General features: G+C 42.6%; 1 protein-coding gene across 1 annotated transcript; it reads right to left on the bottom strand.

Annotated features, from left to right (window-relative positions):
• Positions 1-40,333: 40,333 nt before the first annotated feature.
• Positions 40,334-125,846, bottom strand: WDR11 (WD repeat domain 11). Its single transcript, XM_063434716.1, has 29 exons — positions 125,685-125,846; positions 116,930-117,041; positions 105,846-105,999; positions 104,742-104,915; positions 103,808-103,994; positions 102,261-102,426; positions 101,092-101,206; positions 99,022-99,220; positions 98,357-98,451; positions 91,266-91,445; positions 89,372-89,456; positions 87,733-87,839; positions 86,940-87,015; positions 83,022-83,130; positions 73,798-73,922; positions 72,500-72,647; positions 63,987-64,093; positions 62,219-62,333; positions 61,115-61,286; positions 60,086-60,194; positions 59,840-59,902; positions 58,632-58,697; positions 57,430-57,580; positions 53,299-53,394; positions 51,408-51,573; positions 50,084-50,181; positions 47,347-47,492; positions 41,731-41,810; positions 40,334-41,410 (listed from the first exon to the last, which is right to left on the bottom strand). Exons 1-29 carry the CDS (start codon positions 125,768-125,770, stop codon positions 41,259-41,261), a joined length of 3,639 nt encoding a protein of 1,212 aa, XP_063290786.1. The 5' UTR covers positions 125,771-125,846; the 3' UTR covers positions 40,334-41,258.
• Between the last annotated feature and the right edge of the window lie 18,333 nt (positions 125,847-144,179).

The raw sequence follows: 144,179 nt of genomic DNA, 5'->3' as shown, positions 1-144,179 counted from the left end.
AGCTCATTGATACACAGCCTCATAGACAAACAATTTCACTAATATACATAAGCTCATTGACATAAAAAGACAAGCTCACTCACTAGCAGGCACACACACACACACACACACACACACACATGCAAGCAAGCAAGCTCACTAGCAGGCGCACACACACACACAGCTTAATGTAGTGGTTCTGGTGTCTACAGCCTGTCCCTGCAGGCTTTTGAATGTAAACACTGACTTTGCAGAGAAAAGGCAGTGTTTACATTGCTTCCTAGTGACACCTCTAGTGACAGACACTCAGACGGTCACTAGAGGCGCTTCCTGTGTCAGTGCCTCTCAGTCATAGAGGCAGAGACCAGCACGACGTTGGAAAAAAAAAAAGGTGAGTAAAACACTTTTTTTTAAAACACACACAGACACCACGACTGACACACACACACACACCATGACAGACACACACACACCATGACACAGACACACACCATGATACAGACACACACACCATGATACAGACACACCGTGACACAGATGACACAGACACACAGCATGACACATACAGACACACAAACACAGCGTAACACAGACAGACACACACACAGCGTAACAGAGACAGACACACACACAGCATGACACAGATAGACACACAGCATAACACAGACACACACACACACACTGCATGACACAGACAGACACACACACCATGACAAACACACACACCGTGACACAGACACACACGACACAGACAGACACACACACACAGCATGACACAAACAGACACACAGAGCATGACACAGACAGACACACACAGCATGACACAGACAGACAGACACACACACCGCATGACACAGACACACACACACAGCATGACACAGACAGACACACATACACAGCATGACACACACACACACACACACACACCATGATACAGACACACCGTGACACAGACACATGACACAGACACACACACACACACACAGCATGACACAGACACACACAGCATGACACAGACACACAGCATGACAGACACACAGCATGACAGACACACACAGCATGACACAGACAGACACACACACACAGCATGACACAGACAGACAGACAGACACACAAACACTGCATGACACAGACACACACACAGCATGACACAGACAGACACACATACACACACACACACACCATGATACAGACACACCGTGACACAGACACATGACACAGACAGACAGACACACACACACACAGCATGACACAAACAGACACACACAGCATGACACAGACAGACACACACACACACACACAGCATGACACAAACAGACACACACAGCATGACACAGACAGACACACACAGCATGACAGACACACAGCATGACAGACACACAGCATGACAGACACACAGCATGACAGACACACACACAGCATGACACAGACAGACACACACACACACCATGACAGACACACACACACAGCATGACACAGACACACACACAGCATGACACAGACACACACACACAGCATGATACAGACACACACAGCATGACACAGACAGACACACAGCATGACAGACACACACACAGCATGACACAGACAGACAGACAGACACACACACACAGCATGACACAGACAGACACACACACACAGCATGACACAGACAGACACACACACAGCATGACACAGACACAGCATGACAGACAGACAGACACACAAACACACACACACACACACACACTTTTTGGTACCTGTGGGGTACCTGCTGGCGGCCGCAGGGGAAGCTTTTCATGAGGCCGCTGGAGGAGCAGGCTCTTCTGAGGGAGCAGGCTGTTCTGTCTCTGCTCCCCCTCCCTCGCGCGCTAGAAAGAGACCGGGGCCGGAATATGACGTCATATTCCGGCTCCGGTCTCATTAAGCTGCGTGCGAGGGAGGGGGAGCAGAGACGCAGGTCACCCCAGCCCCAGGTGCCAACGGCCCACCGGGAAATTTCCCGGTATCCCGGTGGGCCAGTCCGGCCCTGCTTCTCATTGAGCTGCATTGGGAAGTCTGTGATTGGACAGCCACAGAAAGTCTAGGTGGGGCTTGAAGGGGAGAGCTTGCAAAGGCTGCAGACAAAAGAACTGCAGCTTTTGCAAAGTGTTTATAGATATACCTCCATTGAAAACATGTATAATTAAATGCATGCATGTTTTATTGGGGGCGTAAACAGTGAGTTTTGTTTATTTCTTTTTATATTTAGGCAGCAAAGTGTCATTTTAATGTAATGTGGACTAGAGTGCAAAGTATCTCCCTTCAAGGAAGCTTGAGTCAAATCCACATTGAAGTTGAAAAGGTCCTGACGTTATTTGTGCCAGACTCGCCCAAAGTCGTTTCTTATTTCAATGATTGAAGTTCATCATTCCCAAATTTAAATGTTCATCAGTAAGAACCAAAGCTTGCTTTTTAAATGTTACCTTAAGTCAACAATGTATTTTCCATGAGGCAAACAAGGCATTTGCCTTGGGCGGCACTTTCCAGCGGGCAGAAAAAAACGCCGCCCCCAAGTGCCCAGGCTAATGCTTTGTTAGCCTCGTTTTAAGGGGGCCCAAGAGCTGTCTGGCTAGCCACTTTTGGGTCCCCTTGAGACAGGCAGCCAGTTCTTTCCCAGGCAGGCAGCGAGGGAGTGCTGATTTATGAGCTCTACCTGCTCAACTTGTGCGCACCGCAGGGATGCCGGGAGCTGGAAAATTACGTCACCCCGGCTCCCGGCATCACTCTGCGGTGCGCGAGGGAGCTAACCAGGGAGAAATCACAGCCCTCATTGACAGCTAAGTGCGCCCATCCTCCTGCTCGCCTTCCTGCCCAGCAGCGCGGCCAGGAGCCCCACAGGTAAAAAATCCACTCAGCTATCCCAAAGGTAGGGAGGCTGGGTGGATTGAAATTAAAAATATAACAATCTGTGAGTGTTGGGGGTAAATACTGGCGATAATTACTGCTATACCTGTTATACTCCAGGACTTGGTTCAGGGTGGACGGAGATGGCAAGACCCCAGCCAAGCTGCGGTGGCTAGGGGCTGGAAGTGCTTATGGTACTCTGTGATTACTAGGAAGCGTGAATTGGCGGAAGTACCCAGTCGGGGTACCAGGCAGTCTGCCACAGTATGTATCTCTGAGTGTGTGCGTGTGTGTGTGTATGTCAGTGAGTCTGTATATGTATATCTGTCAGTGTGTGTGTGTGTGTGTCTGCCAGTGTGTGTCTGTGAGTGAATTTGGGTGGGTGTGTGTCTGTCAGGTAGTGAGTGTGTGTGTGTGTATGTCACTGAGTGTGTGCGTGTCTGTTAGTGAGTGTGTATGTCTGTTTGTGAGTGGGTGTGTGTCTGTCATTGAGTCTGTGTGTATATATGCCAGTGTGTCTGTCAGTGTGTGTCTGTGAGTGAGTGTGTTTATGTCTTTCAGTGTGTGTCTGTGAGGGAGCCTGTGTTTCTGAGTGATTGTGTGTGACTGTCAGTGAATGTGTGTGTGTGTGTGTGTGTCTGTGAGTTAGTGAGTGTGTGTCTGTCAGTGAATGTGGGTGTGTCTAAATCATTTGTTTGTTTGTCAGTGAGTATGTTTGTGTGTGTGTGCCAGTGTGTGTCTGTGAATGAGTAAGTGATTGTGTGTGTCTGTTAGATTGTGTCAAATCAGTGAGTGCGTGTGTATGTCAGTGTATCTGAGTGTGTGTCTGTCAGTCAAAGTGTGTGTTAGTCTTTAACAGGAAGAGGTGTAGCCTTGACAGGAAGGGGTGGGGCGGGGAAAATTTAAATTAGGGGGTTTCTGACTTCCGTCATGCCTAGGGCAGCACAGATCCAAAAAACACCACTGCCTTAAGTCCCCCGTTTCTTCTGTGATAGCACCTTCTATTGCTTTGCAATGTGAGATTTTTTTTGTAATTTTTTTTGTGGGTTAAATTTAGATTGACATTGGTTTTGCCGTCTTCACTAAACAGGGCTATATGAAGACGTGTACCAACACTTTGCTATCTTGTGTCTTAGAAAGTAGTCAAACTCACACTGTGTCATGGGATAGTCTTAAATTATTTAAATGCAGACATTTAGGCAGAAGATCCTCTGCTTAACCCTCAATTTATAAACATTTTATAAACATTTTGCAGAGATTTCTTCCAGAGAAGTAAGGGGACCATTCAATTACAGGGGACAGACACGTTTGTGAATTTTATGTCCGTAGTGAATGCCCCCCTTGTCTTGCAGTACACTGGCGCCTAACGCCCAGGAAAAGCCACGGTGAGATAAGTCCAGGACAGCAAACACTTAGTGGTGACAAAGTTACATTCGGCCTAGCTTCTGATGCTGAAGGGTTCTTGAAATCATCCAGACCTGAATCTCGGACATTCTGTATATCTCATTACATTGTGGTTTACAATGGAGCTGTGTGCTCTGCAGACAGCCATATCTAAGTATAACCTCACCCCTCTTCTGATATACAAGTGAATAACCTCTTCAGCTCTCAAGGGCCCCGTAAGGCGCCTGAATGCCTGCCCTAGCCTCCAGCAGAGTATTACTACATTAACTCCTTCATTGCTGCATAACATCCGCCTTCTCTTTAACCCCAGTATATGTAATACTAAAATATATTTTCAAAATATAAACCATCGCCCTGGCATGTAACACTTTATTTATCATCTCAGATACCAGGACCAAAAAAAAAAAACCTAATGGAATTTAAATAGCCTTTTATATTTTGACCTAAAAAAATATGCATGCAAGAGAGTTAGATAAAACCCAAAGAAAATATGAAATAAGAGGCTTTTGTTATGAGCGGGTTATGGGATCCTGTTATTACGAACGTATTTGACAGCGAGTAATGTGTTGAGTTTGCAAAATTTAAAATGAAGGATTTTTTTTTTTTCTCTAAAGAAAAAGAGATGTTTTGAAATGTATAAGCATGATTAAAGGCTTTACTCCGGGTCACATCAACGTTTGGGTCAGAAAAACAAATTGTTTTGTTCGCAATCTTGGGTTCAAATACACTTAAAGCCAGGCGTTGGACAAAATGCTGTGCACAAGGTGTCAGGCTCTCACTAAATGAACCTATTGAAGTGACACATTGTGTGCTGATTTTCTTGTCACTGCAGAGCATTCTGGAATTGTATGTAGAAATAACCTTAATATGTGTGTATTATTTAAAGTACTTTTATTTAGAATGCATATTGCAGATCTTCAATATATGGCAGGTATAAAACCAGGAAAATGTTTTGGTTGTAAAGAGTGACATGTTGGCCAAAGTGCATGCCTGCCGATTTAGCATGTTTGCTCTGCACACAGAAAGGGTTGGCCACCAGTCCTGCGTATGCATAGAGCGCTGCAGAACCTCGCCGACGAGGCCCCCCAAAAAGACTGAATTGATGATCTTCCAGGGTTGATGTATCTCTCGTACAGAAGGTGTTTGCCAGCATTTCAGATCTGCACTACCCTCATGGGCAGGATCAGTCTGATATGCAAATGGTATAGGTTCTCTCAGTAGTGGCGCAAGCCTGAGTGAGGATTCAATGAAGGACAAACAATTGAGGTTTCTCTGTGCCTTCTGCCCGTTTTCATATTGTCTGTTTTTGTAGTGCTGCAGAATTGTGTTGTATGTGATCATGAGCGTTTTATGGTAATTTCTAAGTAAAGTCCCCAAGAAGCAACTTGGGACTGCTAAAAAACTAATTCCAACAAATTACAAATTAGGACTGTTCTTCCACATCCAGGAGACATTGTGGTATGCACTGGGTAATTGTATGTCATTTTATATCTGACTTCATAACGTAACTTATAATAGATAGAATCTTTATGGAATACTCACATTGACTGTGTTGGAATTTCACTGAAATTTCAACCCAGTGAAAATATATAGTGAGACAAAGTAGTAACTACTTTGTCTCAGTATACATTTTCACTGGGTAGGAACTACTTTGTCTCAGTATACATTTTCACTGGTTAGGAACTACTTTGTCTCAGTATACATTTTCACTGGGTAGGAACTACTTTGTCTCTGTTTTTTCCTATGCCTGACACTGGGCACTTCCTGACACTGGGCAGAGCTACCACCGTCTAGAAGTGTCAATCCCCTAGCCGTCACAAGTGACGGCTGCAGAGAATTGGCTCTGTTTATGGAGGGTATCGCGGTATCCTCCATAGACCTCTCGGCTGTACTCAAGCATGCGCAAGAGAACAGCAGCGACAACGGCTCAGAAGATGATCAGAAGAGGATGGCAGAGCCTGCAAAAGACAGGTTCAGGTTAGTAAAACTCACCTTCGCATGCCCCCTATTCCGGCCACCGGACCCTCAGCAGCAATGTCACTGTCGGAGGTCTTTACAAATTATACAAAGTTCCCAGTCAAACAGTGCAACTTTTAATAAAAAAAAAACAAAATTCAATAATTTTTAAAAAAAAAAGCTTAATAAAGTCTATATTTACATTTGTTTCCCCATACATATGCAGGCAATAAAAAGATCTCTGGGAAATGTTTATCAAATACTTCTCTCCAGTAAAAGACAATCCATCTTTTTCCCAGTATGGATCAATGCTCCTTTGATCAATTAATCATAATCTGTCAAAAAGTTAAAACCGCGTATTTACATTAAAGTATGCAGTGATCTGAAATAGCAGCCAGTCTACTTTCACCAGCTTGCAGACTCTGCAGATTGTACCAGTTCGTCTGTTCTGTGTTTTAAGGTATGTGGCTTTCATGCCTCCCACCGCTTTATCACATGTGGATATAGGATCTGGATTTCATATGTTGCCCAGAAGGCAGACAAACATGGCTGCTCAGAGGGCCCCGGGGAACAGACGTAAAATGCCATATTGCTAGAGAATGGTGATTGTATAAATAAATGTGCAAATGCAAATTAAATCTATTCTCATCATTCTCATACACCACACATTTATCCTGACTACTAGTAATCGCAAAGTAATTTAACCCATTGGCAGTCGGAATGGTGAGCAATGCACCAAGGCACTCTTCAAAGCCATTTATATGCAATGGTTTTCTAGTGACTAGTAACTAGATATCTGGCCCTATGCTTTTATTTCTGATGTAGTGTTAAGTTTTTTCCCTGATCCTTTTTTAGACTTTTTTAAGACTACCGTAATCCTTTTAAATATTAGATTCAACACCACCACCCCCCCCCCCCCCCCTTCCCCACCTCTCCCCCCCCCACCCCCTTGGGAATTAGCAAAAAAAAATCAAATATAAAACTCACCTTAAATTCAGCACCAGCCAAGTCTCGCCATGGCAGGCGCTCCACTTGCTGTGTTATCATCAGTGACAACAATCATGGACCAGTCAATGCTTATGATAGTGAAGCGTCCTTACAGTCGCCGTACTGCACCAACAAGATGCTTCCCATAAGGAGGCATTAGCAGTATTTGGCGGGGACATGCTATATGTGACTAAAACAAAATGCCACCAGTGTCTGTCTGTCAGACATTCAGATTGCTTTCTGACAAATGTAAAAATGTCAGTTTCCCAAAACCACCAATGCTTATATCTGTTGGACCGCAGGGTCAGGGTCTATGCGTAGGCTTTCTTTTAAGCCAAAATAACAGAATTTAAAGCATCTAAAATTTGTTAAATATGCTCCTACCAGCCACGTGGATGATTTCTTTACTGTGCGTGTGGTCTTAGCCAATCTTCCTTCATCAGGGAGAATGCATGGCTCCTGTATGTATTTACTTAGATCACAAGAGTGGTATCAATAGTGATGATGTATGATTTATATGTGTCTCTGATCTCCCTAGTATCTGTCAGTGGGAGCAGCAGTGTATTGCTCTAAACTTTTAAGAATAATAAGTCAATATGTGCTCACACAACCTAGGTGGTAAACCAATAGCACTTAATTTGTTTCCCCAGTCAGAAAAAATTCATGTGCTCCAGATGTAGCATTTCTTATTTTAATATTAAAGGGACAAAAGCACAAAACGACTTTACGACTGGATAATGTCAATTCTGTTAAATATAGAAAATTCACAATTTTAGAAATTGCTGGTTGGCCAGAAGGGAGGGGACATTGAAGCTTCCCTTTGCAGGAGCGCTCCCAGAGTTGCCTGCAAGGACAGATGCTGATAACGACTGTCACCAGGGTCCAGAGCAGTCATGGCTCCCTAGAAAATGCAAAGTCCTGTCTGAGAAAAGTGTCCTTGATCACGTTGTCCTGTCGTTTGAGAAACAAGCTGTAGAGGTGTACACAGAGAATCAGGATGTGAAACTTTTTAGGTTCACCTGTTTGACTACAAAACTTATTGCAGAGAAAGAACTAACAGAGAATGAGATAGTCATGCTTCTACATACAGTATTCTGTGTTTAGTGTTGCTCAGACCTTGGCAATGAATATCGTAAAGGGCTAGAATGTGGATATGAAAACCATCTCCGTAAATAAACCTACATGGCCAAAACAAGTGAAGGCGTTTATACATACTATCGTCGGGTATATGCTGTGCTATGTATGCAGAATTTGGGACATCACTGTGTCCATCTAATATTCTCTACCCTGATGAAACTCACAGAATAGTTCCCTGGCTAAGCTGCATTTATCTAAATACAATTCCAAATCTTGCCGATTACTGTTACTTTCCCTTTACAGAACTACTCTGGCTTCAAGAAAACAAAAGTTTCCCTAACACCACTAAGACTTTGATGGAGTGATGGATTAAGGGCTGGAAGGGGCGTTGCTCTATCCTCAGGCCAAAAGCTGTATCAGCCTTTTAGATACACATTTAACTCACCACCACAATAGACAAGTTTGTGCCAGTAGGACAGAGTGGAATGGAGCCTAGGGAAAACTGTGTTGTGTGTTGGCACACTCTACCTTGTGAATGCAATCCGCCCTTAATTTGCATGTCGCTGAGAACGATGGGGGGGTTGTACAATAGCTTGCTCTTGCATTTCCAGGCCATAAGTTATTTGCTCTCTCTCCAATATCGAATTGGATGGGAGCAATGTTGGTAATTTATCCTTTCGCTGAGGTGATTTACTAGACCTCTATTGATGGACAATAGATCTTTCAATCTCTGCCTTCCAAGCCTGTCTTTCTTAGTAGCTTGTGAGGTATAATCCACAAGTACCGGTAATGGTCTTCCTGCCCTATTACGGTGTTTTTGTAAGAGTGTATGAAGTGACAAATTTAGTCGTGGGCGTATGTGTGTGAGCATATGTGATTAATTATGTATTTATAGGAGTGTGATTGATTAGTTGTGCGTCTGAGCGACTATGTCTGTGGGCGGGTGGGTATGTTTATGTGAATAATTAGTCTTGTGTGCTTATACTTGGTGTTCATGTGACAGAAAGAGACGGTATTGCTCGAGAGGCAATGACTAGTTAGGTGTGTGCGATTGCAGATGAGTAAGAATGTACTCTTGGCTGGAGTATGGCTAAAACCCATTGAAGTGGCTCCTTCTGGCCTTTTGTTCCCCCTTTTTATTCTCTCAGTCTGCAACATGCTCTAATGAAACCATTTGAGGAACGGTAATGGGCTAAGTGAAGCATGTTTTCTGCATTCCGGACAGTGTCGCTAGTTAAGTGTGTTTTAGCTCATTAGATCCGCATCTGAGAGTGAATGGCTAATCTGCTATATATGGATTTGACTATGGCTAAATATGTATAGGTGAGACAGGGTAATTATATATACTGTGTTTGAATAGGGAGTAATTAAGTGTGAAGACAAAATTTCTATGCTTGGAGTCAAGTCCTTGTTTGGCAAGGATTTGAATGCATATATTAACGTTCCATGCTTTTGTATTTTTTTTTAAACATCTTGAACATATCTATGTCCATGCTTAGCTCCCATGGTTTCTGCTTATCATAGCAACGTTGCTGTTCAACGTCATACATTGGAACAGGAAAACAAAGATTACAGCAATGAGAGGTATGCTCACTGACCATTAACATAGCTGCACAGGACAGACAGATATAAACAGACGTAGGGGTAGTGAGGAATAGATGTTTGGGAAGGGGTATAGAAATACTCCCTGGAACCTTTGTAAATCAGCAGATGATAAGGGCAGTATTATTCTGCTACATAAATCAACCTGGCCTGTCCCAGGACCCTGTAAATTCTGAATTATCTGTTCCATTTTGCTCGTGTTCCAAATCTTGAATGCCCTCTCTACACAGTACATCATGCTGCATAGCAATTTTCATATCACATTTTAAGAGGGATGGAGATAAAAGGTGCATTGGATGCCTCTGCCTATCACCTAGTGACCTCCTCCTGCTTAATTATTTTCAAGAATCTGTACCCATTTCCCCCTATAGCTATAAAGTGATCTTTTATTATTATTATTATTTTATTATTTATATAGCTCCAGCAAATTCCATAGGGCTGTACAATGGTATTGGGTACCACCGCCTAGATTACATTCCTTAGCTTTCTAAGGTTATTTGGAATCTGAGTCATAGAAATGGTTTTATTTTTTCATTTATTTTAAAGCATTTATAATTTATGGTGTCTAGTTTCTCTGTAAGGGTTTTGCGATGAAGGGTTTGTTAGATGATCTTAGAGCCAAATAATCTTCATGTGTGTTTTTCTATAAAATAACTCAGATGCCATTATTGGCCAACTGCACAGTGAGAAGGAAGGTTAGAATTCCAGAATCCCATGGTATCATTCGGGAATACAGTGTATTCATTTTCACATAAACCAACTCTTTATTTAAATAATAAAAAAAGAAAACTCTAGTTTGGCTTGCCTGTTAAATCCCTGCCTACAAGATTTTCACCCTAATCTAGACAATCACTACTAAATCAGAATATTTTAACGCAACACACATTTCTATTCCCAGAGCTCTCTTGCCACTTACTGTCCAAGGCCTGAACTGCAGCCTTGATTATACAATAAGCATATTTTTACCAAGGACCATAGAGTGTAGGCACTACAGAATTGAGTGTTTAAAGGGATACTCGTGGCTGATTAAATAGATATTCCGCTAACAGATATAAAAAGTATTGCATTACAAAAACTTAAACTCCCATTCATTTCAAAATGTAAAGCACACCTCGTTTTGAGTTTCACCTCCACTAATCCCTGACATTTATTTATAGATTTACCTCCTACCCCATTTTATAAATTACAAAAATTGGCCATAAAATGTACCTGAAATCCTGTACCGAGTCAGTCTCCTCTGAGAAGCCCCATCTCCTCCAGTCATTATCCTGGATGACTTTTTTTCCTGCAATAAAATGCTTTAGAGAAGCACTGGGGACCTATAGCGCATGCACAGAAATCACAGCACTCCATGAAATGGATGCTTAACATAGAGAAGCATTGAATCCAGTGCTTCCCTATGAGAAGTATTAAAAGCGCTTGGTGTCATCATGCTGTCCTTGATAGTGCCGAATATAAAGATCTTTTGGTTTTTGATGAGGGAATACTTCTAGTGGCTTCCTGATGAGAGAAAAGGGAAAACGTTTGTATAACAGAACCACTGTTATTTGATGCAGTGCTTTGGTACTTTAGCAAGCCCCAGCACCTGTCTAAACTAGGATTTAAATCTGTGGGGGAAATTATTGTTGCAGTTAAAGGACTAGCTCCCATTCATGACTTTTACTTTGCACTAAAATTCCAGTCGTGGGAGGTGCATCATTATGACACAACACACGATGCATGCTTCATAAACATGTATACCATGCAGATGTGGTATATGTGCACAATAGGATTGAGTGACCAGTGAGCCTATGGGACACTATATGGTGCTTGAGTGCCCAAACATTAGATCCCCACATGGTTTTGGACTACAACCTCTATGAGAATGTTCCATTCTAAAGGCTGGCAACACATCATGGAATTTTACAACAGAAAAAGGGGTATAAATGCGCTCACTGTAATATGGGAAGCAGTGAATCTGCCAAGGATCCCCCAAAACTTGTGAAATGAATACAACGGACAGAAAAAAGTAGGTAAACCTTGCCAGAACCATGCTAATAAAGTGTTAGTGCAAATATACATACATGTATCACTGTGAGATTTTGGATAAAAGTAAACCTCAAAAAGAAAGAACATTGGATTCATAGTGCTGTATATATTAACAATAAATAGATTAAAAGAAATATATACGCACACATAGAGATGGCCGACTCACCAAAAAAAAACTACAGCTTATTGTATTTGTTCTAGTGAGTATAATCATTCCCTTCAGGCTTTTTGCACTAAACACTGTCTTTTCAGACAAAAGGCAGTGTATACATTACAGTCTAGGGGTATCCTCATATGGCTACTAGCGGTGCTTCCTGGGGCAGTGCTGCAAACTGTGCAGCACTGTCATTCAGTGTCTCCACCCTCTGCATGTAAACACTGCACTTTCCTCATAGAGATGAGGAGATGTTGATTGGACAGAGCTGTGTTTGGCTTGTGCTAGCTCTGCCCCTGATCTGCCTCCTTGACAGTCTGCCAATCCTATGGGAAAGCATTATGATTGGCTGGGAGAATCATTTCCGATGTCAGCCAAGCAGGCAGACTGCAATACAAGTAAGATTTTGCTATATTTAGAGATGGCAAGGGGGGCTAGATTGTGGTTTTAACACTACAGGGTCAGAAATACATGTTTGTGTTCCTGACCCTATACTGTTTATTTAAGGCAGGTATTACAGGAGGTTGTAGACCTTGTGTGTAAATGATTTTCTGGAAGCGTGGCGGAGAGAGAAAAAACATGTTGTGCATAACTTTATGATACAAACATACACACTGACTTAACCCTTGAAATGGATGAGCAAATACTTAGATTATTGATAGATTGTTGATAAAACAGTTTCAGAAATCCAATGTAGAAGTGGTGGCCCAGCACACTTCCAGCAGCAAAACATATTAATAACATTTTTACTAATCCTTATCAAGCCTCTGTTTTGGTGCTTTGAGACTTTGTAAAATACGACTATATACTTCACATTACTGTGTTTTGTATTGCTACCTAGCTGCAAATTACTGTGTACTTATACATAGCTCAAGATTGCAAGTGTTGTTTTCTCTTTGGTGGGACTTGTGGGAGAAAGTCTTGGTGCTTGGTGGAAGAGCTAACAGGGACCACAATACAGTGCATTATGATCTAAGCAGAGTATATCATGTCTCACTGTCTGATTTTTCTAGCTCAAAAAGAATATCCTCCTGCAGAACTGCAAATACTGGTCTCGCAAGAGTCTATGTGGACGTAGTTGCATAGTTATGATCATGTTTGCAATTGCAATATGTAGTATAGAAGAGATGAACTTATCAAAGAAGAAGATCGAACATCAACGCCTTAAAAAAAACAAAACCAAAAAAAACTAAAATAAACATTGCTCCTTCATACAGGAGAGCCCTTACATGGTTAACAAGCTTGCATTATACTTTTGGAAATGCACGACAGACACAAGAAGCAATAACATATGTTTTCTTGTTCCTAGCTGGAATACGTAAGACAGATTATCAAATAAACAGAGTGGGCCTCCCCTCAGAACAGTGACGCAGGCAGGACTGGATTGTGAGTCCTAGAACGGGGCATGTGCAGATACATGACGGATAACATCACATCTGCCAGATGTTCAGGCAGTCATGACAAGGAAACGCAAAGTTCATACACTACAACTGTTTATATACATAGAGCGCACACAATGGTTTGTGAAGGGGGTTCTCCCTGAAGGAACTCTCAATGGATGCAGTTAAGATCTGGTGTTCCTGAAGAAAATTGGATTTTATCCAAGTTTTATTACATTTATGGGGTGTATGTAAACATTTTTTCACATATGTGAAGCTACTCTGTTATTCTTGTTCTAATGCAAAGCAAGCCTGATTTTGGCCCCTTATTTTATTGGATTATATAAATAGAAAATATTAGATACTCACCGTTGAAGTTCCTGCATTTGAGTTAGGGACCAACTTAAAGGGACACTATAGTCACCAGAACAACTACAGCTTATTGTATTTGTTCTGGTGAGTAGAATCATTACCTTCAGGCTTTTTGCTGTAAACACTGTCTTTTCAGAGAAAATGCAGTGTTTACATTACAGCCTAGTGATAACTTCACTGGCCACTCCTCAGATGGCTGTTAGAGATCCTTCCTGGGTCATGGCTGCCTAAAATGCATCCAAACATTCAGTATCTCCTCCCTCTGCATGCAGACACTGAACTTTCCTCATAGGGATTCATTGATTCAATTCATCTCTATGAGGAGATGCTGATTGGCCAGGGCTGTGTTTGAATCATGCTAGCTCTGCCCCTGATCTGACTCTTTGTCAGTCTCAGCCAATCCTATGGGGAAGCATTGTGATTGGACCAGGCTACCACTTCTGATGATGTCAGCAGACTGCTTGTTTTTCAAACAGTCAAACAGCATGTAGAGTTACAGCTTCAGGCTTGAATACAGTAAGATGTTGCTATATTTATGAAGGCACGAGGAGCCCAGGGGGGCTAGATGGTTGTTTTAACACTATAGGGTCAGAATTATATGTTTGTGTTCCTGACCCTATAGTGATCCTTTAAATCATTTTGGAGTATTTTTGGAGTTTAGTTAGTGATGGAAAATGAATTGTTTTACGTATGCAATGCTTAGTGAATATTCCCCTAGACATACAGAGATATATCTTTTATGTTAAAGGGTGTCAGTCACATGTCCAGCTTTCTGCTTCTCTATTTCTTATTACGTAGCTAAAGTAATACTGTATTCATGGCTTGTGACCAAATGGTCAGTAGGCCTGATTATAATACATGATAGTGGTAGATACAGCACATCACTGATATGATATTTTTACAGGGTGGTCTTCCTCCGCTAAAGGAGTCTTTAAAAAAGTACTGCACCCAGCCACCCACTAATTATTGTGATATGGCCTTTCTTTCTCCTTACCTGTTTTAACCTATGGATGTATTGCAAAATGAGACGTGGATTTAATAACATTTATTTATCATGTAACCCACAGATATCTGGACAAGTCTTCCTTGATGGCTCCTTTGGTGTGAGATGGCAAGGTAAAGATCTAATTAAAGTCCCACAGGTATAACTAGTATACCTGGATATACCTTGCCTAGAACTCTCACCTGTGGCTCCAGAAGAGGGGAATTGTCATAGATAAATGTAAATAAAGTTAGGCCCTTCCACGTCTGCAGGTGTTGATAGCTAAATTCTTTACTTATGTTTGTGCCAGCAGTTTCTGCAGCTGCTTCTTCTTCTTTGTCATGAAATGTTACTTTTGCTTTAAGCTTGTAGATAAGACTCTCAAGTAAGCAATTGTCCCTTGTTTTCATGTAGACATGTGAAGTAGACTAATGCCATTTTATTTAAACGATGTACGGCGCATTAAACCTTTGAATGCTTATTGATAATCCATCTGAACTGGTGTGACTGCTTTGAGTATTCCCGGCAGCTGATTTTACACAGAAACAAGGAAAGCAGAAAAGTGTTAGTGCATAAGTCCATGGCAGCATAAGGGTTTATGAGACCCTGTGATTTTGTTTCAAGCCTAACAGTTACTTTTATTTAGATAGGTAGTAACTGCAATCGATTTGGCCATTATTTAGCAAAGAATAAGTTGTTCAAGGCTTGTACCACTGGTCTCTGGTGTCTACTTTGAGATACTGCTGTATTCTCAAACAGATCTTTAGATTTTCTGCATGGTAGGGTCATGTATGATTTAGTTCTCCTATGCTGCAAATGTATTGTTTGCATTGAAAGCCTGTTTATAGATAATCTCTGCCCTGTTTTTTTTTTTTTTTTTTTTTAAATTCTTTATTTTTGCTGTGCAGGTGGGTACAAGGAATCAACAGACGCCACAACAGCGTATTGCAAGATATACATTGGCATAACAGTGGCATGAGAGTCTGCACAAATTTTATAATTTTAACAAGCTCGGTTAAACAGTTGTATCGTCAGCGTGGAATTAAATAAAATGCAACAAGATAACTGTCGTTCAACATGGCTAATTCGGCATTTGAGCTAGGTATACGTGTAAAACTAAACAGTGCGCTGATTTTGTCGTTCAGACATAAGTTAAGGTCATTATCAATATGCTATGTAGGTATGTGTAGGAGTCACGAATTTATCAACTTAGGTATATAACTAAGACATTGGGGGTAGGGTTAGATGTCAGGCTTATGATGCTCCATGTGGAGGCATGGTTCTCAAAGCATGACTAAAAGGCGTAGCTATATCTTATAATATTGCAGAAAAAACTTGGTTATGTGAAAAGCCTATATGTCTCAGCTTCTAGTAGTACAATTATTGGCTAACCCTGCAACCCTCGAAGTCAACATGCCTAGGGAACCTATCTAGATCTTGTTGCTTAAGTGTCTCAATGCTTTAACATCTATACATATAAGTGATTATGCTGTAGCAAGATTCAACAAAATACGAGACCACTGGTAACAAGCATTAAAAAAGAAAAAAGGAAAGGTAATATGATCAATTGAATGGGATTGCTGCAGTACTGGAAGCTAGTTTCTTAGATAAACTTAGAGTCTGCCTATATGTCCGAAGAATGCGCCAGCTTACGAGACGTAGTTAAAGTTGGCTGGGTAGTAAGCCATAACGGTGGCAGGGGTTGCCCCAGGCTAAATAAAAGAGAGTACATTAACTACTTGGGCTAGATACTAAATTAGATGTCAGGGTAAACTAGTGTGATATAGTGACATCGGGGGAGAATGCCCGCACAATTTAGGTTAAGATATGTCAGCTGAGGGTCAGGGAAACGGGCTCTTCAGCCTATGCCCAGTGGGGGAATGTCTCGATGGCTGACCCGGTTGGCCCCTTGATGTTATTAAGGATGTATGCACAACGTTGACAATAACACTGTCAATGATAACAGGCTGAACAGAGCTTACTGTTTGTGTTAGGGTACACTTGACATAAATTCTTAGAGTACATCATGCTAGGCAATACATGGATAAAACATTGCTGGTTGGGCTTAGGTTTAGATAGGGCTAGCTAGTAACATATTACGACTACAATACACATAACAGGTTGCCTAGGAGCACAGTCCGTGAAAGGAATGGAACATATCGCCATCTCACAGGCAAGAGGGGTAAGTGTTAGCCATGGGCCCTCTCACTTTATCACAACGGCGGCATTAAGTCAAAGTTTAACCCTAAACTCTATATTAGTAGCATATACACCAAGTTGCGCACATTATCTTATGAAGGAGTCATGAGTGGTATACATGTAAGACCTAAGTGCATTACAAATAAAGAACATAACAAAATAGTTGCCACTGTAAACGGGTGCGCATGTGGCAACCGCCATAAGGGCATGGCGTGTCACAGACGACCTCCAACATGTCCTCATAGCAAATAGTAATCATTTGTATACTAAAAGTTGGAATAAATCGCCTTTACGTTGGATATAATCTGTTGCGTTAAAATTAATAAAACACATTAAGTGCGAGCAGGGTGATGTCTATAGCTTGTGGTTAGCCGGCTTTAGATATGTAGCATCCAATGCTCCTGAATGGCATGACCTCAATATACATGTAATAAAAGGCGTTATCACCAAAAGTGGGTGTAAGCTGTAGATAGGCTTGGACAGGTATTTCTAGAACATCAGCTCTAACCTGGAGCTTGTAACGTAACCAGGCTTAGTTGATTATGTAGCTATATAGTATGTAACGGAACTTTAGCTAATACATGTATTAATATTTCAAAAGGCTATCTATTGCTTATGGTTAAGCTGGTCTACAACTTGGACTTTTAACAAAGACTTTTAACAAAACAAACTCGCTTACACGCTGTCATGTCTTTACGCTTTTATGTCGCTGGGTCAGCCGTCTTGAGTTTGAGGCTCAGTTCAGCGGCTCGTTTTGGCATGCAGCCATATCCCAGAGTGAGAGAGTTAGAAAGTTAAATGAAGTTAACCGGTGTCCCGGCTGGGCTTCTGTTCAACATACTTGTGTTGTCCTTTTCGGTGGTCCCTGTCGCTCGTCGAGGGCGAAGTTCTCCCCCCACCCCAGGCCTGTTCCAAAGCCTGTGTCTTGTTGTCGGTCTTGGTATTGCGGAGCTTGGAAGGTACGCCCTTCGGCTCCATCTATGTGGTAACTGAGGCGTAGGTAACCGGCGTGGTGCTCCGTGGTCTGAAGGGGGCGTTTTTTGCTGGATCCCAGCTGTGGCTCGGGGTGGCGGGTGTACCGGGTCCTGCTTGGGGGGGTAAGTCCTGTGGTAAACCCATGGTTCGGAGAAGGGCCGCTGCCTCGTGCATGCTGTGGAGTTGGTGCGTCGTTTCACCCTGTTGTATCAGGAGCGTGTGCGAGGACCGCCAGCGGTAAGGTACGTTGTTGCGCTGGAGTGTGGAGGTGAGAGGCCGAAGAGACCTGCGCCACGCCAGAGTTCCACTGGACAGGTCGGCATAAAAGGTTAGATTGGTATTTTCAAATCGTATGGGGGTTTTACCTCGGACTGCCGTGAGGACCTTCGATTTGTCAGTCCCATTTTTAAAGGCGAGTATGGTGTCCCTTGTGGCCGCTTCTGGGGCCCCAGCCGGTTTCGGAATTCGAAAGAGCTCTGTGGGTGTTATGGCGTTAGCTTGGTCTGTGGGCAGTATGGTGGTTAGCAGGCGCTTGACCATGTGTGGTAGGTCCGTCTCCGGCAACCCCTCTGGGAGTCCCCTGACCTTGATATTGAGTCTCCGTCTGGCGTCTTCCTGGGTTGCGAGGCGCCGTTCATATAGCATATTTTGTTCGCGTAGGTCATGTATGTCGCTTCGCAGTGAGGCGATGGTACTCTGCTGTTCTTGGGAAGAGGCCTCCAATACTGCAATGCGACCTGTCAGGCCCTGCAGCTCTCCCCTTAGCGCAGTGACATCTGCGAGGATGTTCTTTTGGAGGTCTGCTAGCAGGGTCTTTAACACCCCAGTGGTCACCAGGTCGGCGTCTCTGTCCTTCCTTGGTCCGCTGGGTTTTGCCTTCGGCTTTGGGTCCGGGGTTGGGAGGTATTCATCTTCAGCTCCCTCGGAGTAACCATCTGAAAAATCCGAGCAGCCTCCGTGGAGCGCCGCCATATTGGATCCGCTCAGGCCTGCCGCTTGCCGCCACATTTCCCCTATTGTGAGCCCTGGGGACGGTTTATCTGGCATCTGCTTCTTGTTTTTTCGTCCCATCAGGGCTGAGGGGTTTCCCACCTTCAGTTGATGGGTGTTGGGGGTAGTTTCTGTCGGTTTTATGTTAGTTTTCTTTCGTTTGGTTCGGAGCTCCTAAGATGTGCGTCCGCTTCTCTCCGCTTCCAGGCCACGCCCCCCCCCTCTGCCCTGTTTTGTACCGGGTTCCATCACCAAACTAATCATCTAAAAGGACGTAGCAACAGGAGCTTTGCTGTGAGAAACAGATGCAATATTTGTACATTTCCTCATTAACAGAGTAATCAGCACACAATATTTTTCATGGATGCGTGATTTTTTTATTGTATAATGGATTCACAAATATTGCTAGCTGGGTCCCTAGAATTACAGGTTTCTATGCCATCTGTCCTTGAAATGTGTCTGCCTGTATTCAATACACGGAGGCAGATACAATGACTTCATGACTAATCTGTTAATAAACTTTTCAACTATGGCTACTGTTTGCCCACAAATATTAAAGGAGGGTTACGGTCTGTTTTCATAATGCTATTTCAACAAACCACTTCACGCACCAAAACCACTTGTCAAGTAAGTCGTTATGGTGCCTGGAGTCCACTTGCGCCTTAATAGCTTTAAAAGTTAAACCATTTTTAAATGGTTTAACAGTAAAGTGAAATCCTCCAGGCGCACTCTGACTTTCTCTCTTTGAGTCAAGCATTTGCTTGCGCAACAGGCTGAGAGCGTCAATTGATTCACTCAGCCAATCACTGGCAACCCGTAGTACCTATTAATTACCCATTACTCAGTTATATGTTTGTGAAAATAGAAGTTTGTGTAAAACAGAAGTGGTCCCGTTCTGTGTGGTATAGCTCCCCCCTTCCTAGAAAATACTAGGTAGACTTTGCTCTATTATAGTAGATGTGGAATATTGCATTATGAAGTATTATACAGTTCTACAGTTATTATCAAGAAAGCATATAGAGGAGGGCGGAGCTTGACAGCCGACACAAACGGTCGCACTCTTCTAGAGCTCCGAGGCCCAAACGAGCAAAACCTGACAAAAAATCACCCAAACGGCTACAGAACCACGGCAACTGCCCCAAGCCCACATCGTAACAAGATGGGTCGCAAAACCACCAAAAAAAAACCGGGGGAAAACAACCCAGGACTCCCCATCGGAGACATGTGGCGGCAGGCCAGAGGCGCAAACGAAGCTAACATGGCGGCGCTCCACGGAGGTTGTTCGGACTTCTCCGACGACCTCTCAGGGGAGGAATATCTACCAACCCACACAGCTGGACGACCCTCACCGCCGTCTAACACCACCCAGGACTCCGCACCGGTAACAGTGGCAATCCTCAGGCAGATGCTGTCGGATCACCACGACGATATCCACAAGGAGATCACAGCGCTGAGGGGGGACCTAAAGGGAGTAACAAGCCGCCTAACTACAGTGGAGACCCTCACCGACACAAATATTGAGGACATTAAAGAACTCAAAAGCACTGTTCTGGAGCTCCAACTACAGCAACGTTCTCAAGAACACCGCATGGCCGAGAACGAAGACGCCAGACGGCGTAACAATCTGAAGCTAAGGGGGCTCCCAGAGAATACAACGGAGGCAGACCTCCCACAGGTCGTCAACCGCTTGCTCAAAACGATATTACCGCCGGCACAGGCAGAGAACATCCACCCAGAAAACATATTCAGGGTCCCCAAGTCACCTAAGGCACCTGCCGGGTCCACCAGAGACACCAAACTTGTGTTCCGGAACAGCACTGACAAAAAGGCGCTACTGGACGCCCTAAGGGGCAAAACGCCCCCGCAGTTCGACGGCAGGGCTCTGAGCTTCTACGCGGACCTCTCCAACGGCACCCTGGCCTGGAGAAGATCCCTTCAGCCACTGACCACTCTCATCCGTCAAAGAGGCCTTAGTTACCGCTGGCGGCCATCCCACACCCTAACGGTCCAACAAGGTACTGACTTACACCAGATACGGGAACCGAGTGACGCAGTCCCACTCTTACAATCTCTAGGCCTAACGCTGGACTCCCTCAAACCACAAAGCCAGACGAGCCAAGTTTCCCCGCGACACAGATGGGACCCAACTAGGACTGTCCCATTTGTCCCTCAAGGCCTCACACCGGATCCATACGCTACCATCACCACCTGAACTGACCCGCGACTGGCGGCCGCATGGCTCACCGGTCCCGAAGGCAGGCATGGTCACGCGGAACTCCCAGCATACCAAACCACAGCTGCAGTCGGGTCAGTCACTACACAGCCTATCACAACCTACCTGAACTGTGTTTTATGCTCCCAACGTCTGGGGCCACACCGCAAGTTACGCCTCCTGAGGCATACAGCGGACTTTGGGTGAGAACCCTTCCCACACCTGCCTACACATATATAGGCCTCCGAGCCACGTCTTGCCCTCACACCTGAAAAACAAGACATCCCCACTCTTGTTTATCTACAGTTGTACTTTCCATAATGGTTTATTGTTTTGTTACCCTGCTAGCAACCAGAGTAATTGTGCTTCTTAAGATGCCGACCTGTAAAAGAGATGTTTTGTTGTTAGTTTTGTTTTTTGTTTTTTGAGCTCCACAGAGATCTACAATATGCTTATGACAAGACTCTGTGTAGTCCAGCCACCCACAAAAGCGAAGACAGAGGAGGTTTAAATGTAGTCCATAACGATTATCTCTGTGATGCCACTACTCACATATTTAATAGCTTGTGTGGTTATTACACATAATCTGTACGCAATAGTCTCTCTGCACACTGGCACTCATGACGTAATTTACTTTTCATTTCGTTTGAATCTTTGCTAAGCGTTATTATGCTTATTACTATGTGAATGTTAACACAGAGGCAGACTCCGAGGCGTGTGCATTTTTACAGCTCTAAGACTAAATCAGCGACCTCACATAGTTTGACATATGTTTTGCTTTTGGGCTACATATTACTTCTCCTGCAAATAAAACGTGAAGATGATAGAGCAAATGTTATCAGCAAATGTTACGAGCAGATGTTATATGCAAAAGTAGGATTTCCAGCTACTTAACTGACTGCAACGATGACCCAGCTAGCATGTACCTAGACAGGTGGATCTCACTACCTACCATAACTAACCTAGCAACGTCAAGCATAAATTGTTATACACCTGTTTACCCTCACTCTGACGATACTCAGTTAGTTCAACTAGTTAATAATCATACGATACTGTAAAGCGTTACCAAGTCTGGTCAGCATACATACTACAGGGTCTAACATGTATTTCACTGCTGAATATTACTTTCATACCTCAACCATGTACCTACCAAACATAAGCTAAGTTATATGCCACCCCATCATTACGACCCTAGCGAGTTGACCTGTAATTAAGCAACCAAGCACTAAATTAAGCTACCGCTATATCGTCTCATAAAAGCCTGTTCAGCATTTGACTTGTTACTTGTTCTGTTTATTACCGTAATACAACAAAATGTGCAATGTCTTTCCATGCCACACTGCTGTTATAATATGTCTACTTCTCTGCTTACACCAGCTATTGTAGCAGTGTAAACATGTTTGTACTCACTATGCTGCACAAATAAATAAAGATTGACAAAAAGAAAGCATATAGAAAAGAGAAGAAATGAAACAATGTTTCTGTTTCTCCTGCTCATTTGCATTGTGTGACCAGTCTGTGCCAGGACTGAAGTATGATGTAATTTGGAGAATCTTTAATATGAATTTACAGGGAATTAGAGAAGAGAATCACATTAAAAAAAAAAAAAAAAGGTTTGTACACGTTGTATGTGGTTTTCAATGTTTTTTATTCAATAGTGTAATTTCCAGAGAAGTGACGGCTTTGCTTTAAGTAAACATAATGTCACAAAAAGCAGACAGGCTGTGTGAAAGATATTTATTCAGTCACATTCCAAACCCCTGGACAGTAAAGAGTTCAAGGAGCAAGCCCATTCAGTAGAACACATTGTTACAATCAAAGGAATGTACGTAATACGGCACAATTTATTATTTCTTATCCTTGGAAATCATTTCCATTCATTTAATGAAGAGAAAGCAGAATTCCTTGTAGATCTGTCAGCTGCTCTGTCAAATTTGCTGAATTTAAGGAAAGTGGTCGAAAATGTAATATCAAATATTTGTACACCGGATTCCTCTCAAAACCCCACATTCTGAAAGGATTTTTCATGTTTTTTATATGCTGTGTAGTTTAAAAAAAGATATATGTTAACCTCCATCTCCAAACAAGTGGGGTTTATTCACCAAATACTCGATTGAAATGAATGGGAAGCCGAATTGTACCATGTCGGTAAAAATATAGCTGATTTGGACGAAATTCTTCTTTCACCCCCTGTGGTTTTATAGGAATAATTATAGTGTCAACTAAGCAAAACACTACGTTTTTATATCTAGTAAACCAGGCTTAGTGTTTAACCCTAATGAAACGAAAACACATATGCTTAAGATATTATAAGTAAATTAATTTATTTTTAAAAAATTTAGACTTGTGGTTCTCTAAAGTCAGGTCGTATTTCTCCAAGTTGTTATCAGTTAGAGATTTTTCCATCACATTTTAGGTGATACATCATTTCCTGCACTATAACGTATTAGAAAATTAGCAGTTTGCTTGGGGAACAGTTCTGAAGATATTTTGAATGGAAGTTATCACTTGATGATCATTTTTGGGGCAGAGCCTTTAGGAAAAAAAAGCGTTGAATGCTTTGACAGAGCACCTAAGAATCTTGGCTAGAATGGGATTTTACTATTATAGAGTTTTACTGTTGTGGAATTGTGTGGACATCTTCAGAGTGATGAGATTTATCATCTGGTAAATACAGAGTTTGTTTAGGAGCAGCCTGACACAAATTATCTTATCACAGTGTGGCTCCCATTGGGTTTTTCTCAAAGTGCAAGTATCTATTTCTCTATTAAAAGGTTTAAATCCCTGTCAGATCACCTTACCAGTAAGTTTCCCTGTTAAAGACACCTAACGATAGACATCCACATACCTCAAATCCTCATAGATTGTAAACTTGAAGCAGGGCCTTCTTTAATTATAAATATTCCCTTTCTGTAATTGTAAAACACTGCAGAATATGTTGGCGCTATATATATATATGCCTGTCAACATCACATGCTGCTGAAAAAGTTAAAATGACTAATTAGGCCATGTGTTCACACAATTTTCACATGTACAAGGTCAATCAACAAAGTCAGAACTTCCATGAATTAAGTCTGAATTGGAAAGCTGAGGCAGGGTTAATGTACCTGTATCCTGCTAAATCTCCATGGATTGAATCCCAAACTTTATGGGATGGGAGTAAAATCGCATCTCTGGGGCCATAAAGTAGATTAAGCACGAGGAAAAAAACAAAAAACACTCACACACTCTAAACATCGTATTGCTTCTGCAGGGATAGGGTAGAAAAGATGTTTGTTATATGTACACCCTGTGCAAGTAGAGAAGTGTGAACAATATTGACCTCACTGCCACTCATTCTCGCTCTCAGGATCTGTTGAGATTTGGAATATATTAGTGGCGGAAGTACACTTTTTCCACAAAGTGTCTGTTGAGAATTAGGTGAAAGTTTATTCCACAAGTCTTGCACAGATTGTTTATGAGGGATAATGCGGTGGGTGACAGCAGGAAATGATGCAGAACAAATCTCTGTGTAATCCTGTATTTAGAAAAAACATAAGCCGAGATGTAGTTAGACACTTTCCCCTTTTTCCCCCCGTAAACATTTTATTGGTTTAAAAAAAAATGCCAAAAAGTAAGCAGTTACGTAAATAGATTACGGTGATGTAAAAAGTACTAAAATCCCACACTAAAGACTATAAATGAAAGAAAGCACAGCATGCAAATACTGTTCACATGAAAATATTTGACTTGAACTCGACTCTCAGTAGACGAGACCAGGGGTAATCACAAGTTTATCTGCACAATGTGGAACTAGGATGTTAGTTCCACTGCATGTGGTTTTAGAATTGAGATTTACTGCAAAAATGTCAGGTGAGCTTGCACTCTATGGCCATGTGGTGTTCTCTCATAACATGAATCAACAGTGGGAGCAGATGTGTGTTTAAAGTCTGAGATGACTGATCTTTTTTTTTTTTCTCAACCTATATACATTTCCATAACAATTATCTTTGTCATGTTATTACCAGTACAGTCATATTGGTGTTTTTTTTAACCCCTTAAGGACACATGACATGTGTGACATGTCATGATTCCCTTTTATTCCAGAAGATCGGTCCTTAAGGGGTTAAACTGACCATGTCATGACCCACCTCACCCTTCGATACAAACCTCCCTCAGCAGAATTTCGCACATGCACCACCCGATGACTTCTTTGATTGTCCCTGGGAACAGTTCCCAAAGCAAGGAAAACCTCTTCTGTCATGCCGACACACTGGCTTCTTTGCCATGGTAAGAAGAATGGAGCAGCTTCAGTCACTCTCATCCTATTGTCTCTAGTCAGTGCAGCATCGGCTAGGGAGTTGCCATAGCAACCACAGCACATGCACTTGGTTGCTATGCTTGGAAAGAACAAGGACTGCCTCTGAAAGTTTTTGTTTGCTCTTCATGTCACTGCATTTCTTTGGCATATATTCTATTCCAAAGAATTGATTGGCAAGTAGGAGAAACACCTATGTTTCAATAGAATATTCTGCCAATCAATACATATTCTAGCAAATCTATTAGCACAATGTACAGATAGAATTACACGCGGTTTAAAAAGAACATAAGTTATAAATAGCACAAAAAAGTACCCTTGAAAGAAAATGTGCCTCAAATATTTGCCTAAGATTCTGGAATTGCTGTGTAACTTTGTATACTTTTGACAAACAAATAATGCAACACTGCACCACATATTATAAATTGACATTAAAGGGACACTCCAAGCACCAAAAACTCCACATCTCAATGCAGTGGTTTTGGTGCACAGATGTTTCCTTTTTTTGTGACAATGTAAAACACTTCTATTTTTGAGCAATTAGGTAAACTATTTATACTTTTAGTGGCAATCAGACAGCCAGCAGATGATCATTTTAACTCTGATAATTTGATTTTCAGAGGACTTTGTGTTCTGTATAATCATAATACAAATGCATAGCGTGTGGATTGATTGCGTTTCAATGAGCATTGTATTGGCAAGTAGCAGCGAGAGTCGCACATCCACTGTAGATCCCCAATGCTTCTCTTTGAGAAACCTCTAATTAGACCAGTGATCATCAAGATTGGTGTTCTCACTGTGGGCAAACCTTTCAGAGAGGAGACTGCTTGGGAGTCGGTAAACAAGATTAACTGCTTACTGTAACTCAGCTCCCACACCCCTCCCCAATAATAAGTAGCCTTTAATTCTGGTCTATGGAGTTGGATCTTATCCCATAAACCTCTGTTCAGGAAGAGGTTGTAAGCTTGTAGCATATGTAAATATGCTGATAGCGGTCATGCGCGGGTCTTGCACATTTTTTTTTAAAATTCTTTATTTTTCTTGTGCATAGTTTAACAACAAGCGTATAGAGCCACGACAGCTTCTACAAGCATTTCCATAACATTAGAAAGCGTGGCAGCTTAGACGGCACATTTTTTATACTGCATGAAAATATCATACGATTAGACATCATGTTTGTAGTGTAACTTGCTAGGCTAAACATGCATAGAACAGAACTAGTTGCTCTTTAGGTTATGCGTGTGTATCTTGGTTGTAGTGTGACATATAGATAGGCATTAGGAGCACAGTGATTGATTTAACTAGATGTGCAGTTTGCAGAGGTAACAGTACTTTCTGTAATGCAGGCTAGTTGTTTGGGTGTATGCGTACATAGCGCATTAAAAAAATTAAAAAGAAAACTAATTATTAGTGATGTACTTTGCAGTAACAGTTTAGAGTCAACGAGTTAAGTAGTAAGAAGCAACGTCAGGGAGGTCGGAGACAAGTGCTTAGTAGTGGTAAGCGGTTTTGGTCCGCAGCGGGCAGACAGGCATAAGTAGGGGATACAGCCTAAATACATGTGATATATTATGGTATCCTAACCCTCAGTGCGTGTGTGTAGAGGCTGGGTAATGTTAGGTGAGGGGCGGTGAGTATGCGCTGGAACCCCTTTTGGTAACATGAGTAAATCAAACACATAGCTGCTTCCCTTGAGAATCACTTGGAAAAAATCATAGAGACAAAAAAAACAAAAAAAAAAACAACGATATATATCGGAATATAAGAGGCAGGATAGCGTCTCTTGTGTGTAGCTGGTATGCCATTTCCCATATCTCCCCAAAAAGGTTAGGGTATGGCCGTTAAGTTCCTCAGGCCCCGCTTAACCTATGCCGTCCCGGATGTAATAAGCATAGTCCCGTGCTCAGGGGGGGTGCTGCCGACTTTCCCAGCTTGTAAGGGCTTGGCAGGGTGGGCCTCTCTGTCCCCACGGGTTTCCCCCTGATACCTCAATGAGAGTCTGAGTCCCGGTGTGGTCCCGCCGGTGCTGTCTGGCAGGCATGGGCTGGATCATAGCGGTGCTTGGTTCGTGGCGCATGGGGCGCCCCCTCAGGTGCCGTCTGCTCGGTCGCAATTTCACTTTCCCGTGTGGTCAGCTACAGGGGGATCTCGCTGCAGCAACTCGCACCTTCAGCCGGTGTCTGGGAGCTCCAGGGTGATGGGTGAGTGGGCTAGTGCGCCTCGGCATTGGTACTTTCGGGTTCCCGGGGGCTGCCTTCTTGCTCCTGTTGCCGCCAGATGTATCTTTGGTCCCCTGCCTCATGGTGATTTCCCGCCAGCTCCATTTTTCCGTGCAGCCCAGTGGTAGGAGTTTCTGCGTGGTCTTCTGTTTGGGTAAGCTTGTGGGAGTGCGCGGCAAGGTGTCAGGCCATTTCTCTGGGGTTGGTGGGGACAGAAGAGCTTCCAGCTTTTCCCAGAAGGCTTGAAAGGCTTTGTCCAGCCGGTTCTCTGCCTCCGTCTGCTCGCTGCGATTGCTGGGTAAGCACGTTGTCTCTGCCATTTTGTGTGCGGTACTACTGCTTGGTTCAGGTCCCGTGAGTGCCGTAGCGCTTTCGCCAGGTAGTGCCCGGATCTCCCGAGGCCGGACCGGGATGACCCCCACCGGTCCAGAGGGGGGGGGGGGGGAATGTGGGCCTTGTTTTGGTCTGTCTGCCGTGGATGTCAGCAGGGGAGCGGCCGTCTTCCTCGCGCCGATCATGCGAGTAGGCCACGCAGGAGGAGAGGGTGAGTTGCGCTGCACAGGTCGCTTGTGTGGCACCATCCTGTGCCTCTCCGTGTCACCTTCTGCCTGGTGGCCTTTTTGAGCCGATTGGGTCGCTTTTTTGGGGGGAAAACCAATTAAATCGCGGTGTGAAGCAGGAGCTGCACAGGTTAGTGTCTTCTCGCTTCAGCGTTTAGGCCCCGCCCCCGGGTCTTGCACATTTATACGCAATCCAGTTCACAGTTTTGAAAACTGACCAGTGTGCAGTGCATTTCTGAGACACTGACTGTGCAGCCATGGCTCAGCTCCCCACAAGGAGAGAGGACCATTCTAGATGTGTACGTGTACACATGCCGCATGAACAAGTTGGACAAAACGGATACTGCAAAAGAGGAAGTAAACCTTCCCCATTATCGTGCTCCAGGAACATGCTTATACGTGCAGCATTTGGGTTTTTTTTCCCCCAAATCTCTGCAATTATAAGCTGCCTTTTGATTAGAAAGACATGGTGCAGGCACCAACATTGGGTATTCAGATCCACAAACAGTAGTTTTACTTCCGCCAGAAAATAAAATATATAGGGGTCAGGGGCGTACGGGTGTTATCTATGAATGGCAATTCTGGGGCTTAAGCTCTAAAGGTGGACCAAGATTCAATACATTTTCATGATAATTTTTACATTTTTTATCACTTTTACTTTACAACAAATGTTTTTGTTTTGTTTGTAATGCTTAATATTTTTTTATAATAACCACAGTTGTATCTTTGAGCTGTAGTTTCCCTTAGACTGCAAACACTTTCACTTGCAAGTTGTCTTGAATTTTCAACATGTTCCCACTTTCCAATATCCGACATCAGAGCAGAAAGGCACATGCTTTATAGGCTAGCCATACTTCTTACAATGGCATACATCATGTATGATTAATTACCGTGTCCTATATAGGTTCTTTACACATACAAGGGACCTTTTTCTTTACAAAGCAAATAAAATGAATGGCCTCAGCTTGTCAGAATATGAAACTTTATTTACATATCCCCCTGTTCTTGGGCTGAATTCATTCAGGAGACAAAACAAAGTACGCTGACAGAATAAAAACTCTGCAAAGACAAGTCCTGTTTATTCAGCCATTCATAAATCATTCTCCAAAATACACAAACCCACTTGACAGAGGATTACAGGGTTCCTCTGTAGCATTGATATTAATAAAAAGTTATCACCTTTTACATTAGTTACATGTTCCGGAAACCATTCCATCTGTTACCTGGAGAATTATTACTTTTTATCATTCTGTAACACTTAATTAAATACAATGTCATTAGAATATTAATAACACAACTTTGTTATATAACATATGCTATGACAATGATGGCAAGCCTTGGCACCCCTGATTTATTTGGAAACTATATTTCCCACGATTCAAAAAACAAGCCCTGCGCTCGTTCCCATCACTCCTGGGCGGCAGCAATGACCACAGTACACATCAGCCCCAATACATACAGTAAAAACCAAAGAAAAAGTTACCTACGCTCTCTTCTAAATCCCTATGCATATTTAAACAAATGGAGGTCATTTAGTTACTCCAATGGCCATTGGAGGGAATGCCTGCATGCCAATGTCAAGGCAGACCCCTTTAGGTGGGTCCTACCTTTTACCCTGCTTCCTTGAGCCTCTGCATACTGCGGATTTAGATGTAGTATCCCTTTAAGTCTCAGACAAGTGTTTAATAGATTTACTTTGCAGATGATTCTGTATTACTTAATGTGTACTTTTACAGGATGTTCTGACCAAGCACAATAAATGTTTCTGTTCGTTGCCGGTAAGTGCAGAAGACTAGTTTGGGTTTTAATTTTCCCTTCGAGCAGACATCATCTAGTTCACCATGATCAAATGCCCTGATTTACATCTCTAGTGCTGACAATCAGTAAAATCAAATACTGATTGTCCGAGCGTGTAAAGATACGGTGTACCTTGCACAGGGCATAAAGACATATGGAGTATGTATCAGAACGAACTATCCTTATTCAATAAATTATGTAACTTTAACATATAAGCCTGCAATGCCTGGATGGGAAAATCTGTTCCTCTTTCCTGTTTATATGATAGGGAAGCACACTCTATTCTGCCACAAGATCTCCACCTCCTCAAATGTGAAGATGTTTATTCAAACCCGTTTCTTCTGACAAAGTTCAATTCATCACATTTTTGTGCAGACTCGCTATTCAGGCTGCTGATGGAGGAGAGACAGGATGTCATGTCTAGATTTGTAAGGAAGGTCTCACTCTGTATTATGAACCACAGCAGTGCTTTGTATATGATTTATGTATATTATTATATTATTTATATAGCGCCATCAGATTCTGTAGTGCTGTACAACATATTCCGCAGCGCTTTACAGGTATAGAATGTGGATAACTGACAACGTCATTGACATAAAATATTATGAGATCTGCTAGGCAATAATTGTAAGCTCATTTATTTTCACAAAGGAAATACAAATATGTTGAATAAAATTACAGTGGAAGCACATTTAAGCTCCATACATCCTCATTCTGTTTCCACATAGATATTTAAATGTGAGTAGAGTATCATGAAGCATTATAGAACATCCATACTTAATGAAGTTCACAGCGAAGAATTCCAACATAAAAATAAGCAGATTATTAACACACAATAATCCAATACCAATTGCTTAATATAAAAAGTCCTCAATTCAGAGTTACTAAGGCACTACAGCTGTAACCCACTCCCCCCCGCTTTCCCAATATCTTAGTGAAAAGGTCATCTTTATTTCATGTGCCTCATATTCCTTCTTGATTTAGTGTTTTCTGTTGATGTTCTATGGGCTCCTGTAAAATCAGACTCTGGATCGCATTGCTTATACTGTTCTGTGGCAGCAATTTATGTAATCTTAATCCAAGGCACATTTTTTATCAAAGATCTTGTAGCAAGGAGTTTGATGCTTAGAGAGCTTTTGGCTGACGGAGGTGCATATATTTCACCTCTCTGGGTAGATATCTCATCTACAAACATTTCCAAATAGAACCTGCTGTCGAGGTTAACGATAAACATTGTGTTCTCAAGCAATGTAGGTCACTTTTGTTCTGTGGAGTTTAAAGATTTTGGCAAAGGCTGAGAGTTTGAAAAGCACGCCATCTCAGAGAAAAGGGATTGAGTCGATTCTAAAACTAGAAATGCCACTGAGGAGACAAGCAGCACATGCAGGGGTATATTTATATATATAATATAATATTATTGGCTTTGTGAGATTTGTTGGACATAATGTGGGCATGATTGTGAAGTAAACAGACTATGCCTAAGTGAACTGAAAACCTACTGAACTTACGCAGTCCCTAATACAAACACTGCTTCCAGTAAGTAAAAAAAACTACTTTATATACTAAAACTCAAACTTGTACTTCAAACTAGGCAAACCCCAAAGGGATGACGATATGTGGATACAGCTAGTGGACAGACCATTAGCAATGACAAAAGATGAAAGTCTGATATGCAGCAGATAGATCTTCATGCCTATCTTGTGCAAAGAGACAGAAGATGGGAGACAAAGTTGGGGTTGGACAGGGAGACATGGGAGACAAAGAGTGGGGCTGGACAGAGGGGGAAGCTATTGTGCCAGGAAAATGAGTTTGTTTTCCTGGCACCATAGTTTCCCTTTAATTACAAAAAGGAAAACATTTTTGGATTATGATCATGCTAAATACAAACATGCAATACTGATTGAAGTTCAGAAACTGTTCAATGAAAACAAGCACAGGAGTTTGATTGAGGCCTTAATGGTTAAAGTGTGACCAATATTATTTCTGGGGCATTAGAAGCAAAACAATGAGAGACAGATGAGTGCACTACCGACAGGAACTACTTGACCATCAGTGAAGTTTAACATGTCCTCTTGAGATTGCAGCACTGCAGTGCTCACTCATGAAGGGAATTGAAATTTACTGTGGACCCTTTAAAGTAGAGGGGCCCAACTCATGCTTGTCTAAATGCAAGCCTGCTTTGATGTTTGAGCAGGTATTACATCTAGCACTTCACATCTGGGCTATTTCACAAGTATACCACTAACTATTGCACTAAACATATCTCTTAAAACGTAAATTTTTCCTGCTCTCAACTTTCCAAGGTGCCTTTGATTTTGAGCTTATCTTGCTCAACTGAGTAATGTTTTAGAGCAAGGAACTAGCAGCACAATAGTGTGTGACTCATGATTGCATTTGGCTAGAATGTACAGATCCTTTTTGCTAACTTGCACAATGGAAGCTACATTCAATCATTGACACATTGTGGACTGCAGAGCCTTTGAAATGCATTTACATGCCATACCAAGGTATGTAATGCAATGGCGGGATGAAATACGTATTGTAGTTTCCCGTAGGCTATTGTAATATAGATTTCTATGTCATATGGCTGCCAGATTGTTATACAATTCTATGGTCAATATTTCATGTACTTGATAAGGCTGGAAACAGACAAGTAAGACCTCTCCCACAAGAAGAATAAGAGGAAAGCAACCCTTATTGAAGAATTGTATTCGCCATATGCATTTTTTTAACAATCCCAATACTTTACACCATGTGAATTGTAGAATGCTTAGCAGGTCATTGCATGTCCCTCTCTAAACTGAGGGAGTAAAATGCCGTACTGAGACTGCCGAACTGAGCCTGGGTCAATTACAAATGGGGAGATTGGCTGCTTCACCAGGTAGGCCGCAAGTTGGTATTCAAAAACATGCTTGGAGGAGCCTCCAGAACGTTTGCACATCAAGTCTGTTAGATTGCTGGGTGACCTCAAGCATTACAATTCCAGGCGAAGTCAGTAATATGTAAAAAAAAAATAAAAAAAAAAAATGTTACTTTGCACTCAGAGCTCAAACCAAGTGTGTCCACTCAGCATGGCAGTCAGGACCTGCTCCCCAATGTGATCTCTTAAAGGATCACCATTAGGATGAAAAGAAAGACATTGTTTTGGTTGAAGTAGACAGGGAAGGTTATCGTGTGAATTTCTGCTGTCTAGGCTTCTGAGCCTGCATTTGAATTGTGCTTCTTTGATCAGTAGCCCATTGTATTTGGTTATGTCCTGGCACCTAAATAATAATAAAAAATACCTTTTAAAAAAATGCGACTTTGTCAGACCCAGTTAACAGCATTCAGGCATCTCTTAAGTTCGGATTCTTGCTCTGTCCTCCTGTTCTTGAAATATTTGTTATGTAGTTTTCCCTAATCAACCCTTCTAAATTACCACTTTACTTCACAGTTACCAAGAAGTGTAAATTACAAGACTTCTATTAAATATTTTGGAGCTTGGTTCTAATTTAAAATATTACCCCCGATCTCATCACTCATGAGTTTTTTAATCCACTTTTTTCCATTGTACATTTCTCCTCTCCTCTTTATTATTTGTGTATCTGAGTGGATTTTATTTCCTACTCTTTCTATAGTACCCATTCATTGACCTCTTGTAGCTGTGTGATTACCGGCCACTTAGCAGTTCACCTTGCTCTCAAAATAAAAATAAAAATGTATCTTACTTTGCGTTATGTTAGTTCCTTTCTGACTAAATACAGGTTAGGGAACAGCGCACAAACACACAAAAACAACAACCAGTTTTTCATTTGTACAAGACTATTTAAAATCACCTATCTCGTCAAACAAATATGGGGACTCCGTTACACCGTATGACAAACCGTGTTAAGTCCACCACTTGTTTCTATTGGACTATCAGTTGTCGTGTCCCGTTGTCTGCTCTAGTTTTTCACAAGATCTTCCCCTGTATTCTTCTTTACCGCTGATGGTGCTAGGACAAGGATAAGAGAACCACACACTACTGTATATCCACTTCATCTTCTAGTCTTTCTTTATTATGCATTTCCTAAACTTGAGGCTTGGCACGGTGCCTTGGATCTGTAGACGTCTGTTTTTGCTTTTGTACATACCACCATCTTTGCTATTCTGGTATTAGGTAGAGTCATGACATAGTCCCACCAGCATTTCCACTGTGTAAAAAAACATTTTGGAGGCACAGGCTTATATTGATATTAAATGCTGCCTTTATGTACAACAGCAATGCCAAATGGAGGGGTAGACTGACAGTGTTTCCCTTGTATGTGTGTATTTGGCAGCTATATGTCAGATATTCCCTTGATGGTGGCCAAGAGACCTTACTAGTGCATCTGCATGATCATGCAAAAGATATACCTATTATACTTTTTAATTTCCAACCTATACATTCATTATTTTGCCCACAGTATGGATTCTTTTAAAAAAAGTGGATAAGTAGGGTTGATAGACCATTTGCAGTAAAGCAGCTAAAGATGCTAAAATAACTCTGCATTGATAAGGGGACACATGGGAATATCTTAGTTATTCAGAAGCTCACTTTAAGCATGTGTAATAACAGCCATCAGTAGCCGAATGTAAAAATTGTGATTTAATGTTCATGCTTTTTAAATGGTAACAGACTGCCATCCACTGGATGGTCTTAGCAATGCATTTTCATTGGAAATGCATCAAATTACCATGGTTTTTTTTTACAAAAATTCTGCACTGTACAATAACAAAAAATGAATGCACCAAAAGTATGTAATCACCACTGCGAATTATAGAGTTGAAGTGTTTCATCCTCACCTATTGCCAATAGATACAGCACAAATATATGAAATCTCCATAGACAAACACAACCTTTATCATTACCTGATAAAGGCAGGGCCGGTGCAAGGATATCTGCCGCCCTAGGCAAAGATCCATTTTGCCGCCCCTTCATGACACACTCACTCACTGAAACACACACAGAAACTCACTGACAGACATTCACTCACTGGCAGACATATACTCACTCAGACACTCACTGACAGACACACACACGCTCACTGACAGACATATACTCACTCACTGACAGACACTTACTAACAGACAGACACTCACTGACAGATATACACTCACTGACCCCCCCCCTCCCTTCCTCCCTCCGTGGTGCAGAAGGGGTTAGGTTAATAACCCCTTCTGTCACTTACCTGGGTTCAGTGCCGATGTCTCTTGGCGCTGGCTTGGCTCCGCCCACGCTCCTCACCCGCCAGCAGATGGAGGGAGACCTGATGTGTATGCGCGGCCATGGCCTTGCTCGCATTAGGATTTCCCCATAGGAAAGCATTATCCAATGCTTTCCTATGGGGATTCCGGTGACACTAGAAGTTCTCATGCATAGCATGAGGACGACCAGCGTCATTTAGACGACCAAAAGTCGCTTTCGTGCCCGGAAGTTTCTCTAGTGGCTGTTTGTTTGGTAGACAGCCACTAGAGGAGGAGTTAACCATAACAGGTAATTATTGCATTTTATAAAAACTGCAATAATGACATGCTTGGGGGTTAAGGGTGATGGCATATTGCACCCAGACCACTTCAATGAGCTGAAGTGGTCTGGGTGCCTACAGTGTCCGTTTAACCCCTTAAGGACCAAACTTCTGGAATAAAAGGGAATCATGACATGTCACACACGTCATGTGTCCTTAAGGGGTTAATAAAAAAGGACCACTTATTGTCGAGAATTTGGGCTGGATAAATGTATTTGCGTAAAATTTGTACAGGCTGTTTATGGAGCCTCATATTGTTTCCGGGGTCCTCTTATAATTTGCTATCCTATTTTAACATGGCAGTGTAATAGGGTGCAACTTTTACATGGCAGATTGTTACATTTCTGTCCTGGTCAACTGTAAGTGCCCTTATTTTGAAGCAGATGCAGGGGCATACCTGGGGCATACCTAGAGCATTTGGCACCCAGGGCGGGTCCTGTTTGGAACCCCCCCCCCACAACCCCTCCAAATCTTTTTTTTTTTTTTTTTTAAACACCTGAATTTTTTTTTCCTTTATGTATTGCACAAATCTGTAAACTTTGTAAAACCCCTACACACCCAGTTACAGGCAGTCACACACACAGTCAGTTACAAGAAGTCACACACAGTTGTAGCCAGACAGTCATGTACACAGTCACATATACTGTCGTACACAGTCACATGCAGACAGTTACTCAGACAGACACACACAGACTAGGGCCGGCCTAGAAAAGTCTGCACGCACGCACGCATGCACGCACGCACGCAGACAGTCACATAGTGCCTACGGTAGATTTGGCAGAGGAGGGATAATGGTCTAGAACGGTTTTTAAGGGTTTGGGCCTTTAGTCCTAGTGAAGAGCCGCCCTAATGGTACAGGATAAAAAGACATTTAGACAATTTGGTGCTTCCAACATTCTGGGAAAGACCCTTTCCCTGTACAAGTATGATTGTGTCCCTATGCACAAAGCTAAGTCTATGAAGAAACAAGTGTAACGGATCACCTGGCACCCCGACTTGGTACCTCCGTTAATGGATGCTCCTAGTGCTTCCTGAGGACTCCAAGCACTCTGGCAGACACCACAATCACCGAATCCGAGAAACCTTTTAAATTCTCCCAAGCATATGAATGCTGTAGACCATTGAATAGGAACCATACGAATAGGCTTGTACTCCTAGCAGTCAACTGGAACAGCATGCAATAAATCCTTCCCCCCAATAATGAGACGACACATCACTTTGAGGGTAAAACAGGAACTCTGGACTGGCTCATCCAGCCTGGCTTTTATTACACTAATCCACATACAGGCCACACCCAGGGGGAGGCATAAAATAACCAATCACATACATGGTTCAGCCCACACATCCCCTCCCCTCAGATAACATTAAACTCAATTATCCGGTACACTTTTTCAGCCAAGTTCTGGATGTACCCCAAAACCCGGGGGTACACCTTTAAATCCAGCATCGCTGGATAGCCCTTATTCAGGGGGACAACATATTCAAAATTCAAGTAATTCGGATGAATGGTTCGTGAGATATGGGGTTCCAAAGATTTGACCGACCGCATGGGTAAAGTATCCGAAAACAGTTCCATGCATTTTGGCCCTGCGGTCGGTCACAAACAAGGGAATGAAAACAGGCGAATTGCCTGTGTTATAGAGCCTGGAGAGGGTTTGAATGAATTCCCTTGTTTATGGGGCTCTTTCTACCGAACGGCGGGTCATTCGGTAGTTTCCATACGAATTTCTGGAAGTATGGAGGTCTCAGCGGTGTTTGCCTAGTCAAGTGTCCGATTTTAGTTCCAGACACTCGACGGCAAAACACCGCTGTTCGGTAGTTTAAGATGGCCGCCGCCACGTGTTTGTTTCCCGAATGGCGGCCACCCAGAGGACAAAGACCACACTGCACTGATTGCCAATTACCTGTTTGCAACATTGTTGCAAACGGTAATTGGAGGCACACTCATTCCTGGGTGGTCTGGTTGTTCGGTAGTTTCACTCAATATACTGAATGGAGTGATTCTACCGAACAATCAGAATGCTGCATACAAATCACCCAGGATAAACTTAACACATCTATAAATACATATATAATATTACAGGCAGTACACTCGAATATGCTTCACAGTCTTAAAGGGACAGTAGTCCCAAAATGTCCATAGATGCTGTTAAAAGGGCCAGTAGCAGCAATATACAGTACAATATGCCCAAAATAACCCAGGGGCCATAGTCAGTAGGTAGGAGGCTAGCAAACAGGCTTCTCCAGGGCCCAGTGGCGAGGTTGGTTTCGCCACAACAAGGAACTAGAATGGCCTGCACACAGCCATGACCTCAACCTTTCAGAGCACCTGTGGGCAGTGGCGGAACTACCGCGGTCACAGGTGCGATCAGGCTCGTCCCTCCAGGATGCCCTGTGACTGCGGATCCCGCCGCCTAGGTAATCCGGCCCCCGCCCGCGCTCTGTAACCGCTGGGGCCGCATTGAAGGGGCCCATCGGTGGCGCATGCTGTTAGGGCCAGCCGATGGCTATGTATTTCCAGGTGGCCCGGTCAGCCCTATAACAGCGGGCCCCTTCTGATGTCAGAGGCTGGGAAAAGTGACTGCCCTGGTCACTTTCTCCCAGCAACAACCGGGAGCCGCGCGGGAGGAAGGAGTCAGAGTGGGAACTCTGATTCCCATCAGGCTGGGCCACTGGACCCCAGGGAAAGGTCTGTCTGTCTGTATATGTGTATGTGTGTCTGCATGTGTGGGGGGAAGGGAGAACCTAGGAGAGGGGGACGGTAGATGCATGGGGGGAGGCCCAGGGCAATTTTCGCACCAGGCCCCGTGGTTTCTAGTTACGCCTCTGCTTGCGGGATAGAATGTAATGCAGATTGGAAGCTAGGTTCTCATCCAACTTCAGTGCCTGACCTCACAATCCAAAATCTTGTGGAAAGCCTTGTGTCCACATACTTTGGGCCGTATGTTGTATGTAACACCAAGTTTGTAGCGAAAAGGTTTTTTTTTTTTTGTGGTTGCAAATACACAGGTCCTTAAAAGGGCAGTATTTCATTGCATTAGGCCACTACTGTAGAGGCATTATGTAACTGGTGGTGTTGTAACAGTAAACTAATGTAAAAATATTTCAAGGAACACTCCAAGCACCATAACCACTGAAGCTTGCTGTACTTGCTGTTTGACCTCTAACTGAGCTGTATTGGAGGCAGGGAGAATCGCTAAGCAGACCTCAGGTAAGAGCTGGAAGCTACTACTTACGAGCTTCAGTTAGCTCTCCTGAGGTAAGCCATGCATCGAGGTGTAGTGGATCCCAGGTGTTAAGTTAAACTGTTATAAAACTGTTAGACTACTTACAAAAGGGGGAACAGCAGGTCACTCCTGGCACCATAACCACTAGAGTACACCCAAGTGATAATTATGGTGCTTGAGGTGTTCCTTTGGAGGAACACTATAGTGTTCAAATGTGGCTTAAAGAACATGCAAACTGTAGCACCAACAAATTGGTTTTCTAATAAACAAAGATGACCGCATCTACTACCACTTTCATATGTCTGGCAGCCAGCTGGGCAAATGGTTCCAGAGCAGGAAGGAATGCTACTATGTTATCAGTAGCTCGGAATCTGGCCGCAGATGCCTTCGCTAACGAGCACTCTGTAAAACAAATGAACCTTCACACACCAGCGAGAAGTGATTGCAGCCATTACACCCCCATTAGAAATGAAAGCAGATTTGTCACTCGTTTTTTTTTTTTAAGGACTGATTCTATATTTTAAAAACCCTGTATATTGTGTTCTGTTATTTTTGTAGTTTGTTTAACCCCTTAAGGACCAAACTTCTGGAATAAAAGGGAATCATGACATGTCACACATGTCATGTGTCCTTAAGGGGTTAAAAGCCATACTTAAGACAAAATAGTGACCACATTGTCTAGCATAGATCATAACTTTCTTTCCACAAGTGCTGGAAGACTTAAATCCGCCCTCCTTGCAAACTCTCCCATATATTAGTTGTTGATAATTACCGGCTGACGTTATAAGCATTGGTTTGCACGTTATTAATGCTGTGAGTATGCCAACATGATTGACATGGCCTTGGGCATTAATTGTATAAGCAATTGCTTTTTCCTGTGTTTACCCCTGTAAATACTGCAGCCATTATTAGAATGGAATTAAGTTACACATATTTTCATTTGCATTATACTGAGGTTATAATTGCTTGGGCAATTTGAGATCCTGTGACTCTTCATGTACAAAATGTGGATGATCTGCTGAGTTCAGTCATTACGTAGGATTTTATTTTTTTTACAGAGGCCTGTGTGTATTCTAAAGTTTCTTGAAAATACTATTTTGACAAGTGAGGTTGCAATAAGTTGTGGAGTGTAGATTGAGATGACAGGTATAGCAGGTGTAGTGCAAAGAATCAACGGACTGCGATTAATATGTAAAATACCAATTGGAAGAAAAAAAAACATTCCTACAAAAACATGAGTTGAGATTCTTAGATGAACAAACCCTTTCATGTCAAGTCTTTGCATAAGGTCACTGGAGTACATTTTATGGTTGTAAATAGTGTTCACCCATAGACAAGGATGGGGAGCCTGCCACGACAGACATAAACAACTGTGAAACTTCATTCGGAGTGCTGTTGGATGCATAACATGTAGATGGAATTTGGTATCAAAAGATCATTTTTCATACAATCCCCCTCCCTAGAAAGTCTGTGTACTTCAGTGTAACTTACAACAGTAGCATCTCAGGGCTGACAGATCATGAAAAGAAGAGTCAGAGAGGTTGACATCATGAGAACACAGTATCTATTTTAATACTGTGAGTTACAGTTCATTTTTCATGTACAATAGATGAAGTCTTGAAGTGCAGTACTTCAAGTTCTATATGTTTGGTCCATACAGTGGGTTGAGAGACACACAGGGTTTGACTAAACAATGAATTTGGGTAAAATAAAAACCAAGATAAAAGCCAAGCTGTACCTATAGATGATGTGGCGGCCTTTTCTATATGAGCTATTCTGCCTAAATTCACTGCAATTTACTGTTGGGTGGCTAAATTAAATTGTCAAATATTCAGCAGTATTCAAAACGTATTAAAAAAAAAAAATCAAAAAAAAAAAATCAGAAACTGCAAAAGAAGATGATTTCATATTTACTCTAAATTCTTAAATGTTAGAAATGTTTATGGAGAAAGCGCTATGGCTGTTTTACATGAGTGAAATCTACCGGCTGATTTGAATCACTAGAAATGAAGAAAAAAAAAAAAAAGACATTTACAGCTATAACATGGTCTCCTCACCTTTTCCTATACATTTAGCGAATAGCCATAAGGTGGGTGTGCAGTTATCTCTTCCTGCTCTTATACAAAGAACAATATCTGAAGTAATGATTTCAAGCAGACATGATGGCAGAAGGTGTTGTCACCGTTACATTAACCCTGGAAGTAACATTTTGAGAGCCAGGGGTGTAACATAGGACAATGCAAAGAAAATCAGTGTGCTCAGCTCTCCGGCACTTACAGAGTTAACTGTATTGATAAGCTCTGATGTCCAATACTGGCGGATCCTGGATAACGGGATATAGTGGGAGGACACACACAGGACACAATATCTCTAACGTCCTACTTCATGCTGACTGAGCCCACATTGCCGCAGAATCGTCCAATCGTCTTATACCTTCCACAAGGGAAAACTATGTCAGGTGTTCCCTGCTCACTAATCTTCTGCCTGCTTCAGATTTTGAAGCTCGGTCACCAGATCTGATCCAGCATCTCCTGCCTTCAGGGCAAATCGCAGAGCTGCTTGTGAGAATCCCAGTGTGCGCAGGCTGCGAGCATAGTCTGCAAACACGGCAGAGATCAGTTTATGTGAGTAATGGTTAAGGTAAAGTAAATGATGATCCTGATCTGATAAAGAGTGCACCCCACCACACATGACATTATTGGGGTTCTAGCCTTCTTTCTTAGGAGTCAGGTCTCGATAGTCTAGGCCAAAATAGCTGAACTGAAAAAGTTCTCCAACTTTATTTTTCTAACTCAGTTATTTTGGTGTAAAAAACTAAATTCTAGGTTGAAATAACAGCTTAGTGACTAACTCTGAAGGTGGAATTCTAAATTCACCGCAGGAAATGTAGAAAACTATGTGGACATTTACTGCAACCTGTCCTAGTTGTACATGTAAAGGATATTATTCTCATCGCTAACATCAATTGCCGAACACCGCAGGCAGGCTTCCAGGAACAAAGCTGCTCGGTCAAAACACCTCATGCTGAAATAAAGAAGAAAGAAGGATGCTGGTTATAAGACCTATACAAAAAGCCACCACGTTAACACTCCTCTCCTTCACACTTTGTAAAGGAGCCAATTTTAAGAAATATCAGCACTTTTATTTAGATGCATAGTTGCAGGTGTAAGACAACCAGGAGGGTCCTCTTTCTGATCATTAGGTAAAGCATTAGTTACAGCAATGGCCGTGCATGTGCTCTGCCTCCCAGTGCTTCCAATGAAATGCATTCTATTGGCTGGGATATCCTCATTAATGCATTGGGTAAATATAATTGTGAAATGTATAAGATTACAATATAAAATAATCAGTAAGATTTTTCACATATCACACCTGGCAAATGGTGCTCTCACATCAAAGAATCGGCACAAATAAATAATACTGTATTACTCATACAGAATAACCCATGAGTACAGGGGGTTATTGGTTTTTCTGGTTTACGGATGTTTACAATTATGTTTGATAAGTAACACATTTACCCTATATGGATGGTTCCTGTGACTTTATTTAGATCCCTTCACCTGCGGTCTGAAACAATGCTTTGTGTTTAGTTCTGTTGATTTTTCACATTGTTATTCTTGCACTTTTCACAAGCAAAACGGCTCACATCTAAATTAGTTTTCCTGTGATGCCCAAAACATTTATAAAAACTGCAATACCGTATATACTCGAGTATAAGCCGACCCGAATATAAGCCGAGGCCCCTAATTTTACCCCAAAAAACTGGGAAAACTTATTGACTCAAGTATAAGACTAGGGTGGGAAATGCAGCAGCTACTGGTAAATTTCTAAATAAAATTAGATCCTAAAAACATTATATTCATTGAATATTTATTTACAGTGTGTGTATATAATGAATGCAGTGTGCGTATGAGTGCAGTGTGTGTGTGTATGAGTGCAGTGTGAGTGCAGTGTGTGTGTGTATGAATGAGTGCATTGTGTGTGTGTGTATATATTAATTAAATATTTATTTACAGTATGTGTATATAATGAATGCAGTGTGTGCGTATGAGTGCAGTGCGTGTATGTATGAGTGCAGTGCGTGTATGTATGAGTGCAGTGTGTGTATATGAATGAAGTGTGTGTGTATTTGTGTATGTGTTGGTGGGGGTGGGCATTTTGATTGTTATATTATTAATTATTTTATTAATTATTATTTTATTTTTTAATATTATTATTTTTTTTCGTCCCCCCTCCCTGCTTGCTAGCTGGCCAGGGAGGGGGGCTCTTACTCCCTGGTGGTTCAGTGGGGAGAGAGGGGGGCTGTCAGAGCTGTAACTTACCTGTCCTGCAGCTCCTGTCAGCTCCCTCCTCCTCCGTTCAGCTCTTCTGTCAGCTCCCACTGTAAGTCTCGCGAGAGCCGCGGTTCTCGCGAGACTTACAGTGGGAGCTGACCGAGGTACTGAACGGACGGCGCGGAGGAGGAGGGAGCTGACAGGAGCTGCAGGACAGGTAAGTTACAGCTCCCTGCCAGCCCCCACAGCCCCCCAGTCTGTATTATGGCAATGCAAATTGCCATAATACAGACTATTGACTCGAGTATAAGCCGAGTTGGGGTTTTCAGCACAAAAAATGTGCTGAAAAACTCTGCTTATACTCGAGTATATACGGTAATTACAGTTGCAGGGTTAAGGGTAGTGGGAGTTGGCACCCAGACCACTCCAATGGGCAGATGTGGTCTGGGTGCCTGGAGTGTCCCTTTAACATATATGGGGCCACTCATCAAAATAACAAAACAACATCAAAAAGAAAGAAAAAGAACAAATGTAAGCTGATTGTTATAATTTGGAAAAATCTCAATAAAAAAAAAAAAAGAATGGAAAAGTGTAGCAGTTCATATAACATTGTAGGAAACGTGGATGTTTCTTAGTGTCTGCAAATTTAGGATGGCATTTAGCCAGGTCTGGTTTGGATGATGGTGGTAGCAGTCCCCCTTCTTAGGTGTGAAATTAAATGGCATTACAGTTGTTAAAGAGGAAATAACCCTGTAATAAAAGAAGACAGTGGATGGTGCTCATATACCACTCTCTACGGTTTTAAGTAGGAAATCTGTTGATAGCAGTACGGACATCTCAGAGGGTATTCCATAGGGTAAGGTAAGGGTTAATGCTGTTTTATGGTTAGGGTAGGTATGTGGTTAAGGATAGGGTTAACTATGGTGTGAGGGTGGTGACAGACTTTAAGATAGGGCTAGAGTTAGCTACCAAATATTAATCTAGATCAGGGATAGGCAACCTTCAGCACTCCGGATGTTGTGGACTACATCCCCCATAATGCTCTTACACCCATAATGCTGACAACGCATCATGGGCTGTGTAGTCCAAAACATCTGGAGTGCCGACGGTTGCCTATGCCTGATCTAGATCCAAGACATGAGGCATTTAACAATCAGGACTGATACGTGAATCTCTTGAGTTGTTTTTTTTTTTTTTTTTTGCACTGGATGGAAAATCCCCCCCCCCCCATTTTAAAGGGACACTATAGGCACCCAGACCACTTCATCTCATTGAGGGATGTAGGGACCTTTCCAGTATAAAAAAGCCCTATTGGACACTATGGTGAAGGTCCCCTCCAACCTGCAAAGATTTTTACTCGCCTGGAATGCAGGGCTGGGCAAAGCTCCCAGCACCGACTTCCACACCGCCAACAATGTTACTGCGGCCTCATGCTATTCAATCACAGACTTCTTATAGAGAAGCATGTGATTGGTCATTTTGCGAGCTCGAGGCTGTCAAGGGAGGGATTAAAAATAAAATATATATAACATATATACTGAAGGCAATGGAGGAAGGCCGAAGACAGGACACAGTGGGGGGTGGGAGGGGGAGGCTATCTGCAAGGGAAAAGATTTCTGTCTGTCAATGGGCAGTGGGCTCTTACTACAGATGCAAAATATGCACAGAATTGAGGTCACGTGGGCTGGGTTACAACTATTACCGAGCACACAGTTGAAAAAATCCACTGTATTTGCAAAGTTTCAAGAAGAAAAACTGCACACCCAGATTTCTACAACCATAACCAATTCAAATCACTGAAGTGGTCATGGTGGTTGGAGTAGCCTTTTAAGGATGCACACTATTAAACAAATACATTTTGGTAGAGGTTCCAAGTAAAAATCCACAAAGTAACAGATGATGCAACAGGCTTGTACAATACAATTCACTCTCTGGTAGGCTAGTATTGAATTGTACAGTTGTGTTGCCAATCCTACCCCCAACACTTTAGCATTATCCAAAGTTCCTTGAGGGTAGTATTGGTGACAATTGTTCACTCTGGTAGGCTTGGGTTGACTTATATGTGTTTAAATGGTCCTTAAAGGAACACAATAGGGTCAGGAACACAAACATGTATTCCTGACCCTATAGTGTTAAAAACACCATCTAGCCCCCCTGGTCCTCCCTTGAATCCCCAAATATAGTAACATCTTATCTTTAATCCAGTCTGCTGCTGCTGTCTCTGCCCATGATCTGCCTCCTTGCCTGACATAATCAGAAATATTTATCCGAGCCAATCACAATGCTTTACCATAGGATAGCATTGGATTGGTTGAGAATGTCAATTACATAGAAACATAGAATGTGATGGCAGATAAGAACCATTCTGCCCCTCTAATCTGCCCACTTTTTAAAATTATTTCATTAGTCCCTGGCCTTATCTTTAGTCTAGGATAGCCTTATGCCTATCCCATGCATGCTTAAACTCCTTCACTGTGTTAACCTCTAGCACTTCAGCTTGAAGCCTATTCCATGCATCCACTACCCTCTCAGTAAAGTAATACTTCCTGATATTATTTTTAAACCTTTGCCCCTCTAATTTAAGACTATGTCCCCTTTTGTGGTAGTTTTCCTTCTTTTAAATATAGTCTCTTTTACTGTGTTGATTCCCTTTATGTATTTAAATGTTCTCTCATATCCCCCCTGTCTCGTGTTTCCTCCAAGCTATACATGTTAAGTTCGTTTTATCCTGCAATCTATGAACCAGTTTGTAGCCCTTCTCTGAACTCTCTCTAAAGTATCAATATCCTTCTGCAGATACGGTCTCCAGTACTGCGTACAATACTCCAAGTGAGGTCTCACCAGTGTTCTGTACAATGGCATGAGCACTTCCCTCTTTCTACTGCTAATACCTCTCCCTATACAATCAAGCAGGTGGGCCAGGTGGGGGACCCAAATGCAGCCATGGCCAATCAGCATCTCCTCATAGAGATTAATTGAATCGATGCATCTCTGTGAGGAAAGTTCAGTGTATTCATGCAGAGGGTGGAGACATTGTGCAGTACTACCCCAGAAAGCACCTCTAGTGGCCAGCTGAGGAATCCCTGGGCTGCAAGTGTTTACTGCAAAAAGCATGCAGGGACTGACTATACAATAAGCTGTAGTTCTGGTGACTATAGTGTCCCTTTAAAATATTTGTTATATAGAGATTAGCACAGTATAGGATTTGCACCTTTCTGGTTTTTGTCTATTAGTGTCCCTTCCTAAATTGCATTATTTACTATTCTAAAATATACCATGATGCTTAAAAAGAAAGCCGAGCTCAATATACCGACAGCCTTACATAAACAAAACGACAGTTGATGCAATAAAAAACAAAACTATTTACGATGTAGCTTTATAAAATTCAAACTTGCAGTATAGTTAATACTGCTTTTTAGTGCATTAATGTGATTTTATAAAACTGCTTATTTCATTTGCATATATGGAATACAAGAAAATAGTTTTAAAGCCTACAGTGTCCCTTTTAACAATTTACTAAGCCAACCAATAGGAGCAATGTCTTTGATACACTCACATGTGAGGTTAATTACAATTGTCGCAAACCCCAGCAGTTTATTTTGTTGTTTTGTATAATTAACTACACTTTGTATAAAAGTACTACTACTATAAAATTAAAGACCCTTCAAAGGCAGTAATTCTTAGTAAATTTCATGAACAACAGTCCAGTTTTTGTTACTGTCCCCATTGGAACAGATCAAAGACCTCCCTCCCCAGCACACTACAGACTTCTGTTGCTGGAGTCCGAGAGACTCTGTCTCCACTGCTCTTGGTCCTCTCTTGCGAATATTGCCGCCGTTTACTATGGTAACGTTCTGATGTTGCATAATGCCAAGGCTCATAAGAAGAGTTTGCATACGGTAAAGGTAAGAGCAGGAATCTCTAGAGTGCCGCTGGACTCACCAGGACATATTGTATCCCCCTCCCTGGCAAGAAGTAAGGATAAACTCAAATAATCCTAACATGAAAAACAATAATTAAATAAATATATCAAACTCCACCCCAGAACACAGCCCCTACATACACGCTGCATCCACCATACACATTAGCTGAAGGTTACTGTAATTATGGTACAGGTTGTTATTTTTTTCTTCCCCCTCTAAATATCTAGCTGAAAATATATGTGCGTAGTTAGAAAACTGTACATTTTGAAAAATTTGGTAGTTCTAGGTGTGACTACAATATATGGTTTGGGCAAATGCAACACAAAATAATACCACAAGGGGGCAACAAACACACTTTCTTACCTATGCAACATTTCTATAACTCTGCGAAAGCATCCAAGAGAAAGGAGGACCAGAATCGCTTTGTACTTCTGATTTATGTGTGGGGAACAGAGATGGTCCACCCATCTTTTTAAGACTTCAGCGCATTCCTCTGGGTTTAATCGCACCTGAACCATGGGGGGAAAACAAACAGTTAATCAGCGGCACAGTGACTACTGATTGGATAATGCTTACAACCTAAACGCGGGATTCCAGGCGTTAGTGCAAAATCCTTTCACAAACAAAATGGTACATTGTAAGCTATGCACAATGGTACCTGTCGTAAACTGGAGGCACATTTAACTCGTTAGTCACCAGACTGTTTTTCAATTTTCTTACCGTTAAGGACCAGGGCTATTTTTACATTTCTGCGGTGTTTGGGTACAGTAAATGAGTGAGAGGAAAATTATATATAAAAAAAATACGTACGTGTGTGTGTGTGTATACAAACACACACTTATTTCCTATATATGTATAACATATTATACATATATAATACACTTATAATGAAATCATATATATGCATTTTGAGATATAGGTGTATATATCTCAAAGTACACTTATAAAATCATATATATGCATTATTTATTTTATAATATATTATACATATATAATACAAACACTCCTCACTTACCGAACGGGTTCCGTTCCTTCTACTTGGTCGTAGAACGAATCGGTTGGTAAGTGAGGAGTTAAGGGATTCCCTGTTCTGGTGCGTTTGTCTATGTTTGGGGAAGTTTCCCCGAACATAGACATGCACGCCAGAGCAGGGAATCCCCACGACGGCTCTCACTTACGCCTGGTAGTAAGTGCAAACCGTCGTAAAACAGGTAGGTTGCTAAATGAGGACCACCTGTATATGTATAACACATATATATATATAGTTTTTTTTTTTTTTTTTTTTTTTTAACTTTTTAGCAGCCTGGGGAACTGCCTGACAGCTCAAACAGTCCCTCTGCTGGCAGCTCCTAGAGTCCTATTGCGATGATGTGATCACATGGCCCTGGAGGGCTGGGGTGGCTGGAGCTGCTGCAGGGGGACTGCTGGGGTCTCCGGCAGTCCCCAGACCGTGATCGATGGTCCAGGTAAGTCCAGGGCTCCTATTTGCCGCGGACGTACTAGATACATCCGCTGACCTTACCTAGTACATCCATGGTCGTTAAGGGGATATATATATATTTATAATATTTCATTCTAAGTGTATTTTGATATAAATATATATTATCAAAATACAGTTAGAATAAAATGATATCATTTTTTTTAAATTAGTTCTACAGTTTATTTTTAATTATTATTTTTATAATATATATATATAGTTATATATATATACACACACACTTGTAATTTTACTCTAAGTGTATTTTTATATTAAATGTATATATTAATAAAAAAATACACTTAGTATGATGTTTATATATATATAAATATTTTTTTTTAATTTTTTTTTGTTAATTTATAAACTGTATTTTATTTTTACTTTTTCATCAGCATGGGGGACTGCTGGCAGCACTGTGGACATCTATTGCGGCAATGTGACCGCTCTTTCGAAATGGTCACATGGCCCCTGGGGGTCCTAAATTGGAGAGTGGGGACTGTCTGGGCGTCCCCTCCCTAAGAAGAAGACTGATCCCTGGCGGGGAAACGGCAGCGATCGGTAAATACATGGGGATGGGGAGGGAGAGGGAGGGAGGGTAGGGGTTAATTTTGTAAAATTTTAACTGAGTGCCTCATCCCCTCGACACAGGCAGAGCATTGGAAGCCTGCGTGATGGCTTCCGATGCTCTTGCCTACACTGTCTGGCGCCATGTGCGGCAACCCGGTAGTGATCATTTCGGGGGGTGCATTCCACGATGCCTCGACATCGAGGCATCGTGTAATACCCATAGAGCAGCTCAAATTTACCGCGGACATATGACCGCGGTTCTTAAGGACCGCTTTTTTTTGTCAGAAGTACTGTTTTGTAATTTAAACCTTCACTGCCAAACTGTTTATAACAGTCTTAATGGTTGTCTGATAATTGAACCCATTTGTTCATGGCAACAGAATAAAGTAGACTGAACCCTACTATACAGACTCCACAATCATACTACAATAGTTAACACATTAAAAAAAACAAGCAGTTAAAAATATATAAATTGCATATTTATTAAAAAAAACAGAAACTTTATATAGACATAAAAACACAGAATGTGATGGCAGAATCATCCCACGCATGCTTAAACTCCCTCACTGTGTTAACCTCTACCACTTCAGCTTGAAGCCTATTCCATGCATCCACTACCCTCTCAGTAAAGTAATACTTCCTGATATTATTTTTAAACCTTTGTCCCTCTAATTTAAGACCATGTCCTCTTGTTGTGGTAGTTTTTCTTCTTTTAAATATAGTCTCCTCCTTTACTGCATTGATTCCCTTTATGTATTTAAATGTTTCTATCATAGCCCCCCGTCTCGTCTTTCCTCCAAGCTATACATGTTAAGTTCCTTTAACATCCCTTTAGTTTTTATTTTATCTGGATTTGGAAGAGGAAGTGTGTCTATTATGTTTATCCGTTTATTTGTAATACAGATGATTCCATGCTATAGAATAACAAAGCAGGCAATGCACACATGTTAATGACGTGCAATGATAGTACTGTGACAACATTCATTCTCCTATTAATGCTGAGGGTAAGTCTTAGGCACACATTTTGACAGCATAAGTTTTATACCATTCACTAACCTTAGCCAGCCAAGCAGCGTGGTTCCATTCATTATAGGTCTGCAGGTAGCGACAGGCGTCCGCAGCCTTGTCTATCAGGCAGAGTAACTGCACTCCCTCTGTGAGAAGAGAACAGGATGAGGCGAGAGGAGATGAATAGCTGGAGAGAAGAGTCTCATTTACACTAATGAAACTGCTGACATACTCTTTTGAATCCCTGTGCCAAGACTGCCAGAACACTGAGCCTGATGCCTCATCACTGCATAATTCACACTGTCTGAGAAAACTACTGTACGTTGTTCCCTAACATACATTCCTACTTTATGTTCACAGCCCAAACCCTTTCTACCAGTCAGATTTATTATATATTGCCCATTGGATTCAGAGCCATAAACATTCTTTACCCACAGAATTTGTAATATATCCCTTCGCCTTCCAAAGCAAAACATTTTATAAGGTCATATTACCTCTCTGACATGAAGATTTGAATGTTTAAATTCAATATTTAAATTCGTATAATGTGAGATATTACTTAGAACACCGTAACTGTTCAGATATAGCCTTTGATTAGAAAATACCCCTTTCCCTTCTAGCCTGTACCAAAGAATGGTCTCTGCAGACATCTTCCCATTTTAAATAACACGCATCCCCCCCACACAAACTACTCTCCTTCTGAAGTTGGTGCTACTAACCTATTCCCATCATTATGTGTTTCATTGAAACAGTATAGAACTAAATGATATCTACCGTTCTAATCAAGGCGACGTCTCAGTGCACATCAACGTAAAAACGGAGTACAAATCACCTTGAAGGTGTCCACTAAGGAAGCCAAATATTTAAATACAAGGTTGTTATATGTAAATGATGGTGCATGATATATTTTGTTAGCTACAGAATGGAAAAGAACTTTGCTGCATTAAAGTGACACGTTTGCATTTAATTTTATGAAGGAGAGCATTGAGTTTCAGTTACATCTCAAGCAATCTCTAACATTAATCCTCATCTTTGACTCTTGTTTTTGCCTTTGCATCTGCAGAGTAAGTATAAAGATGTCTAACTTGAGCATATTGGTGAATTCTGTTACAGAGCAGATAACACCAAATACACATGGTGGCAGAGAACTGGAGTACAACAAAGTGATAACAATGGTGCACCTTGCGCCTGTCTGTGACAAAATAAATAGTAATCACTCTTGAGAGACACTTGTCTCTTTGGCCACATCTGTGCAGACACCGGTTGTGTTGGAATTACACCACTATATTCACAGAAGCACAATTTTACACAATCACCCACATATTAAAGCTTTATACACTGTGCCCGAATTGGCCTTAAAACAGGGTTTTACCTGCCAGCTTTCCATTGGCGATCATGTTTGTTGCCACTAACTTGATTGTGCTCTGGGAGGGACCAGATGAGGTGACAGTAGTGACCAGGCAGGCCTTTAGGGAGTCACAGTAATACTGTGGGTTATCAGCGCTGGTCTCCAGCAGTAGCTGAACTGCTCGGTCAGTCTGCAATCAGAAAACATGATCTCAGCAAGACTTTATCGTGTACAAAAAGAGAAAGGAGGAGTGTGGCACCCAGACCAGCACCCTGGGAACTTAGAAAATGAATTTTATAGTCTAATCAAATTAATGATGTGAACAGAAGAGAACATAGAACAGTTTGTACTGCAATTCCCCACATTCAGCAATTCCGCACACCTATTGTGCTCTCGTAATTGTAGATTGAGGGTTCACATTACAGGCAGTTTAAGAACTGTAAAATCATTATTTAGTTGTTTTCGCCTACATTAACAAAGTAGAGGCTAGCTATGGGTGATATGAGTTGCAAAGCATGCATATTTAACTTTAAAGTGTGCTTCAGGCACCAATATGATAGGTGCAATGTGCAGTTAATTACGCTGGATGGATTTTATTAATCTTTGATTTTTAAAGTTTTCCTTAGAATTTGGTTTGTACGTAAGCCCACCCCGTGTGCTAAATAATACAGCTGTATAGGATGTAATGACATTGGGTGTAGTTCAAGTATTAGTTTCTACAGTACAAACCTGACAACTAGACTACAACTCCCAGAAACCCCCTTCTTTGCCCATAGTATTTCTTATGTGATAAGATCATTAAGTCAACATCGTGATGGGATGAGTCACTGAAGTTTCTACAGTGAGCTCTCAATCCATAGGGAAGTCTGGGGATTTGCAGCAAATGCAAAATCTTCAAGCAGTAGTAGTTTTTTTTGGTATTTCATTTTTTCAATGTTATTTGCTTTATAATTTATTAAAATAAGTGCGTCAAATCCAGCGTACATTTAGACATTATACTGCCTGTACTATACAGGGAGAGATGATACCTACAGGTTAGCTGTATTTACCTGTATCACTTTGCAATAATAATGATAGAATAAAAGTAAACTGAAAATGACTTGTGAAACACTAACTTAAAACATTGACTAATTTCTTATTCGTTTGCACGGGAGGATATATTGATATTTCTTTCATTTTCACGTATGTCCTGTAACATACTGGTTTGATCCACTTAACATTCAGCTGAGGTTATAGGGAGAATGGACGTTTGCTTATTATGACAGTCAACCTTTAAACGTAAAGGGACACTATAGTCACCAAAATAACTTTGGCTTAATGAAGCAGTTTTGGTGTATAGATCATACCTCTGCAGTCTCAATTCGCTGCCATTTAGGAGTTAAATCACTTTGTTTATACAGCCCTAGCCTCACCTCCCTGCATGTGATTTACGCGGCATTCCTAAATACTTCCAGTAAAGAGTCCTCTAATATTTCTAATTCCTTTATTGCACAGTCTGTTTAATTTAGAATTTCTTATCTCCTGCTCTGTTAAAAGCTTGCTAGATCCTGCAGGAGCCTCCTGTATATAATTAAAGTTACATCTGACTGAAAAGTAAACCATTTTGTTTTCATGCAGGCTGTGTGAGTCACAGACAGGGGAGGTGTGGCTAGGACTACATAAACAGAAACACAATTTATTTAACTCCTAAATGGCAGTGAATTGGGCAGTTAAACATCAGAGACATGATCTATACACCAAAACTGCTTCATTAAGCTAAAGTTGTTTTGGTGACTTTAGTGTCCCTTTAAGACGCATGTACCCAGGGTTGGATGACTTTTGGTACCGTTGCTGTATAATAATTACTAGTTGTTCTTTATAGCTTTAATATGGAACCTATTAAATACTGGAACCCGTGCAGTAGTATTTACATTACCTGTCCTAAGAGGAGAAGCTGGTCTGCACATTTTCTGGTGTGTTCATAGCTAGAACGTTTTACTTCTTGCAGATAAACTCTGTCCAGCTGAAATTTCTGCAGAGAGAAAAAATAAAATAATTAACAGCCTGAGGTATCTGCTATGCATTCTCAATTTAAACGGCACTTGTTTTTATGGGGGCACCGGTGCAATTCATTTTGTGTTCATCTACATAGCAATCTCCCAAACAATAGTGCTGTGATGAGAACAGACTATTTTCTTAGCTTAACATCTGATGTTATGTATACATATTTTATATGCTGAATTTTTAATTTTAAAATTGAATTTTTTTCTTCTACATGTTGCATTTCTTTGAAGGACAACTGTCATCAAGTTTTCACTTCTCATCTTCAAAAAGTTAATTAATTATAGTTTGTTTTTTTTACATACTTTTATTGCATACGTATATTGCTTTATTTTTCTTTTATAAAACTCACTTTATCTGGGTGAGCAATGCTGGGTCAGATTTTACAGTTATCTGACCAACTGCTGCTCAATCAGATACAAAAGAAAAATGTTCGAAAAAAATAAATAAATCAATATATACAAATATATAATTTAAAAAAAAAAAAAATCACATTTGCAGGACAGTGTCTGACCGTCATGGCGGTGAGACGCAACCTGAGCGAGCTCCTCTCAGCCAGGCAGTAAAAGCCACAATTAGCCTCATACAGCTCGCTGTGGGACACGCTGAGCGATTTATCGGAGCATCGATTTAGCTGAAGATTAACGCAGCACCCAGCAACGGAGAAAGAGTTTGTCAGCCACGCACACACGACCACGTAGCCTATCGCACACCGGGCGGGAGAGGCAGCCACTCTCCCTGTTCGGAATTTCCCAACAGCTGTCAGCATCGAGCAAGTGCCCGTAACAGTGCCCCGCCCTTGGACCGATGGGGGTGATCCTGGTCCCCTCCTGAACTAACAAGAACACAGGAAGATGCCACCAAAGCATTCAGACAACACAGCGACTCACCAGTCATGGCGGACACCGCGTGCTCCCTCAGCGCCAATGACATAAAACTTGATGTTCTCCGCGTGTTCTCAGCATGTATCTATTTACCTAAATATGTGCAGATAATTTGGCACAATAATACTGCTGTATTCGTCATTAAGGGATGCCATGTTTAACTATGTATTGTTTTTCACTGCACAACAAAAATAAAGAATTAAAAATCCGCACATTTCGGTATTTTACTGTCTATGTAGTGTAAAAACTGTTGGAGGAGTTAGGGTGGTAAATTTGGCTAGAATAAAAAGAATACAATATATATGTGAGATCATAGTAAGTGGTCTTGCCATGCAAGAACACTTAATTATTGTAGCTTTTAATAAACGGCAATAATTACCTTTTGAGGGTTAACTCCACCTCTAGTGGTTATCTACCAGATGAGGGCGGAGGGCACTATAGGGAGCTAAGCTCAATTTCCAGGAAAACAACTTTGTTTTCCTGGCACTATAGTTTCCCTTTAATGCAGCCATGTCAAACTAATATTTATGCGGCCCATAGGCCACTGCAAGGGAATGCCGAGTGTAAGCTCTCCCTGCTCAGCATCCCGCAGTGATGCCGGGAGCCGAAATATGACGTCTCTCTGGCTCCCGGCATCACTGCTGAGCACGAGGGAGCTGAACAGGGAAAGCTTACACTCCGCACTCTCTCACTGCCTGTCTGCCCACCTGCCCAGCAGCCCCACTAGACCCCAGGTAAGAAACCAACCCAGTCTGTGTGTATGACAGTCTGTGTGTATAGGTGCCTGGCTGTCAGTAAGCATGTCTGTCAGTGAGTGTGTGTGAGGGTTTCAAGGAGTAACGGGAGGAATCCCCCTTTTTTTTTTTTAAGGTGCGGATGGGGCCATTGGGGGTCATGTCAGAGGCCGGACTCTGGACACTGCTTGTTGGCTGTTTTTTTAAATGTATTTATTTTTAAACAGGGGCAGGGGTTTAGTAGACAGGGGGACTGGGATATAGTAGACGAGGGGGATCAAGGATTTAGTAGATGACCGGGGGCTGGAGTTTAGCAGAGGGGGTGAAAATTTAAGTTTTGTTTTTTTTTTGCGGCCCACATAAACTTAAACCTTGTTTATTTGGCCCTGGCTAGCCTTTGAGTTTGAGTTTGATATGCTTGCTTTAAAGGTTCTGGGTCAGCTTTTAGTGGATATGTGATAATAACAAGATGTACACTTAAACGGATACTGTAGGCATCAAAGAAACTGCAAGGGTATGATCTATACACCAAAACCACTTCATTAAGCTAAAATTGTTTTGGTGCCTGTAAAGGAATAATTAACAGCTAACAAACAGTATCTTAAAGGCACTTATCACCCCCACTAAACACTGAAAACTAGATTATTAAAGGATCATTATAGGGTCAGGAACACAAACATGTATTCCTGACCCTATAGTGTTAAAACCACCATCTAGCCCCCCTGGGCCCCTCATGCCTCCATAAATATAGTAAAAATCTTACTGTATTCAAGCCAGAAGCTGTAACTCTGCATGCTGTTAGATTCCGAAAAAACAAACAGTCTGCTGACATCATTAGAAGTGGTAGCCTGATCCAATCACAATGCTTCCCCATAGGATTGGCTGAGACTGACAAGGAGGCAGATCAGGGGCAGAGCCAGCATGATTCAAACACAGCCCTGGCCAATCAGCATCTCCTCATAGAGATGCATTGAATCAATGAATCTCTATGAGGAAAGTTCAGTGTCTGCATGCAGAGGGAGGAGATACTGAATGTGTGGATGCTTTTTAAGCAGCCATGACCGAGGAAGGATCTCTAACAGCCATCTGAGGAGTGGCCAGTGAAGTTATCACTAGGCTGTAATGTAAACACTGCATTTTCTCTGAAAAGACAGTGTTTACAGCAAAAAGCCTGAAGGTAATGATTCTACTCACCAGAACAAATTCAGTAAGCTGTAGTTGTTCTGGTGACTATAGTGTCCCTTTAAAATCCTAATTTAGGCAAAACAACTCAGGAAAAAATTGCTGATCTAGAATTTTTTTTCCAATTTAGTTAGACACAGCTTGTTCAATATTATAAATCATGAATTTCACCTCGTAGCCAACAAAAAAGTGCATTTTAAAATAATGATGGCTATAGGAGCACTCGAACAATAAAAATAGATTTGTAACTTTTTTTTTTAGCAGTGTTTGGTGTCTGTGTGATGTGGGAATTATGTAAACTATGAAGACCTTTGAAAATATAAGCTCTTATATGGACACTCCAGACCCCTAAAGCAGTCTAGCTAGCTTTTACAAAAAGTGCAGATTTTTATAAAAATTGGAACCTTTAAAGATTAATCTTGCTAGAGTGCATGCACTGTATTTACACTGACAAGTGAGGGACCATATTGTATTTAGATACCTAGCAATTTAGCTGGAAGAATGTACAGATGTGTACCATGATAAGTACACTTTAAAATATCCAGATTCCTATATCTGCATTTTACCAAGCAACATATAAATGGGGTTTTAGCTTATCCTAGATTTAAAAAAAGCAAATAATAGTGAAGTATTGTAAGACCAAAAAGATTGCATGCGTATTGGTTGCACTCACAAAATATTTAAAGTGAATAATGCCTTAAAGCATCTCAGAAATATCCCGGTAGGGTAGGAGAATACCTCCTTATGCCACAATTTGCTGCAGGAACCCTCAGGTACACCAGGGTGAAGATAGTGAAAAAAAAAAAAACAATACTTTTATTCCAAACACTATATAAAAAGGCTGTGCTAGGGCCTACGCGTTTCATCCAACAATCCTGGACTTCCTCAGGGATTGCCAACAATAAAAACAGTAAAGGCTCATAAGTATAATACTTAGGCATTCTACAAGCCCATCGGGGATGGTAGATAGGATAAGCTGAAATTCCATTTATATGTTGTTTGGTATATTACAAGTGAAATAGGCTAATCTGGAGGAGCATTAAAGGGGTAGCTGTCACTGCTATACAACCATCAATAGTAAAAGCCAAGTATTTTATTATAGATAGCTTTTAGGATTGTTTTTGGCTAATTTCATTGTAGGTTTCCTATATCTGCATGCAGGAGAATGATTTAGGAAGGAATGCCTACATTCACACACAGTGTTACCTGAAAATATGCATTCTCACACAAAAGGTCATAACAAATGTCCAGTGGGCTTGCTGGAGTGGTGCTGCTGCTAAGCCTCGTACGTTGAAACACTTGCAAGTAGTGAGCAGCTATAGTCCAGAAATGCAGCTCTGACTCATCCCCATATAGTCTGAAAAAAATGAATTAAAGAGTATACGTTTTATTACAAAACTACTTGAAAACCTTTGTACCATTCAGATGAATAAATCAATTAGGGCAACATAAAGACAAGTTACATACCTTCCCCCTGACAAGAGAGAAACTAGACAGTGTGCTTACATCATGCGTGCATGAGTTAAGCCATATTTTAAGTACCTATACGTACGGCTATGGCAACTTTCAACGTGCATGCATGAAACGCTCTGCTTTAATTATCTTGCCAAGCACTATCACTCATGTCTTTTCATGAAAGAAAGTGCTTGACACAGCTTAAGTACATTTCTCCAATCCCTGTCATATTGAAAACAACAATAAAACCAGCATTGGCTACAAAAAAATAAATCAATGATCTGCCCCTTGCAGATCTGTGTAATCAAAGGAAAATCATCGTAGAGTTCTTAAAGGACCACTATAGGCACCCAGACCACTTCAGCTTAATGGAGTGGTCTGGGTGCCTGGTCCAGCTAGGGTTAACCCTTTTTTTTTTTTTTTATAAACATAGCAGTTTCAGAGAAACTGCTATGTTTATACTGAGGGTTAATCCAGCCTCTAGAGCCTCTAGTGGCTGTCTCACTGACAGCCGCTAGAGGCGCTTGCGTGCTTCTCACTGTGAAAATCACAGTGAGAAGACGCCAGCGTCCATAGGAAAGCATTGTAAATGCTTTCCTATGCGACTGGCTGAATGCGTGTGCGTCTCCTGCCGCGCATGCGCATTCAGCCGATGACGTCGCGAGGAAGTAGGAGAGGAGGAGGAAAGCTCCCTGCCCGGGGCTGGAGAAAGGTAAGATTTTAACCCCTTCCTCTCTCCAGAGCCCGGCGGGAGGGGGACCCTGATGGTGGGGGCACCCTCAGGGCACAATAGTGCCAGGAAAACGAGTAGGTTTTCCTGGCACTATAGTGGTCCTTTAACTTTACATTTTAGTTTTTCTCACTAATAAATTAACGGATTCCTGGATTGTTCCTTTAATAGCTGTAGTTTGGGAAAAGTGAAATATACTAATGATCAATGAATACAAACTAACCTTGCAACAAGCAGGCACCTTTGCAAGAGTGTAAACTCTAGGTCCAAAAGCAAATCCTTCACGTCGCTGAAAAGAGAAGATTTTAACAAAAGATTACGCAACTAATAATAAATCAAAGTATTGACTCTATAAACTGTCCCACACTTTTGTAAAAACCAACTTGTTTTCAATAATTACGAGGCAACATCGATGTAACCTAGCAGTCAAGGAGAGTGGACTGGAATACGCATGCATGAACAATGACGACTTGAGTGAGCATGTGTACTGTGTGGTCGTCACATTTAAAATGAGTGTGTACAGCATGCTTCCCCAAACGCCGGCCCTCCAGATGTTGCCGAATTACAACTCCCATGATTCCCAGCCTATCTATTTAATTCATAGAATCATGAGAGTTGTAGTTCAGCAACATGTGGGGGGCCAGAGTTTGGGGAAGTCAGGTGTAGAGCAACAAATTTGCGTTAAGCTTGAACATTCCTCCTCGGAAACTATTCAAATGATTCAGAAGGATTTCGGGAACGATGCAATAATCGTAGCACAAATAAAAGTGTAGCACAAATGCTTCAAAGATGGTCAAGAATCTGCTAAAAGATTTGGCACCCTGCAACTTCTGGCTTTTCCTAAAACTGAAATAACCTTTGAAAGGGAAGTGATTTCAGACAGTCAATGAGATTCAGGTAAATATGATGAGGCAGCTGATTGCGATTCCAACAAAGGATTTGCACTTAAATCTGCACTGTCACGTTATACTTACTTTTTCCCAATCGCTTCCTTTTCTCTTCCGCTTTCCTACTCTCTCTTTTCATTTTTTATCCATTTCTAACTAAAAACATAGTAGTGACTACTTTGTGTTAACCCACCAGTCATCACCAGTGACGGCTTCAGGGAATTGGCTTGGTCTATGTAAGATCCCATGGTCTAACTGAGTCCTCCATAGACCTTAAGGCTGTAGTCTCAAGCATAGGCAAGAGTATAGCAGTGACATCGACTCTTTAAGAAAAGGAGCTGAAGAGGACCCACCGGAAAAAGATGATGGTGCCTGTGTGGGACTAGTTCAGGTAAGTATAACTCACCTTTTCCTACCCCAGATCCCCAGTGGTGATGTCAATCTCGGGAGTCTTTGCAAATTCTGAAAACTCCCCAGACTGTGACAGTGCTGCTTTAAGATTTCTAGTTTTGGGCCAACAGTAGTAGAAGTGACTAGGACTCACTTGGATAAAGAGTTGATTTGTTCTTGGATTAAAACCTTCATGTCCTCATGCTCTGGGTAGTCACTAGAAGAAAAAAAAATACAAAATGCTTATGAATGAGGCATTAGTGGTTACGGGTCTAGAACAAGACTTGAGAACAGTTCTGATGAATGCCACACATTGAAACCTGCACAATCAAGCATACTGCATGCATATAAAAACATGTTAACCGGCTGCTTGATAGGAGCCGGATGTAAATCAACTCACACATCTGTGATATTTAAGGAACATTTGTCTCCCCAGGGTTGATGAAGCAGGAAGGCTTTAAGAATTAAAGATGCCTTCGGGAGCAGCAAGTATGGACACCAGACAGGATCTGACAACAAGAATAAATTACATTGTAAATTACAACGGACAACATGCAAAATATTATTTTATACATGTTTAGAAAGCCGTCACCAATTTTACATTTAGTAACAGCAGCAAACATAGGTTCAATATTTTATAATGGTTCCTTAAAAAAACCTTCAGACATATGGAATATTTATATCAATGAACAATATTACTAGTCACATGCCTTATGTACCATTTCATGTCTGTGCTGCCTTTTGCATTCAGTGCAAGCCATTCCAAAGCAGACAAGCACACAATACACCTGATCAAACAACGTGTGTTTCTACCAAAAACCATGGATAAGTTTAAGGTTTAAAGGATTACTTCAAGCATCTCCTGGATCATGTGTTGCTCAGTAAAGGGCACCCTGTTTTAAAAACAGATTGTCTCCTTACCTGGGTCCTGCCAGACATCAAGCCTCACAGAGCTGCCGTAGCCAATTCTGCCATTCATTCATTGGGTGAGAGTGGTCAGATCCAATGAATTGAACTCTGTGCACAGAACTTGCACATAATTAATGTTAGCTGGCTAAGAACTCATTCCAGGTAGGCTAGTGAAAGCTGCCAGCGATGGAGTTATACCTCCGGCAGCAATATTAAATCTCTGTATTTGCAGCTTTACTTACTGAAACACTGCACATACATAATACTGACGTGATCATGGTTTTTGGAGTAATCCTTTAAAGAGAGCAATTGATGCAGTGTAAACCACTGCAGCTGAATGTAAAGGGAAATTAATGTTGATGAAGCAGACCTGTCTCTGGGTGCCGGGGACAACGCCAGTTGAATACTGGAGAATCACAAGCTACAAACATTGCTTTAATGTGAAATGATGACTGCATATAGTGTTCTTGCTTTTTACAATCTGTTTTATCGCTTGTCCTGACTCGCCCCCAAGTGTTACCAATGAGTTCCTGTTCATCCATCCGGAAGGAAGCAGATTTCAAAGACATCTCCAACACTCTGATACAACCGTCATCGCAAGCTAAGATTACTTTGTCGGATGAGCACCAATCAACATCTAGGACACGGTAGTTTACATTTCTCCCAGTGCGCAGACTGCTCACCATCTGAATCTAGTATATAAGAGATGCTGATTAGTACCTGAAAAATCTAATACATGTACATCATTAAAACAATCAATTCTCTATACAGTATAAGGAAACCCCTTTCTCAGGCGTATGGACAATGCATAATCAAAACCATAATGTCCACGCCAATTCGTCCAACCTAAACAGTAGTTAAAGGGACACTATAGTCAACAGAACAACTCAAGCTTAATGTAGTTGTTATGGTGAGTATAGTCAGTTCCTGCAGGCATTTTCAGAGAAAAGGGGAAAAAATTACTCGCTATGGACACCTCCAGTGGCAGTCACTGAGACGGCCACTAGAGGTGCTTAGCACGGACGATTACGGCAGACCTGCGCGGTGCTGAAAAAAGGGTGAGTTTTCTACCTTTTTAAGGGGACAAGGGAGGCTGGGGTTTTATAACACTATAGGGTCAGGATACACGGTTCCTGACCCCATAGTGTTTCTTTAAAGTGTCTCTTTAACGATAGGCTCTCAACAATATTTCAGACACTCAAAAAGACATGCTGTCATGAAAGCTTAACAACCACATTAGACCGTAATCTGACCATGGCTGAAGTTCAATATTTTCCTGGTCATGTCAGGTACAGTGTCCACTTTTCAAACTACAATCAGTCAATTCCCCAAAGCGGATATGTCATTAAGCAGGTTGAAATGGATCAAAGTGAGCAATGAGTGCCTTGATTTCATGTGTCTGTTCTTCCCAACAACATATGCCCAGATTGAGAACATTACCTAAGCATTGTTGCCATATTATTTTCCCACAGTCTACAGCTCAGGTGGAGAGACATAGCAATAAGTGAAACTAATTCCTGCTCACTTCCTAAGTAGGTCTGGTCACTCTGATCACTGCAGGGGTCTGTCCATATACAGCAGCACATTTTAAGTGTAGATCAAAATGATACTCCTTTTCACTTACCTCTTTGGTGTCCCACACCTCGGCACCGTCATTGTACAGAACTGTTAGTTTCTGGTTGCCTTTACCTGGGGCAAAACGTATCTTCTTTACCCAATTTCTGTGAGTTGGAATCCCCCTATAAAACAGACCGAAGTACCCAGTTACAATAGACCAGCGTTGGGGTTCCACCAAAATTTCGGGAAACAAAATGGCCACCACAATAATTGAGGTAGGCAGCGAGGGAGCTGAGCAGGGGAGAGTGCTTCCTCGCCACCTGCCTCAATTATCGCAGCGGCCATTATTGCTGTGCACACAGCAGTGATGCCGGAGATGGAATATGACGTCACTCCGGCATCACTAAGAGGCGCGCAAGGGAGCTGAGCAGGAAGATCACTGCTTTCTTGCCACCCGCACGCCAGCCACTCAGCCCAGCAGCCCCACTGGACCCCATGGAAATAGAGACTACATGCCAGCACTCCCAAAGGTAGGGAGGCTGGGTGGAGTGAAACTTAAAAAAAAAAAAAAAAAAAAAATTGTGTGTGTGTCTGTTAATGAGTTTGTATGTGTGTTTGTCAGTGAGAGTGTATGTGTGTCTGAGTGTGTGTATCTGTGTGTCAAGGTTTGTGTATGTGCCACTGTGTGTATCTGAGTGTGTAAATCAGTATGTGTGTATTGGTGTGTATCTGGGTGTATGTGCCAGTGTGTGGGTTTTCCACGATGTTGATACACTATGTCAAAGGGTTCCACAGGAAAAATTAATTGGGTACCCCTGCAATAGACCAATTGCAATAAAGCAGAAGCATGATATTGCTACCAGCTTGTAATTAATAATGGTATGCACTGATAATCCTCTCCGGAATGGTTTGCCCAGCTTTAAAAAATTACTAGGATCATAACATGCATGGCATAATATTGAGTTAAATATTTCTCAAAGAATGGTCATCACCAAAGAAATTTCTATGTAAATTAGTCCTTCTAGATTTGTTAATAGTAAATCCCACCTAGTTCCTTAAGTGTCAAGGATAAAATATGTTTGGGGAGATGTCTTTTTATATACACACATTGTGGTAATTGCCTTCTCTCCCAGAACAGCTCATCTCGAATTCCATTGTGAAATAAAAAAAGATTGAGTATATTTTACAGCAGGTGCACACTAAAACTCATAAATAAACAAAAATATACATACAATGAAATGGTTTCAGTGATGTCCGACTGACTTACACTGTCCTCACCAAGGCTGTGCCTACATGGCTTTTAAAGGGTTGCTGCTGGATACGGGCATATAATGGAACAGGTTATCTGGAGTCCCCATTTGGAAATGACTACGTTTCCTCTATCCTTTCCCAGGTAGCTGTCTTCAGGGCACTGGGATATCATATCCCAGTGTCTTCAGTGACTGATACAGAGATTCAGAACTTGGATTTATTTAGGTAGTACTTTGGGTTTTTGGTTGATATCACCTCTTGCATTTATGGCGAAGTCCAAGTGAGCTCAAAATGTAAGTGCTGGCAGTGAGCTCTAAAATAAAATCAACCAACCTGCAGCATGCTGCCTACAATTAGAACATTTAAGTTCTTTATTTAGCACAATAAGGCGTTCAGCATTTCTGACACACCAAAGATTAGCCTGGGGATTTCAAGGCGTTGTATTGTAGCTCACAAAACAAAAAGTGACATGTATTCACTGCACAACAGCAAGTGGCAACTTTGTCTATGTCCATATCCTTTTCCCAAACATCAATTCATTTTTTTAATCTGCAGATTAGTAAGAACGATCTGCCATCAGTTACCTGGAGACCCGTCCTTTTAAATCCCAGAAGTTTAGATTGCCATCCACATCTCCGAGGACCAGGTGGTCTCCCTTCCAAGCAATGCAGGAAATGCTTCCCATGCTTCCCTGCAGAATTAAAGAGATTGTGTTAGGAGTGCAGACCATCAATCAATAGAAAGTTATATATAAAAGGTGCATTACACAACAAGAGCATTATATATTTAAATTAAACCTGCCATCACAAAATGCCTTAATGTCTTCATTTATAAAATTGGAGACAAGCTCATTGTGGCACTGATACAATTTGTCATAATCTGTTAGAGAACATTTAGAATGTGACATTGCTCTCAGCTGGCTAAATCCCACCAATACATCAAGTGATACAATGTTTAGTGAATAATATCTGTATTGCAGCAGCATTGCGACAAACTGCACGCGATCTCTATGGTGATCGATACGCTTGCTCAGAATCTGGTTAACACACTGTATCAATCTAGATTGAAGCGCAAGCAAGTTAGATTTTATTTTTGCTTTCTATTTTAACAGTTATTGAGCAGGAGTACACAATATTTGTTTGCCTATAAAAATGTAAAGTATATTTGGCCTTTGTAATGAATGGTACAAAAAATAGGGAGAAGGGCTGCGCCACAAAATGTCAATTAATAAAATAGTCCAAAAAAGAGTCTTAGCTTAAACAGGTCCAATAGGGGATGTAGGGTCTATGGAGCGGATGTCCTCTTTCTCCTCTTTCTCCTCCTTCTTGGGGATTCCCTCGGATATAGGGGAAAACGAAAAAAACCAATAGTGCAATATGTAGATAAAAAGATACAACAGTATAAAAGCTGGTATAAAACTCACATGTGGAGGAGCTATAACTTGCTCTAGTATGAAGGGCGTACAGCGGTATGATCCCCGCTTGTGGGATATATGGAAAGTTCCTCCGTCAGTGGTGCAATATATAAAAAAGAAAGGAGACAGCAAATAGTGCTCACTGGGTAAAATCCACGATAAAAATGAATAATAAAAATGATACTCACAAGGATAGAGCAGACTAACTGCTCTTTGATGATAGCGTTGGTGGTATTATCCCCACCTAAGGATTGCTTGTGGTCCAAATGATGATGATGCCAGGTAATAAACAGGTATAAAAGCAGTGCTTGGTGTATTAAAAAGATAGATGGTACTAATATAAAAGTGACCAAATAATCTTTAATATAATAAAATACACAGTAAAAAGTCCACATACGCGTTTCGCCAAAACGGCTTTATCAATATGGAAAAATTTCTATTTTCCATATTGATAAAGCCGTTTTGGCGAAACGCGTATGTGGACTTTTTACTGTGTATTTTATTATATTAAAGATTATTTGGTCACTTTTATATTAGTACCATCTATCTTTTTAATACACCAAGCACTGCTTTTATACCTGTTTATTACCTGGCATCATCATCATTTGGACCACAAGCAATCCTTAGGTGGGGATAATACCACCAACGCTATCATCAAAGAGCAGTTAGTCTGCTCTATCCTTGTGAGTATCATTTTTATTATTCATTTTTATCGTGGATTTTACCCAGTGAGCACTATTTGCTGTCTCCTTTCTTTTTTATATATTGCACCACTGACGGAGGAACTTTCCATATATCCCACAAGCGGGGATCATACCGCTGTACGCCCTTCATACTAGAGCAAGTTATAGCTCCTCCACATGTGAGTTTTATACCAGCTTTTATACTGTTGTATCTTTTTATCTACATATTGCACTATTGGTTTTTTTCGTTTTCCCCTATATCCGAGGGAATCCCCAAGAAGGAGGAGAAAGAGGAGAAAGAGGACATCCGCTCCATAGACCCTACATCCCCTATTGGACCTGTTTAAGCTAAGACTCTTTTTTGGACTATTTTATTAATTGACATTTTGTGGCGCAGCCCTTCTCCCTATTTTTTGTATCTGTCACTTGTTTAAGGGTTCTTTGAGAGATCCCCTTATAGGGTTGCCGCCCTCTGGGTTTTTAGCGCTTACTCTTTTATTTCTGTCCTTTGTAATGAATGCCTATTCAGGTTAACGGACTTATTTAAATAAAGACAAAATATATATATTTAATCAAAATCTCTATAGGGAAAAAGATAAGCCCAGGATAACTATTCTATGTTTTAGGCTCTATTATTATTAACTGTATGCAAATCTTGCCCACAAAAAAAAAAAAAAGATATAAAAAGGCATTCATACCGGCTAATGGCTTTTTCTAAAGTCGAGGGACAGACACAGTCTAGGTTTAGTGATCATGCTCTTAAGCAAATTACACCAAAACTGCCTGCGAGCACACGCTATTTACTATAAGTGCTAGATGAGCCGCTCTAGTTTTTAGATGATAACATCTTACAGGGTAATACACCCAACATAAAATGAGACCAATATGCTTAAGTAGCATGCTTCAGGAAAAAAAGATAAATTTTCCAAGTTCATTTTGTTGAAATGGATGACAGAAAATATTAGTTTCAGCTTTTAAAGCTATTTACAGACATACACGCTGTTCTGAAACTCACTAACTTTAATGGGAAAATCGCTAATCTCAACATATTTAGCCAGAGGTAAGATCAGATTGTATAATATCAGTCCTCATTTAGAGGATATCGCTAGAAAAACAAGAGGGAGAGGATTTCAATTCTTCAACTTATTTTAAATAATATAAGCAATACACATTTTCCCATGGCAGCACACAAAAAGTGTAATAAATAGTTTTTATTGAAAACTCCCATGTAAAAGCATTTAGACTGCTTCCAGCCCCAAGCTAGAAAGCTTGATGAGAACAGTAATGTATTTCTCAACTCAATTTGAAGAAGACACAGCCATCATATCTAGATAATGCGTGGCCGACCCAGCAGAAACATAAATCATTGATATGGTGTACTGCGGTGGTTATAGTAGAACACTGTCATAAAAATGACAATAATCACTGAGCAATATGTGATTTAGAAGGCTCTTAAAAATAAATTGCCAAGATGAGCGATCGTGCAGATAACTGCAAGAAGTAGATGTGAAGGCAAAACAACTTTGGTGTAAATAAAATGACATGACTACCTCACTTGTTGGAATCAATGCATTCAAACCAGAAAGAGATATATAATTAGAGCATTGACCGATGAATGGTAATAGCATATTTTATAGTATTTCATTCCCTAAGTGGAAATGCATTTTCTATCGTGGTAAAATACACTAAAACTAGCTCCACCCCCAGCTAACTATTCTGGGTCTACGCTATCTGGTCTTAGATCTTGCCACTAACTATAAACCAGGCGTGCCCAAAAGATAGATCCCCAGATGTTGTAGAACTACAACTCCCATGGTGCTTTGCATGCCTTTAGAATGCTTTAGCGTGACAAGGCATTATGGAAGCTGTAGTTCTACAACATCTGGGGATCTACCTTTTTTGCATCCCTGCTATAAGCTATGGTCCTTATACTTAAACCCGAACAACCGAACATGGGCCTTGCTTCAGCTAACAAGCGATTCAACCAACACTATCACTGGCCCCAACAATCCATTTTCATTCAGAGTGGCTGGCCAAAAGCATAGAAATAGGAAAAAAATATCACATTTGGCAACAGCTATAAATATAAAACTGTGATATATTATATACAAAGATGGTAAGAACCAGGAGGAGTTGGACTACATTTCCCAGAGTTAACTGCATGCATCAGAAATAGGTGATTATTATAAACCTTCTGCCGACAGGTGGCATGTAGACGCATACAGGATGATTTGTTTCTTGTCTACTTGTCATTTTGATGGGTAAACGCTGGACAGCTGTGTGAAAGAAGCAATGAAATCACAATAGCACTGACACCTAACCTAAATCTCAAAGGTTTCAGAACTACATTTACCATGATGCTCAGTGACCCTTAAAAACATGCATGGGTAGGGGGTGGGGCCTGATCACCATGCTCACAAGTTGCATGGAAGAACAGCTCCCAGAATTAGCAAACCTTGTGGCCCACAAAAGTGGTCTGATCCTTTATCTGGCACCAAGAAGCGACAACCACATGCACTAAAGAGTACTGGTCCTGAAGATCGGCTCAAACCTATAGTCTTGGCCCTCTGAGGCAAGAAATCTAATCTTGGTACCTAAGGCCTATTTCAGCAGTGAGTGGGGTGACCAGCTGCCGCCCTGCTATCCTGCATACCTGAAAACCAGACCCTTGACCCCCCCTCCTCCCCCCCCGTTTGGATATGTGGGGTCATACCTGTCCATCCTGAAGCCCTACTACCAGCTCACAAGCATTGTCCGCTACCTTATCATACAAGATAGCGGCGAGTCTATTCCTCCCTCCACGGAGAAGGTGGTCTCTCGGCGCCCCATGAGTCACACATGGCTCATGGGATGCCAACAATCGACACTGAGGCAGACTGCCTGAAGTACCGACTTCTCCCTCTCTACCCACCACGTCCTGGCTTTGCAGCATCAGCTCCCACAACGTGGCAGAATCACAACAAGTCACTCCACAACTTCAAGCGACACACCGCTCCTGGTCCGGAGGAGTGATGGGCTGGCAAGGCCTTGGTGGCTGTGTACCAACAGACCCACGTCTGAAAATAGGGACTCTACCCAACCGGCGGTGGCGGCTGGAGGATCTTTACCTTAGGGCTCGGGTGACTCTCCATGCAGCCAATCCAGTCGTTATTAATGCTGGTCTAGCTAGCTACGTGTTTCTGAGGGCTCAGGGGTCTTGATCAGATATGGCGTAATTAATCTAATATCAGCTTATTATAATGCTAATGCCATATTGTCTGATTTGCTCACATAGGATTTATTTACCTGGAGAAAAAAAATAGTGCAACTTCTATGACATATGTTACCAATTTTTATTGTTAAACATGCTCAAGCTAATGTGTCTCGACCATCCTGTATTATCCATGCACTACAAAAATAGAGAATTAAAAACAAAAACATGCGTGGGTAATGTAGTTCCCAAGCATCAGCCATTCCAAGATTGGCCACCCCTGTTCTGAGCACATAAACAGAACGAATAGTAAAAACCATGATGACAGTAAGTGTCCTCAAAACACATCAACTCATCTTTTAATTATTTTGGGTATTGCTTTATAAAGATTATTTTAAGAAAAATGCATTCTTAGAGGCCATACACTTTAGGAGATAAGTAATGCAAGGTATACCATACACCGGCTCTTACTACTATAGATATGCGCCATGCGTGTCAGTTTTGAAGGTGGGCTTCGAAGACCGCAAAACTACTCTGATACACTGAGGTGTATTCGCTAACCTGTGAATTGTGATGAAGTAAAAATCCGAATGGCAAAAACTAGGCTGAAATAGCCATGTGAGGCTATATAAAAGAGTTGGAATTTTTTCCTAAATCAGCTATGTTTGGTTAATTTTGTAACTTCAATTTATCCCCCTATTCCAAGTTTAGTAGATAATGATATTAATGTAGAGCAGAAATCAGTAACAGCCTCGATATGGCCTGGGAACATAAATCACAGCAATCTTCAGACTCCACAACATGAAGCAGGCTGGACCTTCATCCCTGGCAGCACCTGCTTGTAAGATGCAACCAGAAAGTCAAACCCCGACAGTCTGGCCGATTCCTACACCAATTCCCCTAACTGTTTGGGTGCATGTCACACTAACCTTGAGCATGCAGAACAATGAATCTTACAACCTTGCTACTCACTGAGGCATAAAACCATGAATCACAGCAATTCCCAAATCATGGCCTAAGATAAAATCATTAGATGAATGCCTCGCTGAACACCTGTTCTTAAAATATTGCAGTAAAGGTCTGACATCTATATAGTGGATTTCCACTGCGTTACACCAAGCTGGCAGAATGGGAACGCTTTTTTAGCAGCTCAGTTCTGGCTACAGAGTAAAATGCTGTGCTTTCATCAATGGTACTGACCCAGTGCAGAGACATGGGGAACTGGTTTCTGGATTGTCAGTGTGATTCGCCAACTTCATTAACAGTACTCCAGGGTTTCAGCTCCAGTGTTTTGTAGAACCACATGGACTCAAAGTATTCCTCATTGTAGGACAGGACATGATACAGTAGTATCACAGTACACTACGAGGGGGAACAGAATCTACCCACAGGGTGCACCGCTAACCAATCCTCGTCTAAACCAAAGAAATGTTCCAGCACGTCCATTGCAACAAAGTGTCAGTTTATGGGAGTGTTTTCAGAATAAAATGCAACCATGTTTTGACCAAAACTTTGCTGCTCTTTACATTGAAGAATCTTTAACAAAAGGACTTGCTGGAACATTTTTGTTTATATGAGGATACAGGAGTAGTCAGCAATCCGAGCATTCCACATGCACATCAATCTAGATGATACGGATAATTAGTTGAGCTAAATTCATACCCTTTTATGAATGAGTGTGCTGTAAGATTTACCGACATGGAATGTAATAACTGGTGATTTAAGAATTATTATTCACGGGATCTTCTTCTTTCCTGCAAATTATGATAAGTGAGGGCATTGTAGAGCAGGTATGGATCAACTTATTAGTTCCTAAAGCAATGCAACAAATTTAAAAAACTTCTTTGCTTAAAAAGAGCTACTGACAGTTAAAGAGCTATGGAAAGTCAAAGAGCTATGGAAAGTCAAAGAGCTATGGAAAGTCAAAGAGCTATGGAAAGTCAAAGAGCTATGGAAAGTCAAAGAGCTATGGAAAGTCAAAGAGCTATGGAAAGTCAAAGAGCTATGGAAAGTCAAAGAGCTATGGAAAGTCAAAGAGCTATGGAAAGTCAAAGAGCTATGGAAAGTTAAAGAGCTATGGAAAGTCAAAGAGCTATGGAAAGTTAAAGAGCTATGGAAAGTCAAAGAGCTATGGAAAGTCAAAGAGCTATGGAAAGTTAAAGAGCTATGGAAAGTCAAAGAGCTATGGAAAGTCAAAGAGCTATGGAAAGTCAAAGAGCTATGGAAAGTCAAAGAGCTATGGAAAGTCAAAGAGCTATGGAAAGTCAAAGAGCTATGGAAAGTCAAAGAGCTATGGAAAGTCAAAGAGCTATGGAAAGTCAAAGAGCTATGGAAAGTTAAAGAGCTATGGAAAGTCAAAGAGCTATGGAAAGTCAAAGAGCTATGGAAAGTCAAAGAGCTATGGAAAGTCAAAGAGCTATGGAAAGTCAAAGAGCTATGGAAAGTCAAAGAGCTATGGAAAGTCAAAGAGCTATGGAAAGTTAAAGAGCTATGGAAAGTCAAAGAGCTATGGAAAGTTAAAGAGCTATGGAAAGTCAAAGAGCTATGGAAAGTCAAAGAGCTATGGAAAGTCAAAGAGCTATGGAAAGTCAAAGAGCTATGGAAAGTTAAAGAGCTATGGAAAGTCAAAGAGCTATGGAAAGTCAAAGAGCTATGGAAAGTCAAAGAGCTATGGAAAGTCAAAGAGCTATGGAAAGTCAAAGAGCTATGGAAAGTCAAAGAGCTATGGAAAGTCAAAGAGCTATGGAAAGTTAAAGAGCTATGGAAAGTTAAAGAGCTATGGAAAGTCAAAGAGCTATGGAAAGTCAAAGAGCTATGGAAAGTCAAAGAGCTATGGAAAGTCAAAGAGCTATGGAAAGTTAAAGAGCTATGGAAAGTCAAAGAGCTATGGAAAGTCAAAGAGCTATGGAAAGTCAAAGAGCTATGGAAAGTCAAAGAGCTATGGAAAGTCAAAGAGCTATGGAAAGTCAAAGAGCTATGGAAAGTCAAAGAGCTATGGAAAGTCAAAGAGCTATGGAAAGTCAAAGAGCTATGGAAAGTTAAAGAGCTATGGAAAGTTAAAGAGCTATGGAAAGTTAAAGAGCTATGGAAAGTCAAAGAGCTATGGAAAGTCAAAGAGCTATGGAAAGTCAAAGAGCTATGGAAAGTCAAAGAGCTATGGAAAGTTAAAGAGCTATGGAAAGTTAAAGAGCTATGGAAAGTTAAAGAGCTATGGAAAGTTAAAGAGCTATGGAAAGTTAAAGAGCTATTGACAGTTAAAGAGAACCTGACTTAATATGTTTAGTAGAAGATAAACAAGTCTACATTTAGAAAATTTCCAGGATGCTTTTTAACTCACGGGAAATGACGGGTCCATGTGAGGAAAAGACACTGGTTAGTAAATAAACACAATAACCCAGGTGTATCCATTGAATTATCTACTCTGGGCCATTGTCCTATTTCAGGAGGAACATTTAAAAGGGTGACGGCACCCAAATATTCACAAGAATCCTACCAATTTTTCAGAAGTGGCTGATTCTTTGGGAGAGCTTTCCGTTGCTACACAGAGTTCCAGCCGTGTTTAAGAGTGCAAGCAGAGCTCGGTCACAGACAAGTTAATATTATACCCAGGGAGGTTGTCCGTTGGCTAAGCCTCATTTGTAGTCAACAGTACAATATTTACCAGGAATACTTTCAGTATTGCATCCTTTAAAAGTTCATAAAGAAACTAGCTGAAACAGTCTCTAGTCAGTGGCAGTCATATCTAATTCTGCTGCATGCATGCAACGTCAAGCCTGCCAACCAGACAAAATAGTAAACAGATTAACTTACATCTGGCGGGATCCTAGCGCTGTCTTTCACAGAGTTCCCTTCCACAGTGAGGTGGTAAACCTGTCCGTCTGTGTCCGTGAATACAAAGTGCTCTCGTGCGGAGATACTCTGGCTCATTTCAGACTTGCTTTCTGCTTCCTGTAACAGACTAACAGACCAGGGAGATAGTCACTCTGCCCGCACCACTGAGTGGCTGTTAATTTCAAATTTTTCCCAGTTTGCCAGCATTAATGCAGTTTTCATGCCAAAAGAGTCCGTTTTTAATTTCACAATTCGAAATGCTAGAAAGGTTAACAGCACATTTCACAGACAGCAATAAAGGATTACACATCCGCATTCCATTAATGATAATTAGCATTGATAACTTTCCCATGATGCTTAGTCAGCTGACAAGATGGGTGGCGTTCCATCATATTTAATTGCATGGACAGTCCAATTATGTTCAGCTGTCAAAGCATCATGGGAAGTGCAGCTCACTTTATCTATCATTGTGATTAAGCCAAAGCCAAGGAGAGGCCAATGGTTAGTTCGTCTGCTGCAACATAATTTCAATGCCCACGGTTATCCACCTAATGATTATTTTGACTAATACGCCTGAGGACCATGGTAGCTGTAGATCACAAATACATAGAAAGCTACATGTTGCCTACTAACATCCTAGATAAAAGGGCATGCTGTGCAAGAACTGCAATTGGTACACACACCTTAAATATATGAATGTTTGTTAAATATATAATGTTTGTTTATGGTTAGGGGATGCAATTCAATAGGTTAGGATCTTTTGAAGAAGGAAATGCATGCAGTCTTCCCATATAAATTGATGGCAACACAACTGCACAGGTTGCTCATGCTAATGTGTGTATCCACTAAACTCTGAATTATAGTAAAGTGAAAACAGAAATGCCAAGTTCAGTCCAAAATAGCTGGTTTGGACAAATTCCCCATCACAGCTTGGCTAATTGTGTTTACATTGTGATATTCAATTTGCTACAGTTCAGGGTTTAATGAATAGATATTTCCATATTTATTGCATTTAGAGGGTTAATATTCAGACATAAAAGACAAGAAGCAATATTTCAAATCAGAAAATGTAAATACTTGATGCTTATGCTCTAAAGCAGCATGATGACCTACCCCTCCAACAAATCAATGATAGGGGAATCACTATAAAGAAGAGGGAAACAGTTTCTGTGAAATTAAGAGACATCTGAGTGTTCTCAATTATGATCGAAATTCAAAAAGCTAAATCAGCGAGCCTTGAATAATCAGTATGCTATTATAAAGCTAGCAGATGTTACCTGATAACCGAAGACTCCAGGTTATTCAGCTCTGTGTCTGAGGAGACAGTCTGACGTGCCATCGCCTCGCGGGCTGCCATCTGTTTCTTTCGCAGACTCTTCAGGTTATGAGACGGGGACCATTCCTAAGAGACACAAGAAAGCCGCCGTGCTAGCCCATTGCCAAACAGGTGCAGAACTAAGTACACTGCCTACAGCCAGCAAGCTATAGGGCGACATAATATCTTGATGGGACTGATCTGTGCCCCTGTCATCAGTCACTTTTTAACCCTTTCTGTGCCAAAAGCTTTTCACAATAAAGAGACCACTAGTTCAATGGAAAAGTGAAAGAAAGTATGTCAGGAAAAGTCTCCCCCCCCCCTCCCCCCCCCAAAAAAAGCTTTCTATGGTCAATGTTATTAAAGTTAAATATGTATTCTTAAATATTTTACATGTCTATCTATATCTAGGATTAACACAAATAAATGTAAGCTTGTGAAGAAAATAAATACATAAAAACCCAAGTCTTATCTAAAGTGAATTTAAACTTTCAGACCTAAGTAGGTGAGCTGAAAACAGAGATAACTTGTATGTCTATACAATATGTCTATTGTGACCTAAAAATCTTTTTGAATTCACCTGGATTTCAAGACAACACCCTTGAAACCATTGTTACATAGTTACATAGCTGAAAAGAGAGACATGCGCCCATCAAATTCAGCCTTTCACACATTTGATTTTTGCTGTTGATCCAAAAATCAGGCAAAAAAAATCCAATCTCGGGGGGCGTGGTTTGGCCGCGAACGAAGATGGCCGCTTAGAGGAAGAGCTCCGACCCACACAGCAGCTAAAGCGGGCTTACACCTCAGCACGGCACGGACATGGGGTGCACTAAACGCCCAGACTGCTCCCAAACCCCCAGGAACCCGGCGACTGCCGCACAAACGGGTCCCATGGACGGGTACCTGGCTCCGGCGACAACCGAACACCACGTGGCCGCGGGCGCAAACATGGCCGACTCCCCGGCCCGCTCACCAACTTCAGAGACGGCTGCACCCACGCTGGCAGAAATCAGTGCGGACATAAAAGCGATAAAAGCCCTAGCAGCAGCAATGGTCACCAAAACTGACATGCAGACCCTCTCTGACAACCTGCACGCGGCGATCCGCACGGAGGTAAACTCACTCAAGGCCGAAATTTCCACACAGGCAACCAGGATACAGGCAGCTGAAACTTCGGTGCAGGCTATTGGGGAGAGAGTTGAGGCTTCAAATCTGGCCATACACAGGCAAGGCAATATCCTTTTACACCTAAGACACCAAACTGAAGATCTTGATAACAGGGGCCGCAGATCAAACATAAGGGTCCGCGGCCTACCAGAACCCGAAGGGGCGGAGGTCGTAGAAGCTACATTACAAACGCTGTTCCGCGACATACTGGGACCAGATGCACCAGACTCCATAACGTTTGACAGGGCGCATAGGGCTAATAGAGCACGCACGTCTGATAACATGCCAAGAGACATTATATGTTGCCTGCACTCCTACAAACTGAAGGAGAAAATAATGAATAAAGCCCGCGCAAGACCCACCTGGCGATTCAATGGCGCAGAAGTGGCTCTATACCAAGACCTGTCTCCCCTTACGCTTGAGGCCCGCAGGGCCCTGAGACCCATCACTGCGCTACTCAGAGATAGAGAGATTCCGTACAAATGGGGTTTCCCCTTTATGCTTTTGGCCAGACATCGCGACGACTGGTTCCCGCTACGTTGGCCAGAGGAGGTGCCCAGGTTCCTACAGCGCCTCAACCTTCCGCCTACGGAGGTCACCGACTGGATACTGGGGCCAATGGACCAGAGGCAGGGAATCCACACCCCGAGCCAGCAGCGAAGGAGACGAGACATCACACCTAGGCGCCCACAGGCCCGCAGGCAACTGATACCCACAGACCCAGAGGAATGAGGTTGTGTTCCCCTCCTATTCCCACCAGGCAAGAAGGACCGACCACGACGAGCACAACATACCACGGCCTGCAGATAACCACAGAAGCCAACGCTATCCCGTGTACTGCAGAAGACAGATAAGTACTGTATGCACATACACATATATGGGGACTTTTGCATGACCAAGTATCGCAACACATTCCTAGCATACCCCTGGGGACGGGAGGCTACCCCAAGTTGATTGGGGAGGGGGGCCTGATGGGGGTGGTACGCGCCACTTGGCTTGCTCGTGGGTTGGGGCCCTTGCAAGGACTATCCCACATGTGTACATAGAACACGAACTGTATCGCTATATAAGACTGCTGGTTAATTACGAGACTCTTGGACTCCTGAAATAATGTGGTTCCACTGATGCTACAAATGCGATTTGGTTATGCCATAACATTAATTTAACCGCTACCTGCAGCACTATTTGTGAGATGGATGGAGGGAGGTGGGAGGCGAATAAGGGGACACATACATATACATAGATCTTGTTTCGTTGTTAATGTAATACCGGGCTGTGGCGGGTGGGATGGTTCTATAGATGGGAGTTTGGCTGGGTTATTGATGTGCCCTAGGGCTATGGAGGAGGTGGGAGGAAAGTAGGGAGTTAAACTGGGACTAAAACTATGATTCTATCAGTAGCACAAGGTCTCGGGGGTGGGGGGGGATGCAGGTGGGTTTGGCTGGGCGGGGGGGTGGGGGGTCCATGGGAGGTACTGAGGAGTGACGTTATCTATTGGCTATAACGCATTAGGGAGGGAAATGCGAATCCCTTGCACTGCACAATAAACACAAATTGAGACGTTCGCGCCCACGGCTGACAGACATGCACATGCCCAAGACGCCTTATGCCCCCCCCCCGCCCCCGCCCATGGACGGTTGGCCCCGCTCCTGACTCTCGAACCAGGGGACCCGGGACGGGGACCGCTATGGGAGACGGGAGAACCCGGGACGCACTCCCCATGTAGCTGACCCAGCCCGCTGAGACCCACGACCCGAGCTAACCTAAAACAGCAATGGGCTACTCGCCCCGACATAGGGAAGGACTAGCTGCCACTCACACCGCACAAACCTATTGAATGTTAACCCATACCCCCATATGACGTGACCGTACAGATCGACATTTTCATTTTCATTGAACTAGCCATTGATTTAAGATTAGTAACAAGTGGGACACGGACATCCCTCTGAGAGATCCACACACTACTACACCACTAGACACTGAGCCTCTGCTGCCTACCGGGCAGTGACACTGGGCTTCATCGGTCTCACCACCACCCCGACTCACACCTGGGTAGACCATATTACTGGGGGACCCAACACCGCGGCTGCCCTAGCTTGCTAGGAGACGGGACGGTCTTGTTATCCACCCAGCTACACAGGACCCCCTCGTATTGTGGGGATAATTCTATTTCTTGCTGACATCACACCATTGAGCACTCGCACCGGGGACCTCCTGGGACGGACTGAATTGGGCGGGGGCCGAGCCGCCCCCATCTCGTGGGAATCTTAACTTACGAGGGCTATACCCTCCCTCTTACTTAACTGTACTTGTATTCTTTCTCCCCACCCTCCTCTCCCACCGGCAGTTGAAGTGCGCACGGGCTACTGGACTTGGAACACCTGAAAACGACCACAGAGCCACCAGCGACCTCGCCCACACTCGCCCCATGGCATACACAGCAGCACCTCTACATGTCCTGACGCAGAACTGCCGAGGCCTTAACACGCCTGAGAAGCGCACACACCTCCTAAGAGAACTTCACCGCAAACGGATCTCCATGGCAATGTTACAAGAAACACACCTCAAATCTTCCGATACCCACAGGCTGAAGGACAGAGATTACCCAGTCAACTACCACAGCACTCACCCTGAAGCTCGAAAAGTAGGAGTTTCGATACTGATGGCCGCAAATCTTACATTCACTCTGCTGGACCAAAAGGCAGACCCTAACGGTAGGTTCCTTTTTATCAAAGGCACGATTGCGGGGAGGAAATACACCTTCGCCTCTATCTATGCGCCAAACGCAAAACAGGCAATGTTCCTGTGCAAAACATTCCGCCAACTGTCAATATTCACGGAAGGTTCGCTCATCATAGGGGGGGACTTCAACGCACCGCTTGACCCGTTGATGGATTCCTCGACAGGACACAGCAGCATACCACAAACCGCGATTAGGGCTATAAAGAAGACCATGCGAGACTTGAGATTAGTGGATGCGTGGCGGACCATACACCCGACAACCCGGGACTATACACACTACTCAGCCATACACAGGAGATATTCGCGCATTGATTATGTCCTTATACAACAGGAAGGCCTACAATATCTACAGTCGGCTACAATCACACCGACACCATGGTCAGACCACGGCGCAGTGTCCATGAAGTTGGACTCCCCGCTGTTCAGGCCCACTAAGACAGCGTGGAGGCTAAATGAGTCGCTCCTGTCGGACCCGGAAGTGCAGGCACTCTTGACAGAACATCTCACCAACTACTTCAGTGAAAACGACACGGAGGATGTATCGAAGGTGACGCTATGGGAAGCACACAAGAGTGTACTTCGAGGTCATCTCATACGGATTGCTTCTCGTAAAAAGAGGGAATCGCAACAACATATGTTGGAACTCACCGACCGGATCTCCCGACTTGAAGCACAACACAAGCGATCGCAACTCGAAGAGCATTATCGCTCACTCTTGGATGCTCGCCGACAATTGGCGGAACTGGTAGCCAGCAAACATCATAGGGCGACGCAACGATCCAAGGCCTTCTTCTACATCCACGCCAACAAGGGTGGGAGACTCCTAGCCCGCATGATCCGACCCCAACAAGCCAGGGCGCAAGTACACGAACTACGGAAGACTGACGGCACACTCACACAATTCCCAGAGGCAATTGCCACTGAATTCTGTAAATATTACCAACAATTATATAACTCCACGCAGTCACCCCCGGATGCCCGCGGAGCAGAACTACAAGACGCAACAACGCGCTACCTACAAGGATTCCAACCTGATGCCTTAACATCAGAAGAAGCGGAACTACTGGAGGTCCCGATCACCACGGAAGAGGTTCAAGCGGCGATTAAGGCAGCGAAGAAAGGGAAGGCTCCGGGACCAGACGGGCTCTCAGCGGGATATTACAAGCTATTCAGAGACATTCTGACACCACACCTAATGGCAGCCCTCAACAAGGGGATAAATTCCACCAGGAAACGCTAGCAGCTACCATCACGGTAATCCCCAAACCCGGCAAAAACCCCGAAAACTGCAGTAGTTACCGGCCGATCTCGCTTCTTAACGCGGATGTGAAGCTCTTCACCAAGATCATTGCCACCAGACTACAACAGTATGTACCGCGCTTAATACATCCAGATCAAACTGGTTTTGTACCGGGAAGGGAAGCCAGAGATTGCACACTCCGAGCGTTTTCCATACAAGCACTAGCCCTTAGAGAGAAATCGGGCCTACTAATGCTCTCAACAGACGCCGAAAAGGCTTTTGATCAGGTGAATTGGAACTTCATGATGGCGACATTACGTAAAGTAGGACTAGGAAGAGGGATGGTGACTTGGATATAAGCGCTCTATACAGACCCCAGCGCCAGAGTGAGGGTGAATGGTGCGCTTACGGACGCCTTCGCCATTCACAATGGCACTCGGCACGGCTGCCCATTATCGCCACTCATGTTTGCCATCACGCTGGAACCGTTTTTGGATAGGGTGAGACATGCACCAGAGATCAGAGGATTTAGGCATGGGAACCAGGAACATAAGGTAGCTGCATATGCAGACGACATGCTCTTCTTTGTGAACGATCCAGCTAAATCCTTGCCGGCCCTGATGCAAGAATTTGACGCATATGGCCAGTTATCGGGGCTGAAGCTTAATTTAACTAAATGCGAACTATTAGATGTCTCGGCTCCGACGACTATAGGAGAGCAAATCAAACGCGAATATCCCTTCCATTGGTGCCAGGACCAGATGCGATACCTGGGAATCTGGATGCCCAGAAACCCGAAAGAACTACACCCCACTTTTGCGCACAATACTAAACAACCTTAAGAGTTGGAACTATGACCACATCTCCTGGCAGGGACGTATATCGGTGATTAAGATGAACATTCTCCCACGGCTGCTCTACTACTTTGACACCATTCCCTGGCACGTTCCACCAGAATTTTTTACATCTCTTAAGTCGGCGGTGATAAAATATGTCTGGAAGGGAGAAAGGGCACGGCTCAGTTTTGACAAGCTATGCCTACCTAAGAATTGGGGGGGCCTGGCTCTACCGGATATCCGCAAATACTTCCATGCTGCGGTACTGCAGCGGATCAGGGACTGGCATACAGCGTCTGATAACAAACTATGGGTAGCACTGGATAGAGAAGGCATGAACAAAGCCCTTTACAGGCTCACATGGCAAGGCTCAGCGGATGTAACATCAAAACTGGGCGCTGAATCACCCATCACACAAACGCTAAAGACGTGGTCTCTCATAAGACGAAACCAACGTATCTCCCCACAGCCGAGCCCCCTGATACCGATAACTCATAATTCGGAGATAGGTGGAGGGCTGCATCGTTCTTCCTGGCCAATAGAGGGAAACAACGATTATGTCCCGATATACGAGGTCTTAAGTAACTCTGGAATACGGAGCATTCGGGAATGGAGTGGAACACCACAACCGACGCTAATGCACAGATTTCACTACGCTCAATTACGGCATTTTTATTACAACCTCCCCAACAGGGTAGCGTTACATAGAGAACAGACGTGGTTTGAACGCCTCTGCATGACCGGCTCCGATGCGGACGGCAGAGTCTCAGTCATCTACCAACAGCTAATAATAGGAGATCGCACACAGAACACGGCGTTCAAGAGAAGATGGGAAGAGTTGACGGATAGGACGTTCACTGAAACACAATGGGAACAGATATTAATATTACAGCACAAGAGCTCCATAAGTACCAACTACCAGGAGGTCAACTTTAAGCTACTCTCCCACTGGTACAGGACTCCATCTCTACTACACAGAATATTCCCGGGTACTACAGACACCTGTTGGAGATGCGAAACCCACACGGGCACAATAAGACACATCTGGTGGGATTGCGCAAAGATTAAGCCATTTTGGGAGGACATACAAAGGGAAATGACAACCATCCTGGGAGACCTACCTGACTTCAACATAGAAATGGCCCTACTGCATCACACGGAAGGCTCAATAGCCCAATACAAGCGATCGATAATTCGCCACCTACTTAATGCAGCAAAGGCATCCATACCTGCTAAATGGAAACAGACCCAACCACCGACTGTGACAGAATGGCTTCAGAGGGTAGAGGACATACACACGGCCGAGGCGCGATACGCAGAACTGCTCGGACGGAGCACCAAACACGTCGCCACCTGGACCCCGTGGTATGTATACCTCTCACGACCGGGAGCAGGAGGAACATAACGCACACCATTGTACACAGGGTTCAGGGATGCCCGGGCGCACGCCGACGCATGGTGCCACTTCTAAACCCTACCCTCCTCCCCCCCCCTCCCACATATGTCCCCCCTTCCCCTCTCTCTTTCTCTCACTATACAATGTTTCTACTCAAGCCCACGCGACCTATTTCTAAGACACCGTGGCGGCGGCTCGGACTGGGCCCGAGGAGGTCGGGAACAGGGGTACCCGACTGTGAGGATGCGCGAGTTATAGGTATAGAATGTAGTAAATTCCAGGGAGGCGAGCCAATGTCATCACTAAATGCTAACTGAAGAAACAACTAGGGAACTGAACATACAGAGCAGTAACCCCAAAGTATGACACACTAGACTGACGGGGGGATGGGAATACAACATAAGCCCTGCGATACTCCAAGGCACCGCATCAGGCTTCAGACTGTTGGACTACTACGATAGACGGACATACCCAAACCACTTCTGTTGCACAGGCGACTCCTGGAATTCCCTTCTTTAGGAGATCCCTGGTTAAGGATCGGATTAAAGGGGTGGCGTCCTTAGCAGTGAAATGTATGTGCTTGGAACTGACAATCTTAACTGCATCACAACACACTTAGTTCAGCAAATACCTACATATCTCAGACACTGCGCCCAACTGGGGCCACGCAGGTTTTTACAGCTCCATGTGTCCAATATAAACATGTTTGAGATTGAAGCTATTACCTAGTTTCCTAGCTATAAGGTCTATATGCCAGGTTCCTTAGAAGGACCAAGGAATGGGGCTCTGAGATATCCCCTTGTTTAAACTCGCTTGATCGGTTATTGATGTTACTGAAACTGTTTTAGCTCGTAAAGATGCACCTACCTATAATTGTTTAAATTGTTTAATTTGCTTAAATTGCTTATAATTTACTGATTGACTAACAGCTTTATGATGCTTGCTGTATGTTAGATGATCAGAAGACAACAACACTTACTTTCAGTGTTATTCTCCGAACTGACTATACGTATTTACACTGTTGTGGTGTAAGTATATTTGTGATTCTGTACTCACCTGATTGTCATAATAAAGAATTTACAAAAAAAAAAAAAAAAATCCAATCTCAAGCGTTACCAACTGTGCCACAAACTAGGGGGAAAAAAAAATCCTTCTTGACACCAGAATGGCAGTCAGATATCAAGAAACGCTTACCCTACAAAATTAAAATGTATATCCCTGTATATTATGTTTTTGCAAGTATTTATACAATTGCTGTTATAACATCTACATAAACTCGAATAAAACCACCTCTTCACAGAGTCTCTCTGTAAACTTAGTAAAATCAATCCGTAACACGCATATTACAGTACAAACTATAAGAATGTGGAATACATGTGTCTTACAGATTGATTTTATTACGTTTACAGAGAGACTTAAAGGAAGTACAAAGGAGCAAGGAAAGAAACCCTGTGTGAATCAAAGGCTGGTATGCAATATGGATGAACTGGTTAGCCCAGAGGTCTGGTATAATCAGTAGGTAAGTCCTCCAGAGGACAGTTGCAGGATGCTCGGCAATCAGAAGGAAAGGAATCAGGTCTGTGGCTGGCTGTTCATCACACAAGTAGTCATAACTAAATGACAACTGAAGACCTACATGTTGGTTTCCCCTGATTTACAGAAATAAAACCATTACGAAGTTAATCTAAACCTGCCCCTCTCAGAGGAAAAGCAAAGCATAATTCTTTTATAGAGTGCCCATCTCTCTGGCAGAATTAAAGGATCTTGTGTGAGATTGACAGAGATTTGTTTTTCGGTCTTACCAGAGCTGTAACAGATGGGAAGCTTTTAGACATCTCCCGGAGAAGGGTACAGGTACGAATATCCCATAGTTCCAAGGGTTTGTCTTTAAACACTACTGCCAAGTACTGCCTGTAATAACCGAGGACAGGTGTTAGACAGAAAGTATATTGTGTGCTTTGCTCGAGATTGGTGAAATAAATATAGCATAAAGTAGTTATGGTCACATCCCCTATTTTAGCACAACCAAAAGCAACTAACTTAAATTAGCTACAGATTGTGCTATTTTTTTAACTGTTTATTTTACGTAACACTGTTAGCTCTGCAGTGCTGTGTAACTGGTGCAGGTACAAATATGGCACTGCCAGAGGAAAACTCCCCCAGCACCAATTTATTTATTTACTGCAGCTGCTTTATTTATCCCAGTAAATGTTGAAATAACGTCTACTGGAGAACTGTTACTGCTCAGGGAGGGACACTTCCACTTTAACGCATAGCACTTAACTTAAAAAAATAATTTTTTCTCCCAGCTTCAGTGCATTAACTTCTCTATAATTTCTTGGCTGTACTGCCAATGTTTAGCCATTCGGGACATAGCCCAATAATAATCATAATCATGCCCTGACATTGGAGATGCTAAATAAAATGAAAAAAACAAACATAACACAAGTTTTCGGACGCTATTAACCCCTTCAGGACGGAGTCAATAGTGCACGTTCTGATCAAAACAAAACGTAAACAAAAACTAGAATTTGCGCTATATGTCTGTTCAACCGTAATTCACCTCTTTCATATTATATGCACCCACACTTATTATATATCATTTTGTTCAGGAGAAACAGGGCTTTAATTTATCATTAACTATTCATATATGGAACATAATTCATTATGAATAAAATTTAAAAAAAATTGAGAATATAAGATTTTTTTTTAAATTTGTATTTCCGTCTGACATTTTAGCTGTGAATGTCATAATACTGTTAGGTTTTACTGCACAAAAATGCACATATTTGTAATCAGCGATGTCTCACGAGTACAACCGTACCCCCCATTAACAGGTTTTATGTTGTTTTGGAAAGTTACAGGGTCAAATATAGAACGTTCCATTTTCAAATAGAAATTTGCCAGATTGGTAATGTTACCTTTGAGACGGTGTGGTAGCCCAGCAATGAGAATTACCCCCATAATAACATACATAAAAGTAGACAACCAAAGGTATTGAAAGTGGGGTATGTTTAGTCTTTTTTAGTAGCCACTTAGTCACAAACGCTGGCCAAAGTTAGCGTTCATATTTGTTTTTGTGTTAAAAAAGCAAAAAACGAATATTTGGCCAGTGTTTGTGACTAAGTGGCTACTAAGAAAGACTGGACATACCCCACTTGCAATACCTTGAGTTGTCTACTTTTGCAAATGGTATGCCATCATAGGGGTAATTCACATTCCTGGGCTACCATATGCTCTCAAAGGCAACATAACCAATCTGGCAAATTTCAATGTCAAACAAATGAAATGCAAGCCTTATATGTGACTTATATGTGACTCTCTAACTTTCCAAAACACCATGAAACCTGTACATGGGGGGTACTGTTATTCTCGGGAGACTTCACTAAACACAAATATTAGTGTTTTAAAACAGTAAAACATATTACAACAATAATATAGTCCATAAAAGTGCCGTTCGTTTGTAAAAAATGCAAAAAACTTCACTTTTACTTAAAATATCATCGTTGTAATACAATTTACCAATTTGAAACACTAATATTTGAGTTCAGCGAAGTCTCCCGAGTAAAACAGTACCCCCCATGTACAGGTTTTATGTTGTCTTGGAGAGTTACAGGGTCAAATATAGTGCTTGCGAATTAAATTCTCAGCACTTTCTCCCTGTGTTGTCAGGTATGTCAATCAAATTTTAATTACCGTATTTATCGGCATATAACACGCACTTTTTTCCCCTGAAAATAGGGGAAAAATCGTGGGTGCGTGTTATACGCCGATATCCCATAATTACTTACCTGTCCTGAAGCGTGGGCCGGCTTCACAGCTTGCACCGCGGTACAGGAACTTTAATTTCATGTTCCGGTTTCCGGCGGGACTGAAAGGAAGTGTGCACAATAGTGTGCACACTTCCTTTCAGTCCCGCCGGAAACCGGAACATGAAATTAAAGTTCCTTTACCGCGGTGCAAGCTGTGAAGCCGGCCCACGCTTCAGGACAGGTAAGTAGTTATGGGAGGGGAAGTACACTATGGGAGGGGAGGAAGTACACTATGGGAGGGGAGGGGGGGAAGTACACTATGGGAGGGGAGGGGAGGGGGGGAAGTACACTGTGGGAGGGGAGGGGAGGGGGGAAGTACACTGTGGGAGGGGAGGGGAGGGGGGAAGTACACTGTGGGAGGGGAGGGGAGGGGGGAAGTACACTGTGGGAGGGGAGGGGGGGAGAATATTATGGGAGGGGAGGGGGGGAGAATACTATGGGAGGGGAGGGGGAGAATACTGTGGGAGGGGAGGGGGAGAATACTATGGGAGGGGAGGGGGGGAGAATACTATGGGAGGGGAGGGGGGAGAATACTATGGGAGGGGAGGGGGGGGAGAATACTATGGGAGGGGAGGGGGGAGAATAATATGGGAGGGGAGGGGGGAGAATACTATGGGAGGGGAGGGGGGGAGAATACTATGGGAGGGGGGGACATACTATGGAAAGGGGGGGACACTATGGGATGAGGGGGGAACACTATGGGATGAGGGGGGAATACTATGGGATGAGGGGGGGAATACTATGGGAGGGGGGAAATTTCCTGGAATTTCTTTCTAAAAATGAGGTGCGTGTTATACGCCGGTGCGTGTTATACGCCGATAAATACGGTAATCAAATCACCTAATTATGTTAAAAGATTACTTAAATATACACGTAGAATTTTAATATATATGCATTTATAGGTATTTAAATTCTACGTGTATACTAATGTAATCTTTTATGTAATTATATGTATTTATCTATATATAGATATATATATATATATATATTTGCGGTTATTTGCATTTTATATATAGATAGATATATATAGAATGTAATTCTAAGTGTATTTTGTTACCTATATATATATATATATATATATATATATATATATATATATATATAAATAACAAAATACAGTTAGAATGAAATTACATATGTATATATAATTTATATTAAATTTTGTTTCAATATTTTATTTATTAATTTTATTTTATTTATTATTGTAATTATACGTATTTATATATATAATATATGTGTATATATCTATTATATATATATAATATATGTATATTATATATATGTAACGTCATTCTAAGTGTATTTTAATACTAATATATATACTAATATTATTATAATACACTATGTATGACGTTAAATATATATAATATACATATATATTATATATATAATATTTATACATATATTATATATATAAAAATTAAATTTATTTTAGAACCTGTCTAATATTTTTTTTTTTACACCTCCTACCTTTTTTTACACACTCCCCCTGCTGGCAGATCCACAGCCAGCTATAGGGGGCCATGTGATTGCTCTTTGAGAGCGATCACATGGCCCCTGGGGGCCTAATTTGCCGTGGGAGGGCTGCCTGGGCTGTGAGGCAGTCCTCCCGAAGCGGAGCGCCGGGAAGGTGAGTATACCGGGCGCTCCAGGGGCTTCAGCCGTTACAACGTGCTATGCCGTCACAACGGCTTTAAAGCCCACTTAATCCGTGACGGCATAGCACGTTGTAACGGCGTTAAGGGGTTAAATACCTTAATACAGGGGTAGGCAACCTTTGGCACTCCAGATGTTGTGGACGACATGCAAAGCATCGGGGGAGATGTAGTTCACAACATCTGGAGTGCCAGAGGTTGCCTTCCCCTATATTAAAAGTTTCAGTTCCAGTCTGCAGCATACTATACTTACTTCAGATGAGACACTTTAATCATCTCCATGGGTTGCTCATCAATGCCTCTCTCTCCTCTAAATGCCACACTCCTTCCTGTAAGCACACAGATCAGAAAATGATTTTCACAGAACAATTTTTTTTGTTTTTAGAACCAGAGTTTGGAGTCCTGTCATGGTTTCTTATGGAAGGATCGACCGGATTGTCGTTTCTCCCTAGATTGAACGACTGTTCTATATATCCTACAACTGTTCTATATATCCCGGGCCCAGAAGAAGCCATACTGCACATTAGACAGTTTAATACTTATCTTGTAGGTTTTAGTTTTATACGTTACACTATGTTATATTGTTTTTCTCTGTTGCTTTTATAAACATTAAATCTATATGATCTTTAAAGATCTAAATGATTATGAATAACATTTTGCTGGACCATACGGGTATGTAATATTTACTATCACAAACTGGAGGTATTTAGTTTTACCCATTTTGTGATTCTGCTCCCTTTGTGGCAGCATTCTTACCTCTACTCATATGAGCGACGTGAACACAAACACTGAACATCTACGAATAAGCTCAGATACTAAGAGCCTGTTTCCCCGGACTTAGAGTCCAGACCTAAACCTGCTACTGCATCAGTCCTTAATGCTACGGACCCCCAACAGCTCTCACAATAACCTGTTACTGAGGTTCTTTAGTGGTATCCTGCAACCTAATACTCAAACACAAGAAATGGATTGTACTACTACTGAACACAGGAACTGAAATACAGGAAGAGGCACCAAATACACAAGAGGATAACAGAAGAAGCAACCTGTAAGAAGGTCCACCAGTTGAAGTTCGTTTCTCCCCAGACCAAGGTTGTTTGGGGTAGATGTAGCAAATGAGAGGAAGCTGGTGAGACTGGTCCATTCGATGCCCCTGTAAATGAGATGTGATTGTGAGTTTAGAGTTCGGGCCTGGGTGTATTTAAGTAACATTCAGCATAGTAAAAGCAACGCAGGCAGTGCTCACAGTGCATTTTAGGTGCTAATAAAGGCCTGGGTTACACAAGCATGTTAGCAGATGCTAGACTGAAAAGCTCAGTGTACCTGGTACGACTCCAATTGAGTCTTATACAATCATATTATGATGATCCATTTATACCAACAGTATATACTATTTGGTTTTATTATTCGCTGTAAAAAAATAACAAAAAAACAACTTCATGTACGAGTCAAGTATTTTGATATATACCTTTACAATTGGAAAGAAAAACTGCACATAAAAACAAAATGCACCTAACCTAGCACTGTTAAGCGTTGATTATTTCACCTTGTTCTAACGACTTCATTGCGTAGCCAAGCTTGTTATTGTTATAACTATATAAAAACGTGCAACTCATCATGCCACTGTATAACTTGAATACATCTATGAACACGCTGTTGTGGCGTATGTCGATGCTATGTAACAACATGCACAACAAAAATAAAGAATAAAAAAAAAAATGCAGACTTCCTATAGCACTAAAAGAAAAAGAAGGTGTGATCCATACACATCGAAATGTCCTCATATCAAAAGTAAACCTAAATGAAATTAAGATTTCTCTAACTGTGTATTCTCCATTTCCATCTAACAAGCACATGCTCACCTCCCTCCTCCTAAATCATAATAGGCAATGGGTAGCCATTCTGCATTCGTTCAGCTATGTGGTTAGACTGCAAGCAAACTTCCCTGTCAACGATTCCAAAGGCAGAAAACGTACAGTAAAGGAAAATCGTACTACCCATCTCTCTCTGCCTCTGGCAATTTACTGTTTGACTAAGCTTTTTAGAAATGTTGGAACATTACAGGCCTTTGATAAAGCAAACAGAGACCAGCAATGACACTGGTGCAGAGTGAGCACAGAGAACTTGAAGATTTAACAAATCAATCTATTCTTTTCGTATGCACTTTACAGATAATGTATTAAATATGTAGAAACAAGAAACCCAAAATGAAAACAAACAACAACAAAAAAAGTATACATACTTTTAAAGTTCATTCTTTTTGTTAGCCTACATTAGGAAGTAGCATGGCCAATCAGGAGTTTATCAATTTGAGCATTTGAATTTGAATCTAAGCTGTAGGACATGTTTAACCCAGCACTGCGATAAAGTGTGATGAGTTTACTTGCTCTTCCGTTCTGCTTATGAAACTGCTATCTGAACTAAAGCTCCCAGAAATCTTTGATTTGCGTCCTGACAACATGTACACCTGTGTTAGTGAACACTTCAGGTTGGAACATGTACCTTAAAACAGAAAGACTGAAGTACTTTACAATGGGAAATTGAAACAAAGTAGGCCGGGGGATAGGATATAGAATGCTCCAAAGCCATTACCTTTTTATATACAAAAAAATGATAATTTAGTCCATAAAGCTAGAATTAATGAGCTGGATTTTTAAAAAATTTTTATTTTTTTTAAACACTCACTTGACCTCACAGGAATGTATATTTAATTCTTTATGTAATAGACCGCTTGTCAGGTTGTAGACAAAGACAGAACCATTGCTTGTACCTGTAAAAATAGGCATTGAGAGTTAGAGGACAGTTTTCAGTTCACAACCAGTCCATATCATTCCAACTTTAAGATAAAAATTTCTTTAGAGCAACTCCTTCAAAATCTACATACATGGAAAAGACAATCCCACGTTAAATGGGTCACCATCTAGACCAGGGGTAGTCAACCTGGTCCCTACCACCCACTAGTGGGCGGTTTGGGATTTCAGGTGGGCGGTGGTGGTTTCTGCAGAAAGTGCCCAGTGGGCCTTGTTTGCTGTGAACCAAGACCGGCAGGAGAGATCATTTCATCTCCCCTGCTGACCCATGCAGAGCCAGCCTTGCGGTAAGCCCTCTCTGACTGGTGGGGAGATCAAAGTTCTCCCTCACTGGCCCTTAGTTCCAGCAGAGGGAAGGACCTGGGAGACACTGTGTTCCTTACCACGAGCAGGCTGGTTGGAGCGTTTCCGTGCGTTACCATGGCAACGCTCCAATACAGTGCTGTGGAGTGCTAGCAGGAGGACAGGAGAGTTGGCCTGCACCCGGAGTAGCTGCAGGCTAAAGTGAATATGCCACCACTGGACCAGCAGGGCTTGCAACATTATGTCCCCTCTCCCTGGTAAAAGGTAAGAAGAGAGGGGGAGACATTAAGTTAGATTTTCACAACTCACCCATCTACACACAAATAAACCCTATGCACCCTTCACACACAAACACACGCGCGCGCTGTCCCCCCTCACACACACTGGCCCCTTGCACACACCACACTGCCCCCTCACACGCACACACAGACAGAAAAAAAAAGTAGAATAGAAAATAGGAAAAAAAGGCAAAAAAATAGATACATTGGAGTGTTTAAAGGGACACTCCAGTGCCAGGAAAACACTGCAGGTCCACTCTCCCTCCCACCCCCCATCCCAGGTTGCTGGTTAAAACCCCTTCAGTGACTTACCTGTATCCAGCGCCGATGTCCCTCGGCGCTGGTTCAGGGTCCGCCCACGCTCCTCCCCTGCCATCATCCGGCAGGGGAGACGGAAAACCTATTGCGCATGCGCAGCATTGCCGCGCACGCACATTAGACCTCCCTAGGAAAGCACTGAAATATGCTTTCAATGCTTTCCTATGGGGATTTCAGCGACGCTGAAGGTCCACACATAGCGTGAGGACGTCCAGTGACGCTGTAGCACAGAAAATCCGTGCTATAAACCAGGAAGTGCCCTCTAGTGGCTGTCTAGTAGACAGCCACTAGAGGAGGAGTTAGCCCTGCAATGTAAATATTGCAGTTTATAAAAACTGCAATAATTACACTTGCAGGGTTAAGGGTAGTGGGAGTTGGCACCCAGACCACTCCAATGGCCTGGGTGCCTGGAGTGTCCATTTAAAAAAACTAAATTTGCACTTGCACTATAAAATTAGTTATTGTGGCACTGGTGGGCGGTAAGAACATTTTACCATCAACAAAGATACAAAAGTGGTCGGTAGGTATTAAAAGGTTGACTTCCCCTGATCTAGACAATGACACTCTATGGTCATCAAAATAGCCTAAAAATCTGAAATGTCCCTTCATATGATTATACAACAAGGAATATCAACAGACTTCTTAGAAATATGTAAAATGGGGGCAACTATGGCATTGTACGAACCAAAGAAAGCAGCACTTTGTATGGTAACACAGGAACTTTGTATACACAGGAACCGTACAGAAGCAGCCAACACATAGAACGTCAGCTTCCAAGACACCTTGCAATCTGATCACAAAGCATCTTGGGAGCTGTGGTTTTAAAAAATAACTGGAGAGCCATTTAACTACCCATGGTAAAAGACTTACCAACTGCCAGAAGGGGCTTGTACTGTGTGATATTCTTGGTAGTCAGAGGAGGGCACATTCTGACCACAAATGGTGGCTGAGGAAGCCCAGAAAGAAGGCCAGTGAGCAAAAATTTAAGGTGCACTTCCTGAAGAGGACTTCCAGATGACTGAGGATCACATCCCAGCATGCTTTGTCCAGCTGAAAGAGAGAAACCCATATTGAGTTGATGCTTTTCCAGGACCAAAAAGATACAATTGATACAACTTGTTACTATTTTCCATTCCCCACCCATTCCTTCTCTGTACAGTTCCTTAACCCCTTAAGGACCAAACTTCTGGAATAAAAGGGAATCATGACATGTCACACATGGCATGTGTCCTTAAGGGGTTAAAGGAACACTCTAGGGTCAGGAACACAAACATGTATTCCTACCCTATCGTGTTGAAACCACCATCTAGCCCCCCTGGCTCCCTCTTGCTTCCCTAAATATAGTAAACTCTTATATACTTATATTCAAGTCTGTGGCTGCTGCCTTTGCCCCTGTCTGCCTCTAACCTGGCCCTGTCTTCAGAAGCAATGCTTCCCCATTGGCTGATACTGACAAAGAGGTAGATCAGGGGCAGAGCCAGCACAAGTCAAACCCAGCCCTGGCCAATCAGCATCTACTCATAGAGATGATTTGAATCAATGCATCTCTATGAGGAAAGTTCAGTGTCTGCATGCAGACTGTGGAGACACTGAATGGCAGTGCTGCTTACTCTGCAGCACTGCACCAGGAAGCAGCTTTAGCAGCCATCTAAGGAGTGGCCAGTGGAGTTATCACTAGGCTGTATTGTAAACACTGCATTTTCTCTAACAGTGTTTACAGCAAAATGCCTGAATGGAATGATTCTACTCACCAGAACAAATACAATAAGCTGTAGTTGTTCTGGTGACAATAGTGTCCCTTTAACTCCATTTTTTTATAATTCCATTCCTACAAAATGACAAACTGTAAGGAATATTTAAAGATTTCTCAATACAAGCTGTGTAGATAATAAAAATGTTCTTCCAGGTGGAACACAGATTTCACTTTTTTTTTTTTTTAAATTGTCCTGGGGGAAAGTAGTTATTACAGGACTATATTTATGGTGGACTCCGCTTTATATGTTCCCCAGCTTATATTATTACTACTATTATTGAATCTGGAAAAAAATAATACAGAATATTGTTATTGAGCATGTAAAGGAAAAAGCATTGTGTAAAGGGTTACTCCAACCAAAAACAGTGTTCTAAGAAAACATTGTTTTTGGTCAATTAAACACCTGACCACACCTCTCATACTCCCCCACCCCTCCCCACCCCCCAAAAAAAAATTCAGTAAAAAAAAAAAAGCAGCAATATGTTACCTCCATATTAGCACCCAGGCCAGGTTCTCCCCACAGCCAATTCTCTGCCAGGAACTACTGGATGGGGAAGAATGTTGGGGAGAATCGGCTAAGGGGAGGGCTTGGGCAGCAAACGGGTGGAGGAAGCAGGTCAGTAACATTTTAAGTTTTTTTTTTCTTAATCATATTAAAATGTACGTTCAAAGCACTGCCCGGGTTAGTGTAGCTGAATTACTTGCAAGGGGTGTTTCTTTAGCACAGCACCTACAAGTAGACACATCTGATTTGCTTGGTTTGAACATGCAATGCTCACACTGTATAAATAGTGATGTAGCGAACATAACATTTTCGGTTCGCGAACGGCGAACGCAAACTTCCGCAAATGTTCGCAAACGGGCGAACCGCAATAGACTTCAATGGGCAGGCGAATTTTAAAACCCACAGGGACTTTTTCTGGCCACAATAGTGATGGAAAAGTTGTTTCAAGGGGACTAACACCTGGACTGTGGCATGTTGGAGGGGGATCCATGGCAAAACTCCCATGGAAAATTACATAGTTGATGCAGAGTCTGGTTTTAATCCATAAAGGGCATAAATCACCTAACATTCCTAAATTGTTTGGAATAACGTGCATTAAAACATCAGGTATGATGTTGTATTGATCGGGTAGTGTAAGGGTTACGCCCGCTTCACAGTGACAGACCAAACTCCCCATTTAACGCACCGCAAACAACCGCAAACTCCCCATTTGCACAAGGTTGGATACCAAGCTAGCCATGTCCCGTTCCTTGTCCTCACTGTCATTGAAGGTCTCTCTTCCTCCACCCAGGAAGCGGGAGATGGAAAAAGATGCTTGGTCGGTCCTCCTACTTCAAATTTGGGGCACTGCGCGTGCAATCTAATGTGCCACCAGATAGGAATAGTACTACTTAACACACCACTCCTATCTGGTGGCACATTAGATTGCACGCGCAGTGCCCCAAATTTGAAGTAGGAGGACCGACCAAGCATCTTTTTCCATCTCCTGCTCCTCCTTATATACACGTGTCCTGATAGGGGACGTAACAGGGATTAAACTGATAGGAATAGTACTACTTAACACACCACTCCTATCAGTTTAATCCCTGTTACGTCCCCTATCAGGACACGTGTATATAAGGCATTGATTTTAGGAAGCAGGAGATGGAAAAAGATGCTTGGTCGGTCCTCCTACTTCAAATTTGGGGGAACTGCTGCATTCGGTAACATATCAGGCACTTTCTGCTTATACCGGGGGTTTAGTAGCGTGGACACAGAGTGCAGGTTGTTCTCCTTCAGCCTTTTTATACGAGGGTCCCTCAACAGGCACGACAGCATGAAAGACCCCATTTGCACAAGGTTGGATGCAGAGCTACTCATGTCCTGTTCCTCGTCCTCAGTGATCTCTCTGAAGGTATGTTCTTCCCCCCAGCCACGTACATCACCATTGGTACCAGATAGGTGACAACGAGCACCCTGGGATGCCTGTTGTGGTTGGTCTTCCTCCTCCTCCTCAAAGCCACATTCCTCCTCTGACTCCTCTTCCTCCCAAACCTCTTCCAGCGTTGCCGCAGGTCCAGCAAGCGATGCTGATAAGGCTGTTTCTGGTGGTGATGGTGACCACAACTCTTCCTCTTCACGCTCATCTACAGCCTGATCCAGCACTCTTCGCAGGGCACGCTCCAGGAAGAAAACAAATGGTATGATGTCGCTGATGGTGCCTTCGTTGCGACTGACTAGGTTTGTCACCTCCTCAAAAGGACGCATGAGCCTACAGGCATTGCGCATGGGCGTCCAGTAACGTGGCAAAAAAATTCCCAGCTCCGCAGAGGCTGTCCTAGCACCCCGGTCATACAAATACTCGTTAACGGCTTTTTCTTGTTGGAGCAGGCGGTCGAACATTAGGAGTGTTGAATTCCAAAGTGTCGGGCTGTCGCAAATCAAGCGCCTCACTGGCATGTTGTTTCGCCGCTGGATATCGGAAAAGTGCGCCATGGCCGTGTAGGAACGCCTGAAATGGCCACACACCTTCCTGACCTGCTTAAGGACGTCCTGTAAGCCTGGGTACTTATGCACAAAGCGTTGTACGATCAGATTACACACATGTGCCATGCACGGCACATGTGTCAACTTGCCCGAATGCAATGCCGCCAACAAATTTGTTCCGTTGTCACAAACCACTTTGCCGATCTCCAGTTGGTGCGGAGTCAGCCACTGATCCACCTGTGCGTTCAGGGCGGACAGGAGTGCTGGTCCGGTGTGACTCTCTGCTTTCAGGCAAGTCAACCTCAAGATTGCGTGACACTGCCGTATCCGGGATGTGGAACAGTACCTGGGGAGCTGGGGGGGTGCTGTTGATGTGGAGCAAGACGCAGCAGCAGGAGAGGACTCAGCCGAGGAGGTTATGGAAGAGGGTGGAGTAGGAGGAGTAGAGGAGGTGGCAGCAGGCCTGCCTGCAAGTCGTGGCAGTGTCACCAACTCCTCTGCAGAGCCACGCATTCCATGCTTGGCAGCCGTCAGCAGGTTTACCCAATGCGCAGTGTAGGTGATATACCTGCCCTGACCATGCTTTGCAGACCAGGTATCAGTGGTCAGATGGACCCTTGCCCCAACACTGTGTGCCAGACATGCCATTACTTCCTTTTGCACAATCGAGTACAGGTTGGGGATTGCCTTTTGTGCAAAGAAATTTTGGCCGGGTACCTTCCACTGCGGTGTCCCAATAGCTACAAATTTTTTCAACGCCTCAGAACCCACCAGCTTGTATGGTAAAAGCTGGCGGGCTAAGAGTTCAGTCAAGCCAGCTGTCAGACACCGGGCAAGGGGGTGACTTTGTGACATTGGCTTCTTACGCTCAAACATGTCCTTGACAGACACCTGACTGTGGGCACATGAGCAGGAACTGCTCAAGGCGAGAGACGGAGGGGCGGATGGTTGAGAGGGGGCAAGGAGGACAGCAGTGGTTAACGTGGCTGAAGATGCTAGACCAGGAGGAGGATGGCGGCTTTGAGTTTGTGTGCTGCTTGTACTCCTGTGTTGATCCCATAGGCGTTTGTGATGTGCGATCATGTGCGTTCTCAAAGCAGTTGTACCTAGGTGGGTGTTGGACTTCCCACGACTCAGTTTCTTTTGGCACAGGTTGCAAATGGCATCGCTGTTGTCAGAGGCAGACACACAAAAAAAATTGCCACACTGCTGAGCTCTGCAATGACGGCATTCTGGTGGTGGACACAGCATGCGTTGATTGGCGTGCTGTCTGGCTGACCCCGGGTGCCGATGCATGCTGTCTGACTGTGCCACTAGCTCCTTGCGACGACCTCCCCCTGCTTCCAACTCGTCTCCTCCTCCTCTCTGTCTCCCCATCTGAACTTTCCCCCTGTTCTTCTTCTCTTCTAGCGGGCACCCACGTGACATCCACGGACACATCGTCATCATCAACCGCTTCACTTGTATCTGACAACTCAGCAAAGGAAGCAGCAGTGGGTACAACATCATCATCATCACACCGTACGTGTGTAATGCTGCCTGACTGAGACATATCCCTGTTATCACCATCCTCTGGCAATAATGGTTGTGCATCACTCATTTCTTCCAACTGATGTGTAAATAACTCCTCTGACATACCAAGTAAAGCAGCTGTGGTGCTAGTGTTGGTGGTGGCGGCAGGCGGGCGAGTGGTAACTTGAGAGGTGCCCGAAGCTAAGCTGGAGGAGGATGGTGCGTCGAGGTTCCGAGCGGAAGCTGTAGAAGATTGGGTGTCCTGTGTTAGCCAGTCAACTATGTCCTCAGAACTTTTCGAGTTCAGGGTACGTGGCCTCTGAACACTGGGCATTATTCTAGGGCCAAAGGGAATCACAGCACCACGACCACGACGGCCCCTGCAGGGTGGTCTGCCTCTGCCTGTCATTTTTTTTCGATTAGTGGTACTATGCGTGCAAGCTACTGTGACAACATATATGAGTGGCACTGGTGTGACACTGTGCCCTGGCAGGCCCTGAAACGCACACTCGTGAAGGAAACTGACTGCTATTATATTACAGTCCAAAAATGTTTTTTTTTTCCTTTTTTTTTTTTTTATGCAAGCTATTGTGACACCAGTGAGTGAGTGGTGGCACTGGGCAAGTGGGCACAGTATATGCTGTGAGCCTGACACACAGGCTGGCAGGCAGGCAACTGCAATTACATTACACAAAAAAAAAGCAGACTGATGTTCTAGCCCTAAAAAGGGCTTTTTGGGGTGCTGTCCTTACAGCAGAGATCAGATGAGTCCTTCAGGACTGTAGTGGACACTGAATACACTAGCCTAGCTATCAATTTCCCTATCAAATCAGCAGCAGCTACACTGTCCCTAATCTCACTAAGAATGCAGCTTCACAATGAATGTAAACTGGATGCTGTCCAGGAGGTGGGAGGGTCTGGGAGGGAGGGTCTGCTGCTGATTTGCTGGAATGTGTCTGCTGACAGTGAGGTACAGGCAGGGTCAAAGTTTACTCAATGATGACGAATAGGGGCGGACCGAACAGCTCATGTGTTCGCCGCCCGCGGCGAACGCGAACAAGCGATGTTCGCCGGGAACTATTCGCCAGCGAACAGTTCGGGACATCACTATGTATGAATATTTGTACAGTCAAACCATGAAGAAAGCATCTTAATCTACCCAGAGTAGCCGGAGAGGGAGTTTTGGCTCTAAACATTTATACCGATTTTAATACAATGGCAATATTTTAAGATATATGTCTCTTTAACTATATATATATTTTTCTAGAATTATGACAAGTGTTTTGTTTTAAAGTTAATGTTCTCTGGGCACCAATACAACGTTAACACGTTTGATAAATTTTGGAATACCTTACAAGACAGAGTTATGAAATCGGAACAAGTGGCTTAGTGTTCAAGAGGGTATTGCCAGTTATGCAAGTTGCATCAATAGCGACACCCACAATGGGTGTGCCCACCTGGGATGTTGGTGTGCCCACCCACTGAAGAACCATCAAGCACGTCAGGTTAGCAGACAGCAACCCGGACGCTCCCGAACTACATGTATTGTCTCCACATGTAGCTATCTAATGATGCACTGGCCGGGGAGCTTACCGGGGACAGTTCCCTGGTGTCACTGGATACAGGACAAAAGCAGGACAGTTGGGAGTCTTGTATTTTTATTGCATGCTATAGTTTTGATTTTCAAAATGTCAAACACAGCATGATCATGCCTAACGAGGCTAATGTGCTTGGTTTCAATGCTTCTATTACTGGATTTGTGGAGTGCACTGACTACTGCGCATGCACTGTAGGTCCTGAATGCTTCTATGAGAGAAGTGTCTGACATGATCACGATGGATGATTTCACAGTAAGCGGATCACATTGCAGAATGGAGGCTATCCCTGCATTGGATTACAGGTAAGTTTAATTGCCTTAATCTCTCCAGGTGCGCTATCTAAACAAAACAAAAAAAGAAACATTCCAACATTAAAAATATATTTTTAACATTAGAATGTTCCTTTAAAATTTAAAAGTTTGTTTTCTCAGTTGTAGGAAACATGCACAGCATTAAATCTATAACTGAGTGGAACAATAAGTAAAATAAATACTATACAATAAATAGATAAAAATAGGCCAGTCACCAGTTAACTAGAAGTCACTTTACACCAGAGAAAGAGTGTCAAACATGTTGCAGATTAGGAATACTGTGTATCTATCTAATTAGTAGTCATTCTGTGTCTTACCAATCATACTGTCCAGAGAGAGATCTGGAAGTTTTCTTTGGGCAGGATCCACCGGCTTACCGCAGAATGAAGATGGGGCATATAAAGCACAAGACCTGAAGCAATAGGGGAAAAGAGAAGACAACACATTAGTAGAATTAATGCCTACATCACCACATAAACTCAAACACTTCCATCTCAGTGATGGGCGAGATGTTTAATTAAATCATATATGATAAAGTATTAGTCCGTATATATTAATGGAGAATTGGCACTCTCCCTTCACACCTCTGACAAAAACCATGGTAGTTCCTGCATGCTTGGCTGTTTGGTCTTCACCTTAGATCACAAACACAATCACACTCAGCCTGTTGTAGTGAATGAATTTAGTAAGGCCAGTCTGTGGCTACTAGTTTAACAGTGCAGGCATCTCAAGCAAAGTGTCTGTGTTATCCGATACAAAGAACAGCAGAGACATTGGCTGCAGAAGGGAAAGCAACTCTGTAATAAACAACAGGCAATACAGGATTAGCCGTATCAGGCTAATCTACATGGTGACCAAGTGTAAATGCTACATAATATAGGTTTGTAAAGTTTAGATTTGGAGGTGATCTTCAGAAAACAAAAAAGTGATTGAGTCACAGATGATACACAGTCCATGAATATCAAAGAGCATAAATTATTACCCAGCATTAAGATTCTTTCTTCCCAATACACCTGATTTCAGCTCCCAGATCATAACTCGGCCATCACTGATTATTAGGGCGATGGCATTCTCATTGATGGTACTGCATGCTATGCTGTACGGACGGACGGTCTTAGTGACTCGGAAGGCGTCACACTGGCAGCGAAGATCATAAGTCATCTCTGGCACAGCATCAGAGTCTGAGGAGACAAATTATGTGATTTGTTTGTAAATAGCATTTGGTTTCCTCTGGGACAAATCATAGAATTTGCGGTATTCATATTCCAAATCCTTGTGGGGTATGATAAACAGTGTTATTTACAATATCCACTGGGATTCATTTAGTGTGAAGTGCTTGGAACACAATAGAGCTTGCCTTTTTTTACAGCCAACATATAAATAAATGTAAATCCGCTGTTTGAGCGTTTCCAAAGAATATCAAAAACGAATTGTGCCCTAAGCTTTCATTTACGATGGTTTAATAAAAAAATAAAAAAAAGTCACTATCGCTATTTTTCTACAGGCACAGCAGATTCTTCCCCTTGTATGAAATGCTAAAACAAAAAAATTCCCAAGATCAAAATGATTTGTGAACTCAGGATTTGGTGAAGAACAATTCGAATCTCCAGGGAGGATACTGGTATTTCAGAATCTGCAGATGTAGTGTTGCGAATGAGACCATGATCTGCAGGGTACCCAGTTCGTTCATTAATTCTGCATAGAAACCATTTGTGCTCAACTCATTCCATGCCGATGTCTGACACCCCAACAGCTGTTCCACTGTATAAAATTAATGCGGATGCCCTTTCTTTTTAGACAATTTTGCAGATTTTCAGATGGCTGTCTTAGTTACCATGGTTTTAAAGCATTGCAAGTAATGGTATTAGGGTAGACAATTAATCTTGATGCCAAACAGCTGATTGCCAGTCACATGGCAGTAATAGTAAACAGTGGGGGAGAACTTTCTACTTTGCAGAGTTGGTCAGGGCATAGACTTGGTAACACTTTGTCGAACGTCAGCAGAGTTACTTTGTAACAGTTGGTATAAATCCAAGAATCAGAAAAGTAGCCAGATCCCTCTGCTAGTAAAGAATCATACCTTTATTCACAAACTCAAGTCATGGCAAGAGGGTCACTCAAATTAAAAAGACTCATTGGACAATTTGTGAATCGAGGATTGCCTACAAAACAAAATGTGTAAAGTGCCTGTGTTTTGGCGTTCCCAGTTAGTTTAGTTGACCAATTTATTCTAGCTAGACTGATTTGGCTAATCTCCAGCCCTTGTCTTACAAATCATTGTTTATGAAGCCCTTTATTAGGGCACTAGTAGTTCTACATGATTTAACAATAACTGATCTACTTGTATATATCTAGAATAACTGTAATAGGTATGCTTTATCATATCGCTACAAATGTAGATCCAGTCTCAGAAAAGTAGGTCTACACCAGGTATACTGGTAATGGATCTGCCTAGTAACATCTGACATAGTGAAAGTAGATGGATCTACATTGTCACTCATGCAGGGTTTTTAACTAAAGTGAGAATTGATCGTATTTCAAAGTGAATTTAAAGTGTAAAGCAGCTCTTTCTATTCTTCTTCTGGTGTCTTCACATAATTTGCAAAGATCCCCGATGGTGACTTCATCACTCGGTGTCCATTGGCCATGGGGTACAGAGAAGGGTACCTGAAGCTGACCCTCGCAACCGCTGCCATCTGCACCCACTGGACTATCTTCAGTTCCTGGTGCCTGATCTGCCAGGGCCACACGACATGACCCAGATTACAACATTGATGTCTATGTGGAATCCCGTGAGACTACGGTTCCATTTAATCCATTTGACCTTAAATTTGAATTCTCCCCTTAGTGTATACCCTTGTTGGTAAATTGACAGTAGACTCTCTCTGTGTATTTTGTATTGCTTCTTATTTGAAATAACAATAGTACATATACTTTACGACATATTTAGTAACAGTTGCAGATCAACTCTGCAACACTTTATAAACAATTGAGCCATTTTGTGACCCTTGGTATAATGGTTTACCAGCAGCAGATATATTAACAACCTTACCTGTCTCCTCGTTTGGTGCCCCTGAACTCCCACAAGTTTGCCGACCAACACGCATAGAAATGCAGCCATTCTCATGGAGACAGAAAAGCACATCCCTCTGAAAGCATGGGGTCACCTGGGTAGTAATAGAGCAGAGACATTCAAATAACAGCCATCAAAACACTAATGGAGGCTAATCAAGTAAACCCCAGATCATGCCTTTAGAATGATAGCTGCAGGAAATTGTGACAATACTCAACTAGGTAATCACTAAAGTGAATTGAGTTGAAAGTTCGTTGGACTTTACTTCATGGGGCATGTATATATATTGAATAGAAGTTGAACATTAAAGTTCACCTGAACCCTCTAGGATCAAGCAGCAGCAGAGTTTGCGGTCAAGTTGGCTGTAAATTCAACTCTCTACTAGGACAGGCAGTAGCATTTAGTGTTAAAAGGTGGCAGGGTGCTAGAATCTACACCCAGAAAATAACTTCATCTCTGGACACTGATACCCTATGAAAGCTCTAGACTAGAAGATAGGACAACACCTAGGCAAGTCTTTTAGGATGTCCAGGATCTCACAATCCAATGCAAAGTTTAACATGAGAAATCCTGTTTGAGTAGACTAAGCATTTCTGAAAAATCTTTATACAGAGATACCGACATATATCAATAGGATTAATTGCAGAACATCTTAACTGTATTCCCAGACATCAATACGGGTCTGTATGTGTGTGTGTGGAGGTAGACTGCATAACTTAACATGATAGGTACAGCAGGTTTTTGTTTTGAAACATATACAAAATGGTCTGAAAAGATCTAAAGACTGTGATGGAATTGGGTAACCATACATCATATATACATTTATGCTCTTCTAGAGAAATATCAATGAGAGTTATTTAGAAGCGGACCATGACTTTGGACCCCTGTGAATCTCACATAGCTTTCTATTTTTGCACAATGAGTAGTGTGTAAAGGAGCTGTATTAGCCATATGTACACTGGTGGTAAGGAACACAGACATTCGTATTCTCACCACCCCCAGCAATGAAAAATTACAGTAACATCCTGTGAATCATGTACTCCCGGTCAATCCTGCAAATCCTCTAATGCAGTGCCTTTGTTTAAAAATGGCTCCCTTAATTTATATAATGTCGTGGTAAAGAAAAATGTACATGAAAGTGTTTCTACCTGCAGGAAAGGGACACCTGTCCTTTCGATGGCTACAACTCCAACAGTCTGATTGACCTCCAGGTCCAAGATCAGGATCTCTCGTGGGTAAAGAAGTAGCATGTGGTTTCGCTTCGAAGGCATGTAAGAGAGCTGCAAGCATTCATTAAGGGTCACAGCCTCCGCACTGCAAGAAAGTAAACACACACAGTATTAGAATCTGATCACAAAAAGGCGTACACCTTAACAGGCCCTTATAGCTCTCATTATATAATGCATTATCATGCAATACAGCGGAAAAAAAGCCAAGAATGAGATCCTAAAAAAAAAAAATAATAAGACTCTGCAACTTAATCTGGGTTTATCAAAAAGTACAAATGTGTCTCATGTACAAGTTGAGGTTTCTAGATGGGGCAGATACCGTAGTTCCATGAACAGTTGAGTTGCACTCTCCGGCATCATTAGTAATGTTATTTATGGCTCAGTATCATAAAAATGTTTTGGTATCATAATTATAGAGCAGTAGAAGCTTGTAGATGGCAAAGACAGCATAGATATTCACCGCTGGTTTAATTCAGTTTAAAATAATTAAGAGTCAGTCCAGCTGGCTCAAGTGCTTTAAGAGTTAACTTGCTATCCATCATCTTATTTCATTTTATAAAAGCTTTTCTATCCTCACACTCGCTGCATGCAAACCGTAGTGAGCACGTCTCATAGAGAAGCATTGTATTGGCATAAAGTGGCAACTGCCATAAATGTGCCCAAGGTCCTCAATGCTTCACCAGTATGTTCTCAGGGACAGAGCAAAGAAGAATGGACTTGTTGAAAAAAGGTAAAGTATTTTCGAATTAAAGTGTGTGTGAAGAGGGAATGGGTCGGGATGTGGGCATGGCTGAATTTAAACAAGAAAAATGAACGAACCAACCTCTAAAAAATAAATGTATTTTTTTTTTATTTATTTTTTTAAGTATTCCTTTTTAAAAAAATACATTAATCACTCAGCAGTGCAAGAACATAGAACATATCGGATGGGGAAACAAACCAAGCAAATGCAGTTGCTGTGACAAGGAGCAAGAAAATCATCAGTTTTCCTGTCTTTCACTCAATACTTGACATAAAGGTCTATAATTTATTTATATAGTTTATAGATTATACAATTCTGCAATTCCGCTCGCACAATTTAAAGATGAAATGTAATGTACTTTTATTTTAGGCAACGTTTTGTCTACCATGACAGGTGTAGAGAACAATCTACTTTTTGGACAAAAAAAAAACATTTTAAATATCTCTAACACCTTGACTTTCAATCTACTCATTAATGTTTCAGGCCTGATAAACATATTTTTATAGGAATATTGTTGCCAAGCCATGTTATTGCTAAAATAAAGAACTTTTGGACTGCCAGACGTGTGTTCTTCAGTACTGTCAAATGGTTTCTGACATAGAACATTACCATAAAACATAACTGATCTGTGAGGTTGTTGCATTATGCCACATTCCTGCTACGGAATCTTATAATAAATTATTATATGCGCGTATACGCACGGTTACCTGTTCTAAACACTCACCTGGGCTTCTCGTTGGTGATAAGAATCTTAACTTTGTTGAGAGCCTTCTTGGCACCGGTTGCAGTAGCAGGTTTGGTATGAATAGGGCTGGCATGAGGGCTGGAGATATACACCTTCCGTCCTGTGCTAGTGGGTGGTTTGGACGGGGAAAAGTCAGAGACAAACACAATGCCCTCACTGGTGAGCACTGTGAAAAGAGATTGCAAATAGAAGACGTTGTGAAACAACTTTTCTGTTAAATCTCTAAACCAGAGGTTTTCCAACAGAATAAAGGGCACCAATAGTCAGATTGAATTGAGAGATTTCCTAATTCTGTTCCTAACCAGGACTGTAAGCTCCCTAGAGAACTGGGTTAGGTATCACTGATTTAATTAATCATATAACCACTTCACATGTGTACAGTGACAAGAGATCCATGTCAAAAAGTAAAGTAGATTTAAAAAAAAAAAAAAAAGAGACTCAAATCCATAAATTTTAACCTTCTACACATCTGTTTCTGTGGCTGAATGAAAAGAAGGTGAAAGACCCAGTTCTACCATATCTAAAAGGGCAACCAGACATCTCCCAGGATCAATAAGCTGTTACCCAAAACATCAACTAGTATATTGTTGATTATTATTTTAAAAAACAACCTAATAAAAACCCATATATTGCCCCCCCAATCTGTATAGCATCCCACAAAGAAAACACTTTAGGTAAAGACTGACCCTGTATTTACGATATATGTACAAGTCTATGATATACCCTTTTAACTAGCCTTATTAGCAGAAACCTTTCATCCTCTTGTTCATTTGAAGCCTGCACTTTTAATATCTTTATTTCAAACTAGCCCCTAACTTGCACCACATATTCAAGATGAGGATTTACTATGGTTTTATAAAGGGCTAATATTAGTGTGATCATTAATACCCCTTTATGGGTTTCTGACACTCACATGCAAGTTGCGAGGGCTGGAAAGGGTTGAAGGAAAAACTCAGAATGTTTTCCGCGTAGCTTTTTTTCCACAATTTGGTGCCAGTGTCTGCATTCCAAAGCACAATGAGGTTGGGAGGGTGCACGGCCAGCAACAGGTCACGAGATGCGTCTTGACTCCAGAGCCACTGCATATCTACAGAAAAAGTGTAAAGTGACGTTTAATATGTAGCTTACAATTGTAAGGTGTCAATTCCACCTTAAAAATATTACCCGCATCCGCCCCTTTCTCACGCAAGATGCTGCCAAGGAGCTTGTTCATGCTCTGGTAATCTCTCGCATTTATTAATGTAATTTTCTCCTAGTTGGTCTCCCCAAAAGCCGAACTGCCCCGCGAAAATTGGTAATGAATGCTGCCGTCAGGCTGATCTTTCCAACCCTTCGTTCCTCCCATATCTCACCACTCTGCCGATCCTTACACTGGCTCCCTGTATCATATAGGTGTCAATTCAAATACTAACCCTTACCTATAAAGCTCTAACCAACTCTAGCCCCTACATTTCTTCACTGATTCGTAGATATGTCCCTTCTCGGTCTCTCCGCTCTGCCGGTGATCTTCTCCTGTCCGCTGCTCGCACCCTTACTGCTAACCCGCTCTTGCAGACTGCTCTTGCAGCCTGCCTACCCCCATCAGACTCTCCCCTAGTCTTCAATTGTTTAAGAAGGGCCTGAAAACACATCTGTTCAGAAATGCTTATGGACTCCCAGAGTAACTTATCTATACTTACCCAAGTCTATCTCTTGCTCTCCTAAAGAGCCATACTCCACTCTCAACTCTAGTTATGCTACTTTTCCATCTTGTTTGGTGGCTGTCACCCTTGCTGCCTTGTTGTGTATTTGTACCCCACCTCATCTAGACTGTAAGCTCGTTTGAGCAAGGTCCTCATATACCTATTGTTCCTATGTAACTGTGTAATTGTATCATGTATTGTAAATTTCCCGTCCCTTTTATAATATGGTAAAGCGCTGTGGAATTAGTTTGGCGCTATATAAATACCAATAATAATAATAATATATATAACACCCCCACAAACACAAACATCTCAGGTGCCTGGTTGCTCCTTACCATGGATGGGCTTTGAGTGTTCTTGTATTTCACATCTTGTTGTGCCTGACATCACATCCCACACAACAATCTTCCCACTGGAATCAGCTGATGCCAAACGCAGGGCATACGGGGAGCCCAGGTTGTGGTGATAATTCTCTCTGGCCCATTTTACCTGCGGAAAGAAATCAGAGTGTTTAACTATATTGCTGTCCATCTCATGGCTAGCAACTCAGACTCTAGAACCAGGTTATAAAGACAATTCTAGATATTATCTTCCTATTAATAGTTGAAGTTCTAGGTATGTGCTCCCTGTGCTAGAGCTTTGGAAACTGCAGTGTGATTCATAGCAGTCTGGTACAATCAGTTAAAACTATGCAAGTCAACATGTCCAAATGACAACAGTAAAAAAATGAAGACAGAAGAAGTTGCACAAGTCAGTTTATCTTTTTTTTTTTTTTTTTTTTAACAGAATAACAGATTTAGAAATATTAGTTATATTAAAGATATACCATAGGCACCAATATAACTGCTCAATTCTGTGCCACTTAGGAGTTAAATCACTATTTATGCTGCCCTACCCACACAGCCTCCCTGAAAAAGGGGTTATTCTTTACAGTACAGTGTGTTTCCTTAGAGGTTCTTCAGTTAATCATTAAAGTGTCCCTTTAACCCCTTAAGGCCCAAACTTCTGGAATAAAAGGGAATCATGACATGTCACACATGTCATGTGTCCTTAAGGGGTTAAAGGGACACTATAGTCACCAAAACAACTTTAGCTTAATGAAACAGTGCTGGTGTATAGATCATGCCACTGCAGTCTCAGTGCTCAATTATCTGCCATTTAGGAGTTAAATCACTTTGTTTATGAACCCTAGTCACACCTCCCTGCATGTGACTTGCACAGCCTTCCTAAACACTTCCTGTAAAAAGTCATCTAATTTTTATCTTTCCTTTATTGCAAGTTCTGTTTAATTTAGATTTTCGTATCTCCTGCTATGTTAATAGCTTGCTAGACCCTGCAAGAGCCTCCTGTATGTGATTAAAGTTACATTTACAGAGCAAGAGATAAAATTGTGTAAGGTAAATTACATCTGATTGAAAGTGAAACCAGTTTTTTTTTTCCATGCAGGTCATGTCAATCAGAGCCAGGGAAGGTGTAGCAAGTGCTTTATAAACAGAAAATGGTAGTAGATTGAGCACGGAAACCTGAGAGGCATGATCTACACACCAAAACTGCTTCACTAAGCTAAAGTTGTTTAGGTGACTATAGTGTCCCTTTAATCAAACACAGAGGCTTTCTAAATTAAAGACACTGTGCAATATACATAGAATGTGATGGCAGATAAGAACCATTCGGCCCATCTAGTCTGCCCAATTTTTTAAAATACTATCGTTAGCCCCTAGCCTTATCTTATAGCTAGGATAGCCTTATGCCTATCCCACGCATGCTTAAACTCTTTTACTGTGTTAACCTCTACCACTTCCGCTGGAAGGCTATTCCATGCATCCACTACCCTCTCAGTAAAGTAATACTTCCTGATTTTTTTTTTTTTTTTAATTCTTTATTTTATTCGTACACAGCTTAGACATGCAGGGATGCACTGCCACAACAGCAGGTTCCTTTGCAGCATTAAACATTGTATAGTAGTTGTGTGGCATGAAAAACAGTGTACAGTTTTTAGTTATGTAGAAAGACATGGCGTAGCATTAATCATTGTATAGCAGTTGTGCAGCATGAAAAACAGTACATTTTTAGTTATTTAGAGAGACCTGGTTGCATACACAGCCTATGTGTCATAGTTTAAAATGGTTGTCGATCTCTGCAGCCTCTGCTGTTTACTCGCTATTTGGTCACGTCTAGACCTTGTCTAACTGGACATTAAAATGGTTATGCTATTTCTAGCTTTAACTGGGCGTGAAACCACAGGGAACACGTGGTAGCAACAATGAGTTTAAACATGTGAAAATAAAGAGTATATTGTGTCGAGAAACTGAGAAAATAATAGGACATATCTGAACCGCTGCTGAGCCTAACAAGTATCTGTCTATTGGCTTTTGTTTTGCTTGAGTCAGCCTATGTTGGGTGAGCTGGTGTCCTGCACTAAAGCCTAGTGTGTGTGTGTGAGGTGTAGAAAAATTTTTCGGCAACTTATTTGTCAGCTGTAGCTGTGTCAAATGTTAGTCAAGATTAAGCATTATATACAACAACATCTCCTTATGGTATTCATGAGCAGGGTGCCCTGGTTAACCAGGCTTGCATATCAGCAGCCAGAGTCCCGATCCTACAGTTCAGAGCAGGGCCTGTCGGCTGTGAAGCAATGCGGTGGGCGCCTTAGCCTATGCCTCTTGCTGTAATGATTTGAGTCCCGTTGGCATAGATCTTGTCGGTGGGGCCTCTTGGCTGGAATCCAGCTGCTGTATTTGTGCGGCAAGCTTCCTTTTGGTCCGCATTGCGGCGATCCGCCATACCCTCATGGCATAGATTTGTGCCCTTCTGGTCTGGACCTCTGCGTTTAGGCAAGTGGTGTGGTTGTAGGGGATATTCGTTGGCCCGGCTCCAGCTTATGTAGGGGTTAGTATATGCGCTTGGGTGGTATAATGTCGCTTTTTCTGCGCGGCGGGTTTTGGCGCCGGCCCGGCCGCGTGGTTACTGTGAATGACTGGAGTGGATACCTGAAATGGCGCCGGCGAGTTGTCGGGCGGATCCACAAGGCGACCAGTCTGGCTGCTCGGCGGTGCGGCATGCCATGGTGGCGGAGTATGGACCAGAAGTTCAAGCAGAGTGAATCAAAGGTATCCATGGGGTGAGTGTATGGTTGAGGACATGTGCCCTTTGCCCCTGGCCCTTGCCGAGCGGCCATCTTTGGTGTGCCTCGGACTGTCAGCGACCCTGCAGGCGGTGCGTCTGGGGAACTCATCTGCAGTTTCAGTCTGTGAGTCCGATGTGGGTGATGCACCCTGGCAGGTCCTTGGGCTGTTTAGCCATCGATTGTGCGCTGATGTTAGCCCGTTTAGCAGGAGCTCAAGTTCCACACGTCTGCTTCGTTAAGCGGTCAGACTCCGCCCCCCCTTCCTGATATTTTTAAACCTTTGACCCTCTAATTTAAGACTATGTCCTCTTGTTGTGGTAGTTTTTCTTCTTTTAAATATAGTCTCCTCCTTTACTGTGTTGATTTCCTTTATGTATTTAAATGTTTCTATCAGATCTCCCCTGTCTCGTCTTTCCTCCAAGCTATACATGTTAAGTTCCTTTAACCTTTCCTGGTAAGTTTTATCCTGCAATCCATGAACCAGTTTCTCTGAACTCTCTCTGAAGTATCAATATCCTTCTGGAGATACGTTCTCCAGTATTGCGTACAGTACTCCAAGTGAGGTCTCACCAGTGTTCTGTACAATGGCATGAGCACTTCCCTCTTTCTACTGCTAATACCTCTCCCTATACAACCAAGCATTCTGCTAGCATTTCCTGCTGCTCTATTACATTGTCTGCCTACCTTTAAGTCATCAGAAATAATCACCCCTAAATCCCTTTCCTCAGATGTTGAGGTTAGGACTCTATAATAAGGGTGATAAAATATTTCAACTCTTTATCAGGAAGTGTGTGGAAAGGCCACATGAGCCTCAGACTTGGGAGGTGTAGCTAGGATTGCAAAAACAAAGTGGGTTAACTCTTTAATGGCAGAGAATTAAGCAGTAAGACTGAAGGGGCATGATCTATACACCAAAACCAGTTAATTAAGAAAATGAGCTGTATCACAAGGGGGCTTACTGGTACGGGAGTCAGGTAAGAGTAGTAGAGTAGAAGGTGCGGGGAGGACGGTTGAGGTGTAGCAGGAAAATAGTGAGGAGAAAAAGAACACAGGGATTTCAACACGAGAGTAAGGCATTTGAAGAGAGATGCTGGCGTACCGGAAGCCAGTTAAGTTCTAAAGAAGGGCTTAGGCATGAGAAGAATGGGACAGGTTAAGAAGTCTGCTCGTAGTAGCATGTTAGATTTGTTGAAGCGGCGTAATGGAGCGTAGTGGAAGACCAAGTAAAAGGAAGTAGAAGAGGTGAACGGTGAGCAGTGTCAATTGCAGTGGATAAATCAAGGATGAAGATGGACAAGAGATTAGAGCAGGAGTAGGCAACCGTTGGCAATCCAGATGCTGTGAACTACATCTCCCATAATGCTAGTACAGTCATAATGCTGGCAAAACAACAGGGGAGATATAATCAATCACATCTGGAGTGTACAAGGTTGCCTACCCCTGGTTTAGAGTGTTGTGCTTCTGTGAGGAAGTTATGGACAGAGAGGAGAGCTGTTTCAGTCGAGTGAGCAGACCAGAACCTAGATTAGGTGGCTAGAGGAGCAAGAGAGAAGGGACAACGGTCAAAACCTGGCAGGGTTTTAAAATAGTACATAATATCTATACTATATGAATAAAACATGCAACAAAACATCAATGTGTAACTTTTGTCCTCAGAATATTTTTGGATTACATTTCCCATAATTATCTACTACCTTTTGGCTGGCAGAAAATAAAATTATTTTTATTTACCTTCAAATGGTGAACCAAGGGAAATCTGGGGTCAAACAGACTTCCAGTTCCAGAAACTGATTCCTACATGGGCAGACAACCAAGCTACCTTTTCATAGTTACATCACTTACCAATGAAGCTTCAAACGCTGAAGCGTAGAGAGAGGTCTATCAGTGTTGTGGTCAGAAATGTGGTGCAAAGTTTGAATAGTTGAGCAATTGCCATGGAAACCATTGGAATAAGCAGGAACATTCCTTTTACAACTTGAATGGTCTTTCTGATCACAACGGTTTGATACACTTCCTTCATAGTTACTGCGTTGAGAGCCTGGCTGCTAAATGTTAAAACCAGTTTAAATAGCAGAAGAGACAGTTAGTCAATCTGTATTGCGGCAGATAGGTAAATGAATTAACATTCATGATCAGGAGCAGGGGAGCCAAGACAGGGTGTGGTATAGGCTCAGTTGAGGAGGTGGCAAGTTTGGATTATTTGAAGATTCTGAGGAGGTCATTACCAGATATCGTGGCAAAGGAAGACAGGGTGCTGGAGTTGATGGAGGTGGACCCTGGGTAGGGAAGGATGCTCTAATGATAGTTATTTTAATTTCGAAATGCAACGCAAGTTCTGATGCAGTAAGAGGAGAAGGCGGGAGGATCTGAGATGCTTAAAGCATAGTTATAATAGCTAACCTTTAATGTTACTTTTTTTTACCTCTGAAGTGGCAATTCTGATTTAAAGACAACCTGTCGCATAAAGAAAACAAGTCTATAGATAAAGAAATGTCACTGGGACACTTGACATCACACAGTGACAGACTTAAGCCTAACTTTATGCTTCCCTTTAAAATATTATTTTACAAAAGGTTAGAAGTGTCAGATTTAGAAAGAATAAGAAAGGTAATGGGAAAAACATAAATTTTACTTACCGTAAATTTCTTTTTCCTGAAGATTAGAGGCAGTGCTTATACCACAGGGATATCCAATCTGGAGGGAAAAAACAGGCAGGCAAATCTCCAAACATTTAAACCCTCCCCTAATTACCTCCTTTCCCATAAGTAGCAGCTCCTCCTGATCATACCCAGAAAATACATAAGCCAAATAGCTGCAAAATTACTGAGTTTATTAGAAAAAAGGGGCGGGAATGTAGCACTGCCTCTAATCTTCAGGAAAAAGAAATTTACGGTAAGTAAAATTTATGTTTTTCCCTTCAGATTAGAGGCAGTGCTTATACCACAGGGATATAATAAAGCAGATCCTGAGGGCGGGTTCATTTCACTACAGCTTGAAGCACCTTGCGCCCAAAAGCAGCATCCTCCGAGGCCAGTATGTCCAACTTGTAGTGTCTTGAGAAAGTATGGAGAGAGGACCAAGTAGCAGCCGAACAAATCTGAGAGGGAGATGCAGCTGCTCGGAGAGCCCAAGACGTCGAAACCGCTCTAGTAGAGTGGGCCTTTATAGGGCCTGGATGTTCCATGCCATTCTTGGAATAAGCCAACAGAATACAATCCTTCAGCCATCTAGCCAGAGAACTCTTCGAAACCTTCATGCCTTTCCTAGTGCCTCTGAATAGGACAAAAAGACTATTATCCTTCCTGAAGGATTCCGTAGATTTTAGGTATTGTAAAAGACATCTCTTTACGTCTAGGCAGTGAAATTTGCTTTCCAAGGCATTAGATGGATTCTGACAAAAAGTCGGTAAGACCACTTCCTGGTTGACGTTCGAAACCGAAAAAACTTTAGGTATAAAAGAAGGATCGAGCTTTAGAACCACCTTGTCCTGATGGAAAACTAAAAAAGGAAAATTCGCCCGAAGAGCTTGAATCTCACAAATTCTTTTAGCTGATGTAATAGCCACCAAAAAGACAGTTTTTAACGAAATAATCTTCAGGGAAGCTTCCTCCAATGGTTCAAAGGGCGGCTCACAAAGCGCTGAAAGAACCAAGTTAAGATCCCAGGGAGGATAGGTTTCCCTAACATAGGGCACCAAACGAGTTAGAGCTCTGAAGAACCTCGAAATCAGAATATTAGAGGCCAAGCATCTGAGGGAGAAGAAACGGATAGCAGAAACCTGCAATTTCAATGAAGCAGGTTTAAGACCTTTAGCAAATCCCATCTGAAGGAAACTTAGAATCTTCTGGATGGATGCGGAAACAGGGTTGACTTTAAATCTACAACACCACTGACAGAATATCTTCCAAATTCTAGCGTAGATCTTTGAAGTAGATTCCTTGTTAGTTGCCAACAGGATCTTTATCACTTCAGTATCCAGACCGTTGCTCTCTAGAATCTGGCGTTCAGAAACCAGGCCGTCAAATGTAATCTTCGAAGGGTCGGCAGAGGCACCATGGCGTCCTCTAGTATTTCTCTTGAAAGTGGGAGCTTCCAAAATGTGGCCCCTGGAAAATTCAGGAGAACCGAGAACCAACTTCTTCTTGGCCACCATGGAAGGATAAGGATAATACGTACACTTTCCAGTCTTACTTTTTGAAGTATTCTGGGAATAAGCACTACTGGCGGAAAGGCATAAGCCAGGTTGAACTTCCATGGAACTGACAGGGCATCTATGATATCCGGCCTGTCTGTTGGATTTAGGGATTCAAAACGTCCTGTCTTCCTGTTCATTCTGGAAGCCATCAGATCTATCTCCGGAACACCGAAGCGGTCTGTGATGAACTTGAAAGTTCTGCATGACAGGGACCAATCTGCTTGTTTCAAATGATGCCTGCTCAGGGCATCTGCCACCACATTGAATTTCCCTGAAATGTGAACTGCTGAAATTGACATCAGGTGCACTTCTGACCACAGCATGATCATTGAACAAAGGCTTTCTAACTTTGTTGATCTCGTACCTCCCTGTCTGTTCAAATATGCCACTGTCGTTCGATTGTCTGAGCGGATTTGAATATGTCGATCTTTGATAAGCATCTGAAATGCCAAGAGTGCCATCCACACGGCCTTTAATTCCCTGAAGTTCGAGGAATTTTTCATATCCTTCTCTTGCCAGGACCCCTGCTTCTTGATGTCTCCCAGATGGGCCCCCCAGCCCAGGGCAGAGGCGTCTGTCGTAATTATAGTGAAGGACTTCATCCGGAATGACAGACCCTCGTGCAGGAATCGAGAAGATGTCCACCACTGCAGACTTCTCTAAGTTAGCTTGTTGAACCTCATAAGCCCATCCAGGCCGAGTTCCTGTCGATTCCAGACTTGCAGAATGTTTCTTTGTAGAGGTCTCATTCTGGATTTTGCCCAACCGACTGCCGGGATTGAGGCTGTAAACAGACCCAGTAAGCCCATGGCTTCTCTGATTGAAAACACAATTTTTCTTCTGAGATTCCGAATTAATCGCTTGATTTTTAGTTTCTTCTCTTCTGGCAGGAATATCTTCATTGCGATAGAATCCAAAATCAGACCCAGGAACTGGATCCTTTGAACTGGCACTAGTTCCGATTTGTTGAAATTTATTAGCCAGCCATGCTTTTCTAGCGATTCTATCGCTGTCCCCAGGTCTAGCTGTAGTTGACCTTGGGACTCTGCAATCAACAGCCAGTCGTCCAAATACGGAATGACAGAGATGCCCATACCTCTTAGAAACGCTGAAACGACTACTAGCAGCTTTGTGAAGACCCTGGGTGCTGATGACAGGCCGAAAGGTAATGCTCTGAACTGGTAATGTTTGATTACTGATCGGCAGCACACAGCGAACCTTAGAAGACTTTTGCTGGATTCTGCTATGGGCACATGAAGATGGGCATCTTTTAAATCCAGGGACGCAAACCAACTTTTTGGATGAATAAGCAGAGTAGCGGACTTTATTGTTTCCATGAGGAACTTCTTTTTGATAATCCACCTGTTTACGGCTTTTAGATCTAAAATGGGTCTGAACGAACCATCTGGCTTTGGAACCAAGAAAAGTCTTGAATAGGTGCCCCGAAAACTTTCCTTGAGAGGAACTTCTTCCACCACTCTTTTCAGTAATAGAGTCGATACTTCTCGCATCAGAGAGAGTTCCATCTCTAGAGAATGAACCTCGGAACATAGAAACATTTCCATTGGGGCTTGTGATAATTCTAGAGCGTATCCGTGTTTTATCACTGTGAGAACCCAGCGATCTGATGTTGTTCCTTTCCAGTGCTCTAGGAAGTGACTCAGCCTTCCACCCACAGGCCTGGCGTCATAACTTTTTATTTCTTCTGTCAGAAAATCTTTCCTTCTTCCTATAATCAAAGGCTTTTTTATGCTGACCCCTGAAATAGTTTCTACGAAAGGAACTTCTAAATGAGGGAAGCGACTCCGCTTTACGTCTTCTAAACTGCTTCTTAAATGATTCTGGTAAAGCTTTCCTTCCTTCCTTCCTTCATCTGTTTTAACAATTCATCCAGTTTTGAACCAAAAAGTCTTCCTGGTTCAAAGGATAGGTCACACAGTGAATTCTTAGATGCTGTATCTGCTGACCAATTTTTGAGCCAAAGCGCTCTTCTGGCGACTGTTGAAGTACCTATACTCTTGGCCGAAATTTTTAGGCTTTCTGCAGACGCATCTACCAAAAAATCAGATGCCATCCTGATATTCTTTAATAGCTTTACCGGGTCTTCCTTAGTTTCTCCCGTATAAACTTTTTCTAGTTCTTCCAACCAAAGTCTTTGGGCCTTGGCAACAGATGACCCCGTAATCAAAGCTTTAGCTTGGGCTGCAGAAGATATGAACAACTTTTTTAAGGAGGAGTCAATGCGTTTGTCCATGACATCCTTGAGCCCGCTTGTGTCTCCAATCGGTAAAGTAGTTTTCTTAGAGATTTGAGCAATAGGAACGTCCACTACAGGGACCGTATCCAGCTTACAGTCTTGTTCCGATGCTAAGGAAAAAAGAGTTTTAAAATGTCTAGACAGAAACGGCTTGTGACTAGGGAATTTCCACTCTTTTAAAATCAATTCCTTAATCTGTGGGAGAAAAGGAAACACTTTGGACTTTTTCCCTGTTTCCTCAATTCCAAAAATGCACTGCACTTCTTTAATCAATTTCCCAATTGCTTCATCTGGGAAGGCAAACTCCTCATCTGAAGAATCACCACCTGAAATTTCCTCATACTCAGAACCACTAGTTACTGAACTAGTATCAGAAGCTTCCCAAGATCTCAGTCTTTTCTTAGCATGTTTTACAACTTGCGAATCTTGGGCAACCGAGGCCTGGACTGACTGTAATGCAGCCGACTGCATATCCACAAATGTTTGCTGCATACTATGTTGCAACCAGCTGAGGAAAGTAGACATTTCTGTTCTTTTTGCTTCCTCTGAAGCTTCTTTAGAACACACTGAGCAAAGTTTCTTTTTATAACCATCTGGCATAGGTTGGCTACACACAGAGCAGATTAAATGCTTGGCTTTAGATGAACATTTCCCCTTTTCAGCAACTTTATCCAAATTTTCCGGATTAGACATACTGAAAAGAGAAAACAAAAAAGGGAAAACAATCAAATTTTTCTCCTTATCGATTCAGGCTAGGACCCATTTAATTAAAAACTTAATCAGTCTTACCTTAAATGGCCTGAGAGTGTGTTGGAGGGCAGGTGAGATAACACTCTTTACAACCGATCTGAGAGCTCCTGGCAAACAGAGGTTGCTGCTGGTAAATGCTCATATAAGTCCTGAAACCAAAGAGAACGCCCAGTTCAAATTTGGCGCCTGAATCAAGGTTCGCATTGCGCATGCGCATAGCGCTCCGCGACTCCCTAGTGGAACGCAACGCAACCTGTGTGTGCGTTCCACCGCAGGACTTCCCAGCCGACGCACGCCTGCGTCCTTCGTCAGACCGGCACCTGGCACGGCATTAGACGGCAACATAAAACTTGAGGGACCACGCCGTCCGGCGTGTTAAAGGCTACTTACCCGGACATCAAGGAAGCAGTGCCCCCAGAGCCTCAGCCCTTCTCACCTGCTTACTGGAGAACCTCCTGTCTAACCTCCCCTGCCGGAGGCAGGCAAAGAACTGGGTATGATCAGGAGGAGCTGCTACTTATGGGAAAGGAGGTAATTAGGGGAGGGTTTAAATGTTTGGAGATTTGCCTGCCTGTTTTTTCCCTCCAGATTGGATATCCCTGTGGTATAAGCACTGCCTCTAATCTGAAGGGAAAAAAAATGTTGCTCCTTTTGGTTTACTTTGAGTTTGTGGAGATCTCTTTTGGAGGAAAAATGTGCCTGTCAGCAGCATACTAATTAGATTTAAACAAAGCAAGTTCAGAATGTGGAGAAAAGCCTCGGCTCACTGAATCTACATCTAAACCCCCAGGGTCACAGAGTGAAAGGAAGAAGTTGTACCTTTTGTACACTACCCTCAAAGAGCAAAACTGAAAACAGAAGATGAAACGTTTAACCATCCTCACAACATTCTCGTGCGTTCAGCAAAGGCAAAATAAAACACTCCGTCAGCCTCACACACAACAAGAAGATGGACTACAGGCACAGCGTGCAGCCATCACAGGCAGATGGTTTTATGTTCTGCTGCAGAAGTGAGGCTGTTAAAATAAAAATTCCTCATACAGACTTCACAGAACAAGGTAATCACATTCAATAGAACATGGGTACTTACCTTGACAACATTGGCTTTGTGCTTCTCTAAGACCTGAAGGGTTTGGGCAGAACTAGGGTCTACAACAAGGACCAGAGAGTGACATCCATATGCAATAAGCCCTTGGCAGCCCCTAGGAAGGAAAATAAAAAGAAAAGTTAAAATATGTAATAAAAGTTAAATGTAAAATACTATTATCAGCATTTTATATAGCGCCAAAATATTTTGCAGAGCTTTACAATTTTAGAATTAAATCTTTCAGAATTATGTACTCTCAGGCTCCCTCTTTTGTGTTTGGTATAATAAATCTAATATCTATATCTAATAAACAGGGCGTTTGGGATAATGGCTAATTCTATCAAAGTAGATGATTGGAAAAATATTCCAATGCAAGTATTTTGCAGTGTGTCTGCCAAGGCCCAAGATTCTCAATTCTCCACAATTGCCGGTTTAATAAAAAGCCTTGTATTTTTTATATTTTTTTTAAATGAATTGTCTTGTTTCTACCTGTTTACGTGTTAGAATAACTGCTGTCTGTGACAACAGCCCAAGTAAAGCTCTTCTCGTTTGCGGCATCAATTGCAGGTTTACTCGCTGCAACCTGTCTAACATTTGTTATCCACATGAATATTTTATTGCAATGTTTCACAAACAAGACAAACATGATATAAGCATAGGCACTGACAATATAATCAGACGATATAGCATACGGCAAGTCAACCAATGTAGAAGTGATGGAAAGTGAAAAAAATAAAAACAACAATAATTTGTGAGTGTATGAGAAAATATGTGAGTGTGTGTCAGTCTGCAAGTATGTCTGTCTGTCTGTCAGTCAGTGAGGATTGTCTGTTTAGATTACTGGCGCCCCTCCATTCGCTTTTGCCTTGGCTTCGTCTCACCTCCATGGCTGAGACAATCCTTGATGATCTCAGAAAAGTCAATGTGGCGGCTAATGTGCATCCAAGGCAAAATGCAGCGCTGAGTCAATCACCATGTCTATGGGGAAGATTCCGTGCCTCCATGCAGAGCAATGAAACACTGTGCATACGGTGGACTAGAAATCACATCTAGTGGCCGTCTTAGTGACTGCCATAAGAGGTGTTACTAGGCAGCAATGTAAACACTGCTTTTTCTCTGAAAAGGCAACGTTTACATTAAAGTGGCACTGTCATGCCGAACGTACCTTTCCTCAATCTCTTCCTCTTCTCCCCCTCTCTCAGGATCTGTTCTTCTTTTCTTCCTGTCTTCTTTAGTTTTTTTAAAATCATAAGACAAAGTAGGGACTCTTTGCCTTATGGAGGTTTCCTCCGCTTGACCAGCTCTGACCAGCGGAGGAGCAAAGTGTGCTTCATTTCCGCTGGTCAGAGCCATTTTCCCATAATTCTTACCTTTCCTCCCTGTTCCCACGACGCTTCCTGTCATTTTAGCTGAAACTGCTGAATTGCGTTCTAACTGAATGAGAACAGTATGTTAGTTTGTTTTAGAACGCAATTCGGCACTTTGTTCGGATCGCAATTTCATTCGATTGAATGAAACTCCGATCCTATTCGTGCCGTGGCGTCATCTTGCAGCCACTTAGTAGATAGCTCCCTAATTCCCACGGTATTAGGGAGCTATCTACCAAAAGGCTGAAAGACCTAAATTGGTCCTTCAGCCAAATTTACTAATACCGGTACTAAGTAAAGATTACTTAGTATTAGTAAATTATGCCCCTACTCGCTATACCGCGAGTAGGGGCATGTCTAGTAAACAGTGAGCAGCCTGTGGTTGCTCACTGTAAAAAAAAAAAAAATCACCTATTGGCCCCCACCCCTAAACAACGGCTGGGGGCCCTAAAGCTCCTATTGTCCCCCCCGGCCCCCACCCCTGAGCGGTGGGTGGGGGTCATAAAGATAATGAGGGGGGGACATCCCACTGTCCTCCCCCCGGCCCCTACCCCTGCGCGGTGGGTGGGGGCCATAAATTACAATGGGGGGGGACCTACTGTCCTCCCCCTCTCCGGCCCCCACCCCTGGGCGGCAGGTGGGGGCCATAATGATAATGAGAGGGGGGGACCTACTCTCCTCCCCCCCCCGGCCCCCACCCCTGGGCGGCGGGTGGAGGCCATAATGATAATGAAGGGGGTGACGACCTACTGTCCTCCCCCCCCCAGCCCCCACCCATGGGCGGCGGGTGGGGGCCATAAAGATAATGAGGGGGGGACCTACTGTCCTCCCACCCCTGTGTGGCGGGCGGGGGCCATAATGATAATGAGGGGGGGGACCTACTGTCCACCACCCCAGCCCCGACCCCTGGGCGGCGGGTGGGGGCCATAATGATAATGAAGGGAGGGGGACCTACTGTCCTCCCCCTCTCCGGCCCCCACCCCTGCGCAGCGCGTGGGGGCCATAATGATAATGAGGGGATGGGGGGGGGACACCTACTGTCCTCCCCCCCCGGCCCCCACCCCTGGTCGAACTTAAAATAAAAAAAAAACCAGAGCGCCCAAAAAAAAACCAGACGAAAATGAAAAAACCAGAGCGCAAAAAAAAAAAAAAGAATCCATCTTCACCCATGGAGGGCTCCGCACATACTGAGCTCCGCAGGGCGGGGGAAGGCTTATAAAGCCGTGCCCCGTCCTGCAATTAGGCTAAGAACACTCTGATTAGTGGGTTTAAGCCAATCAGAGTGCTCTTTGTCATTTTACACGGCGTGGGAAAATTCCAAAAAACTTTCCCACGCTGTGTTAAATGACACAGAGCACTGTGATTGGATGGCTTGAAATCCATCCAATCACAGTGCTTTGTGTCATTTTACATAGCGTGGGAAAATCAGTAGATCCCCCCCCCCCTCATTATCATTATGGCCCTCACCCGCCGCCCAGGGGTGGGGGCCGGGGGGGGGAAGGAGAGTAGGTCCCCCCCACATTATCATTATGGCCCCCACCCGCCGCCCAGGGGTGGGGGCGGGGGGGAGGACAGTAGGTCCCCCCCCATCATTACTGCCCCCACCCGCCGCTCAAGGGTGGGGGGGAAAAGGACAGTAGATCCCCGTTCCCCCATTGTAATTTATGGCCCCCACCCGCCACTCAGGGGTGGGGGCCGGGGGGAGGACAATAGTTCCGCCCACCTTGTTATTTAGGGCCCCCACCCGCCGCGCACGGGTGGGGGCCGGATAGTAGGGTTTTTTTCTACAGTGAGCAGCCACTGTTTAGTAGACATGCCCCTACTCGCGGTATAGCGAGTAGGGGCATTCGGGAGATTTTAATCTCCCTTATGCTATTATGGGGGTCATATTGACCCCCATAGAGTGAGGGGGGGACCTGGGGGGCTTAGGAAGTAGCGGGGAGCACTGCTCCCTGCCGCTTCTATAGTTACATATTACAAGGAGGGAGCTGCGTGCCGGTAGCTCACTCCTTGTAATAAACTGAACGAACAAACTAACACTGATACTCAGTGTTAGTTTGTTCGTCTGATTTTTCTATTCATTCATTCGTCTGTCTGATGAATGAATAGATGAAATTCCCGTTCGCATGTCCAGGTGTTTCACTGGGCATGTGCGGGAATCTCACAGGCTATCTAGTGTGGGCAGATGACGTGTCCCTCAGGGACTTTCTCTACCCACACAAAGATGGCGGCGCCCTGAATATAGATCGGGGCAGAAAATAAAGATTAATAAATAGGTAATATGAGGGCTTAGGGGCATTTGGGGGTGACTAAGGGGTCAATTGGATGTAGTGGAGGCAGGAGGGGGGGTTAAAAAAAAAAAAAAAAAAAACGGGATTCGGCATGACAGTGCAGCTTTAAAAAGCCTGCAGGGACAGGATATAGACACCAGAACCACTACATTAAGCTGTAGTGGTTCTGGTAACTATAGGGTCCCTTTAAGAATTGTAGTTTTTCAGTTAAAAATAAAAACTGGTAGTTTATAAAAAAAAAGCTGGCTCCTACATTCCAAGGCAATCTGTCAAGCCCTGGGGTACATCAACCAACATGGAGACCCTGGGCCAAATCGTTTTTCTTTTCTTTTGTTATACGTTTTTGCACAATTTTTTTCTATACAATGTATTTTAGTAAGAAAGAAAGAAAGAGAAAATAATAAAACACAGAGACACACCAACAATACAGAGCTCTGAGAAAAGAGGGACATTACGATAATCAAGAGGGACAGAGAAATGTGGGCCCAAATAGGGACTGTCCTTCCAAAATAGAGATGTATGCAAATGCATATCTGAGCAAATGGTGTGGATGACTTTGTTTTAGCTCTTTTCCATCCTAATCTTTCTTTATCTTATCCCAATATTCATCAGTAACAACAAAATAAACTGTTTATTGCAACATTTTAGGAAAAAGTTACTTCAAAAAGATTCCACTTGAAATAGTACATACTATCTATACTATATAAATAAAACATGCAACAAAACATCAATGTGTAACTTTTGTCCTCAAGCTATTTTTGGATTACATTTCCCATACGAATCTACTACCTTTTGGCTGGCAGCAATTTAAATGATTCTTATTTAACTTCAAATGGTGGACCAAGGGAAATCTGGGGTCAAACAGGCTTCCAGTTCCATAAACTTATTGCCCTATGGGCGGACAACCAAGCTACCTTGTTCATAGTTACATCACTTACCAATGAAGCTTCAAACGCTGAAGCGCAGAGTGAGGTCTATCAGTGTTGTGGTCAGAAATGTGGTGCAAAGTTTGAATAGTTGAGCAATTGCCATGGAAACCATTGGAATAAGCAGGAACATTCCTTTTACAACTTGAACGGTCTTTCTGATCACAACGGTTTGATACACTTCCTCCATAGTTACTGCTTTGAGAGCTTGGCTGCTAAATGTTAAAACCATTTTAAATAGCAGAAGAGACAGAAAGTCAATCCGTATTGCGGCAGATAGGTAAATGAATGAACATTTTTACAATTGGAAAATTTGTACTATCACATTTTACAATTCTAGACAGGAAAAGTCAGTAATGTTTAGTTTTTTTCTGAAAATTCATGCTTAAGAATGTAAGGTAATGTATTCTTAGGTTTAACTAAAAGGGCAGCTTAATCAAACAGGCAATTTCAGCCACACTATAGCCACTTCTTTCTCACAAGCTCCTCATTTCCAGCTACAAAGCAGGTCTCACAACCCCAATAACTGACAAAACGATTTCAATGTCCTTGCAGTAAGCACTAAATGGTTAATCACACCTCTAGCCTTCACAAAGGGCTTGCAGGCCAATGCTTCCATTTTTGTCTTGATGTAAAATGGTTAATGGCCAATTTAAAACATAAATGCAGCTATTCTGCCTGCACAAGGGCATTCTCGCTGTTCCCTGGCTGGTGCATCACGTCATGTCGTGCACTGTCTCCTGGCAGAACACAAACAGGGTTATTTACTAAAAAGAGAATTTTAAAGTTAAGGCCAGAGTAGCTGAGCTGAAAGCATTACTGACTTAGAAAATGTTCCCATTTCAGCTATTACATTGGGAATTCACTTTGAATTCCACATTTAGTGAGTCACCCTGAAAACAAAACAGAGTTTAACAGGTAATGCAAAATAAATATTATTAGTCCATATTAGAAAATATTTTATATATATATATATATTTATTTATTTTAGGTATTTACGGTATTAAGGTATATTACGGTATTTACCCAATACCTTAAATACCATTTTTCTGAAAGCGTACGTGAATTTCCCATCTTATTGATGCTTTTCTCCTTTATGACCCCAATTTACCTCCTGTTTATCTGGCACTCTTGAAGCTGGGAATTAGTACTGAGCAGAATATATGGTGTGATTGCTATAGTGGTGTTATACCGGCAGAATAGTGTAGATCAGGGGTCCCCAAGAAATAGATCCCCAGATGTTGTAGAACCACAACTCCCATGATGCTTTGCATGCCTTTAGATTGATAAAGCATCTTGAAAGCTGTAGATTTAAAACCTCTGGGGATCTACCTTTTGGGCACCCCTGGTGTAGATCGTAATGTGAGACAAGACAACAGTGATGAGAAGGTCACTGGAAGAAAACACTTGTAGCAATGAGAGACACTGGCAGAATACACGAATAACACTGACCGTATCACTGGACGAAATGGCTTATAGTTGCGATTGGAACACTGGAGAAACAGATCTATTGTGTTGAGAAGGAAACTGGCAGAATATAACTGTATTGTGAGTGAACCTGACATCAGAGACCTATTGTCACAAAGGTGCATTGACCAAATATACCAATAATGGTGAAGGGCACATTGGAAGAATATGAGGGCACAAACAGCATAACATAGATAGATGTGCTTGTGCTGTACTAAGGGCACAAGCACGCTAACAACAGTCTTGTCTAGTCTGTCCTTAGAGGACCGACCTACATAATTGACCTGCCTATTCTTTGGGCAACAAATGTTGGAAACACAGGTTTAGATACTGCAGCATTTAAAAAGTATTTAAAATAAAAAAACCAACAAATTCACTTCTGTGGTTCTAAAAGCACAGAGGTTCTGTTAAAGTGGTTACCATATAAGCACACAAACTACTCAAAACACAGAACAAGTGGAAATCAGAATATTAAAGGACCACTCTAGTGCCAGGAAAGCATACTCGTTTTCCTGGCACTAGAGTGCCCTGAGGGTGCCCCCACCCTCAGGGACCCCCTCCCGCCCGGCTCTGGAAAGGGGAAAGGGGTTAAATCTTACCTTTTTCCAGCGCTGGGCGGAGAGATCTCCTCCTGCTCTCCTCCTCCGATCCTCCTCTTCTCCTCCCCGTCGGCTGAATGCGCACGCGCGGCAAGAGCTGCGCGCGCATTCAGCCGGTCACATAGGAAAGCATTCATAATGCTTTCCTATGGACGCTGGCGTGCTCTCACTGTGAAAATCACAGTGAGAAGCACGCAAGCGCCTCTAGCGGCTGTCAATGAGACAGCCACTAGAGGACATAGGGGGAAGGCTTAACTAATTGATAAACATAGCAGTTTCTCTGAAACTGCTATGTTTATAAAAAAATTAGTTAACCCTAGCTGGACCTGACACCCATACCACTTCATTAAGCTGAAGTGGTCTGGGTGCCTAGAGTGGTCCTTTAAGAGCACCTCAGTACTACCATTTTTAATAAAAGGACAAACAAAACAAATGTTTCAGGTATAAATCACCCTTTTTATAATGTACTATGCCTTTCTAGTGCTAGAGGGGGTAGCACTGAGGTGCACTTAATATTCTGATTTGAGCCTGTTCATTTTCTTGAGTAGTTTGGGTGCTATTCTTTAGGCAGATCCACACCAGTTTCAAGATCCATATCACTAACCTGCATTATTTTACCCACGAACCAGCGCTCATATTTGCAGCAACCAATGTTGGGGGATTGGGCAATAGTGTGGACAGCAGCAACCAATGAGAAGCATTAGAAGCATTCTGTGTCATCATACTTTCTTTTGATGGCAGTGAATGTGAAAGCCTTTGAAAATCAAAGGTCTTCAATGAGGAAGTGCATATAATTGCTGTCTGTCTGGGAGTCACTACAGGCATTTCTCAGAAACAGCAAATTATTACATTGCCAAAAAAAAAAAAAGACCGGGTTGTCATACCAACACCACTAATATCATGAAGTGGTTTTGGTGCTTAGAGCATACCTCCCAACTATGGTAGGTATAAGATCAGGACAGGGTGGGAAAACGTGAGGGGGTGTCACCAGTGACACAGTGGAAAAGAGGCAGGCCTACCCACAGAAGAGGCTTGTCAGCCTGACATCAAGGAAACAAGCAAGCCTGCCTGACAACCTGTTTGGCTGGCCCCCAACATGCAGATAGTGCTACTGAAGCATTTACTGCATCATCCTCGTGTTCGTTCTCAGCGCAAGCACATCTGTGCTGCTGAAGAGTTCCCTAGTGTCCATGGATACAGGACACAGAAAAATCAGGACAGGACCCCAAAACTGTGACCATTGGGAGGCCTTGTGAATGTCCCTTTAAAACTAACCAACGTCATAGAACACTTGTAGTTCCCACCAGCACGTAAAGTACATTACGTGCTAAGCCTGCCAGATACTCCATGTTTTCCTGGGCACACAACACTTACATGTGCTGTCCTGCAGTGTGTCGCAGTCATGTACTTTAACATTCCTTAATAAGCAATGATTTTATTTCCCTCTTGCAGCACTTTTATATTGCCAATTCTATGAAGTTCCTTAGCTTTAAGCAGTAAAGGTGAACGTCTTTAATAGAACACTATAGTGTATAGTGTACAAACATGTATTCCTGACACTATAATGTTTAACTATTTAGGTTACCAGACCCTCTCAGATTACATGGGAAAGGTGATTTTACTCCCCTTTTTTTCCCCACACCGCCACCCTGCCTGGACCCCCCCTTCATTGTTTAGATCATTAATCTTGGGAGGATATTGCGCATGCATGACAAAACTGCACCTTTCAGTATCTCCTCATAGAGACGCATTGAATCAGTGCATCTCTCTTGGAAACGTTCAGCGCCGTGGAGACGCTGAACGTCATTACTGGACAAGTGCAGTACGGACACAGAAAGCGCATCTAGTGGCAGTCTGAGTGACAGCCGCTAGAGATGTTCCCAGGCAGCAATGTAAGCACTGCCCTGTTTCTCAAACGGCAGTGTTTACATTGCCAACACTGCTGGGACTGACTATAGACACCAGCACCACTGCATTAAGCCATAGTGGCTAACACAGGGATACATATTTTGCAGGCAATGTTCTATGTGTATTCATAGATGTGTTTCTGCTCATATTAAATGACCTGGCTGACCTTTAACCTCTGACCTCTGCCAGCAGCCACTCACCAGTCCAGCGCCCCCCTGTTATTCTGGGTCAGGGCTCCGGTCAGCGTGCGGGTAGACAGCTTGATATTGACGGTAAACGGGATCATGTTGGAGCTGGGGGTGTGAAAAAGAAAAACACAGCCTAGCAGTAGCAGCTGTCACAGCCTACCCGGCATTTCCGGGTTTGCAGAAGAGCTGATGTAAAACACACACTTCCGGGTTGAGCGTACTGGACGTGACGCTGCGGCGGCCATATTAGGTGAGGGCATAGTGCCCAGACGTCTAATAAGATTGCATTAGGTTTTGAGGGTAAAAAAAAACAACATCTCAGTAGCTGCTGGAGCTTAGCAACTGACTTGCTTGAATGATAATTTTTGTCATTCTTATGTTACCTGATTGAAAGTGCAAGATAGTCTTTTTTTTTTTTTTTTTTTTTTTTACAATTTTAATAAAAGGTGCACTTAAGCCTGAAAGTCACAACAATTTTGAAAAATATGCAAAAATAGTTAAAAAATAAAGTTAAAAAAAATGAAAAGATATTGGTCATTAAAGTTACTGCAGCTGTTACACCCAGTCCACTCACAGACCTGCAAAAGGCTACAACCATCAAGAACTCATTCAAATATATGGGGTCTGAATCTATCCATAAATCCCTTGTCCAGGAGGGGGATACAAACAACATGATCAATTCACACGATTTCTCCTCAATCACCAGCTCTATCACCCATATTGCCAGTGGAACTGAGGAAATGCATAGAACAAGCACGTAAAATTGCTTGCTATGGCGTTTAAACACATATATTATAATTTCAGCACCACTCAGTGTATGGGCAGCCCAACTGGGCAACTTGTCATGGTGACGCGGTGCACAGTGGCATCACATGCCGACTCCAACCCTTCTGCTATCAGAGCTGCTAAAGTTGAGAGGTTTAAATTATATTTAGTATACCTGTGCATTCGTTTTCGGACAAATACATTTTTTTTTTTGTCAATCTTTATTTTATTGAAGCTTTATGGGTACGTTACAGAAAGGAAGAATAAGGAAAAATATATCATGGTAAATGCACATATAGACAGTGGTCAATAACATTGATACATTCTTACATGAGTGTCCGCTTCATTTTATATTATAAACGACTTTGTGTTGTCAGGTTAAAAAAGCCTATATAAAGGTGGTGTAGAGTGTCATTCGGTCTTAGTGACTGGCTATGTAGGTAAAATTAGGGAGCGTGGTTCGTTTGCCTTTGCCATGCTGTTGAGCCGTAACATGGGTCAATATAGTCGTGACAGTACAGTAAAGCTAGCACTGCGTTCTTCAATATGTTCAGTGCAGCCGGGGGTACCTTTTCATGTGTATTAAGGCTATCTAGTGCTATTCATTGGTAGTAGTCAGTGGGTAAACTGATCTAGTCATGTAGTTAACCTTCCCCGGTACCCTCTACATTCTTTGTAAGTTCTGCTTTTGTCTTTTGTTTCTTCCCATGTGCTATTGTGACAAGTGATAAAACGTTCATATACAAAGTTAGCATTAAAGTCGTTTGATATTTGCATGTATATAATGTAATTTTGTGAAGTTCTCGGATGTTTTTACGCCTGTCGTGTGACTGTTTGTGTGTTGCGGTGTTGTGAGGCGGTATCAGTGTGCCTTCCCGGTGTCATATACTCTACCCGGTCGGTTGTATTCTGCGCCTTAACATTATAGAAAGTGTGGGCGACTGTTGTTCCTAGAGTAATCGTTGGTCTGTGGTGCTCGGTAGAGGGTGTCTCCTGTTGGCAGAGACTTGTGTGTGTGTGGGGGGTGTCGCTATAGTGATCCCGTCTCTTGCTGGGGTTCCGTGAGGGTGGGTATGAGGCCATCTCGGAGTTGTTGCAACCTCCCGTGTAGTGTAGTGCATGAGTGTGTTGGTATGCGTCTAACCTGTGTGCATTGAGTGACCTATGTCACCGTAATCTTTGTAGGTGTGGATTATAAAGAAAGAAAAAAAGAAGTGTAAACCTAGGACCGAACGTCCAGGAAACACTGGTGAGATATGGATCTCAGTTGGCTGTTAAAATTTAATAATCATTTAATCGGTATACAAGGTCATGAACAAAAGAGAGATAATGAACGAAATAATAATAAAAATAACAAATAAATAACCCACTCAGGAAGGGAGATATAAGGAGCTCAGGGAGCTATAGGAGGAGTATGAACAGGGGTACATAGCTGTATAAATATTCACCCTGCCGAATGAAAATATAAAGGAGAGAGACACCAAGACCTCTCAATAAAGGGCTGGCAGTAGTGATAGTACCCACTGTCGTTTAAATAGACACTCAAATCCTAATAAGGATTAAAATAGAGCATACTTATAACACACACTGGCTAGTGTATGCAGATAAATCCTCAGTACACAATTGGCAATTGAAAATGCAGAGACAATCAAGCCTCAATGATGGCTATACTTAAGGATACTGCTTAGAACAGTGTTACATAGTAGCTCATATTAACTAGTGGGTGCAATTAAACACACTCTCAATACTTGTAACTCACACTGGCTAGTATATGCAGATAGATCCTCAGTTCCAAATTGCCAAAAGTAATATAGAGACAAACAAGCCTCTATAGTGGCTACACTGGAGGATACTGCTTAGAACAGTGTTACATAGTAACTCATATCAACTAGTAGGTGCAAATGAGCATACTCCCAATAATGGGCGGACAGGAATAGTAATCAGAGCTTGAGCTAAAGAGACACTCAGGCACTGACTAGTAATGCAGATAGAACCTCAGAGTCAGTATGCCAATTAAGAATTAAGAGACATACAAGCCCCAATAGTGGCTATGCTGGAGGATCCTGCTTAAATAAGTGTTGCCTAGTGACTCATGCTGATTACTAATTACAGATGAAAAACACTCTCTTGCTACAAGAAGAACATATGTAGCTAATACTGGAGAAACCCTCAAACACCTGGATCTAGACCAGTATAGCTAATAAATATATACTGGTAAGTTAGTCCAAAGGGATCCTAAACAGTGAGAGTGCAGCACGTAATAAAACCCCATCCAGCCCCAGTGCTGGCTATACTGAATGTCCAGATAAGACCAGAAACGGGCATTTGCTCGTTTACAGCCTTTGAGAAAGGCGCTCTGCGTAGCGCCGAAACGCGTTAGGCAGGCAGATAATGCTTTTATAACCACGGCACTTTATTTTTTTGTTCACACTGTTTGGGGTGTTTAGTTAGGGAAGTAGGAGTTGGAGCCTGTATGGAGCGATTTATAGGGAACGTACAATCGTTATTTCACTGATGACTGTCTGCTATAGTAGACAGTGTGAGACCTACTGCCATTCTGGTCTTATCTGGACATTCAGTATAGCCAGCACTGGGGCTGGATGGGGTTTTATTACGTGCTGCACTCTCACTGTTTAGGATCCCTTTGGACTAACTTACCAGTATATATTTATTAGCTATACTGGTCTAGATCCAGGTGTTTGAGGGTTGCGGGAACAGGAAAGGCATCGAATTGTAGCTCCCGACCGGGTGTATCGAGATGGGGGGTGTCCACTTTCCGTGGCGTATCGGGTCAGGTAATTTTCCCCGTCCTTTGTTCTCCTTTGTCGGAGCTCTAGGTAGTTGCGACCATTTCGTTTGAGCGCTTGGCTCCGCCCCCCTGACAAATACATTTTTTTTATGAAAATGGCGAATTAACAAATAACGATTAAAATATTGACGAATGATTGAATTTGATACCGAACAAATTTTATTTGGCAATATTTGTTGAACAACTGCTGCTGTTCTGAGAGAATAAGTAATGTCCCCACTTTAGGGGTTGTTGTGACTGACACGAATTGGATTAATTAACACTTCTCAGTGTTATTCGCTACACCATCAGGATTTAACTCTGTGTCTGTTTGGCCAAAAAGAAAATCCCATTGTCAGGAATATTTCCAGCTCAAGCTGTTTTGGCTTAATTATGTAATTTCCCGTGAATTTCTAATAATCCCCAGTTTAGCCTAACCAGGACAGGCGCACAAAGAGGCTCCCACTATGCAATTAATAAGAAGAGTAATATCTGGTGTCCTTAAGACATGAAGAAGGAACCATATTTTGCAACAGCTACACAAGAAAGGTGGGAATGTACCCCAACAGGATAGTTCTGAAAATCAGGATAGTTGGAAGGCCTGAAAACCCCATGTGTAATCCCAATGAGCATTACAAGTTGATTGCTTTGTTCTTGTGAAATAGGAGGTGATTGTGGCGAAACCAACTTCGCCACTGTGAACTGGAGAAGCCTGGTTGCTAGCCTCCTGCCCAGCGATTATGGCCCTGAGAGATTGGGCCCTTTAAAAACAGTGTTCGCCCATTTAATGACTATGGGAGAAGGATTGGCACTTACTAGACGGCACTTCGGATGCAGCCGAAGTGCCGAAGTTGCCAAAGTGTCGAAGTTACCGAAGTTGTCGAAGTCGTCGAAGTGACCGGCATCGGACAAAGGACCACGTGGCGGCGGCCATTTTAACTCGAACACCGCCGACCCGTACCATCGACTTCACTAAAGTCGAAGTACCGAACACACTTCGAACGGGACTTAGTCGTTTTTATACCAGGAATGGACCGACCGCACAGCCCAAATCCATGGAACTATTTTGGGCAAGAAAAGGTGCTTGCGGTCGGTCATAAAAGGACTTCCGTATAACTTTTTATTTACTGAAGGGATTGGTATGATTTTTGAGAGTGTTTATGTTTAAAGTATGCTGAGTCTGAATATGTGATTTATGTGGATGCGATGTATGGTTTTAAAGTTATGAAAGTTGTGCAAAAGTATATTTTAAACTGTATGCATAATGGGATTATGTGTCACACTAAGGGGAGGGGATGTGTGGGATGTAACATCTATGTCATTGGTTCTTTTATGCCTCCCCCTGGGTGTGGCCTGTGTGTGTGAGTTGGAAATAAAAGCCAGGCTGGATGAGCCAGTCCAGAGTTCCTGCTTAACCCTGAAGCTGAAGTGTTGTCTCATTCTTGGGGGGAATTTGAATGTATGCCGACTGCCAGGAGTGTAAGCTGTTCGTATTGCTTTTCCTGTTCGGCTGCTTCCAGGGTTCGTGTGTCTGCTGTTCGAGAGTTAGTGAATGCGTGCAGTTTGGGAGTTCGGGAAATTGGTGCTTACAGTAGCTGCTGGTCTATCTAAAGGGGATTATCGCCTAAACTGGGTTTTATCCCCTTTTGAGCAAAACGGTCCGTTACAGTGATCTTCTACTTTTTTCATGTTTTGACAAAGTTACACAAATATAATTGTGAAAAGCTCGTAGATCATTTGGAATGAATCATGGCAGGCAATTGGGTGTTTATTCCAATACAATAAATCACAGTCAAACCTTTTGCAATATACATATCCACAAGATGCTGGATAATTTACTCCTGAAGTCAATAAGAACTTGCAATTGTTTGACATTATTGATGTATCTGCTGAGCGACCTTCTTTCTCGGAGACAAAAATACCTTTAGAGAGTTGTATTACTGAATCGCTAACATTGTATTATCTTCTACTGAGTTGTAGAAAACAGATAAAGTATTCAGAGAAAACTTTGTAAAATATAATTTTCTGGGAACATTGGAGAGACAGTATCTTATAGGTCCGTCACCCTCTTTAGACAACGAAGGAACGTTGCACTCTATAGGAGTGACAGACCGCCACAGGGCCAGCATTAAGCTGTTATAGCTGCTGGAGCCATTGGGGCAAACCGGTTTGTTCAGAGCAATGCTCACAGTCATTATTTAATATGTATAATGTGATTTTAGTTTTTATTCTGTTCTGCAAGAGTAGAATACATTTATTTAGCATTAGCAGAAAAATATTATTTATGAATATTTTTTTTCCCCCGGCCAGAGTTGACCCTCATTTTTTTATTGAATTAAAATGGAAGCAAAATATTATTATAATAATAATAATAATAATAATAACAAATACTTGCCGTTTGAAGTTCTTCAATTTTTCTGCAAATCCATGGGATTTACAGCTTCTGTATTGAGCTCTCTCCTCTCACGCCAGTTGTGGACCTGATTGTTTTTAATAGTGGTGCTGAACAGATTCCATGAACCTCTGCCTGCAGCTGTAATTTCACGCATTAAAAAGGCAATAACTATAAAAATGGGCAAGTTCAAATAAGCAAACTGCAGCTTTGATTGGCGTACTGAATAGGTCTACTCATGTATTTTCTTGTTTGGGTGGTGGCCTGCACAGGCTCTCTCAAAAAGTTATATGGAATTCTGCCAAAAGTATTGAACTTTTGTGGAATTTGTAATCAGGCCATCATACATGTACTTATTCTGGGAAGGGGAAACATTGACTCCCTGCTGTTTAGAGCTTAATAATGCAGTTATTTGCAGAGATCTGAAGGGTCATCCTCATTACCTATTCAGGAGCATCTGTTGCTGTACTGCTACGAGTGTCCCTTTAAGCCCTTATACAGATGGCATTTCAGCACTGTGGTAATATAATAGATTCTGTCTATCTTCTTATTCTAAAATGTTGTTACATACAGGAATATCCACTCATTGCATTTTAGATTTTGTGTTGTTTTGCATCCAAACAGTGTAACAGATTGGCCCATATTACTGTTAATAATTGGGGAGTGTTTTATCTCTGTAGGAAGCCATGCCTTATGGCGTATGTCCTTTTTACATATGCTGCCTGATTGTTCACTGACCTGTTCTCATTTCATCTTTTGTTTTCACACATCTACATCTGCCAGGGCATATCATACTCTACCAAAAGCCTGGAACACAGAGGGTGATCACACAAATCAAGATAGGATAGTTACCATCAATGGGAAAACCATCAATAACGTAACAGATCCACTTAAAATGGCCACGCCAGCACCATAACTACATAAGCTGTATAGTAACCTCTCACGTGTGTGTTCATTGATGGACAAAAAGGAATAAATGAAGCAACATGCAGTCCAGCTTTTATTAGCTCACCAAGCTGGTCCATTTATTTTTTTACATGACACAGAAAAACTTGAAACCATGGACAACATTTCAAAACAGTGGGATACCTAGGATAAACTGTTAGATTGGAGCCATGCCCTGGTCTCATTGAAAAGTAATGGAATGTTTTTAATTTACCGGTACTTTCCTCAGTTTCTATGTTTTATGTATTACAGAGACACGCCAAGCACTATACCACTACTGCCCTCTGTTCCCCAGAGTTCCCTGCCTTGGACCACCTCCTATGGTTTACCGTTTTCATGGATCTCCTGGTGCCAACCCTCTGGCCTGTTATCAGTTATAGCTTACAAACCCAGTGGCTGGGCCTTTCACCAACACACACCCCCATACACACCCAATTGCACACATGCACCATGCAACATAATTACCACTCACACACTGACATACACACACCAACAAACATACATACACAATTTAAGATGTTTTAGCCACCCTCCTCTTTGCCTACCTTTTGCCAGGAGAGCGGCTTCTCTGTGGTCCAGAAGATCCAACGCCGGCTAAAAGTTGCTGAGGGAGCACATATGAACAGACAACATCACTGTCAGGGTACCTGTTGTCTGTACCTCAGAGGAGGTGAGACACTTAGAATTCCGCCCTCTCAGAGGGGCTGACTCACTCGTTCCTCGCAGTCCTCTCGGCCGTTTACATGCCGGACGCCTCTGATCCGCCTCCTTTTATGACGCGGCTCTAGTAGCCGACGTCATGACGACTATCCGTTCCGACCTGTCAATCAAGTCCTGAGCACGAATCAGGACTCGTCGGGGGCGTGATCATCTATTTAGAACCAGGGTATAAAATAAGGTTTTGTGTATTGGTTCATTGCCCTGTCGTGGTTCTAGCTAGTCTAGTCACTCAGCGCTCTTATTTCTATTTGTCTCTTTGGTTCTGACCCGGCTCGTATTATTTCTACCCTGCTTACCTCTATTACCTTTTGACCCGGCTTGTCTCTCGTTTACCTGCTCTCTCGTTCCCTCGACCTCGGCTTGTCTCTAGACCATTCTTTGCTTACTCCTTACGTTAGTCCGGCCATTCTAAGGTCCGGTATACGTAACTTCTCCTGTTTGTACTCTGCGTGTTGGATCCCTGTCCCGATCCTGACATTACGACAGGGCGAATGGATCCTGCAGGTACAAACACTCAGGTCGGTTCTCCTGACTCTAGATTTGAGGCCATGGATCATAGAATGGACCAGATGGCTCTAGCGTTGCAAGCCTTACTATCTCGTTCTAGTAACCAATCAGAAGAGATGCGTACTGCATCCATCTCTCCTGTAAGTTCAGGCCTAGAGGTAGCCACAGTAGGTGCTTCATCCCGTATAACTCCCCCTGTACATTATGGTGGCTCTCCGGATACGTGTCGAGGTTTTTTAAACCAGATAGGTATTCATTTCGAATTACAACCCCGCTCCTACCCTACAGATAGGGCGAAGGTTGGATTCATAATCACACTACTCATTGATAAAGCTTTGAGATGGGCTAATCCTTTGTGGGAGAATGATAATCCGTTAGTCTATAATTATAATGCCTTTGTCACTGCTTTTAGAAGGACTTTTGATCCTCCAGGTAGAAAGGTTAATGCTGCTAGACTACTGTTACGTCTTAGACAACATAACCGAACCCTTGTTGATTATGCCTTAGAGTTCAGATCCTTGGCAGCAGAAGTCAAGTGGAATGAACAGGCTTATATGGACGTATTTCTAAACGGACTATCAGACGAAATTCTAGATGAGGTTGCCACAAGAGAGCTTCCTGAAAGTTTGGAGGATTTAATTTCTTTTATTTCTCGAATTGATGAACGTTTAAGACAGAGACAGAACACTCGAGATAGAACCCGTAGACCTTCCTTTAGACTAGCTCCCTCATTCCAAAGTCCTGAATCTACAACTTTAGCGCTTCCAGAACCTATGCAGATAGGCAATACTCGTCTCTCAGAAGAGGAGAGACAGTACAGGAGAAGGGAGGGGTTGTGCATGTATTGTGGAGCAAGAGGTCACCTACGCCTAAACTGTCCTAACCGCCCGGGAAACGCTCGCACCTAAGTTCCTCTAGAGGACAGGCCTTGGGTGTTTCTATCTTGTCCTCTATACATGACTATAAAGATCATAGGCTTCTACTACCTGTTTCTTTAGCTTGGGAGAAGGGAGTATTAAATACTATGGCGTTGATAGATTCCGGAGCTGCTGAAAGCTTTATTGACCAAGTCTTCGTCACTAAACACTCTATCCCATCCCAGCTAAGGGATACACCCTTGGCCGTTGAGGCCATAGATGGTAGACCATTATCTGAACCTGTTATTTTTCATGAGACCATACCTGTTAACTTAACTGTTGGTATCTTACACGAGGAAGGTATATCTTTTATGCTTATTTCATCTCCTTCTGTTCCAATAGTCTTGGGGTATCCTTGGCTTAAGAAACATAACCCCATTATCGATTGGGAATTGGGTGAAATAGTCTCTTGGGGTCAAGGTTGCCAAAGCAGGTGCTTACAGAAGGTCTCACCGGTTTGCGTAGCTGACACACTGGTTAATTCTACCCAATCTACAGACTTACAAATACCACCCCTATACCTGGATTTAAAGGCAGTCTTTGACAAGAAGAATGCTGACACTCTACCTTCACACAGGTCCTTTGACTGCAAGATCAGACTCTTGCCCGGTACCATGCCTCCGAGGGGCACGGTATATCCTTTATCTACTAAGGAGAACCTAGTCTTAGAGGAGTATATTCGTGAGAACCTGGACAAGGGATTCATTAGGAGATCCTCCTCCCCTGCCGGGGCCGGGTTCTTTTTTGTGATTAAGAAAGATGGTACATTAAGGCCTTGTATTGATTATCGGGGATTGAATAAAATAACTATTAGAAATGCCTACCCGATTCCTTTGATTACTGAGCTCTTTGATCGTTTAAAAGGCTCCAAAATTTTCACCAAGTTAGATCTCAGAGGGGCGTATAACTTGGTGAGAATTCAACAGGGAGACGAATGGAAAACAGCTTTCAATACCCGTTACGGGCACTATGAGTACACGGTAATGCCTTTTGGTCTCTGTAATGCACCAGCAGTATTTCAGGACCTGATTAATGAAGTTCTTAGGGAATTTCAACATGATTGCGTTATTGTATATCTGGATGATATACTTATACACTCTAGTGAGATTGAGACTCACCACAGACAAGTCAGAAGGGTATTGCGCAAACTTCTACAACATGGATTGTACTGCAAATTGGAGAAATGTAGTTTTGACCAGTCTCAGATAAACTTTCTTGGGTACGTTATTTCTGGGGACGGGTTTAAGATGGATCCGGTTAAACTCCAATCTATTTTGGATTGGCCATTGCCCAGGGGACTCAAGGCCATTCAGAGGTTTATTGGATTCTCCAATTATTATAGGCGCTTCATTAAAGGATACTCGTCTATTATTGCGCCTTTAACCAATATGACTAGACAGGGGGCTGACACTAAGACTTGGTCTACTGAAGCTCTCGTTGCTTTCAAAACACTCAAGGATCTTTTTGCTTCAGCACCGATTTTAGTTCATCCTGATACGTCTTTGCCTTTTCTACTCGAGGTAGACGCCTCGGAGACAGATATAGGTGCTATCTTGTCTCAAAGATTAGGTGTGGATAAACCGTTACATCCATGTGTTTTTTTTTCCAAGAAATTGTCTGGGCCTGAAAGCAGATATGACATTGGTGACAGGGAACTATTAGCGGTTATTATGGCTTTAAAGGAGTGGAGACATTTATTGGAAGGGACCTTGCACCCTGTTACTATTTTGACAGATCACAAGAACTTGTCCTATATTGGGGAAGCCAAGCGCTTGTCCGCCAGGCAAGCTCGTTGGTCCTTATTCCTCACTCATTTCAATTATGTGCTCACTTATAGACCTGGTTCTAAGAACTCTAAGGCCAATGCTTTGTCTCGCCAACATGAACCCTCTACTATATCTGATGCGGTTTTGTCCTCTGTAGTTCCCAAGTGCAATATTATCGCCAACACGAATCTCAGGATACACTCCCCGTTGCTTGCCGAGATCATGAAGGTACAGCATCTGGCTCCCAGACAGGCTCCCGGGGCACGGCACTTCGTTCCTCCTGAACTCCAACTGGAACTGTTGCAGTGCTTTCATAACAGCAAGGTGGCTGGGCATCCTGGCATACGCAAGACGTGTTCCTTGATTTCTAAAGATTTCTGGTGGCCTTCATTACGTAAGGATATTAAGGATTTCGTCGGGGCATGTGAGGTCTGTATGAAGACTAAGCAACCTCATACGCTTCCTTGTGGGCTCTTGCACCCCTTGGAAATTCCCGAGAGACCATGGTCCTGTTTGGCTATGGATTTCATTGTCGATTTGCCTATTTCTAAAAGACAGACTGTTATTCTCACGGTGGTTGACAGGTTTACTAAGATGGCTCATTTCGTGCCCTTACCTAAACTTCCGTCTTCTCCCGAATAGGCTGAGATATTCGCGAGAGAGATTTTTCGTTTACATGGTATACCCTCCGAAATTGTCTCTGATAGAGGTCCCCAATTTGTTTCCCGTTTTTGGAAATCCTTTTGTTCTCAATTGGGTATCAAATTGAATTTCTCTTCTGCATATCATCCCCAGTCTAACAGAGCTGCTGAACGCACCAACCAAAAGATTGAACAATATTTGCGTTGTTTTGTTTCCGAACACCAGGACGATTGGGTCGGTCTGATTCCTTGGGCGGAGTTTGCACACAACAATCTCGTTTGCGATTCGACTCGTTCTAGCCCCTTTTTCATGAATTATGGCTTTCATCCTCCTATTCTTCCCTCGGTTTCCCCTTCCCAAGGGGTACCGTCGGTTGATGTCCATGTTGCCAATTTGAGGAAGTTGTGGGATCAGACTCGACAAATTCTCCTTCATAATTCCACGTTGTTCAAACAACACGCAGACAAGCGTAGAAGGGCGGCTCCGGTTTTTGTTCCAGGGGATAGGGTATGGTTGAGTACCAGAAACATTCGCTTGAAGGTTCCATATATGAAATTTGCGCCTCGTTACATTGGTCCTTACAAGGTTCTGACTCGAATTAATCCTGTTGCGTATCGCCTTGCTCTTCCACCTGGCTTCCGCATTCCTAACTCCTTTCATGTTTCCTTGTTGAAGCCTCTAGTTTGTAACAGGTTTTCCTCCACTGCACTCTCCCCTCGCTCTGTTCAGGTTGAGGGTCAGGAGGAGTATGAGATCAACTCCATCCTCGATTCTCGAATTTCTCGGGGGAGGTTACAATATCTTGTGGACTGGAAAGGATATGGTCCTGAGGAGAGGTCTTGGGTGGTCCAGGAGGAGGTACATGCTCCTCGCCTCCGCAGGGCTTTTCATTCCCGGTTTCCGTCTCATCCCGGTTCCTTCCGCCCGGTGGGCGTTTCTGAGAGGGGGGGTACTGTCAGGGTACCTGTTGTCTCTACCTCAGAGGAGGTGAGACACTTAGAATTCCGCCCTCTCAGAGGGGCTGACTCACTCGTTCCTCGCAGTCCTCTCGGCCGTTTACACGCCGGACGCCTCTGATCCGCCTCCTTTTATGACGCGGCTCTAGTAGCCGACGTCATGACGACTATCCGTTCCGACCTGTCAATCAAGTCCTGAGCACGAATCAGGACTCGTCGGGGGCGTGATCATCTATTTAGAACCAGGGTATAAAATAAGGTTTTGTGTATTGGTTCATTGCCCTGTCGTGGTTCTAGCTAGTCTAGTCACTCAGCGCTCTTATTTCTATTTGTCTCTTTGGTTCTGACCCGGCTCGTATTATTTCTACCCTGCTTACCTCTATTACCTTTTTGACCCGGCTTGTCTCTCGTTTACCTGCTCTCTCGTTCCCTCGACCTCGGCTTGTCTCTAGACCATTCTTTGCTTACTCCTTACGTTAGTCCGGCCATTCTAAGGTCCGGTATACGTAACTTCTCCTGTTTGTACTCTGCGTGTTGGATCCCTGTCCCGATCCTGACAATCACTTCCTCCCAGTGCGGCCATACTTGAGATGAATGAGTAGAGGCTTTACTTGTAAGGAGCTGCGACGTCAGAGATCTGCAATATAGTCGGATCCCCATGTGGACCCCATAGACTCACAGGGACCCTTGCGGGCTCCAGAGCATGGCTGAGCTCCTTAGCATGATACTGGCTGTACCCCCATAAATGGCAGCCTTGACTGAGAGTGTCAGCCGATGTTGCCTTTTACCATGGGGACAGTCCCACGGCTCCTGGCACTATAACCACTGCAGGACACTGGACACCCTTTAAGGCAATCTTAAATAGCAAGCTATTTTGCTTTTATGTATTGGATAATATGAACTCGCAAATGTCTAGACAAGATTATTGGTTTCAGCAAATGAGTATTCCTTCTATTATAAAAACACGGCCTTATTTTAATTCAGAGGTTATTATAATATGACAACTACCTGATTAGACAAATCAAGCAGGCCATCTTTTTCTGGGTTTCAGCTCAGCTGCTCGTATATAGACATTAAGAATCCACGCAGAACACTTTTAAATTTAATGGATGATCATTCTCAATTACATTTTTCATAATCTTTTTTTTTTTTTCTTTCTAGAAAGTTCTCTATGCTTGGAGCGGTATGAATTATATTGCCTTTTTTTTATTGCGCCAATGCAGTGAGCTGACCTTTTAACCAAAGAGAGATTTACATATCGTACTTAAATTAAACAATATTACACTGTCAACTGTGCCTAGTTGGGATTTTCTTTTAATTATCCTCAAAATGTCCATGGTAAAAAAGTATACCTGTGTGTATTAGCAATAACACACATAATGGTTATATAGCTATACGAAAGGGCACCCACCTCCGCTCCTGTTGATCAATCAGTGGCTCCTCGGAGCCGCCACGCTGCTCACTACCGCAAGCATAAGCATCCAACACGTGTCTCCCGAAAGGTGCCGAAAAGGATATGGCGTAAAAAGCTGCAACGGCGGACGGCTCCTCTACATACCATGGGGTGTTCCCGTTCTCACTCACCTCACCAGCAAGAGGATCTGCTCCCCTGCCTTCAGCACGAGCCTAAACGGAAGGTCTCTGCCTTCTGCTGCTGGGAGCGCAAGACCACAGCTCTGCAACTGCAAACCCCAGCGGAAACCTGGGCTGACTATGGGGAGAGGATCGGAACGGACTTTCCAGGAACTTTGGCTGCAAGTAGGGGCATTGGTTAGGAGGCATGTCAGTGTCTTGCAGGGCTGGGTTGTTAAAATGCCATTCTCACAGTTAATAATGCCAACTATCCTTTAGTTGTCTCCTTCTCCAATAATGAGCTATTCACCCAGCTGCAAAAACAGCTCAATGTATTTAACCAGTGGAGTTTATCGTTCTTCTCTTTTTCCTCTATTAATCTTGCAGTTACATGCTTCATAGAGTGATTGAGCATATATTGTATGAACCACCACATTGCCTGACCTATCTAGCAAGGACAGCCATGTTCTAGGGATTCATATCTTTGTGGTTTATTTAATTTTATTGTTAATACTCATCCTATATCCACACTTATGCTACTTTGTTGTTATGTACTGAAGTTACGCTTGAATATTGTAAAAAAAACGTGCAGTCTTAATCTATTCCATATGAATGTTCACTATGAGATGCCGGTACCAGCTATTGTGGCATTAACAGCATGTTTGTACTCTTTATGCACACAAAAATAAAGAATATTAAAAATAAAAAAATATATAAATGCATGCTGTATCTTAAAGGAGTACTCTACTACAACTCTGTATCTTGTAAAAATTATTTGGAAGAGGGTTGTCAAAAATTGTGGCTCTTTCTGGCATCAACAGACAGACAGAAATTTTTGCACAAACACATTACCAATTTCAGTTCCGTCTAACCTCGTGTTCTATATTTTCTTTGACATTTTTGTTCAGTTCCAGGATTTCCTCTCTCTTATTTTTTTTAAAAATAGCTTTCTGGTATTCCTATTACTTACCACTTGCCTCCCCCAGAAATTTATGTTATTGCCCTAGCTATGACATTCTGCTTAGACTGTAGAGTCTTTGCAGCATCCTTCTGTATAATACATTTCTCTGCTTTAATTTCATGCTTGCTTTACATTACTCTGGGTCTTAATCCTAGGCTGGTCCAGGTTCCAGTTGTCCTGTGCCTTCAGCCTTGATCTCTTTATCAGGGATACATACAGTAGTTTATGTCTATTTTTAGGGATTCGCCAAGATCCTTTGGTCAGGCACACCTTTCATCCTGCCTGTAATTTTTGCCTTTTGGGAGTAATTCCCATGTTCGTGATACCCAGCCCCTCCCCTCACTGATGTCATATGAGGAAGTTAAGCTTTCCTGCTGAGGCGTCCAAGTATTTGAACAGACTGTACATTATAGTTACTAGTTAGCCTCTATTTACTTGCAGGAGCTGAGCTGTGAGTGTGCACGGAGTCCGGGCAGATAACCATACTGCATGTATGTGAGTGTCTTTGCACAGGGAGTGATGGGTGACTACTGAAGACTATAAAAAATAATGCAAACTTTGACGTTTTCAACAAACTGTAGTAAATATGGTGTTTGTGGTATCTCTTTAAGTACCAGAGACCTTCTTTTGCATGTAACTCCTGCAGGGCTCTCAACAGAAATATTGTGGCCCCTGAGACTAGGGCCTACCTCTGAATCTGCCCACAGGGCATGCCCCCCATTCCACCACCATCTTGCAGGCACTGCCACCTCTGTCCCGCCAGGTAAATATAAAGTGTATATATGCACATTCTAAATATAGGGCACGGGCCCCATACACCTGTATGGGCTCTACCCCCAATGACAGCCATGAACACCTGAACATAGATAATATAACTGTATCAGATTTTTTTTTGTAATGATTTATTTTTGGTTTCAAACCACAGACAGGATATGCCATCAAGAACAAAATAGTAGTGTGCACATGACAGGTCACACAGTAATAGGTGTCAAACACAATTTGTAGTTCTAACATTTGAGATGAATGTTTTATTTTTTATGAATTCACTGCTGGTGAGGGATACATTCTTCGCTTATAATTAGGTGCATCCAAGTCCGCCTTGTCATCTGTTATACTAGGAGATACAGGGTAAGTTGGAATTCTTAGGGTGAAACCTGGGATGGCTGGTCACTATATTATTTGACTGGTAAGTCATAACAGTTTTACGCCTATATGGAGCTAGCTGAGATTTTGTGACGCTTGGCGTTGCTGATAGGCGGGGGAGTGGGGGTATTAGTCGGTCATTTAGACCTTTCGAGGCAGAGGGTGATGGGTGCGGTCTAGCTTATTGCGTGAGAAACAAAAGCAACAATAATGAGTAAACACAGATAAAACAGATAAAACTGAGAGCAGTAGGCAACTAAAATATATCAATGTGAGCCACAGTGTGAGAGAGGTAGTCTCTCTGTGAGGACCACAAAGGATTGTGCTGTTGCCAGAATCCACTTGTGAGGTGTTCGGTCTATTGCCCGGGTTTCAATAGGTGCCAGAGAGTCCTGTGATAGATTCAGGGTCGGCAACAGAGCTTTCGCTTCTTCCAAATCTTGTATGAATAACTTTTCTTCGCCCTTGAGGGCCGTGAGGGTGTGTGCCGTGCGCCACCGATATTGGGGGTGGTGTTTTCATAGCAAGAACATGAAGGGTAGTAATGATCTCCTCCATGCCATAGTACCTCCCGAGAGGTCTGAGTAGCCTGTGAGTAGCATGTTCTCAAACTGGTCGGTTGTGTGATCTTCGATGGCTTCAAGGACTGCCCTCCTGTCCCCTTCGCTCCGAAAGCGGACTATTAGGTCTCATGGTGCAGCGGCTGGGGCCTTGGTTGTTTAGGTAATAATCCCCCCAGACCCACCGTTTTTCTCTGTCTTGGGGTCAGTAGTGCCGCCATGAGGTGCCCAATGAAGTGCAGGAGTTCCGCTGCTGGAATGTCCTTGCTGATGCAGAGGATTTTCACATTCTTCTTACGCCTTAAGTCTTCTAGCGCTGCAAAGCGACAGTGGTAGGACTCTTTTTGCTTCTGCAAGCCCAGAATTGTCTGCTGCAGGGAGGCAGTTTGTTTTGTGTGTTCTCCTGTAGTGGTTTCATGCACTTCCAGCCTGTTTGACAGGCCTTTGATATCTGTCTGGGGCCTCGCCGTGCCAGATCTGGAGGCCTTAAAATCGGTGGGGCTTCCATCTCTTCCTCGCGGGAGAAATCGTTGGAGTACTTCGAGTAGGCCTCGGGGCACGCGGCCATTTTGAGTCCTACTGCGTTGTTTGCTTGGCGCAGGAGGTCTCCAATATGCAGGCCTGGACGCGTTTTGTCCGGTTTTAATTTTTGGGTTTTCCGGCCCATAAGGGTGCTAGGATAGCAGGTAAGTTCTCTGAAATCACCAATTTGGTGTCTTGGGCTCTCCAGTGGGCAAAAAGATAGTCAAATGCCCGGAGCTCTCTCGCAGTGCGGCTACTCTGCTCGGTTGCCTTAACTGTATCAGATTTTAACCCCCACAATTTACAAAATAACGAACTTTCTATTGAAGTCTCATACTGTGATTAAAGTGTCTGTTTTAAAGACTGGCTGCAGCAGACACAGTGTTCCCTGTAAGCCAGGAGATAGACAGTTTAATCCACTATCACTACTCATTACCATCACCCTAGCCTATGCTATTACAAACCATGTCATTGTCAGTATAAAACAGTATAAAGCAGTGTGTATCAAAACCAGTATACACCGTGACTTGACACTATACAAACTGACTGTCCTCTTTCAGCTTTACCACAGCACTTAGGTTTTATAATATATCATTTTCTAAAATGTGCAATGCATTGGGAAGCTAGTAACTCATTAATCCAGTCCTGCATAGCTTCAGCTCACCCCTAAAAAGCTGGAGGGGAGGGGGCAACTAATGGGACACCGTGGTACGTGTTAGGTCATGTAACACATTATTGTCATTAGTTTAGTATAGAATAGAAGCATAGAGGTCTGCAACCTCCCTGTTCCAGTCCTATGTCATTGTCCGTTGCCTGTCCCAGGAGCGATGATAGGGAGAATGATGCTTTCTCCATTTAGCAGAGATCAATGACTGTAAAGAGTGTCTGGAATCTTGGTAAAGTGACAGGCAAGTAATAGAAAATTGAGGCGTCTGGCGTCGTTATAAACTAGCATGGAGTCACCAGGGGGACAGATTCTCATTTGCCTGCAATCGCTGACACGCTTCATTTGTAATCAGTTTTCTTATTCACCCTCTGTTTCCAATTCTCATTCCTGAATAAATATTTGCTTTCGGGAACCTGCAAAAGCGAGATAACTGAAAAAAGAGACAGGGCCTTTTTACTTAAATGAAAACGGTGGTTAATTTATGTTCTTTTAGCTATATTGCTTACATGACAAATTGGAAGCCACATAAACAGTATAAAGCATATACAGTTAAAGCTATTGCCCAATGTTCTAAAAATCTAGTTTTTCTTCAGTTCATAGATATGTCCAGCAGAGCCCCTGCCTCAGCCCCCTGCATTCTCTTTACATAAGACAGTAAAAATCGGTTCATGTCTGCTACACCTG

This window comes from Pelobates fuscus, chromosome 10, assembly GCF_036172605.1.
Source record: "Pelobates fuscus isolate aPelFus1 chromosome 10, aPelFus1.pri, whole genome shotgun sequence".
Taxonomy (NCBI): Eukaryota; Metazoa; Chordata; class Amphibia; order Anura; family Pelobatidae; genus Pelobates; species Pelobates fuscus.
Note: the sequence above shows the minus strand (reverse complement) of the source record. Positions and strands in the feature narration are given on the sequence as shown.

What these genes read in the sequence shown, in the direction of transcription:
- WDR11 (XM_063434716.1), bottom strand. Translation starts at nt 125,770, where the DNA reads ATGATCCCGTTTACCGTCAATATCAAGCTGTCTACCCGCACGCTGACC. An exon ending in ACACTCAAAGCCCATCCATG is followed by an intron (nt 104,916 to 105,845) that starts GTAAGGAGCAAC and finishes CTTTTTCTGTAG; the next exon opens with ATATGCAGTGGCTCTGGAGT. An exon ending in CAAGCCCCTTCTGGCAGTTG is followed by an intron (nt 89,457 to 91,265) that starts GTAAGTCTTTTA and finishes CTATTTTTACAG; the next exon opens with GTACAAGCAATGGTTCTGTC.